Genomic DNA, 144179 nt, shown 5'->3' on the forward strand with positions numbered 1-144179 from the left:
TGTTTTAAACATGTCAGCTATTCAACTGCTTCAAAAGATAAAAGACAAAATTAAGTTTTGCAGTCATGTATCACAAAACTCTTGGCAAGCATGTGTGGTACACAAGAATACTGTTGTGGACGTCACACTGATGTACGTTGTATGCTAAGGTGCCTAAACCTACCCACATGATGACTTACTTTAAGCTATGCAGAGTACGCATGGGGTGACTTGCATGACTTCTTATGCACTGGAAACCAAAATAAAGTGTGAATAGATATATAAACACCAGGAGACCTCTGTTCTCCTGACCCTGTCAATGTATCAAAGTACTTTCAGCATCACTTCATTGCCATGCTGCACTTCATCTGAAATCAAACACTGCTCCAATCGGAGAAGTCCAACATTTCTTTTGGAGAAAAGAATATCAATCCAGAGGACCACCGCACATCCACATGTTTTTGTGGATACAATACACTCCCAAATGTGACAATGACAGTGATGCCACTGTTTTACAGTTTATTGAAAAATACATTACCTGCGACATCCCTTCAGAAACCACACATAGTGATCCACGTACAGAAATCTTATGCTTCAAAAAACATACATGTGGCAAATACTGCTGATGTAGAAATAACATCAAAGGTAAATAGTATACCAAATGTGGCTTTGGGTTCCCTAGACTGGTTCCCTAGACCAGTTTGCAGAAAAGGACAAGTAAATAGCATGATGCCTTCTGTTTGATACAGTGTAAAAGGCAAATCCCCTAAAAACCTGTACAACATTAAAAGGAACAAAGCATCCAAGTACATCAATGATTACAATGCAATAATTGCCCTCTTGTAGAATTCAACAATACACATACAATACATTGCAGACAATTCCACTGCAGTTGCAATAGATGTCCCAGCCTTCTCACCAAAGCTGTAAAAACAGAGCTAAAAGACCTCTGGGATGACATACCATCTGACAAAACACTGTCACAGTAACTGTACAGCTTTGGAATAAAAATGTTCTCCGATAGAGACATTGGCTGCTACGAAGCTACAGAGTGCTTAACAGGTACAGCCTTATATATCAAATATGAACACATTGGGCCTCATTATGAGTCAGCCGGTCCGTAAAGAATGTTGGTGGTAAACCTGGCGGGTTTAACACCACCCACCTGCAGGTGGAAATGGAAACACTGGCTCCGTCATGGACAGAGCCAGTGTTTCCATGGTCCCCATCCCAATGGAGTCCATGGGAATGGGGACTTACGCAATTCCGCCTCCGGAATTACCGGGTCACCGGGGTCGTAATGCCCTGGTAATTCTGGGAATCACGGAAGCGGAATGGTAATACGAGTCCGGCAGTAACCTGCCGGTTTTTCCGGCTCGGTTACCGCTGTACTCGTAATGAGGCCTATTGTGTGGCTAAACCTTGATGGTCCAACTTCATCCAGAAAAAGAGTAGTAAAATTCTACCAATAGATAGAAGCAATAGCAACAACCAGGACAACTTACAAAAATGATATAATCGACACATACTACTCAAACAGAAGTACTGCTGTGGAAAAAATGTGCATGTACGACATAGCACAAAACTACACCTACAAAAAAAACAATGTCACACCACATGAGACAACTGGCAAATATTCAGCTTCAATTTGTGAAGGAAGCCTACTGAAACATACCAAAGCCAGCTTAATTAATCATATAAAGTTATCATTTACATCTCTGCAGCAATACAACTTTAATACATGGCAATATTTTAAAGCTTGGAGAAAAGAAGTGGAATTAATTGATGACTGATTTGAAGCTGCATTCAAAGCAAATGAAAGCAGTATAACACATGTCAATTTCAACAATGCAAAGAAATGTTGGATAAGGAACTGCAACACGAGGAAGAAATTGAAGCTATACTAGATAAATACACTCCTGGGTGCAGTCAACATTCGCCTACAGGAAGCCAAGAACCACTTGGAGAACCATACATTAAATGAAGCATAAATAGCCATGACTGAGGTAGAAGATACCATATATCAATATACACAATCTGAATAAGACTTGTAAGTGCTGAAATCACAGCCACATGTTTAACAACTCAACATTTATCCAGAAGTCACTGCAGAAATTGAAAATGGTTTAAAATCTGAAACTAAAATGTATAGCTTTAAAAATCATAAACCTCTCCTCTTGTATGTAAGTGGTAAAGTTGGTTCTGGTAAAACATTCTTAAGTACAATAATCAGCAAATCTCTACAAGGGTTAACAAACAACAATCATTCATTTGATGTAACAGCCCCCACAGCTTTAGCTGCATGCAACATAGGAGGTGTAACTTTACACCGACTGCTGCTCTTCCCACTAGAACACCAAAACAAATGTGAATACTACAAATGATCAGCAGAAACTGCTACTGAAGTACATAGAATTCTGAAACAGATGGAAGTGCTCCTGACATCTGAAGTAAGCATGGTTTCCAACCTCATGTTGGCTTTAATTCATCTCAGGAAGCAAGAAGTCCTAAAAACCGATACTAAGAACTGTTCAGAGGAAAACATGCTATTATTGTCAGAGACCTTCTACAGTTAACGCCAGCAAAAGGTCAACCTATTAAAAAAAAGGACTCAGACAATGCAGTAACACACTCATCAGCATTTGAAATGTAAATCTCTTGCAACGTTTCTGTTACTGAGAACTAACTCAAAACGTGTCAGTCTGCAGATCTCACCTATAATAACATTTTTAAAAGCATTATAACTGGTCTGCTTTCTATAGATGCAAAATCCATCTTAAATACGAGACTAATCCATGAGCTATATGGGCAAAGCAAATTGGCTCCTGATTGTATGGAACAATTAACTCAACAACATATAAAATGTATCTACATAGTACCAACCCTTCGAAGCTGTAATTAATTCAACGATACAATGTTGAAAAAAGAAATGCAAGCCATACTGCATATCATCTCCACAGACAAACTAGAAGTGCACGGCATGACACTCCCTGTGTGTCAACAGCACGACTAAATAGTTTAGAAAAATGCTATCCCCAACTCATCTGTATTAGAACAAGTATTAATCTGTGGGCCTCATTAAAAGTCTGGCGGTCCGGAAATAAGGGTGCTGGTAGCAACATACTGGCACCCTTTCCGGACCGCCATACTACATGAATGTCTGCAGGGGCCGGTGCTTCCGGCAGGACTGACCATCTGGGAGCACCAGGCCTTGCAGGCATTCTTTTCATGGATGCACCATTAGTAACAGTGCTGGTGCTTCCGGGTCCCCATTCCCATGGAGTGATATGCGACTCCAAGGGAATGGGGAAATACAGTTTCTACCGCCTAACATCCTGGGCTGCTGGCACCTGTACTATCCCAGTAGCACCTTGATATCAGGCAGTGGAAACAGTGTTCTGAGGTTGGTGGCAATCCGTTGGTATCACGTGCAGGTTACCCCCGACCTTATAATGCAGAGTAAATCTAATACGTTACCTTGATGAAGAACAAGGTTTAGTCAATGGAGCAATAAATACAGTTGTTGGCTTCCAAACATATCCACATGACAGCAACATTCAATTTGTCAACAACCCCTTTGAAAAACTTGCAGAAGTTAAAAAATAGGCCACACAATGGCAGGTTTCCTTCTTTTCAAAGACATGTACATATGCAGAGAACAATTCTCTCTGTCTCTTGCATATGCTGTCCCTATTCATAAATCTCAAGGTGTAACGCATTAATTGACATTGGCAGCACAGTCTTTAAAGAATATATGGGTCACGCAGCACTTTCATGTATGCGTACACTCAATGATGTATTCCTAGTTAACTTTGATGCAAGCAACGTCAACACTGACATTCCTTGCATCCTAGCATACAACAGGCTACATCCATCGACGTATGTACCATGTACCTCACAAAAGAAAACCTTTGAAAGAAAACAAATACAAACAAAACCTATAACAGCTCTCCCAATAATATCACAAAAAAAAACAAAGAGAAACTGCTTCTCCATCAAATAATACAACCACAAAACTGTCGAGTCCAAAATCAACTGCACATCCATCAGAAGACAAAGAGACACATTTCTCTTCTCAAAAAGCAACTGCAGGCTCATCAAAGGCTACAGAGGCACACCTCGCTGGTCCATTTAAATTCAGAAACACAACTAGATTAAATTGCTAGGCAAATGTAGCAATCAATCTTCCCTTCCAATTACCACCAATTGGTCACAACGTTTACTTAAACGGCTCAGACCAGTTGTGTTTGCAAATTCTCGTCCTTCATAGAAATTCCAAAAAATAATTGTGACAGTGTCTCAGGTATATGGCAAGAATTGTACTACTGTGCAGGAATGGTAAAATTTACCATAAATACACATGCAGATTGAAGGCACCCATCTAGCACGTGTCCTAGTAATATGCAAAAATAAGATTAAGTCCCCATCAGGGGAATGAGACCAGGAGATGAGTTGCAAAGATAATAAAGTTTTTATAATCATAAAAATTGCCAACAAAGAACTCTGCTGCCCGAGAGCGCTCTGCTGAAACATTACATGGACAGCACATTAAAAGGATACACAGCATCACTGAAGACGACATACATAGTGTACACATTCTTGCATTGGATTGGAGAGGGGCCTATATAACAGTTGATACTATAAGGAATACAAGATGCTCACTGTCCGCCATTTGTTAGCTAATCATGGCACACGTGTGTCAGCTGGGCTCATATCTGCGGTTTGAGGGTCATGTTGAGGGTACAACATAACTATCTAACTAAACTAAACAACAGGAACTGATAATACAGAAATAATGGCACTCAAAAATCTTGCATCAATAGAGGTACTTAATTCAAATTAGCTAATATATGGGCTTTCCAACCTTTACACTTTACATTTTCTTTGCTACCGTAATCCCCACACCCAAGTCCCACCCCAAAGTTTTGATCTACTATTTGTCTTTCATGGGTCCTACTGATATAGATTGACGTGTGTTTTGTCCATGGGAAGATATACTGCTACATGTGATTAGGGCGGTGGTTGGGGGTTCTGGAGTGGTCAGGGCATGGGAAGGTCAGATAGGTATCAGCATGAAAGGCACTGGGTCTTATGATTTGTCACTGTCTCACGTTTTCCACAGAACACATTTTTTCAGAAATTATACTACTGGATTGTAACAAGAAATGGCTGGGCTTCCGTGAGAACAGGGCTTGTGCGAGGCTGGCTGTATCAGGCACAGTGGATGGGAGAGCTGTATTTCTACAGAGAGATGGATTTTCAGGCATAGTAAAAAGATGGTGGTTGGCCTAGTTCAAAATGCCTTCTTATTATGGAGCTGGGGGTTCTAGTGTATGTGTTATATTCTATGGGGCATGGTACAACATAATGCCGCAAGGCTTGGCTGCACTTCCCCCCCTTGGTTATTACATTTGTTATATACCTGTAGTGATGCAAGGAGGGGTGCAAGTATTGTCTCCTTCCCAACAAGATCCACAGGAATTCCAGCAACAGATCAATGGCTTTAACTCATATGCCCAGGTTAATGTCCTTGTGACACATGCCGAACCACGTCTTCCGAAAAAAAAGAAAGTCAAGGGTTTTAAATAGTTGCTGGATAACATCAGCTTTGAACTAGTCACTGAATATATTTACGTAGCTTTTTTTTATTTCAGATTTCTCTAGTTTAAAGGCAGAGAAAGTACTTTTAAGATCTAAACTGAAAATGCTGACTGAACAAGCCCATTTTTAGAAAAAGAAATACAGAAGATTTTTCTATATCCCGAGTTTAAAGATCTTTAAAGCTAAAGTTAAAAGAGCAATTAATCATAGCAGCTTTGAAGCATAAAGCTATGTTGCTAGCCTACCAAATGAAACAATCAACAGGAAATATGACACATTTTCTAGTAGGCTAGTTCTGACATTCTATGACGGGAAAGCATGTCGGAAAATTTTATATGGCATGGAACTGTGGGAATCTTGATTATATAAACACAGAATTGAGTGGACTGTCTGGAGAAAGGTTTTCGGAGTTCCCAATTGCATCCCTTTAGTAGCAATTCAGTTTGAATTAGGCATTACATTGTTGCAAGCTAAACTGAAGTGACAATTACTCTGACTATATGTGAAAATTATGATCCCCTTGAGAAGTTGCTCTATAGCGAAAGCGGAAGAATTTGCCCACTTTCACCAATACGTCAAATCACTTTTAGAAAATGTGTGAGCGTTGTAATGACATTTTAGAGGAAATTGAAAGTAACATGACTTGGAAGGCAACCCTACAAAAGTGGGATTGGTCAAACACAGTGGATACTTTCCGCAGCTATCCCGCTTTGTAACATCTGTCTTTAGAACATAAAAAAGTGGCTTTAGCGACCTGGCGAGGGGTGCTAGCCAATCAGGTGGCAAGAAAGGCAGGATTGAACTACCGGTGAATGTCCATGTTCCATGCCACCTGACGCCGGCTCAGAAGCTGCCTTCTACCCCCACCCTTCCATCTCTTTTTTTTTTTTACCCCTTCCATCCCTTGAAACGGGGGCTTAACGCGTAGTTAACAGTGTAGCACAGTATGGAAACCTATTCCCGAATCTACACTAAAGAGATATCATAACGCGCTTCAGATGGAACCTGCTCCATACTAAAAAGGTACTTCTGAGGCATAGTAGAATAGAAGCTAAAGATGTGTACTGACATTTTTGTGGTCTCAAGGACTCAGTAGAAACTTTGAGAGATCTTTTGATTAATTCCCTGAAAATGAGATACATAAAGAAATTGTATTTGCACTTAAAATTTGTTAACAATAATTTTATTTGGAGCCAATGTTGAGGGATCATCTTAATTTAGTGGGCTCTGCATTGTCATTTTTATTTTTTAAAGTTTAGCCTTAGATAAACAGACAATGAAGGAATACACAGAAATCATTTGTTCTCATTAGGGTGGTCTTTGTTGACTTCCAACTGGGGACTCAACAATTACTGTGCTCACATATGGAACAGAGATTGTGTTGAGATGGCAGGAGATGCCTTGGAATACTTTTGAGGGCACGTTCTGAAAGCAATGTTTAGCCTTACTATTAGGCACCATTAGGCACTCCTACTGCCCGGTTGCATTTCGAGTTAGATCTTCTTTCTATACAGATTATAGTATCATTTAAAGTTATCTCTTTACTGGGAATGATTTTGACAGCTCCTGACCCCTTGCTACAATAGTCTTTAAAGGTGTTAATTAAAAAAAGAAGAGATGCTGTTCTGTTTGGGCAGATAACTGAATAAAGTTGCTAATGGAGATGGATGCTTCTTTGGATCTATTAATAGAGAATCCTCTTAAAGTAAAAATAACAATCTGGGAATCCAACAGGATTAGCACCATGCATAGATGTACATTGTTGTCTCATCAACATTATATAGTCTGAGATGGTAAACATCTAAACCGAATACTGTATATTACGAAGGTTCCTTATTCCCGATGAAGTTATGTTTTTTTAAATGAGGCTCATTGTATTGCCCTCTAATTAAATCTTGGCTGCAAGAAATCAAATCCCATGCCAGGAGAGATGATGTTGTAGTTTGTATTAGAATTATTTTACATATAGCTGTAGAATATAATGCTCTGTCTGATCTTAGAATGACATATTTTGAAAAATGTTTTACTCCGTTTTTTACTATTCCAACTAATATGTCAATATGTTATGGAACTTAATCCTCGAGGGCTCACACATTTCTTGTAAAAATAATTTAATAAGACTTTTAAAACATTGCATTACAGTGGGTTAGAATCACTTTTTGTTTGTTGTTTTATGTAATGTTTAAATACATTATTTTTTATCTTACTATGATGTCTCCTTCGAGGAAGAAAATGTTGGATTTGTGTATCTTTTTGTGAAAAGTTAATTTTATAAATTGTATTGCAACAAAGAAATACAATGAATTAATATAAAACATAAGTGATGACATCACTGGTCACATCACTAATTACATCATGTATGAAATTACTGATTACATCACTGAAGGCAATGGCTACTGGCCCGGTAGTGTTTTAAAATATACAGAAGCCAAAGGCCGCGCTCACTGGCTAGGACTGAAGGCCCTGGTTAGTGGGCCTGAACGATATGTATAATGGTCATGGCCAAAGGCTGTCGCCCCCTATTGAGCCCAAAAGAGGCATTTCTGGCGTACATGTGCAGTGCACATGGGCGTGGCCATTGGTCATGGCCGTAGGCCATGGAAAGTGGCACATGAAAAAAACTTGTTATAAAAAGCACTGCTGTGTAACAGACACCTTAAACTTTCCATTTGTGATGCAATGAGTAATGCCATATATGATGTAAGTAGTGATGCCACCAGTGATGTAATCTTTGCTGTCATCATTGGGGTCATACGCTGTGAAACAAGGGGAACAAAGTTATGGTGCCTTTGCCTGAATTGTCCCGCTGAATTTCTGGGGTTTTGTTACGTTAAAGTTTCACCTTAACGTCCCTGTAGCTACATTTTTTTACCCCGAATAGCAAGTGAAGCAAATAGACAAACTGAGTTAGTAAACTAAATATATTTTTATTTTATAATATTTAAATATGCTCGGCTTCATAAGTTAAGCATTTAAACTGTACACTTGCTTATATTGGAACAGGTCTAACAAGAGCATGCTTTAGGAGCCAAGTGAAAGTAACAGTAAGTTTTCTCAATAAGAAAGTGAAATCATGTTTCAATGTGCAGTTTTTTCTTTCTCTGTTTTGTCAAATAGGATGCTGAATTAGAGAGGAAAAGTTTTGCTGAATATATATATATATATATATATATATATATATATATATATATATATATATATATATATATATTTCCAGGAAATTGCATTGTTTCCCTGTTTGGTTTTGAAGCAGAATATCCAGAAGGCATTCAATACCAGTAGTTATTGACCATACTCTGAACATGCTGATTGTCTGACTGGAAGCGGCGGTCAATAACCATCTGCATGTGTTAATGATTGAGTTTTGTAGTAAAAGTGTACACCTGCACCAAAGGGGGAAAGGTATGTCTTTTGACATAGGGGGCCCTGGGCCAGTAAGTCGTTTTATTTTATTTGTGTGGGAGGAGGAGTCAAATGTCTCAAGATGTCGTCTTCCAAATTAATCACTGAGAGTAGCTGTTAACCCATTTTTCTGCTGTACGGTCCTCTTAAGACACCATCTGTGGTTGTTCCCACAAGAGATCATTTTGCCTAGACCATTTTTTGTACAATGCCCTTCTCCGTACTGGCCAGCTCTGTTGATTCGCAGATACATTGTTAAAGCCATCTGGACAATTTTGCTTTCTTGATCAGGGTTATTATTCTCAATATTATTTTTGCTAGACCACATAACATCAGAGATTCCTGTGCTTCTGCGGTAAAATACCTTTAAGCAAAGTTCAACTTCTCAAAATGTTTAGCAATTTTAATCATAATTGAAATATTGGCTCACATGCTCCATGTAATTATAATGCACCCTTGTTTCCCATTTCACACAGTGCTATGTACGTCTCTAAATTGAGGAATCGATGCCAGATTCGTGATGGGCAGTAAGCTAAGCCAACGTGACGAGGATACATTTCAAGAAAGAGCTGTGACTGTTTTCTGTGTGCTTGCGGGATGAGCAGACATTATCAGCAACATTTCATTATTTCGTATGCAATTATTCATTTTAGAGTCACGCAATACAGAGCAATATCAGGAAAAAGACAAATACAATTACCGCTTATCTAAATACTCTCTCTGCGCTGTTTGGTGAAAATCCATGATGAGTTTTCCATTTAATCTGCGTGAAAGGCAAGTTGTTCACACACAATCTAACTAGCGGAAACGGACTTTAAATTAACAATAGAGAAAAAACAAGGCTACAGAGTACAGGCTGTAAACGCTGATAGTTCATTGTTCTTTGCGTTCTGCTTTGTGGAGAGTTGAAGTGAAAACAGTTGCCTGAGTTGATGTACATTTTGATTTTAAGTAGGTTTTCACCTGCTGCGCAATTCAATTCTAGGACCCCTTATGTTTAAGGTCATACATTTGCTTCTCAATGTACAAAGGCAAGCGTAGAAGCCCCATCCGCAGCTGTACCTGCACAGGTGGAAGCTGCTGCTTTTGCCAGAATTATGTTCTATTTTATTGACGAATGCCCACATATCGGCATGACCACCTGTTTATTTTTTTGTTTGTTAGCTGAGACGAAATTACTTCTGCTCTGCAGTAGTATAAGGATGAGGAGTGGCTAAACTGCCTATGTTAAATTATGTTATGTTATCAACATTTAAAACGTGCACAGTCGCCCAAGGGCATCATGGCGCAAGGATAGCACAAGGAAATACTAATGAGTAGCAGCATTGTAAAAGACGCGAGTTTTCAGAAGACGACAAACCTGGAAGTAATTCTCAACACGTGTAAGGGAAACAAGCAATTAATTCCACAGTTTGGCAGATGCAACAGAAAAACCCCACCCACTAATCCTAGAAAAGTGTTACTTCGGAACAGTCACTAGGAGAGTGTTTCTAGTGTGAAGAGTGTGGCCCGGAACATAGGCTAGGCATTTTTCATGAAGACAGTCAGCTCCCTGACCATAGAATGCTCTTTGTACTGAACAGAGGGCTTTAAAATCACTCCTCTTAATTACAGGGAGACAGTGCAGGGCGTGGAGTACTGGCTTGATATGAGCACGGTAAGGGGTAGATGTGACCACAGTCGCAAGATTATGAAGGAGCTGCAGCCTGCGAACCAGCCCCAGAGGTTGTGCCAAGGACAGCAGAAGTTACCACCAATGGATGCAGATCGACTCAGATGGGCAGGGAGAAAAGGTACGATCCATCGAAGTACCTATAGAAGGAAATGGCCAGTTCTGCAAACAGTGCTGACTTGAGCTGACATAGACAGTGAAGCAGACAGACTCCGAGATTTTTTATCAAGGACACAGGAGCAGGAACAGCACCCAGAGCAGTCGGCCATACAGAAGATGACGAAAGAACAGTGTCAGTTAGGGACCCGACCAACAGGACCTCTGTCTTATCCCCGCTGAACTTCAGTCTGTTTCAGCCCATCCACCCCCACACAGCCCCCAGGCAGTCACCTAGCTGGGCCGACACCTCTGAGTGGTCCAGATCGAAAAGGTTCAAAGTCTGGGTGTTGCCGGCATAGGAATAGCACTGGAAGCTGTGGGAGTGGATGAGACCCAAAAATGGCTGAACATAGATGTTAAACAACATGGGGGACAAGGCGGATCCTTGAGGAACAACACAGAAAGGTGCACAAGAAGTGGAATTGAATGGGGTGAGCAGGGGTGGACTGGGAACCAAAAGAGGCCCTGGAAATAAAAGATGCCACATATTACACATTTTCTGCAAGTCCAACACTTTTCCTTTCAGCACATTTGGCAATAAAACACACAAGAAGCCCAGAGATCTCTATGGGTCTGTCCACCACTGTGGGTGGGTGGAGTGAAAGAGATATAGACTTATCTGTAAGAAAAGAAGAAAACCAGGTCAGGACAGGGCCATAGAGGCTGGCAGACTTCATGCGGGACAACAGGGTGGCATGGTCTACAGTATCGAAAGCTGCAGAGAGATCTAACAATATCAGAGCTCCCACTCCACCCCAGTCTACCAGCATGGTGAGGTCATCAGCCACAGATACAGGACACTCTTGGTTCCCCAACGTGGGAGGAAGCTGGACTGAAAAGGATTAAAACGATTAAAGAAATGAGAAGACTCAAGAAATGAGGATAGAAGTGGAGAGACAAGTGAGTAAAGTAGTTTCATTAGAAACAGAAGAAGTGAAATAGGGCGATAATTGGCCAAAGTGGTGGCATCAAGTGAGGGTTTTTTCAAATGTGTGATGACATTGGCCTGTTTGAGTCCTTTAGGAATGAAGCCCTGGTGAGAGGAGAGATTGACTGCTGTCGTAAGCCAGGGAGTAATGTCAGACAGGATATCCTTAAGAACGGCAAGGGTAATTGGATCAGAAGGAGAGGCCGGCTTCAGTTTGCTAACTGCTCTAGAGACATCTTCTGGAGAGAAAACAGGGAAGTGTGACCATAGCTGGGGACTAGCAAGCAGATCAGACACTGCCATAGGTCGCATGTTGGAGGTGGTTGTTGTGATAAGATTGCAAATATCAACAATCTTAGTCTCAAAGAACCCTGAGAGAGTCACAGAGGCTTTGAGTAGGTTTAACACCAGATATGAAGTGACTTGCTGAGGAAACATATTGAATGACTGAAAATAGATATTTAGACTGATTGAGTGCTGAGTTTACCTTGTGAGTAAAAAATACATGTATTTCCGTCCTGATCGCTGTGTGATATTCATGGGTGAGGTGTTGGAACGCCACCTTCTCCACAGGAGTATAGGCCAGACGCCCTTTACGCTCAGCCTATCTGACCTTCAAGCGGGCGAGTTTCGATTCCGCATACCTAGTCCCAACACTTCTACAAAACAAACAGTGACCACAATCAGAAAGGTAAATCAGGCACAACTAAGAGGCATACCTGGTTCACTTTTAGTCCTAACATGGGCGGAGGGAAGCCTTTACTCTCACAAGGGGAGTGAATGTGAATAAGAATCATCCCAAAAAGCCAAGTACAAAACGTTCCAAAATAATTACACAAATCAATTGTACACTCAACTATCAAAAACATTATTTTAAAAAAACACCCCCTAAAAGAAAGACAGAGACATGCAGAATGTAATGATGTAGAAATCTGGGTAATTAGGTAGGAGAACAAGCAGGCAACAAATGCAACAAACTATAAGGCCATGCTCTTAATGAAAAAAAAGGTGCAAAAGGGACTTAGCTAGTCTCTAGGGGCCCAAAATGTGAACAAGGTGGATGAGGTCAGTTCAAAGTACTTCATTCCAAAGTTCGGTGGATTGACAGTGTCGAACCAGGTTTGGTGGTAGAGTCGTGCTGGTTCAAGCAGTTAGTTGCGTGTCATTAGGTCAAAGTGAGAGCCCCTTGTGGTTCAAGTGCATTGTTCAGGTAATGCTGATTTGATGGTTCAATAGGGTCACTTTAAGTGTCGAGTCTGTTAGAGGCACTATAAACCACTAGTTTGGGTGGATGAGTGACGTGATGCTACAATGGTTCTAGTCAAGGTCTATCGGCACAATTAAGTTGCCTTGATGACCCAGTGCAGGGTTCAGAGAGGCAGCGGTTTGAGTTTGTCCACTGGAACAAGCTGGTTGTTAGAGCTGACAAGGTGACACTCACGGGTTGGCATAATGTGGTGGCAAGCCAGTTTAACGGATAGACAGTAAAAGTGGTTTGAATATCAGTAGAGTGCCAAAAGCAGCACTGGAGGTTCCTTGCAGTTAACTCAGTTAGTTCAAATGCAGTATTAACGGCACAATGGGGTAGAACAGGGGTCCTGGTTGATCTTGCTCTCATGATGCTGTGAGATTGCGATCATGGCAATAAACTATAATATGGAATAGAATAAATCTATATACTAAAATACTGCGAGGCGATTAAAACTCATTATATAGCACTCTGAATAAAAACTCAGCACAAGAGACAAAGGTTTACTAGAGTTCAAGCGATCATGTGAAAAGAAATTAGATGACATGGATTTATAGGGTGCTACTCTGATAGAAAATGAAAAATGACCCTAGTAAAAAGGCGATTAATAAAACATGATAATACAATTAATCTTAATCACATCAGTGGGCTGAAGCTATACAAAGGAAATGTGTTGACTATTTCAAATACACTCTTACCAATGTATTATGTTATTACATTTCCCTCGTCACCTCATAGGCAATGGATGCTTAGGTTTCACTTCAATTTGTTGCCCACCTTGGAGATTGTAGTCTAACGTTTACATCTTTCACAGGAATAATGTTGGTGCAGGCTATGTTGCACAGGGGTTGTAGAAGCCTTACGACATTTGATTCTCCATTGCCTGACCCTCCTGCTAAAATGTCGCCTGTGTTTGGTCAAATGTGTTCACTCTGCGGCTGCCGTATTCTCTGACACATTATGGCAAAGACTTATGAGTTCACACCAATCGTCATTGTTGTTAGTATTAATAGCCTTTTTAAACGAAATAAAACAATTAATAAGTTATTTATTTATTTATTTATTTTTAATGTGATATGGTTTTATGAACAAAAACTTTACACATAATTCAACATAACAAACCAATTACATAAAAAAAAAACCATCTTATTCAATTTCAATGTTGCAAATTTATCCAAGTCAACATCATATGCACCGCTAGATAACTTAATCTAGTAACTTATTTCCTTGCTATTTCTGGGGAGGGTAACTGTTCTTCGAGTTTTACCTTGACCATATTCCATACTCTATAAAGAGCCAGATGTAAGCTTGGATTCAGGGTATTAACACACATATACCAGAAATCTTTCGACTTGATGTGATCTGAATTATGAACATACTTACTATAATGCTTCATATAGATTGTACTCAGTCTGGGGCATAGCATGAGGACATGTCTCGTCGTTTCAGGGGCGGTTTTATTCTTACATATCCTGCAGAAGCGCTCTAATTTGGGGATAGCCCTTTCAAGGCCGAGAACAGTTAGGACTGGTAGATGGTTAATACGTAGCAGTAATATAAAACGTCTTAAATTGTCCGAAGGACATAGGTTCAAATATCCTTGTGCCTTTCTATAGGTGTAAAGTATATAGGATATGAACCCGTAGCTATGTAAGCTTTCAAGATGTTTAAAGTTATTTTGCCAGTCCCAGATTTTTAATCGCTCCCCCATTTGATATTTCAAAAGTTTGAAATTCTCACTCCAATTAGGGGTCCACTCAATCCTCTCAAATAGCGATGTCATTTCTCTTACAAACTTGATCTGCTTGTTCCCAATTATCTCTTCTTTCATTGTCAACAGGAGAGAATTGGCAGTGCTCGTATGCATCTTAATATACAGTTCAGCTCTTTTCTTTAAGACTAGAGCTTTTAGGGAGAGTAGCCCCAGTTCCAATCTTAATATCGCCATCGGTATTCCCTGTGATAGGCCCAATAGCCTACGCCAAAACCTACCCTCCAATACCTGGAGCCATTCAAGATTAAGATGGATCAGAGCTTCCAGTCCATAAGTTACCATTGGCACCAAGCATTGGATGTAAAGTTGGCGGGCCGCCCAAATAGAGTAACCACTCTGGTTGTAAGAAAACTGGCAAATCATAGCGGTTAATTGTGCCGCCTTTATTTTACGATTTTGTTCGCAGGATTGGAAATTTCCTCTGGAGTCAAATTCCACTCCTAGGTATTTATAGGAATGTGTATATTGAATTTCCAAACCTCTAGTCATCATTCTAGGGCGGCTCACCTTTCCATGACTGTAAAGAATCAGTTCTGTTTTCTTATGATTTATTATGAGTTCATTCTCTTCCGCATATTTCCAGAGCCTCTCCGCCGAGCGTGAGATTCCACTGAACGTGTGGTCAAAAATAACCACATCATCCGCATATGCCATGACTAAGCAGTGCTGGGTGCCTATTTTGGGGGGGCAATTATGCACCTCTCGTATATATTCCGGGATATCAGAGACAAATAGATTGTACAGGGTGGGAGCAGTTACACACCCCTGTTTCACCCCTCTGATTTGCTTTATCACCCTGGTTGTAGTCCCACTTCCATCTAGCCTCAGCTGAACTGAGGTATCTTGATGAAGGAGCTGTAGGTAGTAGAGCAATCCTTCGGGACATGCCATTCCCCTTAACTTCCTCCACAGTTTCTCTCTATTGACAGTGTCAAATGCTGCCTTAAAATCAATATATAAAGCATACAGCGGAGGGTTATTAGGTGAAAGGGCTTTATCTCTAAGACTATTCATGATCAGTACGTTATGAGTAGTAGAATATCCCATTCTGAATCCGCTTTGAAAGCGGTCCAAGACTCCTGTCTATGGCCTCTCTAATTTACTCATGAAGAATAACCCGGTTTTCTCCTAATCTCCTAATCTCCTAAAAATACTTTTTGAAAAGGTGTTAATAGAGGGGAGAATTCCGGAAACCTGGCAAAAAGCAATTCTAGTGTCGGTATTCAAAAGAGGTAACAGATCGGACCCAGGAAACTATCGCCTGCTTTCCATGTTAGACTGTTCGGGCAAATTATTCGCCTCTTTACTTCTGCAGAGATTACAGACCTGGGTAGAAAAGACAGGAGTCTTGGACCGCTTTCAAAGCGGATTCAGAATGGGATATTAATAAGTTATTCTATAGAAAGTCACGTCAATGTTTGGACATGTTTCCATTTGGTGATGGTGTTACCTAGTACATGTCTGAATTATTTATCATGTATGGTTATTTTTATGTTAAGGTATATTTACACTAAACTGTTATTGTAGGTAGATGCCCTCACATAGTTATCTTTATCCTCTTTATCATGTGGTTAACATCTAATATAGTTTTCCTCAAGTGGTTATCTTCTTTACTCTGTGATTGTAATCTTTCTCATATGGTTATTCACTCATTTGGTTTTCCTCATCCACTCATTTGGTTTTCCTCTACAAGTGTTTCACCGTCCTAGTTGGATTGGCTCTTCAGGAGGAACAATTGCTCTGGTTTGTGTAGAGGCAATGTCCTGTGATTAATTGTTTTAGTATCTGTTAATAAATAAATATTACCAATCAGACAAAGTCTCTCTTGGAAAAGCATGCAATGTATACTTAGATTACTACCTACAGTAACAACAAAAAAAGTGAATTACGTTGACTCACCCACTGGTGTTCCAAATATACCAAGTAGCTCTGATTTGTATAGCTACAATATCCTGTGATTAATTGTTTTAGTATCTGTTAATAAATACATATTATCAATCAGACAAAGTCTTACTTGGAAAATCATGCAATGTATACTTAGATTACTACCTACAGTAACAAAAAAAAGTGAATTACCCACTGGTGTTCCTGACCATTTATGCCAATGAAGATTAAGGAGGAATCCCTTGTCAGGTGATAAGACCCAGTCAAATTACATAGACAAAAAAACGTTATAGAGAGCGTTTTTTGAGTATGCTAGATTTTGCCTATATTGCCCTTAGTTCACTAGAACGTCTTATTCTTAGCATAATGGACTTACTTTTGAGTCAAGGGAAGCTTGCTGGATCGTGTTTGTCCAGCCGTTCGTTTAGTGAGCGCCGATACTGTGGGATGCAGCGTTAAAAAATTGGCCCTTATTTAGTTGCACATGTGACATCATCACGGAAACGACCTATGCGCAATGATGTTTTTATTGATCAAGCGAATGCCGGCCATATTGGTAGTAATGATTTACTTCTGATTGTACAGGTTCATAACAGTATTGCGTGAGCAGTCTGGATAAACAGACAATTGAAAATGCTTTGTTTTTTTGCTGCAGTTAATACTCATTATAATTCTTTGAAAAGGGACTAATGAGAATGGATACATTCATTTTGGATGAGTTTCCTGGATGTTGCGTTCCTTTATGCTTCCACAGCAGTTTTGGTGGCCCTTTGGCACTTGCTTGTCCATGGCAATGTGTTCACACTTCATGTATGGGTATTGCTTATTGGAATTGGGGATTGGGGGATGAGATGTGGTCTCACTCTGATTCACTGGGATACACATCTCATATGTGGACTATGTCATCTGACCATAAAGGAACAAACATGTAGCTGCTGTGATATTTTGGTTGGCTGTTGTTGTGCAGCTGAGTGTGATACAAGGGGAGGCCATGGACAGTCTGACTGTTGGAGGATGATGGAGGACAATGTTGGAGGATGATGTCTGCCAATTGTAGTTCATGGAAGACACAGGACAGAGGAGTTGAGGAAGGTACATGCTCCACAGTGAACTCAGTCATGGGTGTTCATGATGCATGGCTGCCAGGTGCCGTTGGTGTTACAGTGATTAGGAGGCTGATGCCACCATCATACTGAAAGGGCCCACAAGCCTGTTTGTCATCTTGTAGTGACAGTGCATGGGTGTGGATATCCATTGCAGTTGGGTATGTGACAGAAAACCAACAGATCATGGGTGTGTGCCAGCATACGGTTTTGTCTGTTCAGCAGGCAACAAGATTAGTGCATCTGTGATAGTATGATTGTTCTGTCCCAATGTGCAAGGAGTACGGGGGCATCCAGTAAGCTGTTGTCAAGTAAGTGGTGTGGCCTAATTACATGAGAGTATATGTGGTCTACCTAGGTGGTCTGGGGATTCATCATGCACCTTTGTAAGCGGGATGGTGCAATGGATGCTCTGTCAGATATGTCAAATGTAATCCAACTCCCGGTGTCACTAGTGTGCACTGTATGAGTAAGTGTTTGTATTGGGGTGATGAGTGTTTGGGGTGCTTGTGGCACCTTGTTGGGCAAGTACAGTGTGAGTGAGGAGTGGAAGTTAAGTTATGCGGATTTGGGGAGGAGTTTAGTGGGGGGGTAATGTGGCTAACTAATTTTAGCGCACTCAGAGCTTTTTTGTAAATTAGGCCCATTATGTATATTTTGTGGTGTGCATCAGTTTCTTGATATGCAAACAGCTGTTAGACTACATGGAACCCAAAATAGAAATATACTCTGAAAATGAAGCATGTACATGAAGGCTTAAATCAAACTTCATTTAACTACCTTTAAATCGTGTAATGGCTTTAGAATAATGGCAACATCTCTCTATGTATATAAATGTCCAAATGTGAGGGTTTGTGGATTTTTGGCTTGGTGATGTGTTGTTCCTTATACAGTCCAACACTGTTACACCAAATTATGCATAGATACCTGTTAAGACCCTCTGGCAATACTGGTTACATGACATTTGGACACCCCACCCCGTTCCCTGGATTTCCGCACAAGGCAACATTTGTTGGTGGGTTTGTGGCTTGGCAAAGTGTTGTCCCTTATACAATTCAACACTGTTTCACCAAGCTGCACCAGATTCTGCATACTTACCTGTTAGGACCCTCCAGACAATACTGGCTACATGACATTCGGACACTCCACACCTTTCCCTGCATTTCAGCAAAAATGTAAATTTGTTTGTGGGTTTGTGGCCTACCAACGAAGCTCTAAACCATGTTCACTGGGAAGGGAAACTGAAACTGTTTGAGAGGTAATGGACCTGCGAGGCAAAGATGAAGGCAGATAGCATTCCAGAAGTTTCTCCATTTTTGACTCATCAGATGAAATTACTTTTCCAGAGGATTTTTGTGAGATGGCGTCTGCTAACAAATCCGTAAACCATGTTCACCCGAAAGGGAAACAAAAAATGTTGTTTCTAAACAAGGTTTACAGTGTTGTAAACCATATTGGCCAGCAAGGGAATCAAAAATGTTTTCTGCAACAGGTGACATTTCTTTTCCAGAGGACATTTGCGAGATGGTGCCTGCCAATGAATCCATAAACCATGTTCACTGGGAAGGGAAACAAAAAATGATGTTTCTTAACTGGTCTCATCATGAGGACCAAAATTCAGGGACCTCAAAAACCAAAGCCCTAGGATGCACAGTTTCTGAGATATTTGCACCGCATTATCTCTGAAAATTGAGGAGAACCATCTCTGGTTCCGTAAGCACCTCAAGACCTTCCTCTTTGCTTCTGCTTTCTATCCTCTTTTCCCCTTCTGAACTCCTGGCTGAAATTGAAACTGCACTGGTCACCTGGATACCCTCTGTTCTTGGGTCCCGGTCCCCTCCCCGCCAGTTGCACACCTGCACTGCCCCTCTGGCAACCCTTGCTCTCTGGGGCTGTTTCTGTATCCCTACAGCCCCCTACCTGAACTTGACACCCAATGTCTGCACTTACCCTTGCATCTGCCACTAGCTGGCTGCACTTTTTATTTATTATTCTTATATATTGCTTTTATTGATCTACTGTTTATCCTCTGTACTGCACTCGCCCCCTCCCCTGCACTTGTGTGATCTCAATGTTACCCGACTAGTAAGATCTGTGTCTCTGTCGTCCCTCTGTTTCCCTCCCTTGCCTCGTCGCACCTTGAAACTTGTGTATAGGCGCGTTATAAATGCCATATCATATCATATAAATGCACCATGCCAGGGTGAGGTTGAACTGCGACCTACAGGATCATTCATTTTCAACAGTTGATGAAAGTGTTATCATGTCTGTCTACGGGTACTTCTGCTAGTTTAATATACATTTACCAATTAACAGACAAGAACAATGTATCACCTAAGACACTATTTAGGGAAATTATAAAATTCACGTTATATGACTACTGAGCACTAAAATGTACTTGATCAGAATGGGATTTATTTTAAAAATATAATCTAGGGGTTTGTAATGTATAGGGGCATCTTGGTTTTGTTTGAATACTTACAAGAAGTTAGCTGCGTGATTTTACATTCAAGCCAACCTGATTACGCTTAACTCCAAAGGATTTGCATGGAGTGTGCAGAGAGAAAACAAATAACGCAATTTTTTGGTGGTTAATAAACAGTTGCTTGAATTAACAATGTACACTATGGTGGAATTCCAGATTCTTACAAATTAGAGTCTACATTGAAATAAAGATATTTTACCCTCTCTTAGTTAAATTGAATCATTGACAAATTTCAAATTTGTTGCCAGAACACATTTGATCTCTCTTACTTGGCTTTCCAATCTGGCTAAGAGATGGCCTAATGGGGACTCCTGATATCTCTTACAGGTCGGTCAGAACACATCCTGAATATGTTAAAATATCCACCTTACATCCAAATAATAGTTCATTAAAATGTCAAAGCTAGGTGTTAAAACAGTATATAAACTTTAGATCATAAAACTAGAAACATGTTAGTCTAGAAGTCCATATAAAAATTCATCTAAAATTTCACTACACTTCAGATAAAATGTTACCATAAAAAATATAAAATGTATGGTGTCACCTTCCACAAGTTTAGACCAGATAAAAGGCATATCTACGCAATCAATTGTGTTGTTATATGATTTGACATATTTGTCCCTTATTAGATTCAAACTCATACACTCAGCCAGTATGTGTTCCAATGAATCCAGCACATTTTCTCTGATCAACTCTAGATACCCCTACTTATGGACCTCTGATTTCAATGGTTTTACAAACATTGAATTTTAATAGTAGATACTGGGCCTCATTACAAGTTTGCCGGTCTGGTAACAATGGTACCGGTAAGCTTGCCGGTATTGTTGTTACCAGACTGGCAAATTACGAAGTCTGCGTGTGGTTGCCTTCAGCCCACCAGGTCTGACTTGGCGGGTGGAACGGACCCGCCGCAGAACTCGACAGATGCACCGGCACCATTTATGAATGGTGGCAGTGCATCCATTCTCCCCATTCCCATTGAGTCCAATGGGACTCAAATGGGAATGGAGAGTAATAATTACCGCCACTGATAATGGGGATTTACTGGGACCGCTGGGGCTGTAATGCCCCTGTAAGTCCCTATTGCCGGGTGCTAGTAAATACATGACTCTGGTGGCAGCCGTGCTGGTATTTACCGGCAGGGCTTCCCCCAGGGTCATAATGACCCCCACTGTCTAATGACAGTGCTATTGGGATAGGCTGAGATGTAATGAGGCTTGCATACAGGTGCTATTCTGTATTGGATAAATGGTCTGTTATTGGTGGTAGTGGATAGATCTACATAATTGTTCTCATAGCTATAGATATTCCATTTCTGCCTTATCCATCGTTTGGATGCACTGACTTGGATGTTATCTGCTCTACGCTTAAAACCTTCAATTAATTTAGTTTGTAACATCAGAATTTTGCCCATAGTGCCCATGCCCTTACATCTGTCAAGGCTCAGAAAAGCCTGTAGGTAATTTACCATTATAGTGACATTATCTAACAATAACAGGTTTTCATTGCACATGCCCACTCAGATCAAATTCCAGTTAAGTTATGTCCCCAGACATCTATATCATAGGTCAACACAGGCAGAAGGTTAGAGGTGTATCGCAACATGATCGTCTGTATAGCACACCCTCCATTTCTCCCAATGAATGAGCTGACAGTATTTACTATTTTTGAACATTTATCTTTGGTTTCATTCCAGTATATGTTCCATTCCAGGTTCTCATCTACATTGACCCCTAAATATTTGTAGAACTTTACACTTTCAAATGGAACACCATCAAGTTTCCAGTTTTCATGCCATGCTGAAACTTGATTTTTCCTGAAAATGCCATCATCTCACTCTTACTGATATTTAATCTTAGACTGTTTTTGTGTATACTGTGATGCTGTAAATTCATTGGAGGGACAGGGCTTTGCTGTCCTTGTCCTGTAGTCCTTTTTCATTTGTGTTCTGTTTTGTTTTCTGCCCCGGAGTCCATGTGGGACTCCTGGCAGTGCAGTTTTTCCTGTTTTTGGTTTGGTGCACAGACCCATGGGATTTGCTTACGGCACCCATGGGTGGGGGTACAACCCTGTGCCCCTAGTGTATGTTTATGTTTTTGGGCACCTGTGTGTGGCCCACAGAGCATGGTATGGGCTGGTGGCAGCTCCATGCTGAATTTGACAGGTGCTCTGAGTATCCTCCATTTTGGGATACCCAGACCCTGCCATTGGAATCAGTTGTTTCCTGATAGGAAACACGACGGCCCCTGTGGCCTCTTGCTTTCTATTGCCTGTTACCTTGTTTTACCAAAGTCCTGGGAAGCCCTGACTGGCTGGAGCCTTCCCAGTGACTGTATGTTGTGGGTACACCCTGTGGGTGGGACCTGGGTGAATGGAGTGTGTGACCAATATGCACTTCTTGTTGTGGATGTCTAGTATCTGGTGTTTGACACAATGACGGTGACAGCCCTACCCGAAACTGGTATGAATTCAGTGTTTAGTGTTGAATAGCTGGGTACTTGTCCCAATACACATTCCTTGTTGTGAGTGTCTGAGAGGGAGGAGAATGGCCTGAATGCACTGCATGCCTGATTGGCTGACTGACTGTTAATGCCCTTCTGAGTGATTGGGTGCCTGAGTGTGACCCCGCAGAATGAATGGGAGATCAACTAGTATATCTGGGGGCCTCTCACTGCTAGAATTTGTTCAGAAGCTGAAGTTGAAACTGACCCTTGCTCTCGACAACGAAGCCTGAAGAAGAAGGTTGACTGCTGTCACTGACAGCCGCCGTGATGTCGAGACTGATCCAAGAGAGGACCTGGTTAGGTGCCCTCTTCTCGTGCTGTTCCGAGGGACCATCGTGCACCGCTAACCTTCGCCGAAGTTCCCTGGAAGTCAGACCCTCGACAGGCTGCCGCCCAGAGACGGGGACCGCTGAGGAGAATGAAGATAAACACCGGATATTTCCGTCCACCATCATCGACCAGGATTCGCAGGTTTGCTATAACCGCTGGAGGCCCGTCGGAGTCGTGTTGCCCAGAAACGGGGACCGCTTGACGCTGTGCCATCGACAACTGGAGCTGCAACGCTCCTTTTGCCTAAGACTTTTGATTCACGGACGTTTTCGTCCACACCGTCGCCCGCCTTATATCGCCGGAGAATGCCAGGCCGTCGATGCGCTGAGGAGCATCTGCTGGTGGGTTTCTCGCCACCCAAAAACCATAGTGATGACTCAATGCCCTTGCTGGGCCACAGTTCTTCACAAACTCTTTGTGGTCCTGAACTTTCGACATCGAGGTGCCCTGCACGCCTCTTCCTTGCAGGACGTCTTCGCTCCATCGTCGATGAGCACCGTTGGGATCGAAGCTGCGACCTCAACACTGAGTTCACTTTCTTTGAAGGATCTGGACGATCCGTGGCTCCTGCTTTAAAGGGAGCTGCTCAAGAAGGATCCGTCGACGACTCGTCGTCGAACTCTGCTATTCCAGGTACATTGGGGTGGTAGAGACATTTAGAAGGAATAATACTAATTGAATAATATATGGACTGGGTTTGTAGTGTATCTTTATTTTACAGGTTGCCCTGGTGGGGGGTTCTCCACACAGACCCGTGTCTAGTGGTAGTGGCCAGTATTCTGCCAATTGTTCTAACCAGCTGCTTTCCTCCTCTATCTATTGTTGATTTACCTTTATTAAGTGATTTGTGTGACATTTAACCAGAGTACAGTTGATGCACTTTAATGAAATCTGATAATAATTGTGGTACCACTTAGAACTATATATATTTGCCATTGTAGATTAACTAAGCACAAAGTGAGTTATTGTGATTGTGTATATAACCTTGAACCTTAATTATATAAAGACTGTGTTTTTACTAATACATTGTGTGGACATTCCTTTGTGGGGGCTTGGGGACTACACTGTACTTAAGAACCAGCCTGAATCACCTCCTTAGAAGCTGGGCCTTGATTGCTTGACTATGTTACCAATAAAAGAGAATCTTGGCTGGGGTCCTCTGTGCTTCTCCTCTGTCATATAGAGAGCAGGAGTACAGACACCCCCCTCCAGTCTTTACATATTCTTCCAGGGTATCGATAATTTTTTGCAGCCTCTTAGGGGTATGGTTTAACAGGATTAGATCATTGCCCTATCCCAACCAGCTAATTTTTTGGGTAATTATTCAAATAGTTAAAGACATCTTTTAGGTCAGCCAGGTAAAGATTGAAAAGGGTTGCTGCAACTATGCAGCCTTGTTTCACACCTCTTGTTGTATTCATAGGTTCAGAAAACATACCTTGACCATCTAGACAGACCCTAGTATGTGTGTGCAAGAACATGATGATTTTTAACAGGCCTCACAAGATATTCCACGCAACACATTTTTTTTTCACAATGTATTGTGTATCTCTGTACTGAATGCAGCACTGAAGTCAATATATGCAAAGTAGACAGTAGAGTCATGTCTCATCCATGTCTATTCAACTGCTGAAACCAAGATTAGTGAGTTATGTATATGGGATGTTTTTACCCATGCATCCAAGCCCTACAATAAAACTGTGCAGTACTGGCCAGAACTCACCAGAGAGTGCACAGGGAAAACATGAAGAATAGGCTGCCACCCATTTTTGCCTATGTTGTGAGCACAGGAGGGCACTGCCTAAAACCACCAGAAGGCTACACACACAGTAGCCTGAAACCATTGGGAATGGCAATGCTGATTGCAAAAAAAAGCAACTCAGAACTGTGGGAATTCATTTTCTTAATCCCAAAAATGGTTGCATTACCAGTACTCACCACGATCAGAAAGCCGGCGTTTTAAAACCACCAGACTTTTGTGTAAAACCGAACAAATGAAACAAAACCAGACCAAGGAAAGACTTGCTAAGAGGTGGATACAATGTAAAACTATATTCTGAAATGACTTGAAGGAAGTAATTATTTAATGTATATGTAAAAATTGTCAGTTTGATTTGAATGTAGAAAACTGGGAACAAAAAGTGACATTTAGCTGAAACCTGGCTTAATGAAACTGGATTCTGCCTGACAACTACCCCCGACAGGAGTTGAAACCTGCTCAGCCACTCCCCTTGCCAAAAGGAGTTGTCACCTCTCTGATTAGATTAGGGGCGGAGCAGCTGGGGACTACAGGGAGTTGAACAAAGGCCTGTCCTGGACTCAGTCAAATGTTATATTGGGGGGCCGTAAAGTGGCTTCCTCTTAGGGGAAACTGGGAGGGGCAGTGCCTCTGCTAGCAGCTGAGCTTGGGGGAAGTGGATAAACCAGTTATTCCACCCTGTGATGTGGGAAGCCACACCCCTTTTTGTCCAGGGCATAATTTTAAAAAGATAGATAACTCATAGTGCGGACTTGTCAGAATTATAGTAATATCAATATTTTTGTGATTTTTCTGTGAACATTTTGAGAGGCGTTAGGACCCTGTGGTGTATTCTGGGGGGTTGCTAGCGGAAAATAGGGTCTCACTCCAAATGTCTGCATGTTAAAAATCTGACACTTCATCAATTAATGTCCATACTCCTTGCGCACATGTGTGTAATTTTGGGTAAATGTCCGATATTGCAAAACCAGTTAATAAGCGCAAAATGTTGTCATTTTTTAATGCAAGCCCCCAGGAAGATCAGAGGCGGACAAGCATGGACCATAAGGAATGTATAATGTGCACATGTAATTTCAACAAATTGTATATCTGGAAAGGATGTATTTGAATCAAATACAGATTTGTGGGCAAACTGACCAGGGGAGGATCCTCTGACCCATAAACAGACTTCATCATGATGACAATCCATTTCCTTCCCCCAATCATGGGAGAGGGGAGAATTGGGCCAATGACAAGTAGAGAGGGGCAGGCTTAGCTAGGCCCAGGCACACACCCATTTTCAAAACACATGAAAAGAGACTGCTGGGACAGGTAGAGACATTCAATTCCATTTGCTGCGGAGCATGCTGACCGACGACTTCACATCCAGAGATCCAGACTTCAAATCCATCAATCTCCAAAGACCAGAACTTTACTTCAGAACTTAAAGCAAGGGCCTAAACCCACAAACTGAGAACTCTTCTCAGCAGGCTTCAGCAACCTTAAAATCATTTGATAACTATTCCACAGCCGGGCGAGCTGTTTGAATTCTTTTGCCAAGAACAATTGCCAGAGACCAGACCAGAGATCCAGAGTGACCCAGACTGCTGTGAGCAGAACCAGAGAGCTGACCCAGATCACTGTGAAGTGCCGAGACCAGAACCGGAGTCCAGTCCAAAACCTGACCAGATCCGTGGCGAGGCCTATTTCAAATTTATATTGTGAGTACCTAGCAGAACTGTGCAGAACCAATCTCTTAATTAAAATAATCTAATCCAAACTATTTTAACCTAAATAGAACAGCCTCCTAGAAATCGTGTCATCTGTCATTTGTAAAGCTGCACAACTGTCACCTGTCAATTCTGAAGCTGCAAGCTGTCACCTGTCATTTTGAGTTTACTTTAAATCCGAAAAACTACCTTTATTTAATCGTCCGTATCTCTGGAACCGTTTGGGCTAGGAACGTAGCTTTCCAACGAACCTAGAACTGACTTGCTACTCCTTATACTTTTGCCGTAATCACGATTCACGCACTCGCACATTTTTTCCCGCGATTTGCGATTTGGCCTGATTTCTTTACCTGTAAAAAGATAGCAGCTTTTTGTTTTCCTGTGCTAAAAATTCGTTTGTCTCTTAAAAACCATCCCTGAATCATTGCTAAAGTGAGCCTGAGCTCATCCCATGTATCTCTCACTCACCCTGAACCTCCTAAAGGGAATTAAAAGCATTTTCAGCATATTTCTCACTTCACTGCCACCACATTCAAAGCACTTGGGCCTGTGTTTTAAAACTCATACCTGTTTTCTCTAGCTTGCTGGGGTGGGAATTGAATTTCGTATTGTATTTGATTGCATTCCTGAGAACTGTGTGCTCCTCTTTCCATCTCCTTCCATTTCTTACATTGCATAGGGGAAGGGGGTGAATTGCCAGAGAAAAAGTGATTATCTTATCTTTTGCTAAAATCATATCAAGTTTCTGTACTGCATTTTCATTCAACATTGCATCCATTTGAAACTGCCTTATCCATCCTACACCAACTCCTCATTGATTATAAAGAAGTGTGCTAGTGTCAGATTACCCATTGTTGATTAACATTATATTTATAGGGGCGATATCGATTATTAATTTATTATAAAAGCGTGGTATCTATATTTTGTTTTATTTTTCAAATAAACCTTTTAAACTTGCAAAACAGAACTACTTCTTGGCTCAGTGGGGTCAGGGGGATTCTAAGAGAGGGGTGTTAAATAGGGGTAGTCATCCAGAACTCATGAACTGGGCATAAAGATGTATCAATAAGGGTTTCCATTCAGTATCCCTGACTAGGCATTGACTTAGCTGTAGTGTTGAATTGAATCCTCTTACAAATTGGTGGCTCGTAGCCGGGGATTCCGGATTAGACCTATCACTTGTGCAGATTAATACAGTGTGCTATCTGACAAGATACATACATCCGGTCGGATCAATACGCTGTGTTACGCTGTAAAGCACTCCTCAAAGGGACGCTCTAAGGGAAAGGTCTGTTTTGCAAAAATAAAATACTAATTTCTGTAAGTCAGGACGGAAATCAATTTCTAGAATGATGACCTTGGTAGACATGAAAATAGCGAGGGAGCACCTCTTACATAAGCTATTTGTGAGAGGTGAGTGGACTCATCAGGACCAAACGGTCTGGTTGCAGGCAATCGCGCAGCAGGTCACTGAAACAGGGTCAGATAAATGGAGAGATCAGGGTCCCCTACATGTGGCCCTGAGGAACTATATATGGCCCCTAAAGCCAAAGAGGAACATAACAAGATTGCCAGGATAGCGGCATACTTGTACCTGTATGTGGGAGTCATACAGAATAAATGTGCTGAAGGCCATGATCTGGCAAATAGGCAACAGATGGCGTTAGAGAAGGCCCAATCTGACCTGGTCTCTTCTGAGCAGAGGCTGCAGAGGAGCCAGGAGTCAGAAAATGATAGTAGGCAGTATATCATTAAAATAAAAGAGGACAGGGATAGACTGCAACAGGAGAAGGCTGACCAGGATACCAGATTTCTGGCCTTGCAGAAGGAGTACCAAGAAGGTTTGGACTCCCTTCTGCAGAGCCAGAAAAAGCTGGAGCAACAACTGGACTTCAACAGGGCATGCACAGAGCAGGTAGCCACCCTGCAAATTCGATTAGACAGAGAGAAAGAGGAAAGCAATAAATTGATTCTGAAAGACCTGGATACCCAGGCAGAGTTTGATCAAGAGCGCCAGAAAGCTGGTGCCTTCCAAAGGCAAAGGGACGACCTGGCGGCACAGATGCAGGCTCTTAGTCAGGAAAGGGATACCTTAGGCCAGGAAGTCTGCCACTTAAAAAGGAAAATGGAAGAAAATCACCTGGCCCTCCAGGGACTGGGTGACCTCCAAAAAGAACACCAGAACTTGTTAGAGCACACTAGGAGGGTGGAGGATGCTCTGGCAAGAAAGGAGCAGGCCAATAGGGACACAGCTCAGGAGTTAACCCTCCTGCAGCAGAGACTGGCCCAGTACTCCAGGACTACTCAGGAGGCACAGAGAGAGAATGAGGCTCTCTGCCAGCACAATGATAGGCTCCAGCAACAGGTAGCCATGCAGGAGAGACTGATAGAGTCTAGTAAGGCCTTAACTGAGGAACTGAAAGCGCAGGCTCTTGCATTGCAACAGGAAGCAGGGGTGGATAGAGATGAGGTTCGCTGGGAAAGAGAAACTGGTGAGCATAACCTCAGGAGCCCTAGTACCAGAGGCCTTCATCTCTCCCAGTCCCTGGACTCTGCCACCCCCATGTCCCTTCGCGCACATGAGCCCAGGGCCACGGGGATGGCAGATTACTATCCAGCTAGAAGTATGGGGCTCATAGGCCAGTACCTCCCAGGAATGGATGGGCGGACATCCGGGTATGGGCACCCAAGCACAGTGCAATTTAGTGGGGAACCCCAGGAGAGTAGGCCCATTAAGGTCATCCTGAAAACCTCTGCCCAGTTAGGTCAGTGGGGGGGTACCCATCAAATCCTGGCAGCAAGGAGGGGTCTGAAGACTCCTCTGAGCAATACAGGACACAGGAGACCAGGTCCCTACATTCTGCCAGCCATTCCCAGGCTCTCAGAATCTGGGAAAACCTGGAAGATCAGACGGGCACCTCTGGGAGCAGCGCTTCTGAGTCGGAGGATGAATGGACCAGGGTTACCCGAACCAAAAAGGCCAATAAGGCAAAAAGGGCCTTGCTTAAGGACCCATTGAAACAAATAAAGGCAATAAGGAGTGTCATCACGCCTTATCATAAGAACGCCAAGTATTCTGTTTGGGAACACTTGGAGCTCTATGAGCAAATGATGGAGATTTTCCATTGGAAGGACAGCCAAAGCTGTATTCAATATGTAAAGTGGACCTTCTCACCAAAATACTCCAATTTCTTTGCGGGGCTGGAGGATCAAAACCATTCAGGGTGGTCCACATACATGGCAGCCATCTTGAAACATTTTTCTGTGCAGAGAAATCCTCAAGAGGCTCGCAAGGCAGCCTACAATTTGCAATGTGGGGAGGATCAGGCCCCACAAGAGTTTGTGCAAGAATTAAAGCGTGCTTTTGCGCAGACCACCAGAAGGGTGCGCACGGATAGCAGAGAATTTATCAATATGTTTTTCCATGCCTTACCCAAATACATAATGACCCAGCTCGTGAGAGATTTTCATGAGAGAAGATCTTTAGACTGGGTCATTGAACAGGCTTCCCGGATCTATGAGGTGCAGAAGCCCATCGAAAATAAAAATAATGCGCCGAAAACCCCCAAAACCAACAGCACCCCTGCTGCTGCCAAGGTGGCAGAGGTAAAGGTTGCCACCGTTTTAAATTTGGAGTTGGGGGGGCCTAAAAACCTGCCTGCACCAAAAAATTCACAGCCCAGAAGGCCCTTGGGCCAGTCACAGACAGGGAGTCGAGGAGGTAGTCCCACAAATGGGGTCCCCTGCCTAACTGACTATGTAAGCCCCTGCTACAAGGGAAACCAACCAATCCTGGGTTATGTGTGGACTCCTCCAGCCCAAGGGGGGGGATCCAGCCAAGCACCTGACCCGGGGAACTTCCCTCCTAACTTCCCCCAGGAGGGCAGAAATTCACCAAATCCTGGGCAGAACTTTTTCCCCAGGTATCCACCCAATTTCCAGCCCCAAAATCATCCATCCTTCTTTCCCCAATTCCCTGAGCCCAGACAACCTAATCCGGGAGAGGGGAGGCCAAGGGTGGAGGGGTACCAAAATCTTCCCAACCAGGGGTACTACCAGAGAAGGGATAGCTACCCTTCACGGGATCAGCCCAGGGGAGAAAATAGAGCCCCGTATCAGCCTAAGTGGGTTTCCCAACTTGAGCGCCAGGTCCAAAATATGGCCCGGGATCTGGGTCACATACTGAGGGCTCAACAGAACCCTCAGATGAGCATGCCATCGCAAAATGCCCCAAACTCTGGACCTGGTGCTCCAGAACAATGACGGGGGCAGCACCCCGATAACCCACCGGTTCCCAGGGAGGAGGCACAAGGGGAAGAGGGGTGTAAAGCCTTGGAGGAAGCTTCCTTTCCAACTTGTAAACAGCCCCTGGAATACCAGGAACCGGAAACAAAATCTCCTGCCCCTGAAAGCCTGCCTCCCAAGGAGCAGAGGGGGGGTAGGAGAAACAAAGGACCCAAACAGACCCACTTTGTGGAGGAGGTACAGGTCTTCCAATTTGATGGAGAGGGATCCTCAGAAGATCCTGGGAAAAGGATCTTCTCCTTCAGAGATGGGGAAACTCCTCCCAAGGAAAAATGGGTCCCAAGGGATTCCAATCCAGACTGGGGAGATGTGGAGACTGAGCTACCGCCGCCCATCATCTCATCCCAGAACCGACAATACCAAAATCCCAAGGGTCAAACCCATCCTGATGACTGCCTCCAAAAAGGGCGGGGCGGCCCAGAACCGGACCCAGGAGAACCCACAATGGCTCTGATCTACAGTTGCCAACTTTTTCTTTCAGATTCCCAAGGCTCTCCACATAATTCTGCCCAAATCTCTTCGCTAGCAATGTCCAAAACCAGAAAGTTAGCCCACCAATTGTCCAAAAATGTGCATTATCTGTGCCCCCTTGAGGAGAAGGAGGGAAGATACTATGCCCCGGTACAAGTACAGGGGCAGGGTACAATTTTGGCACTGGTGGACACTGGATCCCAAGCTACCCTTCTGTCCAAAAGGGCATTTGATGAACTAAATGCAGGAAGGGGGGAGAATTACCGTATTCCTCTCACCTCTCTTCCTGGACAACTGCAGAACTTTGACGGGAAGGAAATTCCTGTTGAGGGGACTGCAGATTTGGACATCAAAATTGGGCGACACAAGGTGAAACACCCGGTCATAGTAGTAACTCCAGAGGGCACACCTTGTTTACTAGGGAATGACCTCCTGAGAAGGTTGTCACCCCTAATAGATTGCGTAAACAAGGTCCTCTGGACCCAGACTAGCCGACCAATAAAATTAAAACAGAGTGTCAACCATATTAGTTTAAACGGCACATGCCACATGGTTGAACAAAAATCTGACAAAGTAGAATTTCACTTCCAGAACAACCAAACTCCAGACGTGACAGTAATAGCAGTAGGACAACAGACTGGTGATGGGGGGTCCTCTCTATTTCTGAAAATCAACCTTCCTTCCAGTTTAAGGTGGTATTCCACACTGGAAGGAAACACCCTGAAATTCTTTACCAATCCACAATCAGAAACTCCCACTCCTATAGTCCAGAAAGATGTGAAATCAGCTCAGAGCCTGGCTGATATTCAGCAAATTGGAGAGCAGTTGTTCATCCCTGTCCAATTAAATGATGGGAAGGACTCTGTTCTCGCTCGAGTGTGTGTGAACAACGGTAAGAGCTTCATCAGCGAAGTCATGTTCCGCCAACTCCCAAAAGATCTAGTCATTCCCACATTCAAACTGATAGACAAATGGGAAATGGACCTGGAAGCACCTAATTCCAAACATCTCCTGCCAAGCAGGTGTATGCTCAAAATCTCCATTGGCAACAAGAGCATAGTCCATAATTGTTGGGTCGTGCGAGACGTCACTGCCGCCTTTTATTTAGGCAGTGACATTCTCAATCGCTTTGCCATTAGTTTGGACCTAATAAACTTCAAAGCTTGGTCCTGATTAGCGGATAATCCCATGGGCTTTGATGATCCAGAAAAAGCATTTAGGTCAGCTCAATTGCTACCTTATGCAGTTGAAATTCAGATCAAAGAGGAAGTCACCATCCCAGAAAGGACCCGACAATTCTCCTGGAAGTGAAAGTTAAAAGAGGACAAAAATTGCAAAACCCTGATGCTTATATACATCTAAATGCTTCTCTCCAACAGCAAGCGTTGGGGGTAAACCCAACTCCATTAGTCAACATAGAACATGACACCATTCCAATAGAGGTGGATAACAGCGACTTAAAGAGTATTACTCCAGCCGCAGGCACCATTATTGGAATGGCGGTTGATGACCGACATTTTTCCATTGATCTAGGAAATGAACTGTTAGGACCAATCCCCAAGGACTGTTTTGACAGTGACAGTGATGACAACACAACACCAGACAAGATTTTCACCCGGCATGGGGGGAGCTTCCTGGTGTACACTTCTTGCCCTTATGGTAAGGAAGATGTGACTTGTGACTTCAGGAGGGATGAGGTGATTTTCCAGGTCCATGAGGGCTGCCTTTCCCACCTGAAGCCTCCAGTCCAAATCAGCACTCTGACCAGGGACTTCTCCACCCAGCTGGAAGAGGCGGCTGAGATAGCCAAACCAGAAGTCTTTCCAGGCTTCAGGCAGATGGTGGAAGAGAGGGTCAACCTAGCTGATGCCTGCGTGACTCTGGAACAGAAGCAAAAGTTGAAACAAGTTTTCTTGGATTTCCAAGATCTCTTTGCGGTAGACTCATATGACTGTGGTCGCACCGACATCCACACCACAACAATTCCCACGGACAATGGGATGACTCCAGTGTTTGTGAAATAATATCGTTTGCCTCTCGCATCCATGGAGTCCCTTACTGAAATAATTAAGAACCTTGAGTCCCAGGGAATAATCCGTCCAGTACACAGCACCTTCAATAATCTGGTGCTGGGAATATTGAAGCCAAATGGCCAGTGGAGACTCTACGCCGACCTTAGGGAGCTCAACAAACGGGTCCATACTTCCCGATGGCCTCTGCCCTACATTGACCAAGGGCTGGCCCAGATTCAGGGGTCACAGATATTCACAGCAATAGACCTGACCAATGGATACTGGACCGTGCATGTCAGTAGGGAGGACCAATACAAACTTGCTTTTACCTTTAAGGGGCCAGCAGTACACATGGACCCGGACTCCCGTCAGATACCTCAACTCCGGCAATTAATTCAACATTTTCCTACATAAGGCCATGCCCGACAAGGGTGCGAGGGGTAACCTGGCTTATGTAGATGATGTCCTCATCAAAAGTTCATCTGTGGAGGAACACATAGCGGAGATCCGTTATGTTCTGACACAGTTGAAGGCCGCCGGAGCAAAACATTCCTTTCAGAAAGCACAGTGGTGTAGAACCCGTGTTAATTTCCTGGGGCATGAGATTACTCCTCAGGGTCTCTGTCCCCAAGAAAAGAAAGTGGAAGCACTCCAGAAACTGAAAGACCCCACAACTCTGCGGGAACTAAGGAGCCTCCTTGGACTGACTAATTCCAGCAGAAACTTCATTGAAGGCTACGCAGAGATCACTAGACCCCTGATTTATCTCTTGAAGGGGGGGGTCAAGTGGGAATGGGGTCCAGAACAATCCGAGGTGGTAAGACAACTCAAAAGAAGCCTCTCACAAGCACCTTGCCTAGCTTACCCTGTCAGAAACAAGGAGTTCTTCCTGGAGACGGGGTTCTCTACGTGCTTGACGGTAGTATTATACCAAAAGCATGACAAGGTCAATAAAGTAATCTCCTGTGCGAGCAAAACTTTATCCTCGGTGGAGGAAAAATTCAATGATTGAGAGAAGGCACTCCTGGCAACGGTGTGGGCATTGAAGAATTACCGCCCGTTTATCCAGGGGGAACACATCATAGTGGAGACTCCACACCAGCCTCTGCAATATCTCCAAAGTGACAGAATCCGGGCCGGAAATGTGAGTAATTCCCGAATTACTTCCTGGATTCTGTCAATGCAAGGCTTTCCTGTGGAGGTCAGATATGGCCAAAACAAGAAGAGTCCCCTCGCGCAAGGTCTGGCTGACTTGCATGATTGTGCCAGAGAAAACTGTCTCGAGGAAGAAAGTCTAAAAATCAAGGACAACATGGAGGCATACCTTAATTCCACACACAAAGTCTTTGAAGAAGACAAGTGTGAGGGAATGCCCACTGTCTATGTGAATGGATGCTCTCACCATGTTGACAACGACGGGGAGAAAGAACTGGTGGCTTGGGTAGGGAATGCATGGGTGAAGGAGTTCCCAGATCCCTCCGCTGGATACTAAATTGGTCCCCGAATTAGTCAGGTGGCAGAATTGATGGCTGTGCATCAGGCCATCCTCACTGCTGTCCAATATCAACTCCATGAACCGGTCCTAATCACAGATTCGGATTATGTACGGAACGGGTTCGTGGAGCACCTGGTTAATTGGAAAACCAGAGGCATGTTATGTGCTAATAACAAACCATTGAAACATGGAAAGTTAATTCAAAACATTGATGATCTGGTCACATCGAATGGGATGACCATCTATTGGAAAAAGATCAAGCGTCATTCCAAAGTAGAGGGACCAGACAAAACTGGAAATGACTTAGCTGATCAGCTGGCCAAAACCGGGGCCATCCAAGGGGATCTAATAGAAATAGAGTCCCTGTTGGGGGAAATCCAGGTCACTGCTATCACTAGATCCCAGAAAAATGCTCACAATGATCTTTCAACTGCACAATGGAGTAAGGAGACCCCTGATGCTGATTTAATTACAGCTCAGAAGGGGGATCCAATTATTGGTAAGTTTTACCAACCCCTTGAGGACCCTGAGAACTTTCCCCTGACGGATACATTGGGAAAGAGGACCTAAGAGTGTTGATGAAATGTCCAAAAATGTTCCGAATCCAAGACGGTTTGCTGGTAAGGAAATCCAAAGCTGGCCACGATCAGTGGGTGGTTCCTACCTCATTCCGAAGCCTGATGTTAAATCACACCCATGATGCGGCCACCGCCGGTCATAGGGGGTTTCACACAACACTGGAAATCTTAAGAGAGGTTGCATACTGGCCACACATGGGGCAGGACCTCGACCAATACTTGAAGGGGTGTCTTGTGTGTGCACAATTTCAGCCATCATCCCTCACACACCGTGCGCCTCTCCAAAAGAGGGGGATGACACTGCCATGGTCAGATTTGCAAATCGACTTTGTAGGCCCTGTGATTCGCTCGTCTAGAGGAAACAAGTACATGTTGACCGTTACATGCTTGTTTACCAAGTGGGTGGAATGTCTCCCAGCCCCAAACTGCAAGGCAGAAACAGCAGCTGCCCTGATGATTAACCACATCTTTTCCCGTTTTGGTCTACCTCAAAGGATTGAGTCAGACAGGGGTAGCCACTTCACCAGTGAAATAATGACAAAGATGTGGGAGATACTGGGGGTTAAAAGGAAGCTACACATTGCTTACAGGCCAGCTTCTTCTGGGGCAGTAGAGAGATACAAACGAACCATTGTGAGCATCTTAAAAAAGTTTGTGGCAGATTCTGGGCCAAGTTGGGATATCCGACTAACTCTGGTCCTAATGGCCATCAGATCTACCGCTTCATCTGCAACCAAAATGTCACCATTTGAGTTGATGACTGGACGCAAGATGGTGCTTCCCCCGCATTTGCTCTACAGAACCCAAGAGCAAACGTTGATAAATGCCTCCACAACTCATGAGTATGTGGAGAATTTAAGGAAACAGCTTCAGCATGCTTTTGCCTATGCTCAGCGGAATCTAGAAAGATCAGCCGAGAGCATGAAGACCCACTATGATTTAAAAACTACCCGAAAGGAATAGAAGGTGGGTGATCAGGTCTATCTATACAATTTCCAAAGGAACCAGGCCAAACAGCGAAAATTCTTGCCTACATGGAAGGGACCGTTTGAAATTACAGACAAGATCTCCCCTGTTGCCTATAAGATCTGCATCCCCAAAGGCAGTCTGGCGGAAGGGGAAGACAAGTGGGTCCATATTAACCAGCTAAAGTGTTGCCATCCCAGGCACACTTTGCAGCAACTGGAGGAGTCCTCTGCAATACCAGAGGGGACCGCTCCAGATTAATTCAGTTCCAACCCTAAAATATCCCACGTATAGTCTCTAAAATATTATACGCTTGTAAGCCACTGTCTTTGAATGATAACTTGTATCTCAAAAGTAAAATGTTAGGTATGTTAAAGTATAAAATGTATATGTCTGCCACACCATTAGTAGTGATGGAAAAATGTCTACGAATAGGTATTGCCGCTTTTCCTTTGTCGTCCTAGGAGAAAGAAAACCTGGAGACTGGCCAAGGAGGACGATCCGGAGACCGGGAGCAGAGACCCAAGGGGCCCGGGGTACCGCCCAATCCTCCCATCAGGACCAGCAAGGAGAACTGATTGATCGACTGGAGGGAGGAAAAGATGCTGAACTGTGCCACCTATGCAATTGGAAGAAGAAGAGGCGAACATCCCAGATCTTGCGAGTTCAATCAGTGAAAGGACAGAATGGCCATCGCAAGAGGGGAGCTTGTGGGATGTTTTTACCCATGCCTCCAAGCCCTACAATAAAACTGTGCAGTACTGGCATGGAAAACATCATGATGGCCAGAAATCCCCAGAGAGTGCACAGGGAAAACATGAAGAATAGGCTGCCACCCATTTTTGCCTATGTTGTGAGCACAGGAGGGCACTGCCTAAAACCACCAGTGAGCTACACACACAGTAGCCTGAAACCATTGGGAATGGCAATGCTGATTGCAAAAAAAGCAACTCAGAACTGTGGGGAATTCATTTTCTTAATCCCAAAAATGGTTGCATTACCAGTACTCACCACTATCAGAAAGCCGGCGTTTTAAAACCACCAGACTTTTGTGTAAAACTGAACAAATGAAACAAAACCAGACCAAGGAAAGACTTGCTAAGAGGTGGATACAATGTAAACCTATATTCTGAAATGACTTGAAGGAAGTCATTATTTAATGTATATGTAAAAATTGCAGTTTGATTTGAATGTAGAAAACTGGGAACAAAAAGTGACATTTAGCTGAAACCTGGCTTAATGAAACTGGATTCTGCCTGACAACTACCCCCGACAGGAGTTGAAACCTGCTCAGCCACTCCCCTTGCCAAAAGGAGTTGTCACCTCTCTGATTAGATTAGGGGTGGAGCAGCTGGGGACTACAGGGAGTTGAACAAAGGCCTGTCCTGGACTCAGGCAAATGTTATATTGGGGGGCCGTAAAGTGGCTTCCTCTTAGGGGAAACTGGGAGGGGCAGTGCCTCTGCTAGCAGCTGAGCTTGGGGGAAGTGGATAAACCAGTTATTCCACCCTGTGATGTGGAAAGCCACACCCCTTTTTGACCAGGGCATAATTTTAAAAAGATAGATAACTCACAGTGCGGACTTGTCAGAATTATATAAGTAATATCATTGTTTTTGTGATTTTTCTGTGAACATTTTGAGAGGCGTTAGGACCCTGTGGTGTATTCTGGGGGGTTGCTAGTGGAAAATAGGGTCTCACTCCAAATGTCTGCATGTTAAAAATCTGACACTTCATCAATTAATGTCCATACTCCTTGCGCACATGTGTGTAATTTTGGGTAAATGTCCGATATTGCAAAACCAGTTAAAAAGCGCAAAATGTTGTCATTTTTTAATGCAAGCCCCCAGGAAGATCAGAGGCGGACAAGCATGGACCATAAGGAATATATAATGTGCACATGTAATTTCAACAAATTGTATATCTGGAAAGGATGTATTTGAATCAAATATAGATTTGTGGGCAAACTGACCAGGGGAGGATCCTCTGACCCATAAACAGACTTCATCATGATGACAATCCATTTCCTTCCCCCAATCATGGGAGAGGGGAGAATTGGGCCAATGACAAGTAGAGAGGGGCAGGCTTAGCTAGGCCCAGGCACATACCCATTTTCAAAACACATAAAAAGAGACTGCTGGGACAGGTAGAGACATTCAATTCCATTTAATGCGGAGCATGCTGACTGACGACTTCACATCCAGAGATCCGGACTTCAAATCCATCAATCTCCAAAGACCAGAACTTTACTTGAGAACTTAAAGCAAGGGCCTAAACCCGCAAACTGAGAACTCTTCTCAGCAGGCCACAGCAACCTTAAAATCATTTGAAAACTATTCCACAGCCGGGCGAGCTGTTTGAATTCTTTTGCCAAGAACAATTGCCAGAGACCAGACCAGAGATCCAGAGTGACCCAGACTGCTGTGAGCAGAACCAGAGAGCTGACCCAGATCACTGTGAAGTGCCGAGACCAGAACCAGAGTCCAGTCCAAAACCTGACCAGATCCGTGGCGAGGCCTATTTCAAATTTATATTGTGAGTACCTAGCAGAACTGTGCAGAACCAATCTCTTAGTTAAAATAATCTAATCCAAACTATTTTAACCTAAGTAGAACAGCCTCCTAGAAATCGTGTCATCTGTCATTTGTAAAGCTGCACAACTGTCACCTGTCAATTCTGAAGCTGCAAGCTGTCACCTGTCATTTTGAGTTTACTTTAAATCCGAAAAACTACCTTTATTTAATCGTCCGTATCTCTGGAACCGTTTGGGCTAGGAACGTAGCTTTCCAACGAACCTAGAACCGACTTGCTACTCCTTATACTTTTGCCGTAATCACGATTCACGCACTCGCAAATTTTCCCGCGATTTGCGATTTGGCCTGATTTCTTTACCTGTAAAAAGATAGCAGCTTTTTGCTTTCCTGTGCTAAAAATTCGTTTGTCTCTTAATAACCATCCCTGAATCATTGCTAAGTGAGCCTGAGCTCATCCCAAGTATCTCTCACTCACCCTGAACCTCCTAAAGGGAATTAAAAGCGTTTTCAGCATATTTCTCACTTCGCTGCCACCACATTCAAAGCACTTGGGCCTGTGTTTTAAAACTCATACCTGTTTTCTCTAAGCTTGCTGGGGTGGGAATTGAATTTCATATTGTATTTGATTGCATTCCTGAGAACTGTGTGCTCCTCTTTCGATCTCTTTCCATTTCTTACATTGCATAGGGGAGGGGGGTGAATTGCCAGAGAAAAAGTGATTATCTTATCTTTTGCTAAAATCATATCAAGTTTCTGTACTGCATTTTCATTCAACATTGCATCCATTTGAAACCATAAAAGAATTTTCGCTGCCTTATCCATCCTACACCAACTCCTCATTGATTATAAAGAAGTGTGCTAGTGTCAGATTACCCATTGTTGATTAACATTATATTTATAAGGGCGATATCGATTATTAATTTATTATAAAAGTGTGGTATCTATATTTTGTTTTATTTCTCAAATAAACCTTTTAAACTTGCAAAACAGAACTACTTCTTGGCTCAGTGGGGTCAGGGGGATTCTAAGAGAGGGGTGTTTTATAGGGGTAGTCATCCAGAACTCATGAACTGGACATAAAGATGTATCAATAAGGGTTTCCATTCAGTATCCCAGACTAGGCATTGACTTAGCTATAGTGTTGAATTGAATCCTCTTACATGTACCATATTAGATTTCACCCTAAAATCATTCTGATTCAGTTCTACTAACAGCATTTTAGCAAATATTTTCGGTGGTATGTCCAGCATAGCTAACGTGCGGTAAATGGAGGGCTCCTTCCAGGGACCCTTCTTGTGCACTGGAAGGATATGGCTCTCAGTCCAGGTAGCAGGAAGATTACCACATTCTCTAATGTGGACAAATAGGAGATGTAATGCATGTGCCCCCATCCCTGGAGACAATTTAAGAAGGCTATTGCATATTCCGTCAGGCCTGGTTGCTCTGGAGTTATGTAGTCCTTCAATTATTGTGGTAATGTATATAACCGATGACTTACATTCCAATTTTTACCAATGTTAAAGGCAACTCTTCATCGACAATGGTAATCGCACCTGAAGTAGATGCAGTAGTCCATACAGGCTCAGGAACACTGTTAAAAGGTAAGTCTCTTTTAACTGCCCCCTTATCACCCTCCAGATTTCAGTGGTATTTCCACCAGTAGCGAGGTTGGCGATATGTTTCCATATCTCCCTCTCACATCTAAGTCGTTGTCCTCTGAGCCATCTACAATACATTATTTTGGTTATCTTGATGTGGTCATTAATTTCAATGGTAGTGTACAGACCTAATATAGGGTAAAGGAAACCTGTAATGTTAGAAGAGAGTTGTTTTTTTGCCACTACAATCCTGCGGTCATAATGGGATCCCTTTTTATAGACCCTATTCCAATGCTCGTGGGTGCTTTTATAGTGTTGTTTCTCCTCGTTCCCACTTTTAATCAATCGTGAACAATCAAACAGGATATTAGTAATGCAAGAGCTGCTATTGACAGCATGTATTTTTAGCTTTAATCAAATCAAGTGCATTCCAGAGAATGTGATTTTGTCCACTATTGATAACTATGTCCCCATTTAAGTTGTAGGAATAGGTTGTAATATTATCTAATAAGGTTTTAAGAAGTACACACAAGGGTATATTGTCACTTTCTTCGCGCTTACGATAGCCTTGTCCTTCACCAACGCCAATCCTATCAAGTTGGCAAAGACATAGTCGATAGTGAAGGCACTTTTACCACTCACACGCGTGAAAGCTTTGATAGTGTCTCGAGTACAATATCCATTGAGCCTGGTAAAACCATGAAGATATGTCATATTCGCCCAAAGCTTGCCTTGTCCGTTGAATTTAGTCGACACTACAGGAACAGACTTACTTTGGAATGATGAATCTATATTGTTGTCGCCTATTTCAGCATTACAATCACCCACTAAGCAAACTGGAAGGTTGGAGACACTATCATTTAGTATTTTTCTAACAGTGACCACATTACATTTAGAGGCAGCAACATTGGGGGTGTCATAAATGTTGATCAAACTATAGTAGATTGTAGGTGAGCTACTTTAACCGCCTGAACCATAGACGATGCCCCAATCATTTCACTTAGATGCCAAGGTTGGCATGATGAGATTAATATGCCTCCCTTAGGGTGGCTGATGGGGCCTTTAATAGCCAGTATCTGCAAGGTTTTCCTACTATCAAGTTGGCACTGGTCCATCAGCCAGGTTTCTTGTAATGCTATGATTGAAAAGAGGTTCATATTTGCCAATTTGTCACTGGCAGGGTGTGTGAACACTCAAGTGTTCCACAAACACATAATATTAATGTCTTTGAGACATTAATAAAGAATTTGGTTTTAGCGACTGTCCAGCCATTGCCAGTATCCTTCTTCTGTCCCACACTTCTCTCCACATATATCTTTAGTGTGGAGTTCATGGTTATAGTTTTGATGATTGGATCTTTTTTCCATACCGTCGCACTAACCATTATTAGTATGGGTTCTACCTTCAACATAGGGTGTTGTAGGACTATTTCTCGGTGCCACACCAGTATTTTCAGTGGTGGTAGGTGGCCCACTTTTGTCATGTTTTGTACATCTACTGTTTGCTAGTGTATTCTTCCTGATTTTGAATGAGGCCATTTTCACAATCTTGCAACTATATCTCAATTTGTACAATTAATTTTCATATTTAAGAAAGTATTCCAAGGTAGCTTTGGATGTGAACCAAATATTCGATATCGGTATTGCTATATGCTCAAGTTGGTCAACAATTTTAATGTCATCAGTGGTGCTATTGCAGAATACTGCTGTGAGAGCTATTCTTCGGCCCCCAACTGGCACCCACATTACCCCACTGTTAAGGTGGCTTCACTGGCTTCCAGTGGAAAAGAGGACATTATTCAAATCCTTGTGTATGGTCCATCGGCCTTTAATGGTCCGGGTGCCGGAATATATTCAAGACAAATTCCCCCACTATGTACCAGCACGTTGCCTCCATGCACATTCTGCATTTCTGGTTAAGGTTCCCTGTTTTAGATTCACCCATACTGGTGGCTGCGCTTTCTCCGTTGCTGCCAACAAGGCCTGGAATGCCCTTCAACAAGCATTGTGGATGGCAGCTGACCAGCTAGCCTTTTGGCATCTGCTTAAAACACTTGTGTTCTAAATCTGGTTGTTAGGCAGCTCTGTTTCACATTTCAGCGCCAGAGTGCCTTCAGGCGTTTGTGTGCTCTAAAAATGACTAGAACATGACATAACATAGCATGACTCTTAGAGCTGCTGCAGTGTGTCAGACACTGCTCTCTGCAACTCATCCAGAACAGGACTGAGAGACTTGTCCTTGGCCTCAAGCCCAGAGATCATATCTCTCCAGGACTGAAATCTCTACACTGGCTCCCAGTGGCTGCGAGGATTAAGTTCAAAACCCTCTGCATTGTCCACAATGCCTTCTGGGGACTCAATACCTCCAACTTTCTCTCCCTAAATATCTTCCTTCTCAAGTTCTTTGCACTTCCGCCTCCAAATCCCTCAGGGTCAGTCACTTCTCCAAGCAACAAGTTGGTGGTAGATCTTTTTCTTTGGCTTTGGCCTCCTTCTGGAACAGACTCCATGCCTGCCTGAAACTTGAGGGGAACCATCTCCGGTTCTGGAAGCACCTCAAGACCTTCCTCTTTGCATCTGCTTTCTCTCCTCCTCTCCCGTGCAGAACTCCTGACTGTAAATGCACTGGTCACTTGGCCACCCTTTGATCTCGGGCCCAGGTCTGCTCCCCTGCCAGCTTCACACCTGCACTGCCTCCCGGGAAACCCCTGCACTTGTGGGGCTGTTTGTGTATCCCTACAGTCCCCACCAGCTCTAGACACTTGATGTTCTACACTTACTACTGCACTTGCCACTAGCTGGCCGCACTTTTACCTATTGCTCTATTTATTTTATTTATTATTTTCTGTTGATCCTATGTATTGCACTGCCCCTCCCCTTCCCCCCTCACTTACCCCTCCTTCCCCTGCACATACATGATCTCAATGTCACCTGGCCTATTAAAATTGTAGTCTTTGTCCTCTGTTCCCTTTCTCTTGCTTCGACATGCCTTGAAACACTTGTGTATAGGTGCGTTATAAATGCCATATCATATCATATCATATCATATCATATCATATCATATCATATAAAGACATGGTTTGCAGTTCCAGAGCACTAAACACATCTCAATTGTCAGCAGGTAAATTGCAGGCCTCAATTCTGTTGTTTACTGGTGTCTTTTCAGCCCAAATCCCAGGTAGTGTGGATTGTCTTTTACAACCTGTTTGTGTTGCGGTACTCATAGCATGTCGTTCATTCTCCAAATTTTTGTTGGCAACCAAGGGAGTGGTAACACAGGATCAAGAGTGTATACCACAATCACTTGCCACCAAGCTTTCTACATCAAGTGCATTACTCTGGGGCTTATCACTGCCAACACATTTAACATTAATCACTTCTGGTAGTGGGTCATTAACAATAGATAAATCTAAGCTGACAATATGTCCAATCATATCCTTTTCACTTACAACACATGCATTGTTATGCACTTTGGGTAAGTGTGTGTACATAAAAGCTTGGGTTACCACTTTATTGTTATGTCTACTTGATTCTCCTATTAGTGTATCAACCAAATTATTGGTACAGTTTACTTGAGGGGTTTGATCTACTGTGGTGATAACCGCCATAGGTGCTACATTAGTGATCACATCAGTGTTTCAGCCTTGATCTCAGTATCATACAACCTCTATTAATACTGTTATGTAAGAGCACAGATTTAGGGGCCGATTCATGGAACAAACGTGCGCCGAAAATCTTAGGGGCCGATTCATGGAAGTCCCTGCGCGTGTTTTCCTTGGGATGTGCGCCAAACCCGTGCATGGCGCACATGTCACTGCAACATCCCAAACGGCGTGCGCGACGCGCACAGTGAAAGCACACAACCTCGGTGCATACACCAGAAAGTGGGCAGAACACGGGGCGTAACGCGCGGAATGGGGAACAACGCACGAAAATAAGGGCGTAACTGGGGATGTACTGCAGGGAAGCAGACAGAACTCCCACACGCACTCGAACCACACGTATTCATGGAATCGAATAGGGCAAAGCCGCGCAAAGCCAAAGACACGCACAAGCCGAAACACATCCGCCACACGAAGGCAGGCAGTAGCGTCCCTGCGCATTACAAAAGTGGCAATATACAGCAATGATGAATGTCCCATACTGCGATTGGGCCTGCGCGAGCAGGGCACATGTATTTTGGGGGTGCGCGGGAAGTTTCACACGCGATTGAGTGGGGTACGTGTATTTCGGGGGTGTGTGGGAAGTTTCACACGCAATTGAGTGGGGTACGTGTATTTCGGGGGTGCGCGGGAAGTTTCACACGCAATTGAGCGGGGTACGTGTATTTTGGGGGTGCGCGGGAAGTTTCACACGCGATAGGCCTTGGGCGAGCGGGGTACCACTCACCGTCTGCGTGTAGAAGAATGCGTAGCCAACACCCCCCCGCTGTGAAGTAATAGCGTGTGAACCCCAACACCTGGAAAACACACGCACAGCACCCCACGGAAAGCACGTACAGAGCAATGGAAATCCATGTGGGATCTTCAAGCCCTGCCAGGGCAACGCCCGTGCACGATACGTCACAGACGCGCTTATGCGCTAAGGGCCTTTGGTCCAATGAAATCGCGTATGCGTGCAGACGCGCTTACGCGCTAAGGGCCTTTCCTCGAATTACACGCTGACATGCAATTTATTCACGTGTCAAATCACTCCGTATCAAGCTGGCCACGCGAAAACACATGGAAGACCACGCTCCTGCCCAAAAGGCCGAATCACTGCCCCCCAGAGCCCCGAGCACGCTCCCACTTGCCATCTGCTGCTGCCTGACTGCCTGCTGCCCTGGTGCCCTGCCATTTGGTGCCTGCACATCAGCCATCTGCACGGGTCCAGTTGCGGTGCCCACACCTGCTGGAAAAGAAGACTCCCGACTGGGGTACCATCGCTCCACAGCCCAGCCCCAGGACCCAGTTGCCCAGCCACGCCTGCCTCGGGGGTCACCATGTTGGGGCAAACACCATCTGAGACCACTGGCGACCCCCAGCCAGAGGGGCAGAGGGCCACCAGCTTCAGTCAGAAGGAAGTTGGTGTCCTGGTGGAGCTTGTCCTGGGGCATTATGATGCCCTCTTCGGATCATCACGCGCTGACAAGGAAGGACGGGACAGGATCTGGGACGACTTTGTGGTTGCCATCAACGTGGAGGGGGTGGCAACCCACAACATCAAGCAAGTCAAGAAGCGCTGGGAGGACTTGAGGTCCAGGACCCTCATAAAGGCCCGGCGCCTCGTGGAGGGGGGCCGGGGCAGCATGAGTACCGTCCAGATGAGGGTCCTGGAATGCGTACGCCCAGCGCTCCATGGCCAGATCCTTGAGAGGCAGACCCGTCTGGAGTCGAGCGGTAAGTGGCCAAGCATTGCTGTGTGAGACAGGGCATGTTGCAGTGTGCTGGTTGTCTGATACTTGCCTGTATGTGTGACATAGGCCATGTACGCATGTGTGTGTGCAGGGACATCATGGTCATGCATGTGAGACCAGTAATGTGTGAACCACACAGTGGGTGCATGTGATTAAATGCAACATGGGGAGCCCTATGCGGAATGGACACATGAGAGCATGCCAGTCTCTGTCCCTGGGCATGGGTGGGGGTAAGGGATGAGTGCTGATGCCATGTACATGTATGGTGTCCATGTCTGTGTGTCTGGCCTGTGTGTCTGTGACTTGTGAATGCCATGGATTCATGACACATGTCTGTGACAATGTTCAGATTCACTGATGCAGCCTAGTTATCCTTGCATCCGCTGTGTCTGAGGTGTACGAGGCCAGATGGATGAAACTACGGTGAAGTGTTTGCATGTGATAGGCATGACCCATGATGCATGTGAGTTCCAAAAGAACATTGTATGTTTCAAGAGTCCCTTGGAGATGTATGCTAATGTCCATAGCATGCGCCATGCCTGTTACTGCATGTGTTTTGCCTGCACTGACCCATGTGTTGTGGAGGGACATGATGGAAGTGATCTTTGACAGTGTTACTAATCTGCTATTGCTTCCTGTCTAGGGGACCATTGTACAGTACCCTGATGCTTGTGTTCTATGTCTCCCTCTACACAGCGCCAAGTGAAGAAGAGGGTGGAGACGGCGCTGTGAGGCAAAGCGGCGAGGATGCCCCCACGGCTGCAGCGGAAGGGGTGGGTGAGCCCCCACAGGGGCTTGCAATGGCAGAAGACGGTGTGGAGCCATCCAGGTTGGTGGTTTCCACAGAGGAGGAGGAGGCCGCTACTGAGCCGCACATGGGGCTTGTGGGGGCATCCCGGCTGGTGCAAGTGCTTCAGTCCAGGGGAAGGGCAGGAGGCAGCACAGGTCGCCGTGGAGGGGCCTGTGCATGTCACTGTCCCTGACACTGTGACTGCACCACCATGCACCAGCAGGGATGCCGCATCCCAGGCCCGTCCGCATGTAGGGGGGATGTCCATGTCATCTGACTCCCCTCCACCTGCGGACGAGGGGACCCCTGGCCATATGGAGAAGGTCCTGATTGGTGTCGCGTTGCGCACGCGTGACATTCGTGATGACGTGCGTGCTTCCTGGGGGGAGCACGCACGTCATCAGGAAGAGCACCATGCCAACGTGGCCCAGTTGGGAGCGGGCAGGTCGGGGGTTTCTTACATGTGTCGGCCACTCTGGCGACCCTCTCCTCCTCTGTGGAGGCTATGCGCCAGTCATTTTCCATGCCTTCTTCCGGCCCAGATGCCACCAGGGCCCCCTGTGGACCTGCCCCAACCAATGCAGCCAACTCGGGGGGGATCCCATCCCTGCCACAGTCGGGAGTCGGAGGTCCAGCAGGGGTGGGCACACCAGCAACTGGACCCCAGCAGATGGAGGATGTGACGGCATCATCGGGCAGGGCACATGCACGACTGTGCCGGTGGATTCCATCAGCCTGGATGCCGTCGTGCTGGCAGAGGCAGTTGCGTCGGAGGCAGCGGCAGGCTTGACGTGGGAGGCATCATGGCTCAGGACCATTAACATCTCTGGGGCCGACATCGGCCGGAGGGCAGGAGAACCCTGGAATGGGAGTGTCTTCCGTGTGGGAGCGGTTGGGCCAGCAGATAAGTGCGGAGCGGCGGCGGGCGGAGGAGGAACGGCTCACAATGGTCAGGGCGGAGAACTCCATGCGGAGGGCGCTGAGGTGGGCTTAGTGCCTCGAGGGTATTCGCATGGAGTTGGAGCTGGACACCGCATTATCCCTGCGAGACCTCGGGCCAGGGAACATGCCCGCCTCCAAGCCATTGAACAGGAGTTCGATGATGCCCTGGCCCATGACATCAACCTGTGAGCCGTCGGACTAGCCCGCCGCCATTGTATATAGTTATTTAGGTTTAGGTTTCATTTCTTTATTATTATGATTTGGAGTCCACGGACTTTGCTCCACTTTTTGTATATAGTTGTATTTTAGATAGGGTTCTTGGTAGGTTTCATTTGCTTTTGGGATAATGGACCCTTCAAACTTTCGTTTTCAATTTTCAGGACATGTATATACTTTCTTTTAGTCATATTAACATGGATTAATGTTTTTTATGCTTTCCATCATTGGATTTCGTTCTATGGACTTTGGGGATGCACCACTTATGTTTTTTCATGTTTTGGATTTCTTTTCTTGCTTGGATTTGACTTTCTTTTTCTTATTTCAAATATTATTTCTACATTTGCATGTGTGCTTTTCATTTTGACATTTGTTATACTTTTTAATACATTTCTTCATTCAACATTATTAGTGTGGTGTACAGTGATGATTTTGGTGCATGTCTCCATGAGCATTGGCACAGTCTTGTGTTGCAACTGTGTGGCTCTGTAGGGCATTTGCTGATGGCCATGCTGGTTCTTTTCAGACTATCATGGAATGGGTGATTTACTAGGGAGTGGGTGCAGTGGTTCGTTGGGTGTTTGCACTGGGGGTGGAGGAGTGGGATTTGGGTTGGCATTATGGCCATGGGTCTGTATAGTCATGGCATGGTGTTTGGGGGACATGAGTGGGGGCCTGCTGGCAGGTGCCTCACACTGCTGGGGGGTGGGGGTGCAAGGGGACATGAGTGGGGGCCTGCTGGCAGGTACCCCGCACTGCTGGGGGTGGGTGTGCAGGGGGACATGAGTGGGACATGAGTGGGGGCCTGCTGGCAGGTGCCCCACACTGCTGGGGGGTGGGGGTGCAAGGGGACATGAGTGGGGGCCTGCTGGCAGGTGCCCCACACTACTGGGTGGTGGGGGTGCAAGGGGACATGAGTGGGGGCCTGCTGGCAGGTACCCCGCACTGCTGGGGGGTGGGTGTGCAGGGGGACATGAGTGGGGGCCTGCTGGGAGGTGCCCCACACTGCTGGGGGGTGGGGGTGCAAGGGGACATGAGTGAGGGCCTGCTGGCAGGTGCCCCACACTGCTGGGGGGTGGGGGTGCAAGGGGACATGAGTTGGTGATCAGTAGTGCAAGGAGACATGTGCCTTTGCTGGGGGGCATGCCCATGTTGGGTGGGCTGCCTGTGGGACATGACCAGGGGTGCAGGGTAGTCTCCTGTGGTGTGGGCTGCCTGCAGCGGATGTGGAGGGTGTACAGGGAACACCTCGGAGGACCCACAGCGCCAAATCACGTGTAGGACCCCCCGGCACCCCCAAAATACACGTACCCTGCTGAAATCGTGTGTGAAACTTCCCGCGCACCCCCGAAATACATGTACCATGCTGAAATCGCGTGTGAAACTTCCCGCGCACCCCTGAAATACACATACCCTGCTGAAATCGCATGTGGCACTTCCTGCGCACCCCTGAAATACACGTACCCTGCTGAAATCGCTTGTGAAACTTCCTGCGCACCCCTGAAATACACATACCCTGCTGAAATTGCATGTGAAACTTCCCGCGCACCCCTGAAATACACGTACCCTGCTGAAATCGCGTGTGAAACTTCCCGCGCACCCCTGATATACACGTACCCTGCTCGCACAGGGCCAATCGCATGTTAAACTTCCCGCGCACCCCTGTAATAAATGTACCCCGCTCACACTGGGCCAATCTCGTGTGAAACTTCCGACGCACCCCTCTAATACACGTACCCTGCTGAAATCGCGTGTGAAACTTCCCGCGCACCCCTGTAATACACGTACCCCGCTCGCACAGGGCCAATCGTGTATGAAACTTCCTGCGAACCCCGGTAATACACGTACCCCGCTTGCCGTGCTGGTACAGGGTTAGCGCAGCCCTTTGCGCTGGATTGGGGATTTTGATGGCTTTTTCCTGCGCGAGGGGCGTTCTTGGGGGCGTAACTGGCGCTGCTGCAGGGTCGCTGCGCCACTGTGCGCCACGGCTGGTTTTGGTAGCTGAAATCCATGAATACGCTGTGCGCGGAAATGGATTTTAGCACACGCGGCTGGCGCAGTGATTCGCACGCGCACACTGTGCGCCAGCCGCGTGCACCACTTGTGCGCTAAATTCTATGAATTACCTATATTCTAACCTCACATTTCTCAATCAACGTAGAGAGTAAATATTTAACAACCCTAAACATAGTGCTCGAGGATATACTGGTGTTACTAGTATCACTTACACTAGTGTTGGACATATGAGTGATATTCATGTGTGCGTGCATACCATCATATGCACCTGTTATTTTTTCCCTACATTCAGGAGGATATACAATTTCCAAATACTGATTTTCGGTCTAGGTTCTTGGTTCAAAGAAAGTTTGTCGGCCAATGCTCATTGGACATGGTGTAGATGTAATGTTCATTATGTCTCCCATGTACTCAACTTCAGGTACCTCTGTACAGATGTCCATATCGTTATTATTAGGGGGCTCCAGAAGAGGGGCTATATTGTCATCTACCGTCCCACTTATCAGAGCACTGAAGTTTCGAGTCATTAAGGATATGTCCCGAGTAGGGTAGGTGGTTCTTGTTGTCTATGCAGTTTACCTCTGCTGGAGCAGCAGTTGTAATGGCAATAGACACAACCGATGGCTTAACTGGTACACTAATAACATAATCAATCAACTTGAGACTTAGCATAGCGAGAGATTTAGATCTGCTACGATTTATTTCAAAGCATAGCATTTTCTTCATCTATTCTACTAAATTCAGTTGTTTTAGGGAAGAACATTGTAATTTTTCTGTTTTTTGACGCTGCTGCAGATTTGGTAATCATTGACGGTGTCAACATTTATCCGATTATCCCATTATTTCCAGTATCCCCAGTGCCCTCAGAGAAAAATCAGCAGACACAGGCAGGTGTGTGAGCAGAGACATAGAGGACACACATTCATCAGTGACACTAAACATCTTTTTTTTTTTTTAGTGGGTAGAGTGACAAAAGAGAAAGCTAGTGGCGTATACGCACTGCCCAGGGTATACAATATCTGCAGAGAGTAGGCTAGGAACACTCTCAGTGTTATTAAGATTAGCATGATGCCAAAACAATAAAACTCTACACAACACAAAGGGATATAACTTCACTCTAAATTAAGTATTTAGGAAGTATTGGTCAGGCGACACGCACAACGTAGAAAATTCACTTATGACTTTGGACATTCTCTCATATGTGCCTCAAGGTTAAGTTCACTCAGAACATGATGTGTGTCTACTATATCACCACAGCTAGCCTGAGAGCCAGCGAACAGGAAACAACACTTACTCAAAGAACTTCCTCAAATGTGTGTGCACAAATGCCTGTGGGCTGTTGCTTAAGTAGTGTTTCCCAGAGTTAGGGGGCGGAGCCAAAGGTAGCTCCTCAAATAGCCTAAAATTAAAAAAAGAAATGGAAGGGTATAAGTATATAACTCATATGACATGATAGCCTTGATTTAAGTAGGTAGGGAATCCACAAAATCTTTCTTTAGTTCCAGTTACACTTTCTTCCAGCACAGCAGCAGGAGCAGCAAAGACAGCAAAAAAGCACTTCCTCAAATCACTTCCCCAAATGTGCACGCACAAATGCGCACGGGCTGTTCCTTAATTAGTGACTCGTGGGGCCCGGGGGAAGAGCCAAAAGTAGCGCTGAGTTTCTTTTCCACAAATAGACCTTGAGTTTCTTTTCCACAAATAGACCTTTCTTCCAGCACAGCAGCAGGAGCAGCAAGGACAGCAAACATTCCCAAATGCTCTTGCAATACAAATATGGCTGATGGAAGCTAGTTACCAGAGGATCGTTTTGATCTGCAATAGCCAAAGGTGGGGGGTAGTCCAGAGTACTACGGACACAAGAGTGGAGAAGAGTCCCGCCATCTTGGAAAAACACTTGCGTCTCTTATTTGATAAAATTCTTAACACTTGTAAATTTAAAACTCTAGGTATGACATTGCAAAGCAAATAATTGTTACATTAGTGATGATTGGTTCTGTGCAAAATGCGATAGAAGGAACCATTACATTTTCAGGTTTCCGAGATGTACACCCAAAGTAGCACATTTATCTTAAATCTCACCTGAAATCTCATTGTAACCGATACAGTACAAATGTCCCTCCTGGGATTGTAGATAAGTATCATACTAAAGTGAAAACTTTTTCTTTAACAGTCTTTGCCGCTAAGAAAAGTTATTTCCTGGAAGACCTAAAGCCTGCACTCTACTGGTACCCAGAAGCCTCCGTTCTGATTTGTGGCAAGCCCCCTGCTTGTACCTTTGACATACATCCCTGTCTGGTGGAGAGCAAACCTGCAGTGAAACTTAGGGCCTTATTTACAAAAAATGTTCAATGGGACTTTACCAAGTAAAACATGTTTGTAAATCAGGCCCTTAGCGTTCTCACAGTCCATAGGCATTACCCCCTGGCATATATTGTTGCCCAACCTAGCACCTTTTCATCAAAAAGGCATCTAGAGCAAAAGTCTGGCTAAATCTTACATGCATATAAACTTACATGCATATAAACTTAAGATTCTGGACACATGAAATATATTATCTTCTATTAGAGCCCCGCGTGCTCTATAGTATTCAGTGTTGTGTAGATGCACTGCAAAGATTTCATTAAGATCCAGTTATCATTGCATAAAATTAACAATGAGCGGAGGAAAATGCAACAAAATGTGTTTTAAGTGAAAGAAACAGTAATAACGGAGGGGGGGGGGAGCAAATCCTAGCATAACGTCTTTGGCCCTATCAAGTTTTCCGTCAGATTATAATTCTTTTAATGTCCAGTTTAGAAGGATAATGTGGGACAGGGACCGGATTTGCAGACGGACCTTTTTGAGTGATAACACCCCATTAATTTAGGTAGAAGGCAGTAAAAGTATCACCAATGTCCCGCTATGATGCCCTCTTTTCGGGCATCTATGTATTTAGTAGTAGGCACAATATGACACTCTACACAATGGAAGCGTGTTATTGATGCTGATTTAAAAATGGTCTAATAATATTCCAAATAGACTACCATAAAACTAAAATTACTCTAAATTTATGGTACCAGAATGTGTGTGATTCTGCAGTTACAACTTTATACAACTTGCACAGATGCTAATATCATTTGAATATTAACCTACTGTTAGAATGGCTTTCTAAACTTTGGCCTGGTGGACCAATGTTTGGAGGCCACCCTTGTCAGATAACAGGGATTACTTCTGTGAGCTGAAGCACCACCAATCAAGACAATGGTGAGAATGGTGAAGGCTTAGGGCCTCATCACGAGCCTGGCGGTAACCTTTAAATGCGGCAGTAATGCTATTACCTCTGCATTTAAGGGTCCGCCAAATCACAGGCTTGGTGGATTTTCCCCCAGCTCTGAGATGGGGACTAATCTGCTGAGATTTTGCTGATTTTCGGCACTATTACCGCCGGCAGTAATACCGCCGGCGGTTATAGCGCCGGACATTCCCCATTGGGCCCAATGGGGAATGGGAAATTCCTGAATGGGCCCAATGGGGAACAGGGACTTACTGTTCCACCACACCCGTGACCCGGTGCTAATAGTGCCGGGGGGTTGGCGGTAGGGCTAATAGCCCCAGCTTTAGCGCCCACCTCGTGATGAGGCCCTTAGTCTTAGGAGTTGTGAGTGGGGTAAGATGTTCACAATGTGTCCACACAGTGAAACACCAAGAAATGTACTTAGACAGTTAGTTATAAAATATACTATCTATAGTAGACCCAAGACAGCGCATGAAATATGAATTGCTGCAGATAAAGTATCACACAACACTAACTACTAAGAACATATGTACAGTGACGTTTGCTAGAGTATATAATTCAATCACTTCAATATTACCTATAAGGGAAAATGGTAAGTAATTTAGTAAGCGTTAATTCTCTTCAGAAATTACAATCCTCACTTTAAAGGTCTAGCCCTGAGATGAATGGGGCCTTCTGCAAAATATTCAACATGTGCGTAAAAGCACACAAGAACGTGTACAGTTGAGAAAGTTCTAATACTTTTCAGAGACTTAAAAATGTTAGGAGAAGTGTTCTAAAGATTTGAGGAAGGATTCAAAAAGTTATGTGAGTATCTATTATTGCTAATGAAACCAATCTTACTTTAGGTAGCAAGTAAAACCCAAGCCAATTAGAGCTAAAACTTGGGACAAAGTTAGGAAGCCAATTGGATGAAATAAGGCCACCCATGAGTATCCCCACTTCTCACCACTCTTACTTCGAGATTTTGGTCCAGAGACTTGGCAGATCTGGAAGTTGTTCTGGAAGTTTCTTGTGGTTCCCAGATGTCCAGACTCTGGGTGTGCAGAGACAGTTCCGGCTGGTCACAGGAGTTGCTTTCGTCAATTCTGAATGAAGAATGCAACATACAACTCTAAAACACATCTCAGGAGACTGGAATTGATGAGAGAAATTACTCTTCTGTGACTACCACCATTGCCAAGCGACGCAAGGGGATTCAGCATCTCGTGACCCAAAGGTGCTGTGAAGATGCGATTTGGCAGAGGGGTGTCTTTTTTAATAAGCTGGCAATCCCCAAATCCCCAGGTCAAAAAGCATGACAGCAACACTCATAAGACGGTAGTACAAAGTCAAGCTGTACAGCGGACTGGATATCCCAGGGACACTTCTGAAGAGGCTCACTTGCAGAGTTATCATGAGACATTGGGAATGGTTGGTCCCACCACTCCAAAGGGTTGAAGCAGGAAGGAAGGCCTTCAGATATCAGTCGCCAAGCAGGGCTTCTCATGAAATGCAGCGGTATTTGGTTGCCAGTCCTTGTCAAGTGTGTCTCAAGATTGTCTTTCTTCTGCTCAGCTTCTCATGATACTTGGCTCCTTCGTCAGATTTGTTCGAATGGTTCCAGGGCTCCTAATAAGTTAGGTGAGTGCTCAGTCTCAGCCGTCAAATGGCAAGATCTGCCTCATACATGCACACATCCAATCAGGGACCACAACACGCTCATGCTTGCATGCACACCAGACATTCTAGACTCAGGTTGTGGTTAAGGAACAGACAGTCTCAGACAACTTCCTGGCTCCTCCCACAGATGCACTGCACCAGCTCGCAAAACACCTTGGGCCTCATTACACGGTAGGTGGTAAGGGTTTACCGGTACCGGTAAGGGCACCGGTACCGGTAAACCCTTACCACCTTAATATGAGGTCCCTTTGCAAGGTCCCTAGTGTAGACCAGCCGTTGAAGTTGGGACCCGTAAAGGGACCTTGGTGCTAATTACGGTGCCGCAATTTGCGATACCGTAATTAGCTCCTTCCCAATTCCCATTATGCTCTATGAGGCAAAAATGGGAATGGGGAAGGGCCATGGAGGAAGGGGGAATTACCTCCCCGCCAACCTTGGAATGGGGTGGTAATTCCCCTTCCCTCCATTGTGGTACCGGTTTGGTACCGGAGGCAACCATAGTGCTAATAGCACCATGGTTTACCGCCTACCGTGTAATGAGGCCCCTTGTGTTTGTTGGGCAAGTGCATGACCATACAAGGATTCTCCTGCCCACTAAGTGCCTGAATATAGCAAAAACACAAGATGGCCAAACTACAAACGAAAACCTTGTTGTATGGCCATTGCAGGACACATATATGTATCTGCTAGCCAAATATGGTAAACGCAGTGAAGATAACCAAAAAGTATCAGTACAAGTACAAAAGGTAACTGCTGTGTCTAGTTTGCCCTTTAGCACATCTTAGGTAATCAAACAATCCCTTGAGGGAAGTATAGGGTCACACAACATGATACCCCATTACACTGCATTGTAAGATGCATTGTGCAATGATAACATGTTACACAAACAGGCAACAATGTAACAAGCCTAAGGGAAATATAGTTTCCCTCTACAGACAACCTGAAGGACTAGTCGGTTTCCACATAACATGTGAATACAATCACAGTAAAGTGAAGCTGAAGGCTTAATTGCACTGTAAGAATTCAGGACATTGTGTAAAACAAAAGCAAAAGGTTTAGGGGTCCAGAGAATATGGAGGAGACGTTGCTTTTATAGTAACTTTCCTAAAACTCACCCCTGCTAGACTAAGCATAGGGATAACTATTCCACCACTGAAGTAGTGTCATGTTCAGATCGGTTGAACATTCTGGACAACCCATCAGCATTGCACAGTTTATCACTTGGCCTAATCTCGATGGTGAAGACAAAGCCTTGAAGGCTAATTGACCACCTGATCAGTTTTGGACTCTCTCCCTTCATGCTCATCAGTCACTTTAACGGCATATGGTCAGTCTGCACAGTGAAGTGGGTCCCTTAGATGTAGGACCTCAGCTTCAGAAGCCTCCACACTTTTGAAAAATATTCCTTTTCAACTGCAGACCACTTGAGCTTTCTGTCCTTAAGCTGGCGACTGATAAAACCCATAGCATGTTCCCAGCCTTTCTCATCTAGCTGTACAAGAACTGCTCCTATCACTGTGTCAGAGGCATCTACCTGCACATTAAAAGGTCTCTGATAGTCAGGTGTCCTGAGAACAAGGGCCTGAACAAGGAATCTTTTAAGCTTTGGAAGGCCTTCTCATACTCCTCAATCAAAGCTACCTTCTTTGGCTTCTTAGGAGTGGTGAAAGCCATCAGAGGAGCAGCTAGTGTTCCATGGTCTGCCATGAAATGTTGGTAATACCCAGAGAGCCCCAACAAGGCTCTCAACTGGGTTTGGGTAGTGGGGGTGACCCGGCTTTGTTCAGCTTGTACCTTAAATGGAAGAGGTTGAATCTTCCCACCACCTACCTCATGCCCAAGGTAGGCCTCGAAGCCCTGACCGATTTGACATGTGCTGTCTTTTCCTTGGCAATTTCTGTCATGGATATTTGCCAATATGCTGTTACGATATCAAATGTGCTGAGTTACTTCAGAGCACCTAGCTTGTCTACCAACTCATCCGTTCTTGGCACACAGTGAGCATCTGTCTTAGTGACAGCATTCAGAGCTCTACAGTCCACTCAGAATCTGCAGTCAGATGTAGATGCTTTTGGCACCAGCACCACAGGCAATCAGATATCATCCAACCCATTCAGAGCATTTTGTATTAGCCTTTGAAATGTGGCAAGGGCATTCTTCAATCTAAATGGAATTAACCTGAACTTGTAAAGCCCTTATGGAGTTTAGAATGCTGTCTTCTCCTTTACATTTTCTGTTCAAGATATTTGGCAATACCCTGCAGGGATATCAAATGTGCTGAGGTACTTTTTTATTTTATTTTATTTTTATTTTTATTGGTTTATTCAACCTTTAAAAAAGAAAACACAAACAACAACATGTCCTTATCGTTTGTCAGTATCCATTTCCCTCCCCGCCCTTCTACACACAATTTTTCACCAATCTTATTTGCATTCACATCAATCTGTGTGTCTAGGCCGTTTGCACTACAAAGATTCATTCGGCTCTAGGCACCTAAATTGGTTCCTGCATATCCAGCCGAGTTTTTACGACCTGGAGCAAAGTTATCAGATTGAATAATACTGTTCTGTTAGAGCCTGCGAAGAACATTTCCCACCATTCATCCAAGCTCCTTGAACTAACATTATAAATGAGTGAAGAAAAAATCTGTCCTCTTTCTTTCTCAAAACTCGGGCATGACATAATCAAATGATTTAAAGTTTCTCTAGCAAGATTACAAAAGCGGCACATTTGATCAATGTTTACGTACTTTGGCCAAGAACTTAAACATTCATTTGTACTTAGTGCATTTAATCTAAATCTCATATACAGGGCTCTTGCGTGCTGATTTGGCAGGCACATTAAATAGGAATGGCGTTGATTGAAAGCTTTCGCCTCGCCTGGGACTTCGTGCATTAATTTACACTTAGCTCTTAGGTCACAGGTCTTAATCCAATCCAGCCGCAAGATCTTCGTCTTTGCTGCCGCCGGATTTTCCAATAGCATAGCAGTAGTGATATCATACTCGCCTAACATAGGTCTTGACATAGCTGATTCCACTTGGCGAGGATCGTATAGTCTTTCGCAGTATCAGGCATGTGCACAATTAGAAATTGGGGTGCCGGAGTCTTTAACATTGTTTTACGATAAAGGCTCAACAAGTTCCATAGAACTCTTGAATGTATTGAGATTAGACCAAGCTCGTACCGTATACAAACAGTTGCGATACCCCTCGGTAAGTGAAGTACACAAGACCAAAAGATGTTTTCTAATGAGTTCCATAGTTCATTGGAACAGCCGAAGGCATTTTCACCTCCGTAAATTAGACTCGGCACAACTTTCTGTTGAAAAAACATAATTGTCGGCTTCAACGAAAATTTGCCATATTTGTTGTTAATCAGACATGCTTGGCTTGCTTTTCACCACTTCTGTCCACGGTGCATCGTTTCTGCTTGCACTGATGGTCATGCCTACATATTTCATATATTTTACAAGCTGGATGCGCTCATTGGCGATGTACCAATTCTCTTTCGACCCCTTACCAAGCGCTCCTTAAAGATTCCCCAATGTCAAAATTTCTGTTTTTAGTCTGTTAATTTGCAACCCATTCGATGTTATGTAGCTATCTATAAGATTCATTTTTCGCTGAAGACCTATTGGCGTGTGGTCAATTAAGACAAGATTGTCGGCGTATAGCAGATAGTTAATGGGTACTCCATGGATTTTAGGGGGAAACAGACTGTTGCCACAGAAGATCTCATTCACATCGGATATAAACAGGTTGAATATAGTTGCTGCCAAGGGACAGCCCTGCTTCACACCCTTAAATGTGTTTACTTTTGCAGACAGAGTGCCCTTCAAGTCCAAAGGAACCCTAATGGACGTTTCCGAGTGCAGTTCCTGAATTGCGCCCATTAAACTAGGCGGACAGTCCCATATAACCAATTTTTCCCACATCCTCTCTCTGTTGATACTATCAAAGGCCAGCGAGAGGTCAATCAGAGCCAAATAGATTTTTGTATTAGTTCTGATTGCCTCCATCTTTAGCAGATTTAGTAGCAACAAGTTGAGGCCACAACCTACACCTCTTACGAATCCAGCTTGTCTCTGGTCTATGTGATCAGAGTCTTTTGCCCACCTCACAAGTTTGCGTTGAAGCAGAGTTGCGTAAATCTTCCCCACAACATCAAGAAGCGCTATTGGTCGATAGTTTTTAGGATTACTTCGATCCCCCTTTTTAAAGATGGGAACCATAAAGCACTTTTCCATGAGTTGGGGGTAGAACCGCTCATTGCAATGCGATTGAATAGAGTGACACAAAAGTCTGCCCATAGTTCTGGATTGCGTTTGATTGTGTAATTAGTTAGTCCGTCAGGGCCTGGCGCTCTGGATTCACTAAGTCCATTGATTATTGATAGAATTTCACCTCTTTCAAATTGCAGGTCCCATTTGGTTTCTGACAAAAGGACATGGGCACTTGCTGGATCATCTTTGCCAAATAATGCAGAATAATATTCTACCCAGGCTTGTTCACTGACAGCGTTAGCCTGTAACACGTATTGAGGTGTTACACAGTTGTTTAATACACTCCAAAATTCCGCTGAATTGCGCCCCTCCATTTTTGCCATCATCTTCTCAGAATCATTTTGCAACATAATAGCCGCGTGTGACTTAAGCCAATGTTTGTATTTTTGCTTAATCGTTCTTCGAGTTTGTTTTGCATTTACATTGGAGGTGTTTTTGATTTTCCTTAATTCCTGTCTCATCGGGCGTTTATGCTGCAACACATGAAGGTCAAATTTGTGTTTAGGATGCAATTCGACATGGCTCAGTTTAGATCTTCTTTCTTTGAATTGAACTAAAAGATGTTGGTATTCAAGAGCCTCAGTATTTCTTTTGAATTTTGATGTTATAGACGCTACTTCAGTATCCAGAAGATTAAGTCGAATCCTGCTTGAGCCTGTACTTACCAAGAAAGGCCATATTGACTGCGGGCGGACACATTTTTTGTTAAGTGTCAGTTGCACCATTTCGTGATCACTATGAAATATTTTTGGGACATTTAAATGCAGGACTCTCTTAAGAAGATTTCCCTTTACAAAGATGTAGTCAAGTACTGATGTTAACTCCTCTCTTCTCCATGTCGGCTGCGCAGGCATATCGCCCGCAGTGTTGCCATTTAACATATGCATAGCACGCAAGTCCATTTCACCGCACCATTGAGCTGCCTTAGGTTCGAGATGAGATTTCTCATTCAGACAGACCAAGTTCAAGTCGCCACAAACAATCATATCTAATGGAGATTCTTTCCCAAGGAGGTCATCAATCACAGTTGTCACAGTGTCAAGAAGAGACGATGCATATTTGTTTTTCGATGGTTCCAGTATACATAAATAATGTATAAGCGGTCGATGTTACTTTCGTTAGGTTGAGTTATGCCAATTGTTGAGAATTGAATGAAAGGAGACAGGTTCTGGGAATCAATAATCCTGAATCCAGCCGCCTTTCTCACTGCTGTCAACAAGACAGACATGGGTCTTCCTTTGGCTTGGCGAATCGCAGGATTACAAGCAATTTCAAAACCCTCTAAAAGAGGACTAGTGCTCAGCCAAGTTTCCTGTAGGCATAGCAGATCCAAGTTAGTTGCCCAGGATGTTTGAAACAAATGGCTAAAGCCTCTAGTATTCCAGGAAGCCAGTCGGCAGGAATTTTAAGTCTGAGGTACTTGGAAGCACCAAGCCTGTCTTCCAACTCATCAGTTCTTGGTAGAGGGTGAGCATATGTCTTGGTGACAGCATTCAGAGCTGTATAGTCCATGCAGATTCTCAAGTCAGATGTACCTGCTTTTGGCACCAGAACCACAGGACTGGACCTAGAGGGCTCAATCATCCCTAGATCCAACATCTTGTTGACTTCAGACTTGATGTGGGATCTGACTTTGCCACCATTTTACACCTCCCACTTTTGGTATGCACACTTTCTCCAGTGGTAATGTCATGTTTGCACCAATGTGTCAAAGCTGGGGTCAGTGAGAACAAGGGGGGAAATTGCTGGAGCAATGTTTTTACTTCACCTTGCTGCTCAGAGGTTAGCTGAGGGGAGTATTTGACACCCTCAATGGAGCCATCAGAAGGACTTCCCTCGGACAAATTAGAGAGGCATTCAGATTCCTCTTCCTCCCGTCTGATGCCAGGAGAGAAGCAGCCATTTCAACCAATCGGATGATGTCCTTCAGTCTATTTATATGAAATAATTTTGGGGCCAGGCCAGGCTTTCTAAGGTCCACCAAATAGTTCAGTTCACATATTTGCTCCACAACTGTGTAAGGGGCTGACCATTTGTCCTGCACAGCCCTACGACTTATATAATTCATGATCAGAACGTCCTAGTCTAGAGTAAAATTAATAGGTGAAGCCTTCTGGTCATACTAGTTTTTTACCAATGCCTGACCAGACTTCAACTTTTCATTGACCTGAGCTATCAGGAGGGACATCCCCTTTCTTAACCAAACCACATTCGTAGTGAAAGGAGGAGTGTGGAGTTCCCATCCTTTCTTGACTATATCAAGGGGTCCCCTGACAGCGTGACCAAAAAGAAGTTCAAAGGGCTGAAGCCAACTCCTTCTTGAAGTACCTCACTTTGGGCAAACAGTACGAATGGCATTAAGAGATCCCATTTTATCTTCTGGGGTTCCTCAAGAGCCCCAATCATGCTTTTAAGAGTTTGGTTGAATCTCTCAACTAAGCCATTTGTCTGTGGATGATAAGCTTAGGAAAACTAATAGGAGACTTCACACTCCTTCTGCATGGCTTGCATGTAATTGGTCATAAAGTTGCTGCACCTATATAACACAAATTCTTTAGGGACGCCAACCCTAGTAAATATGTCATTATATTCTAACAAATGACTTGGCAGTCACTGGGCCTCATTCTACGGATGCCGGTCTGGGAACTATGGTACCGGTAAGCATGCCGGTACCATAGTTCCAAGACCAGCAAACTATGAGTTTTGCTAGCGGGTACCATTGAGGCCACCAGGTCTGACCTGGCGGCCGCATCCGCACCCACGAGCAGAGCATCCCGGATGCAGCAGAACTGTTTGTAATGGTGCCGGTGCACCTGGCTTCCCCATTCCCATTGATCCCTATGTGGGCCCCATGGGAATGGGGAAGAACTTTTTCCGGCACCCAGGAATGGGCAAAACCGGGTCTGACAAGGCCGTAATGACCCGGTAATTGCCCATTCCTGGGCACTGGAAAAAAAAATACTGCCGAAAGCTGTGCCTGTTTTACAGGCAAGGCTACCGCCAGCCTCATAATGAGGCCAACTATCTTCAGTGGGATGGCCACAGCATATCTGGTAGGGTTCTACGTTATTTCACCGACCTATTTTTCAACGTGGGACTTTTCATCGTCAGAATTTTCATAGCCAAAAACCCTGTATTTTGTTTTTTTTTATTAGGGGGGGTTCCCCCCTCACTATTATAATCATACCCCAACCCCTACAAAACACCCCCCAAAATAAAAAATTGAAAAAAACTGGGTTTTTGGCGATGAAAATTCTGACGATGAAAAGTTCCACGTTGAAAAATAGGTCAGCGAAATGCGTGTATACCATCTGGTAGAATGATCGACTTCTACCAAGATAAATACGTGACCTGAGGAAGTTCGAAGGGCAAGGGAATCAGCCCCATCACTCCCTACCCTCTCAAAATGGGTACCAACTACTCGTGGGGGTGGGGGGTTTCCAATGAAGATTGAATCTTAGCACCACGTTTACCAGAAGGCTGGCACATGGCACAACTAGTACAATGGCTGTCTATCTGGACTCCCATCTTAGGCCAGTAGAAATGAATGGTAAGCCTCTCCTTAGACTTCTTAAATCCAAAATGACCTGAAAGGGGGACCTCATGTGCCAATTGTAAGAGGAAGGGTCTCACTTGAAGGGGAGCCAACAAACTTGCATGATCTCTTCCATTGGGCTCAGTGGGCTCACTGTACAGGAGCCCACCTTCCAATAGATTCTGTGTTTCCCAGATGGTTCACCCTCAAGCTGGGAACAGGCCTGACTCCTAAGGCCTTCCAAAGACTCACGTTGGCCCTTACTGAACTCTTCCCTACATGGACCCACGTCTGTGCTTAAACTCTGCAGTTCAGGGTGATCATGGGGGTTGAGCACTTCAGACAGCCCTTCTTTCTCATCAGGTTCAGGGGCTTGGCTAACTTCTTCCAACTCATTGGTAGGTGAGTTGGGGGAATATTTCCTTTCCCTCTTTTCTGCTTCCTTAATCCTTTTTCCCTCAGATTCCCCTTTGGCTTAGGCTGGGCCTTGGACTTGGCTAGGGCAGCGTTGGTCTGATACCTAAGTCTCTGAGATGAGATAATTTCCCAACATAACTCTCCCAGGGACATGCCTCTGAACAAAATTCCAGGTACAGGCTTAACTGGAAACCTAAGATGGGGCCCATCAGCCAACTTGGTGGGCACCAGTAGACCTCTGGCCAGCTCCTCTGGGTTTACCAAAGTGGAATCCACTACAATTCTGCTGGCCTCAGTATCCGTAATGGCAGATGTTTCTACACCATCCACCTGTACACTATCCTTAAACAATGCTTAGCATTATAAGGTCTGGCGGCATAAGCCTCAGCAACTCTAGGCACCCAGTATCACAGGGAAACCCAAACTAATTCAGATCCTATCCCACATGGCAAGGAATCTGAAAAGAAGGATGCCCCTGTGAGCACATCTTCCTGATCATGAGAGAAGGCCAGATTCACAGAGTGGACCCCCAAATGCTTACCCTTACATCTGGGGTCCCTTTTCACATGGTCACTTGCTCCAAAAGCCACACAAAATTCACTGTGTCTGTGTACATCGCGTGGTTTAGAATAACCACTATTGTGCTTGTGACTATCATTTTCAGCACCCTACTACTTACCCTTGTTGAACTTTCTGTGCCCCTTATGGGAGGATATTTTACTAAATGTGCCACCCTCTTTCTGCTTCTTCCCCTCCACCTGCTTACTACATGGGACACTGTGTGACACCATAAATCTGCAGCATGGCTATCCCTTTGGAATCTATCTCCTTGGAGTCAGATAAATGCTGCTTCAACTCAGGGGAGCAGGAAGCAAACATGTGCTCAAGCATGACGACCCTGATCATGCCCTCGAAGGTGGTTTCCTTGTAGCCCTCAACCCAATCACTCAGAGTATTCAAATAACCAGTTACATAGGATACATACGTATTACTTTCTTTTTTTTCTTGACACCCTAAATCTTTTCAGGTATTGGGAAGGAGTCTTCCCAAACCTTAAGATGAGAGCTTGCTTTAACTTTGCAAAGTCTTTCCTGTCAGCTTTAGACAAAGCCACAATAGCCCGGCAGCAAGAACGGGGTAGTCTGCTGAGCAACCAGGCAATTTGATCTGGTTCACCCACTTCTTTCACCTCTAACGGTGCCCTGATGCATTGCTCCCATATATGTGGGCTGAAAATTAAACTGTGTTAAACACCGACGTTTACATCAGTGTGTATGTGTGTGTGTGTGTTTACAAACATTCAGCTTCTTTACTTGGTTGCTTCCACCAATGAGGTATAAAGAAGGTATAAAGAAGCTGGAATGTTATAAAATACATCCACACACGGATATAAACGTGTGCATTTATTTCTGCCTGCAGGCTGCAGCTGTGCATGAGCTTCAGTGTTCTGCGCTCTCATGTGACTCTCGCACTGTTGCTATGGTGGGCCATGATATGATAGGTTATTTATAACGCGCTTAATATCCAGAGGTTTCTAAGCGCGGACCCGGGGATCTAACCTGTGGTGCTCCGTGCCGCCTTGCTTTCAAGGCGAGCACGTTGCCCCTGAGCTATCCTCCCAAGCCGTAGTTGTTACAAACAAGTTGCAACAGTTGAAACAAGCTGCAACAGGCCCCTTGTGCTCTCTGCGCTGCCCATCGCAGTGGCGGCATAAACAGCCTAGATGTTTTGGCATTGAGATGTTAATTTAGTTTTCACACCACCACGCCGTGGGATTGCTTAGAGCTTGATGCTGCTACTCTAGGAGGCCAGCCTTGCCACTTCTGCTCTAGGAGGCGAGTGAGGACGAGTGAGGGAGGCCGACTTGAAAGAGAGATTAGGTTGTGCACGCAGCCGGCATGTTCTCAGTCACAGGCAACTGGCAAATCTGAGTACAATATAACAGTTTGGAGAAGGGGTCACTGAGCTGAGCCATTCAGGTATGATATGCGCTCTACCATTAGTGCTCGCAACCTGTAAATGCAATGGTCCATAGTTCACACATCTCTGGGTGTCACCGCCAACCACAAATTACACTGTGCATGTAACTTGCGGTGAGGAGGAAACTTGTCACACTGCTTTTCTGCTTGAGCTCTGACAGATCTCAAGTACTCCCATACTGCATGCTAATCACATTCCAACATTAGACTTATGTTGTCTCGCCTTTGCAGTTTATTCACAAGGTGACATTTGCACTAAAACTGTCTAGCAAATGAAGCGTTATGAATCCAAAAACAGGTTTTGAAGTGCTCCGATTTTTAACCGATTTGCCTATTTTTCATGTAACTTTGCGAGTGAAGCGGATAATATCTTGGACTTTGGGGTCTTTGCATGACAGAGTTGCTGCCCATTAGTGGTTTCATTCAACGAATGTGTCTTGAAGTCTGTGCAGTGTTTACAGTTGTGTTTGAAAAAGTATGCAGAGTTTTAGCTAAAACAAACGCGTTTTACTGTGGGACAATGTTTTAAGTGTGCTTCAGTATGTGTGCGGGGCTATGTTCTAAGCGTGATTCAGTATTTGTGTGCGATTATTGTATTTCCTAGCTGTGCACATTCCTGAGTCCTTTGTACACGCTTCTTTTGGTAAATAGACAAGTGACACAGTTACCCAGTTAGGGTTGACATTTGAATTTCCACTCTGCTGTATGTTTTTGTTTCAGAGGGTCACATTTTCTTTTCTTTTTTTACTCAGCACATTTCTATATTTTCCTGCCATCTCTTTTTATTTTTCTGCCTTCAGTGTAGGAGTAAAAGGAAAGCCTATACTATGCATTATTGTTGTGTATTTGAAGTGTGTTATACGAAGGCATATACACAGGCAGCGAAGATATACAACCCAGCCTTTTTCTTTGATTGTCCAATCAAAAAACATGTATTTTATTTGAAAAAATCAAACTATAGTAATTGCAGGAATGCTATGCATTAACATATTTTAACCCACATCTTGTGATTCTACTACTCTTTTAATAAGTCTCAGATGGAATATGGCGCACTGCCATGTGTTATTTCAGACCAATTTATGTGCGTATATATGCTAAAACAAGGCATATATAAATACAGTGGCCACATGTCACTGCCATAACTTGACTTTAGTTCTGAAAGACTTTGCTCTGTATTGCATGCAAGTTGTGGCCCTGTGTGACAGCCCCGACAACAATGGCTCTATACTGATTACATAACCTCATTTGAAAATCTTCAGTTCAAATTCAGTTTGGGCAATTTGAGAAATGTGTTTTCTCTATGCTGGCATTCTTTTCCTTTTGAAATAATTTTACAGACTCCCAGTGAGACAGCAGACACTTGAAATGTCACACCGAGCAGTTGGAATGCTACGTGAGAAAAGGGTGTCTAGGTTCTTTGGTATTAAGCGTCAGTGAACAGATTGCCATTGGGAGTGCTTTTGTATAAGTCAAAATATACGAAAAGTTAGATTTAAAAGAAATTGTTGGACGGATTTGCACTAAATCACAAACGATTCACAAGTCAGACCCAACGGGAGGTTCTATTGATGGTTTGCCTCAAGTCCATCTTGTGGTTTGGGCCATACGTGACAGCAAACATTCCCCTTTAAGGAATTGCATGAGAAACACCGGTTTTGTATCTGAGTCTGGTATGTATTCTAAAGTCGGTACAGGACATTCACATGAAGTAGTCTGTGTCTGGACTTGCAGGTCTTTTTGCCATTTTTCCATGATAGCAGATCCAATGGCCATTAGTCGAAGACTGTGCCATGACCAGTCGCGACTTTTCCCTAGACATGGCCATAGACCATACCGGACCCCACCAGAAGTGGTCACAATGTCTGGTCGGCAGCGAGATTTGTTGTCATTTTTCCATGTTAGCAGATCCACAGGTCATATAGCCTATAGCCATGCCACTGTCCCCACCACGCACGCCCATATTGGCCACGGAACATGCATTGTGACCAGGCCCAGTGGCCACTTTCCCTGTATTGAAGGTCTGTAGCCCCAGACACCCACAGTTGCTCTGGTGGGCAGCAATCACCCCTTGCCCTATGATTTCTATGTCTCATCCTAACACTGGCCCAATTATTGAAAACTGCTGGGCAATAAAAGTCCCTATGCATGTTACCGCAAATCCCCTTTCAGTTACTACTGAAATAGGTTACAGCAAATAGATATTAAAGGTGATTTGTGATTGTTGGCCACTTTTACAGTTGTGCCTGTGCCTATTTTCCATCCATCCCAATCTGACCCTGTGCACCTCATAAGCATATTCAAAACTTGCCAGAAAATCAATAATGTCATTTTTCTCATCATACATACTGAGTAGATCTTAAGGAAACCCAGGATTAGAAGAGGGTCCAGAACCAGTTCCAGATCCTCTAGAAGAACTGTATGGTGCCTGCAGCCTAGCAAGTTTCTGCTGATAACCCCTATCCTTTTGCTTCTCAATCCTGTCAGATTCAGGTTAAACCATGTTGACCGCAAGTTCCTTTAATCACCGACACTTCTCCCTCTTGAATTCCCATATAGCCTCAGAATCTGACCAAGAAAAAAATTAGACCATTGAAATACATATATTAGACCTTTACCATATGCATTTGCTACATGTTATTCATACTCCATTAGCAAACAAATACGTTTTTATTTCAAAAGAGGTTTGATGTGCAAGTGTACAATCGAATGGCAATTGAAAAAATACTCATAATTTCATATACCATATTTGAGTTGATCAATTTTGTTTCTCATTTTCTTTTTCTCCTGGAGTCATTAGATCATTCAATTGTAAAATAATCTTTTTAGATCTTCATTAGTTCATCTACGCAAAAGTATATGAAATAAATGGTCTAAATGCATCGTTATTTTACAGGCTGTTGTAATATTCTGCTGTAGAGTAAATTATTGGTTAATATTTTCTCACTTAATTGCTTTGAATCACAATCCTAAAATGTTCTGTATTATTGATACTAATTAAGAGCAAAACCAAACCCATTGCAATATATATATATATATATATATATATATATATATATATATATATATATATATATATATATATATAAATATTTTACATAAAACATAAAGGAGGGAATAGTGCATGCATATAAAGTATGTGTATGTTCTTTAGGGCATTACATCCACAATCAGCAGTGGTGCGCAGACAACAATTTTGCTATTTCCCTTACATTAAACTAAATAAACATACTTGTAAGCTATGGAATTAGTTCTATGTGGTTACAAAATGCTTATGTCATGCTTCTGATGTTTCTGCTGTAGCAGGAGCCATCTTGGATCCTTTTTTACCCAGCAATACTTCCAGAAATTATATTAAAGCATCATTATTATTTCAATCTGCCAGGTTATGAGTAACTCCATTTTGAAATATACCTAACAATATATATTGTTTTATTCTGCAATAGTTAGATTACAAACCTTTAGCACATACAAATATAACATAGAAAAAATACTTTTCCTATAAAAGCATAACATATATTGCAGCTATATAACAAATATGCAGAATTATAAAATAATACAACATATAGTTCATCAATATAGTTAGAATCAATTGAACTTAACATTAAGCATGTAATGCATTTAGAAAAACATTATAAAAATTATGTCATATAATCTATCAAAATTGCCATACCCAGATGTTAAAATTATTTTTGAGCTTCATTTCATATTGCATAAGCCGATGAAGAAATGACAACAGACTCAGCCCCAACAAGAGTCAACCAAAATTGGTCACTGCATATCCCCTCTTTACATGAAAAAAACTTGAAGTAACCTTTCACATAGTAATGTCATAGTATTATAAAGTCGGTTAATAAATGTTGACATGTCTCAATGTTAAGATGGACAAAGGCGACAAACATCTTTTTTTCCTTCATGTTTTCCCATTTGGTAGTGTATTCCCTAGTTGGTAAAAGATTAAGGCATAAATATAACAAGAAGTGTTTATGATCTGTAGAACACAGCCTTAAAAGATAGCTGTGGCGTACACTCATTTTAAAAGCCTGATGGAAAAAATCATTATATATTTTTTTGGAATGACATGCATCTATATTGATTTCCATGTCCCTCAGTGTGGTCCTCTTTTCAATGATATTTTCATAATTAGGCTCATGAATACAGATATCTTTATCAAGGCCTAGAGACTGTATATGAGTCGAGGAAGAATGTTTTAGATTAGTGATAAACCCATTTGTTTACACTTTATCGATCTTCGAGCCTAACAGTTTCAACAGAGAATTAGATGATTGGTTTGTTTGCATGATTTTAGCATACAGATTGACTTTCTGAATCTGCCACATAGATAATAGTGACATCAGGCCGTATTCCAGTCTGAGGGGCTCGACCTGAACAGCTTGATAGATATTTATGACTGAACGAATAATCTTAGCTTCAAAGTATTTTAGCCATATCACCTGCTCAGTAGGCAACACCACAGTAACATATAATATGCCGGGGATTAGTGCTGTATGGTATATTTCCAACAGCCTTTGTACATTGTAACCACCATGGTGGATTACATAGTGTCGAGCAGTAAGCCATTTCTTCCACATCTTATTCATAATAAAATCCTCGTATTAGGAGATGGTCTAATTTTAATTGGAAAGCCCAAATAAATAAATTCACTTACATTTTCGAATGAATGCACTTTCAGTTTCCAGACACTCAAGTCCTTTGCACTTGCCTTGTTTCCCAAACTCATTGTTTTAGTTTTACTTATTTTAATTCTCATCAAGTTTCTGTCTGCATAGTCTACCAGGGCAGTGCACGGTGGCACGAGTTATGGTTGCTTATTTTACCGTAACTGCCGAATTTCAGTTTTTTTTTCGGTTTTACTTTGAACCATAACGTCCCTTTAACAAAGATTTTTTACTGAATTTGATAGGTTTTTAGTAGCGCAACGTAACCATAACGTCCCTTTTAACAAAGTTTTTTCACTGAATTTCATAGGTTTTTAGTAGCGCAACTTAACCATAGCGTCCCTTTAACAAAGTTTTTCTACTGAATTTCATGTTTTTAGTAGCACAACTTAACCATAATATCCCTGACTTTATATACATGTAACATAGAACATACTGAGCCCCTAGCTAGTGATTTCAATGTCTGCGACTACCGCCATGTCCGCGGACATATCGAAAATCTGAGCGTGGTGAATGTAAATTTAAATAGTGTGCTCCATTTCCCCTTTGAGCTTGGCTCTGAAAAGAGCCGTTTTTTTGTTGCAGATGCTTGACAGACACGTTATTTTGTATTATTTTTTTTTAATTTATTTTTTTATTTTTTTTACTTTACTCCTACAATCTTCACATAACCTTCTCCAAAGCAACCCTTACATTCCAAAACAGAATGGCATTTCCCATAAAAGATAAGGAAATGCCATCTTCTTTAAAATAAACAGCATTACTGGAATCAATATTCTCATTATTACAGAAGAACATGCCAGCTCTAAGCATGAAGGCACACATGCCTCTGTTGATTACACACCTAGCATTGTTTTGCTGAGGAAAAAAAACAGAACTATTGTCCCATATTGCACTAGGTACTAATCCAGACAAAAATACTTTGGCTTTTGGAAGGATGTTCATTACTGCTTGAACCAAGTGTTCCAAATCTGCCAACAAAGTAGGGGCACTGACATAGCCCAAATGGAAAGCACCATAGTGCAAAACTACCTCATGGGGACTGTTGATCCTGCCCATATCTTCACAAACTTGTACAATTCCCTGTACATTGCAATCAGGCACAGTGCTCCACACCACCTCCACTCCTTTAACATCAATATTCTTTGCAACATGCCTGCATTGATCATACTGTTATAAACCATGCACAAACATATCTCCAAGCACCAACACCCTGACTTTCTCCACTTCTGCCATCTTCACTACACACAGTCTCTTTGAACACAAATCCACAACCTCAGCATCTGATTGGCTGATCCCTACAGTCTTCTTTCCATGCTGGATTTGCTGAAAAACCCCAGATGTAGCACGCCCTGTCTGCGGACCGCATAACTATTAGACAGCCCTTCTACCATTTCCACTTCATTCTCTGTGCCATTCCCTCATTGGATACAGCTAAGCAGGCAAACAATATGGAGAACGTCCTCAGAACACCCCCATTTTGTTTATTTTCGAACATTTCAGGACACCGCAAGTGTTCTTAGAACACATTCAACTTGCCATCAAACAATACGGACAACGTCCTCAGAACACCCCCATTTTCTTAATGTATGAACATTTCAGGACACCGCAAGTGTTCTTAGAACACTTTCAGCTTGACAACGAACAATACAGACAATGTCTTCAAGACACCCTCTGCGAACATTCCAGGACCCCATGAGTCTTCTTAGAACACTTTCAACTTGACACCGAATCCATTCTATTTGTTTACGAACATTTCAGAACAGCCGTGTTGTCCGCAGAAAAATCAAACACAACAAAAGAGTCTAGCACATAAAAAAAACAGAACGTTGAACCTATCTCATACTCCCCCACCCTCCCCAAACACTCTTACACACCAACACACTCCACTAAATACAATTTTTAATCCAAGTTTCACTGCACTGTCTGCGGTTGTCCACGAATGCAAGATGGCGGGCATCACAGAAAATCTGACGTGCTTCACGCCCCACGCCGTCCAATCAGCGAATACGTTGCATGTCCGCGGACATCACGCAAGCCGCTCGGCCAATCAGGGCACTGTCCGTGGAGCAAACCGGGAAGTCCGTCCGCGGAGCGAACGGAGATATCACAAATTTTGTTGCCTTACATTTTGGTCATTTTAAAAAAACACTACTGGAGGGATTTACCCAAATTTGCAAAAGCACGCTTTCCGGACCAAGCCCCCGCTCCTGCCGCAAATTTGGTGTAAATCCGTCCAGCGGTTTGGGCTGTAGGTGTGCCCAAAGTTTTTTCCCATTATGTCTATTGGAAAAAACAAAGGTTTTGGGACCCACCCTATAACTTTGCCCCCCCTGGACCAAACCTCTTCAAACTCTGCAAGAAAATTCAGAGTGGGCCATATACTTTTTCTTGCAAAGTTTGGTGAGGATTCATCCAGAGGGAGCGAAGTTATAAGCCACCCAAAAAATGTTCTTCCTATGGAAACACCAACTTAACCATAACTACATGGACGCTACCGCGTCCATGTAATGTATATATAAAAGAAAACCAAACTGTATGTGGTGATCATTGAAAGAGGGTTGAAGCTGGTTCTACACAGTTAATATTGGAAATGGTCAATGCCTATTTCATGTATGTTTGTATTCTCTTTAACATGTGCTTAATTTCAGAAAGCGAGAGGAAAATGGCGAAATGTTTTGCAAAGCATGTTTTATTTTTGGCAAAAGGGTGAAGTTAGTATTATGCTATGAACTTAATTTGTTTCTTTTCTATTTGATTTAGAATATTAACACATTTTGGCTTGGAGGTTAGGGGACCGGAGGACACAGGAGATGATGGAGTCCTGGAGTCCCCTCGATGAAGATCAAATGATGCCTGCCTCCGGGTGGAGGTAAAGACAGAGTAACCAGGTTGCCAAGAGAGATGACTCCTATGAAAAAGCATCCACGAGTACCAGGATGAAAGAGTACCCAAATGTACCAAATGATATGACATCGCTGGTCGGGACATATCAGAGGCAGACAAATGTCCTGGAGTATGGAGTTCCACGTATTTATTATTTTAATTAATTATTTTAAGCTGTTATGTTAATTCTTTATTTTAACTATTTGTTTTATTTTATTGTTTTGTGATTAACTACAAGTATAAAAGTGAGACACTGGTCTATGGACACTTCCATTGGGAAGAAATATGTAAAATATTTTATAAGAACTGATGGACTCAGAGATGAATTTTGATATTATGATGATTGAACAATGATTTTTCAATTTTCTTTTTCCACACTTGAATATTCATTTTGTTGGATTTATACATTTTAAAAGAAGAAAGGGAGCAAGTTGGGTTTCTTCCAATTGTGGCTTGGACCATGGCCAAATTCTCAGAAAAAGGAGGGTATGTAGTATAATTTAGCGTGTACAGCGCCACTGCATGGGATCACATTATTGCTGTAAGGTGGTACAGCAAGCCATGTGTTGCCAGGATAACATATGGAAAGGTATATGAAGACAGGCTATCTATGTTAAAAGAACACCATATTTTTGTTCTCTCAATTGAAATGCCTCAATTTCAGGAGAAACATTAGATACTTAATCAGTTAACTTAATTAACAAATACTAACACGATTTTAACTCCTTAACATTATAATGTGTTCTCCATGTGCAAAATGAGGCAGGCTGAGATTCATTTTAAACGTGTGTTCAGATTTTTTTTCCTCTCTCTTTGCTCTGTTCACGGTCTTTGCAGGAAGCAAAATTCGAATAATAGGAAATCAGTTAGATACAGTTGCTTACTGTAAAAGTGAGCCATTGTTGAGGAAGGAGGGTAGGCTATTGTGTATTTTGATTGGTGACACGTCACCTAAGGGGCTGTAATAGATGTTTCTTGAAGCAGCTCAGGGAGAAGGAGAGGGAGAAGACAGTTTGTGGAGTTGTAGTGAGGTCACCTTCGTTCTGCTGCTGTGAGGAGCTGGACCACTGACGTTCAGAGACTGGGGTTTCCTAGTCACTTGGCACCGGCTTGAGAAACGCAGGTTGCAGATTGCAGATTGAACTGCAAGTTCTCGCTGAGTTCTTTAAAGAAAGAAAGAAAAAAAAGAGCCCTGGGTCACTGCTCAAAGACGACAAGCCAGGACACTTTGCGTGCTGAAAAGCTACAAATAGCTGGTAAATATACAAATGGAGTGAGATTGCTGTGACTGCCGGATGAATGATCTACTATTAGACAGGCAGTGTAGCGATAGGGAATTCTCCTGTGTTTAAATGCCACTTTTAAATGACTGTTCTTTTTATTGTTGCAAAGGTAAAATGAAATGCCTTGTATTTTTGCACTTGTTTCGCTTCTTGTTTATTCTATAAAAGACTGCCTCGCAAAGCTGGTAATGTATTATTTTGAAATTAAACTGTTATAAATCACAGCCTGTGTAAAGGTTATTTGTTTTTGCTTCTGTCTTTCCCTGGTTTATTTAGCCCATATCACATAATAAAAGTAGAGGTTATTAGGTAATATATGTGCCAAACTTCCTATGCAGATGAAGTAATGTTATGAGCAATTATAAATAGTTGTGTGTGTGGTACCACTCAGGGTATGTATGTGTGTGTGGCTTCTGAGTGGAATATAATGCAATAGTCTGCTGAGCGTATATGAATCAGCAGAGAGAGGCCTATGGAAACATAGTCTCACTGATGTAAATACATTAGTGATAATACCACATGTTATTGTGAATACTCCATGGAAACATAGTCTCACTAATGTAAATAAATTAATGATAATACCACATGTTATTGTGAATACTCCATGGAAACATAGTCTCACTAATGTAAATAAATTAGTGATAATACCACATGTTATTGTGAATACTCCATGGAAACATAGTCTACAGCCATAGGCGGCACTCTATGTGAACATTGTGGTATCCATAAAATGTAGGCCCAAGGTCTCTCTAGTGATCACAGGAACAGACCAAGCAAGAAGAAGGGGGTTTTGTATATTAGGGACCACAAGTAGAACAGAAAATCATGCTCATCACTATACCACAACGAAATGTATACCAACCAAATGTATCTGTGTACTGAAATAATGAATAGCCACTATACCATTATAATACCAAACCCAATCTAAATGCAAGGAGTGATTATTGCTAAATTATTTTTGTTTTTGGCAGTAAGAAAATACTGCTGGGCCCTAAATCTACACAAAATACCCTACATATTTATCCTCATAATTCTGTACCTTTGATTGTCATGTTTTGCTACCAGCATATCATTTACTGTACACAAATTACAGCATAGATTACTCAAGTGCTCTTAAAGTTAATGATGATTGAACTTTTTCCACCTAAAGATCAGTAACCATAGTAGTGTTGTCCAAAGAATATATTAATATTGTATATTGTCCACATTTACTCCATCTCTCCTCATTTACAGGGTTATGCCGATGACACAAAGCTTTCCCTTCAAACTTCCCTCTGCTACCTAATCTTCCTCCTCTCTGATCCCTGACTGTCTGTCCTCCATTCAGACATGGTGTGCAGCTAACAATCTCTGCCTTAATGACAGTAAGACAGAGATCCTTCTGATTGGGACCCCTGCGTCCTCTTTTCCTCTGTCCCTCTGGCCGCCCTCTTTGGGCCCTCTAGCGCCACCAACTGTGAGGTCAAAAACCTTGGGGACATCTTCGTTTCTGCTCTCTCCTTCATCCCTCACATCATGGACTTTACTAAGAAGCCCCACTTCGAGCTCCACCTCCTCAGAGGCCTTATTCCTTTCCTCACCTTCCCCCAGAAGCTCAATGTCTCCAGAGCTCTGGTGCTCTCCAGGGTGGACTACTGCAACAACATCTTTCTTAATCTCCCTCTTTCCTTATTACGTCCCCTCCAGTTAGTCTTGGACTCAAGCCCAGGGACCATATCTCTCCAGGCCTAAAATCTCTCCACTTGCTCCCATGGCTGCAAGGATCAAATTCAAGACACTCCGCATCAACCACAAGGCCTTCTGTGGCCTGGGACCAGGCTATCTCCATCTTTCCCTCCCTAAATACTCCCCTGCTAGAGTCCTATGCTCCTCTAACTCCAATGCTTTGACTATTAAACACTTCTCCAAGCATAGTGTGGGGGACATATCTCTCTCCTCGGTTGGCACCTCCCTTTGGAACAGCCTCCCTGCCCCTGTCAGACTTGAGCCGGAACTCCTCAAGTTCCGGAAACTGCTCAATACTCTGCAGTTCTCTACCTTTTTCTCTTGCCTGCTAATCGTCCCACTGCTGCTGTGACTGGTGCTCTGATCCTCATGAATCTCACAGGATTCCAGGCCCTTCTTCACAGTTGATGCCATCACCCCCCCCCCACAACTGCACTGCCCTTGTCGGCCCCAGCTTAGCGGCTCTGCACCCCACCCTTGGTAGTCACCTGCACAAGCTCCTTAGCACTTCCCTCGTTGGCTGTCCACCAGCACTTGCCCACTCCTCTGCTCCCTCCCCTTCCTCCCTATCTCCTGCATTTCTCCCCACTGCATGTGCACGTCCAAATCCCACAATTTTTCCATTTTAATTTTCCCCCTTTGTCCCTACCAATTTAGTCTTGTGGAGCTATGAAAGACAATTCAGTTGTATAAGCGCCTAACAAATGCTCAATAAAATAGAAAAATAAAATAAAAAGCCTGAAAGTAATTGTTCTAGTTAGGTAATATCTCTGCATTGTTTCCACTTTGAGGCAATTTAGACTAAGCAAGTTCTGTATTTTCTTTTCTCCTTTGTGGGTACTATTAGTGGTCTGTCCCCTACACACAAATCTATTTAATTATCTAGTTTTCCAGACTGTATGTATAATATGGCTGTTTGAGCTGTATTTGGAAATTGTAATTGTAATTGTAGTCATAATTTATATTGCACCGTCTACCATTACTATATTCTCAATGTGCTTGTAGTGGCAACACATTCAGGGACCACAGTCCAGAGTATGGGAAATTCTCATAGAGGTTTAGAATGCATCTGTGCATTGTGGCCTATATAAGGAATTGGGTGGGCTGTCTGGACCCCTGTTAGCAACCCCTGAGATCAGGCATGTTGATGGGTGCTTTGGGAGGTCTGGAGAATGTGTGAGTACAGGAGACTCGTTGTGTGTCCAGCTGGACTGAATTGTGTCCGCAGTCATCACTGTACTTTATTGGCAGAGGTGTTGAGGCTTAGTCTGGTGTAAGCAGGCATACGTTATGTGCATAGCAAGACCAATTTTGTCATAGGACATCGATGCATTTTGTTGCATGATTGCGTTAGCCATTCCTGCAGCTGGTGTACACCAAAGTGGGGAGTTTATATGTACCTTAAGACTCTGATGGAGCTTGGTTGTTGGTACCGTGATTTGTGGTAGGGAGTTCTCTATGCCCACTAGCTGGGTCTCTGTGATAGGTCTTCAGTTGTCTTACTATTTTCGCGAATCAATATCGACACTCCCCACACCTCTTTATTTGTCATTTGCTTGAAATGCTCATACATAGACAAAGGTGCATTAGGCAGGCTAAATCCAAGGTCTTCTATGTGTACTGAGATTGTTGGTGCATTGCAGGATGTTGGGAATGTATTGTATGCACAACATGCCTTACATGAGGCTCATGTGAATAAGGAGAGTGAGACATGGCTTCCTATGTCCCAACCACATGCCCTTAGTAGTGCAGTTGAATCCACTGTGTGTAAAAGAGGAGTGCAGCACTAAATGTTAAGTAAACACATCAGAGGTGCATAGGCGTCATTACGAGTTCATCAGTGTGGGAAAAAGTGGAAGTAATGCTGACACCTCCATTTTTCACACTCGCCAAAACTACACATTTTGAGGAATTACCACAAGTGGAATTACTGAGTCATAATTCCGCTCATTATTTCTAAGTAAAGTGGAGCATCATGCTGGAGGCTGATCCTCCATTTCACGTCCCAATGGGCATTTACACCATCTACCACCACTTGTAATCCCATGGTAAACCCACCACACCAAGTGGTAGTAATGGTAATTCCATTTGGTGGTATTATAGTAGATTTACTGCCAGAATAACACCAAACATATAATGATGCCCCATTGGTGCCTTGTTCCAAACCAAGGAATGGTGCCTGGTGATTATGTGGAAGACACAGGTTTTGAGCAAGAAGAGTCTACATGTTAGAGTATATTCGGTGTTACATACAGGTGAGTTGGTGCCTGTACCAGCACTAGCATGGGAGAAGCTAGGGACAAGTCAGGTGTATCACTATTCTAACCATTCACATCTTGAGTGGGTAATAATTGCAGTATTGAGACTATATCAATATGGATTGAATATGCATGCTGTGCTGTCATATCATCCCTTTGGCCATTGCAGTTTTCACCAATTCCCCGGACCCACAATGATGATGTTGTTGTGGGGGTTGTCAAGGGTTCAGTACAATTGTTTCATGGGCATTTCTGGAATTAGCCCTACAGATGGATGGTATGGGTAGGTGGAAATTAGTGGTTAAGTTGAGTACAATGGGAAAGACTTGTAGATGGTTGCCATTATTGAAAAGTATGACTTCACTTCAGCATATGCTTTAATACATCTATAGCTCTCTATATGATGTGAAAATGGACCCTGTTGCAGTGACTCATTTCTCTTATTGTATTGTTTCTGCATTTCATTGTGTACAGTTCCTTCAGTGGGTATCTTCTGTTGACTGTGAGTGGAAGATGAAATGAGTGTTTGATCACAGCACAGCTGCTGTTCGTCTATCGCAAAGTATTGGGGTGGAATGTGACACTAAGTATCTTCACATGAGTTCAGTGGGACACAGTTCCACTGTTCGTATAGTTAGCATCAGATGCACAGTGACAGGGCAGAGTGTAAGTAGGTTGTATTTCTTCTATTGTGCATGGGTTCAGAGAGATACATGGGTTGGGCAGCTCATTGATGGAGATATTCATTTTAGTGGAGTAATTTAGGGCTATTGTAGAGCGTACTTAATTGTCATATATGGATTACACAAGTATTCACAGGATCAAAGGAATGTTATCAACAAGCTAACATTACACAAGTTGAGGATGATTGCAAGTATGGTGGTGCGGGAAAGAATTGGCGGTAACAGAATTACTGCCACTTTTCCAGGACCACCATACTACAAGTATGGCCCTGGAGTGGGGCATTTACCTCCAATATCGGTAATTCTGTCAAAAATGTGCCACAGAGATACATTGAATCCGTACAAATTGGGATTAACTCTGCCACCACCACTTGTATTCCAGCAGTAATTCCATTGGACCAAGTGGCAGCAACTGTAATTCGATTGGGTGGTATTCCGGCAGATTTACCACTGAATACTGCCCAACTCGTAAAGAGGCCCAAAGCTTTTATGGTAATGAATTGTGCTTAATGCGATTACTACGTAAGTATTGCATTTGTTGAAATGTGCACAAGTTGTGTGCACTTTACTGTATATTGGTACCTTGTATGCTTCAATGTATCAAATCTGTACATTCTCTACATATGTTGAAATAGTTGTAATAACTTTATAATTCATTGTATACTTATTGATTTATGAGGTTTCCTTATAAATATTAGGCTAGCTTTAAAGGGTATATTTGTTATCCCCAGACACTTTAGAAAAGAGACATTCACTGTGTCTGATAATGGGTTGGGAGTGTTGAAAACGTAATTTCCAAAGCCACGAGAGTTCTCTGATGTATTTACTTGTTTTTCATTTGAATAGTGGAGCTAACATGTTGTACATTACTGTCTTATATTGCTCATGTATCTGTTTTGATGAATGCTTTGTTTTGTTGACCTGCCAAGATATTTCCTTATTCTTCTCCATTGGTTCAAACATGTTTTAATGTTTTTGATAAAGCAGTTGTACGGTTAATTTGTGTTGTATTGTGTTAATGGGATTAGTTCTACTTTTGCATGATCTGTGTGTGGGAATTTAGGAAACCAGTTTTGGACACAATTACAGTTTCAGTATTGCATTTCCATTTAGTGCTGGAGGTGTCTTTGAGTGTTTGCATGTTGTCACTTTCCCCCAGAGGCTCACCACCTCGAGAGCCCTGTTCTCCCTTGGCTGGATTATTGCAACAGCCTCTTTCTCAATCTTCCTACTTCCACTCTCCGTCCTCCATAACTCATCCAGAAAAGAACAAAAAGACTTATGCTTGGCCTCAAGACAAGGGACCACATCTCTGCATTGCTGAAATCCCTGCAAGGATCAAGTTCAAGACCTGCTGCATAATCCACTAGGCTTTCTGGGGTGAGGGCCCACATTATCTACAATTCACCCTTCCTAAATACTCTCCCTCTAGAGTCCTCTGCTCGTCCTCCTCCAACTCTCTGCAGGTGAGCCATTTTCACAAACATAGATTTGGGGGTGGATCTGTATCCTCTGCAGGTGCCTCCCTCTGAAACTGCCTCCCTGCCTCCCTCCGTCTTAAGCTGTAGTACCTTAAGTTCTGGAAACTCCTCAAGACCTTCCTCTTCTCCTCCTCCTTCTCTCTCCCTCTCCCCGGCTAACCTCCATTCTCTTTCTCTCTACCCTTCTTCCTCCTTCTCCTCTCTAACTCTGCTCAGTTTCTGTCGACTGGATGCCTGGTTCACCTCCAAATCCTGCAGGTCCCAGGCTTCCCTGTCAGTCTATTGCAATTGCCTCTGGGCTGCTGCACTATGTTCAGCACTACTGCAATTTCAGTTTACGCTCCAAATAAACAATTACAATGGTCAGTTACATTTGCTTGGTTGACTTATTTGTTGTGTCATGTTTGCATGGGAATGCTGTTGAGGTGGTAAATTAGAAACTCTGCGCCCCCACGTGTTTGGGGGTCTTTGCGTATTAGTATGTGTTTTCTGCCTTTCTCAATTCAGTTATCATTTAGCAAGTAGAGCTTCATTACGAGTTTGGCGGAAGTGGTAAAATATCTTTTGTTTCATACTAGATGTTTTACCTCGGTACAGCCAGCTTTTGTGTGGAGGAAATTTACTCCACACAAACTCAGTGCCTCTTGTGGCATTTCTACATGCGGTAAAACTGCATGTGGTAATATGACATTTCCCAAAGCAGCGGTCTGCAACTTGCGACTCTACAGGCATGTTGGACTGCGACTCCTATGATTGCTTACTGTGCCTGCTAGGGCTGATGATGTGGTTGCCTGAAATATGTGGGGAACCAAAGGTTGCTGATGTCTACCCCAATGAGTCAAATGAGACTGCTAAATGGTGAATAATGAAAAGGTCGGTATGCCACTGAATCATGTGTAGCCTAGATACATCAACACATCCTTACCACATACAGCAACAGTAATTACCATATGCATTTTTACTTGGTGTATTTTGGTCACTCATAATAAGGCCCTAAGACACTGGTGCACATTAATCAAATGTGAAGCCACACATTTCAATGGCTACATGTTTTCGCAATTGGGCCCCATATGTTTTTTTAGTTTTTTTTTAGACTGTCACTGAAGCCTTTTACACCATTTACTTTTTTTAAGCGATTATAATGAGCAGAATCTTGAAAATAAGAGCAATACTACATAATAGTGCAGATACATTTCGTAAGACCATTTTAGTGGCTATCTAATGTCAGACTCTCTGGCATGCGCTGCCATCCTTGGCTTCTCTCATGAGCATGACGAACTTTAATGTCGGCGTCGGCTCGCGGAGAGCTAGTTAATGGTTTAATGTCAAGGTTATGTTGCATTGCCATTTATGTCATACACTTTGATGTTATTGGAGTGGAGCAATAATAAATGCAATCTCCCTTATAATTGGAATGATACAGCAAGGAGAATTGATTAGCCTGTTTAATAAGCAGATCCCCAACATGTTGACAAAGGAATATGAAAGTCTAATTACATGCCTATTAATCTTAAACCTTTCCCAGCAAATATTGCAATCATTTTTTTTCCAAGGCCATACAAAGAGAAGCTGCTAAAATAAATCTAATGTCAGAAGAAAAAAATATATGTGCGTACGTCCTCAGTTCACGATACAAATATATGTCTACAGCTGTTATATGTGACCAGGCCGTGCACTGTGCAGTGTAAATTGGCGGTCAACCTACAGGCTGTAGATACCAATGCGTCGTTCAAAAAAAAGTGAAAGCTAAAACATTCCTCTGCACTCCTGAAATCAAAATATCCTTTAGGCATTTCATAAAATTCCAAATAAAAAAATCTTAATACGCCCCAACTCAGTGGCATGCAATGTGTCAGCGTTGGAAACGTGACATCTTAGTAGGACTGGCCTGCTTCAAACATTTGATCTGCAAGTCAACACACAGATCCCAGCCGTGAGTATCCAGATCATACTAGAGGCCAGGGGCCTCATTCAAAGTTTGGGATAATTTGGTGGTAATTACACAGATTTGCTGCCAGTTTTTTTACCGTTACTGCCACTTGATCCCGTGGGTGTACCACAGGATTACAAGTTGTTGTATAGTGGTGTTAGTCTTAATTTTTGGAGTCCACAGGACCCCAGGTTTTTTTGTTGAAGGAATTACTGTGAGCCGAAATTGTGCCTGGGTAATTCTGTCCATTTATGGCTTTAAAGGGGAGGATTTACCTACAGCAACATGTTCGAGGTAAATTCTCCAGTGCACTCCAAGCATTGATTCCATTACCACCCAAAAAACAGAATTACCACCACTTTTTTTACTGCTCTGCCAAACTGGGAATGAGGCCCGAGGGCCCCATCTATTTAATCCAGAGAGCTAACTGCATACTATTTCTATTTGTTCATGCTTCTTTTGTTCACAGAAACAAAACATTAATTTACATTACAAAAGGCATTTTCATGAGCGAGTTCTTGGTCGACTAAATTGGATATCCCAACAGGGTAATTATCGCTTGATACTGCTCTGTGGAATTGTCATTAATGCCATTGGAACAGACTATCTGAGAGCAGAAGAGCCCAGTGCTGCCTTTATTTAAAAATGCACTAAAACAATTGAGCCTTGCCCGTGTTCAAGCCAGGCAATGTTGGTTGGCAGATTATGTGGTAGGACATTATATCTTTTGACGGGTACTAAGCAGCAGCTTATAACACTGTCAGGGCCTGATTTACAGAATTCTTTTTGCAGCGAATAAGCAAACTACGGCAGAAAAAGGCACGATGTGTTGCGCAAAACTAAACCCACTGATTTACAGATCCGCCTCTGCGCAGGTTCCAAGTTCCATCCACCATGACCACGCGTCTTGTGTGAGGCCTGAGGGACTGACCAGTCTGAAGACCAAAAAAGTCCTCTTTAAAGTAGAGAAATGAGGGATAACATTGGTGTGTGGGGGGAGGCATTGTGTTAATTTACAAACACACCCCATGAAATGCAAACACACCTGTATTTACAGATTCACTTGTGCATCTGCGCTAACAAAAAAGGATTTAAATTCTACCGCCACTGGTGACCAGGCACAAGGTGAGACTGCGCCATGTAATCCCAGGTTTAGAACCCACCATGCAATAGCAGTGAAATGTCGCCACCATGCCTGTCCCTGCATTGCTTGCATACCTACTGCTTCTTGGAAGGGGGAGGAGGAGGAGGAAAAACGATATTTGGCATGCCTGATAACAGAGTATATGGCACATATCTATTCACCCCCCATGTCATCTTTGAATAGGTCAGGGAGTGGGAGAATGACCTTTTGTCACAAACCATGTGCTCATAGCCAATGCCACCCTTGGTGAAAGTCATAACTGCCCTCCACTTCCTGGGTACTGGCATATTCCAACGGATCACAGCTATTACCGGGGGTATTTTTCAGCCAACACAATCATGCTGCCTCAAACAGGTCCTAAGCTGTATCATTGCATGTGTGCACAGCAGCAAAGACAAGCCATGCAACGTGTAGGCAGGGTCTGGCATGAGAATTCTATACAGTTGCCCAGTTCCCATGGGTATTTGGGTCAATACAATGCACCCATGTGGTACTACACCCCCACACGAGCCACATAACACATATATCGGAACAGAAAAAGATGGCATTTACTGAACATGCAGGCTTTATGTGATGCAAAGGGCGACATCATGCATGTGAACACAAACTACCCTGATGCACCCACGACAGCTACACAATATGCCATTCCCCCGTCAACCAGGCAATGGTATCAGGAATTTGCATTGGCTCATTGGTGAGTATCAGCCAGCACACACAAAAACACACTTAATGGGGGCCACATCCAATACAAACCACCAAACCATCACATACCATAACAAAATGTGATTATTGTCATTTAAAGGGCACAGCGCATATCCGCTATCACCATTCCTGATGATGCCTATCCGCAATCCCACAACACCAGTGGAGGCATGCTGCAATGCAGCACACATTGCGACCAGAGGAATAATTGAGCGCATATTTGGAGTGCTGGAATCACAGTTCTGCTGCCCGGACCATTCAGGTGGAGTACTGTTGTATGTGCCAGCTGCGTCATGTAAAATCATATTGGCATGTTGCATCTTGCATACTATAGCCAAACATTGTGGCATAGCAATAGAGGTGCATGAGGGTTTGCAACCGCAGCCACAGGCAGTACCCTTACCAATAGTAGGCCAAAGGGTGAGGGGCCAGCACATATATAAACAGCTCATCCAGACATACTTCATATGAAAAAAATCCAGTGTGAAAGTCACACAATAGCCACATCCCGGATTGCCTTCGATGATGAAACATGGCAATTACAGTTGGGCCATAAACAACTACCTGAGAATAGCTGACCAGGGTGGACATGTGGTGTGTGCCTCATACTTGTAAAAAACACACATATCCTTCATCTACACCCTTCACAGAAAAACCTGAAAACATGGGCAGTGGTACTAATATTACACATTGCATTTCCAAACTCACTCACACAAACATACACATACATACAACAGGGTCACGTGTCTACACATATCAACTAAGAAAGTAACATGGACATGACCCATCAAACAATGTCAAACAAAGAGTAGGCGCACCATCCCACATTGAGCCATTTTCATTACCCATTGACGGTGCATGAACCCCTTATAAGTACATTGTAAATGACTGATTGTCTCCCCAATAATAAGCATGCACCTTTCAAATGCCACTAAAAGTGAACCCCCTCCCCTGGTGGAGAGACCACAGGCCTGTGCAGGACGGGAGGTGCCAGGGCAGCGGATGAACTGGTGGCTGCATGCAGCAGCCACCCAAGACAGGCTGGGGGCAGCATGAATGATGCTCCAGCACAACAAATCATATGCACTGACTGACTTGTTTGGGGTGGTCCAGCTCCCCATCACATTCATCGGCAGGGTCATGTGACTACATGTGCCTCCATGGCACCCTCTCAGGCGCTGCTCATAGGGCCCCAGGGCTTTGTCCCACAGTGCTGGGGATGGGGCGGCGCAACACCCTAGCATGGCAGTGGGCTGCGGGCCAAGGAGCATTGCCACCGTAGGTGTCCAGTATGGCATGCAACAGTGAATTAGCACACAGGGTGAACTTTGCCCTGCACCCATCCGTGAGAAATACAGCATAACTCACAAATCATTACCATGCAAACATGTGAAAAGTCCAAAGAATGCTGCAGCATGTCATAGAAAAATCACCTCACTTGGAAGGAGAGACTACGGTGTGCAGGATGCACATGAATGATAGACTGGCTACTCTACAACAATCATGGAAGGGCATGGAATACAAGGAACACATAACATGACACCTAATAAGCCAGCAAAAAAAGAAGATGTCAGTGTATGAGGCAGCACCAGAAATACCTGCATATAAGCACCTTTAGTGGACAGACAACAACCATCATTCCCTAGATCCCAGAACAATGTCCACCACCATTGAAATTGTACCACTCTAATGTCTGCTGCCTGTGACAATCACCCACATAACACCTGAATGACACATTCAAGAACATCAGGGTGAAAGACCAAAGAAATATCGAGGCTTAGTACCACAAATGAAATAAGCCAATCATGTGTTGAAAAGATACAGGTATCTTTTATTACTGTACAGACAAAGCAAAACAAATACCTATCTGGCTCCCAACACCTTGCAGTGTGTACCAGCAGACACAGTGAGGGGTGAGAGTGCTGGATGTTTAGACACAGACATATTTATACCATTTTTGAAACATTGTCCAACCTCTCTCCAAGCTAATGAATTACTGGCTAAAGTTCGTGTCCAGTTCATTTGACACATGTTCCAATATTGTACAAGGGATTAAACAAATGTGCATGTCCATGAAGTTACAATGATGCTTGTTGGTTCTCTGATCCATGGTAAGCCTTGTTCCAAGAATAGCTATAATGCAGTTCAGCCAGAACACACGATCTGAGTTTGTTTTCCATTGTTTCATTGTTTACATGAGGATGAGGTTTGTGAGTGCAGACAACACTTGGATGGCAGTTCATTTGAGTCACAACCTTTCTTAACATTGGTCAAACAGCCTGCTCTTGTCAGCCTAAACATTAACAGAACTGAAATGTTGTTCGGCTCGACTGCAAGTTGAAAATACAGTCCACCATTTTAGAACACAGAAACAAGAGTTGAAATCAAAATGGCGGACGATTCTTAAAATGGCGGTGACATCGATCGAAAAGAGGAACATTACGAACGCGGTTTTCTGTATAATGGGAATGGGCTTAGGTCAATATTCATAACAAGGCGGTATTATGTGGTTATGTTTTGGCAAGGGCAGCATTGGAATGCAAAGGACAACAAACATGCAAATGCCTGGTGTGTACTACCTTAACGCGTGTCACTGCTGTTGTGCTGTGCATTCCCACCACCTCCACCTAACACTGTGCCTCCTCATTTGTGTCAGGAGGGTCAGTGTCCAGCACAGGGAATGGGGAATCGGATCGAAAGAGAGTGTCCTGTTTGCATTCAAAGGGTGGGCATGAGCGGATTGTGCAAAGTGACCTGAAATGACAACAGATACATGTCCATCAGCATGTACCATGTCACACATATTCCTCATATAATGCTCAATGTGGGTCAACATAATGTTTACCTGAATGTCCACTCATGTTCCTCAGTATATGAGCATGTCAGTTAACGTCAATGAACATGTTAGTCTGAACATACCTTCAGTATCACTTACAAAGTTCCATCGGGAGGGAACCAACTGCACATGATGTAACATGGCAATGTCCATCAAACAAAGAAAAGGAGTCCACCTTGGACAGCAACAACTAAACCAAACAAAAAAATGCATCCCAGTGCACAAAGTCAGCAAGTGTGATGAGGAAGGGGTGTGGTAAGGTGAGAAGCAATAGAAACATGTAGTGCGGGTATCTCAAAAGATAGCATAACTTGGGTAAATCCCAGCTAAGACCCACCCTTTGTTTCATCATGGGAAGGAGGTCCCTGGCCAGACAAGGCCAATGCCTAGGCCTTTTCTGCTGCTGTCACATGTGACACAGAAGCATGCAACAGGTGGCCCATTGCAATAAGGTCCTGGTGACTCTCCTTGAGTGTCTCATTCATGTCTGCCTGCATAGCAGACCTTGTTGCGTCCATCTGGACATTGAGTGTGTCCCTCAGGGAGGACATATCAAGACGGTGACACTCTCTTGAGGCCTGAAACTGCTCATGCAGGAGTGCACCTCATTCTTTCATCTCCTGCCTGCACTGTTCTCTTGTGGCCTTCATCTCCTCATGCAGGCATTCCCTCATGCCAGAGATCTTCCCATGCAACAGTTGATATGCTGTGCACATCATGGCATTGGATGTAATGATATTGTCTGTGAGTCGATGCATATTCAAAAACATGGCTGGCCCGATTTTTAGCTACCAGCGTTCGCGGTCAGGAAAAATCATGGTAGTTTATCTAAACCACTGCCACCAGCCTTTTCAAGAGGGAAAGGGTAACATTTGACTATTACATGAGTGTTTAGACCCAGGGGATGCTAGGCCACCTCTCCAGCATTCTATGGGAAGGTAGTGTGTGCTAGGTCTGTACATTTTAAAAGACTAGTAAAGTCAATTTAACTTTTACTTGCTCTGGGAGACAGTAGGCAGTCCCAGAGAAGGCATTTAAACCATGGTAAGTCTGAAAGACATCCCTGTGCCACTGCACTGAAGGTGCTGTGTGACCGACAAGAAAAATATCATGCCTATGGAGTTGTTTTACAACTCCATATCGACACTAGGTAGCAGAGATAGGATGGTTTATCGATTATCAAATAGATAAAACACCCATTGGCCATCAACATAAGTAACTCTGAGTCCTTGGCAATATCACAAGTCCTTTGCCATCCGGCTAAGTAGTCCGAGAGGCTCCCCATAGATAGTGGCTAGTCTAAATGAAAACCCTGCAGGTTCCCCATCCCACAAATCCCTCCCACATCTACGAGCAGCAAATCGAGCGATCAGCAGGGAGAGGCGGTAATGAAGGCGGTGATCATGAGCATCCAGAGAGGAAAAAATGCGAACAGTGAGTGAAAAAAGACTAAATACTTTGGCAAAAAGTTGGATCCCTTAGAACGAGTAAGGGAAGGTAACAGAGGGAAGTGGGACAAAAATAATGTCAGAGTAAGAGTATAATGTATATAAATAAGGGGAAAGAAATATTGACTCAAGGGGGGTAGAGCTAAAGAGAGGATACCGGGAAAGGATACCCGAGCAAGGGAGAGGATACCGGGAAAGATAACCAAGCTAGAGAGAGAATACCGGGAAGGAACTCAAGCTAGAGGTTACGCCCAGATACCTACACTTTAATATAGCGCTAGAAGAAGCCTGCATTCAAAGTCCTGAAAGAATGGGACGCTATAGGAGACCAAAACGATTAAAAAGGCATTTTGAAAGGGATGGGCTTACATTCCATGTCAGAATAGTGATAAGGGCAGGAGATTAATGCAGCCGGCCGGAGTCTGTCTAGTCTGTCACGTCTGTCTTATGTTTTTTTTTCTGACGTCATGAGGTAAGATCATCTTTGGGGGAAATAGCATGATAATTGTGCGATTGTATAGCCAGGATGTTGTATGATATGAAGTGATGGTAGTTGTTTGAAAAAGTAAAAAAAGACATTTTTGTGAAAAAACAGGATTGGAGCTTGAGACAATTGGTGCTCACTCAAATTGTTGATTGTATTTGAGAAATGTAAAACATAACAAAGTGTAATTTGAGGAGAAGATAAACAGATTTAATCATGGAAGATGTTACACCGTTAGTACACCCGTGCAAACAGTTGCCAAAACTTGCACCTAAGCTGAAAAGGTACAGTGCAGAATGGCACAAAATGTTTATGCCATGGCCACAGGCCGGATCACTATCTAAAACGATCCTGCAACACATGACGACATATTTGCATGCCACATACACTGGCAAAAAGTTAGACAAACACCTAGCTAGTTTAGAACTTTGGAAGATGTACCAAGAGGAGAAGGAGCCACCGTTAGATTGGATACTTAACACACCTCCCATCTGAAACGAAAAGTGAAGCCAGCAAAGACGAAGGATCATACCCTTTGAGGGAGCTTAAAGCAGCCACAGGATATAGCAACATGGCATATGAGTCACCTACGCAAAAGTAGTGACGAAAACCCAGACAAGGACAGAGACAGAGATATTACCTCCAAAGTCCTGAGGGACAAGGAGAGATGTGAGAAAGAAAAAGGAGACCAAGCACAAGCAAGTAGATCTCTAGATACAGATAGAGAGGGAAACAGATGGAAAGGAGATGAGGACAGAACTGATGAGTTAGCATTCACTGAGAGCAAATGGATGGGAGGTCAGATTCTATTGAAACTTGATGGTAAAGGCATTGAGGACGTAAGACAAAAGGGGGAGCCAGTTGATTCAAAAGGAAAAGAGAATGAAAAGGAAAAAGGATTGAGAAATGAAAGAATCAGGAAAAAAGATAGACAGAGACAAAAGCAGTTGTATCGCCAAGAGCAAGAAAGGAAACGCGATCATAAGCAGAGAACAGCTAATGATCAGGACAGGCAAGAACAAAAGAGAATAGAAGAAGAGGAACAAAAGCTACGAGAAAAGAGAATAAACAGACAAAGGGATGAGGAAATCGAAAGGCAAATGAATGTAGAGATGCAAAGAAACAGGAAGAAGATAGGGTCAGAGAGGAAGCAAAGAGCGCAGAGAGTTTGATGACCACATAGAATGTAATCGAAGACAGAGAGCACGGGATCTCGAATATCTGGAAAAAGAGGTTAAAAAACCTGATCCAGTTGTAGACTGGGATAACATAGAAGAATTCTTTTTGAGTATGATTCGGTAGCAGGCACGTCTAGGGCAAATGTGGAAGATGACTTCGACACCAGAAGCATCGGAGAGATGATCAATAGAATATATGATGAAATGGGACTAGAACAAGTACCCCAAGGGAAAAGAGATGGCGAGCGCCTGGAGAGCACTCAGCTTTACGATACTGATGACGCCTCCCAAAGTAGCAGAAATAGAGAGCTGTGCCTCGATAGGTTGACGCTAAATAGAAACGAGTAAGATGAGAGAAGTTGCACAAGTTGGGCACAGACATTATCAGACGCAGAAAGAGAGGAATGTGAGGAAAGAGAAGATGAGAGAAGACGCAAAAAAGGCTTCTCTGGAGGAAAAGGTATACGATGGTCAGATCCTAGTGGATCTGCATCTAAGGCATCTGAGTCAGCCATACAATCAGATCGACACATGGGAGTATTTTACGGTCAGAAGGGGGTGTCTCCACCACCCTATGTGAGCAGGAAGGACATTGCCAGGTAGACAGCGATGCAGGAATATTACCCCTGCATTGGACAGGAAAATGATGAGAGAAGAAAAGGAGTGCATGTGTTACAACGAGGCCACAGTATATACAATGGCCACACATGGATCGAGAAAATCTAAAAAAATAAGCTTCCAATGTTAACAACAGGAGCTGGAAAATTGATACATAAGTTAGAAAAAATGACGGGAGGGAACACGTTAGCTATCGGGGATATTAAGGGTCTTTTAAACACCATACTTGTTGATAGAGCTGACGATGTGTGGACACGCGCAGGTTACCCTGGCGTGACTACAGTTAATACTGTGCACGATGGAGCACCATTTAACAATTGCAGAGCCGCGGTATGGAAAGCCTTGCGATTGTTATACCCGGACACTTCAGACATGGGAGCTATAATGACACGTAAAATGAAGGAGTCAAAGTATCCTCTGCTTTACATTCAGAATTTCCAGGATGCATGGGTGCTGGAAATTTGCAAATCTTGGGGAAATCCATACCCGTGTTTTACCATATATTATGCCAAGGGCTGTCAGATCAGGTACAGAAGAAATTGGTAGGAATTGAAGCAAAACTGTGGTCTGAAATACAGTTGACCATAGCACACTATTGCAGGCTGCTGCAAGAGAAAAATCGCAAAAACGAGGCTGCACGAAAAGCTGAAGAGGCAAAGTTAGTGCAGAAAAAAATGTTGAAATATGCCATTGAAGGGGCAATGATAACTAGCACAGATGGATCAAACATCCAGCAGGACAACAATAAAGGGCAGGGTGATCAAAGCAATAACGGGTTCTACTCAAGTGGGAGAGGCTTTCGAGGAAGAGGATGGCAGAGTAATCAGTGAAGTTTCTAGAGTAATCTGGGAGGTTTTCAAAACATGCAAAACACAATCAGGACATGTCAAATGGGCAAATTATCAGATCACCGACAATATGTTGGACATGTGGAATGAGAGGGCATCTAGGATGCACATGTAAAAGTCAAGGCATGGTACAAAACGACCAAGGAACAAGAGTAGGGATGGCAAATCCACATGCATTTTTACAGCAGTATGGATATGGAGTTGCGCAAAATCACACAGTGCAGCAGCAAGCACCGGGAGCACAGCAAAGCTTCCAACCACAGAATATGACACATTTTCTGCAAGGACATTCCCAACAGTCGCCTATGCAACTGTCACAGATAACAAGTGCAGGTCAGGTACTGAATTCTGGAATGAGTAATAACACTGGTGATGGAGGAAGTCCATTCACTCAGCATGGGACAACGTTATATATGGATTAGGACAGCTCACTAGGAAACCTAATGTGTTCTATCCTTCGATTTTAAACAGAGTCCTACAGATGGATTTAAGCAATATCGCATTAGAGAGTGTTGTCTTGCAATATGTGGGCGACATCTTAATTTGCAGCATGGCAGAGGAAACGTGCAGACACAATTCTATTCAGCTATTGACTACATTGGCTGAAAAAGGATATCAAGTTGACAAGGAGAAGTTACAATATTGTCAGCAAGAAGTGCTGTACATAGGCCAGCTGATCTCACATGAAGGGAAAGGGTTACATCTGGAAGGGCTGAGGCCATATTAAACACAGCCAAGCCACACACGATAAAACAGATGCAGAGTTTTCTAGGATTATGCAATTATGTCAGGTCATGGGTCTTTGACTACAGCTCTTATACCAAGCCCTTGTTACAAGCCCTAAAGAAAGCACAGGTGATGAAAGAAACAATTGAATGGAACGAAACCATGGAAGAAGGGTGTGTTGAACTCAGAAATGCCATTTGCACGGCACCAGTTTTAGGGATTCCCAATCATGCAGAGGAATTCTACCTGTTTTCACACATGAATGGCATTGTTATGACGGTAGCACTCACACAGAGAACCATGTTGGGGTACATGCCCCTAGCATACTACAGTGGGAATTTAGACCCAGTGATGAGAGGTCACTTCCCATGCAAACAAAGTTTATCTGCTGCAGCGTTCACCAAAGAGAAGGCCACAACTATTGTGATGGGATGCTCCATGACGTTATTTGTCGAGCTTGCATTATTTGCTATTTTAGAGAAACCAAAAGGCACATTGACATCTCAGAGAACTTCTGCTTATGAAGTGATCATATCAAATCCATCGATTAAGATAATTCGAGTAAGATAGTGAACCCAGCTATATTTATAGCAGAGCCAGTCACTGAAGGAGAGCCAATACATGACTGCGCAAACTATGAAGAATTCTATGATGAGATCCCCAAAGTGAAAGAAAATGCATTTTCAGAAGGAGAAATTGTCTTCGTTGACGGTTCTTCGTGAATCAATCAAAATGATGAGCAAAGATATACAGGCACTGCTTTGATGAAGCCCAAGGCAAATGGAGAATTTGACTACTCATTAGCACACGATTACCATCTCATTATTCAGCACAAGCTGCAGAATTATTGGCGTTGATACTTGTGATTGAGAATCACGCAGACCAGGAAGTAACAGTGTACAGCGACTCCGCCTATGTGACGCCAACAGTGCACGCAGGCATAGCACGCTGGCAAAGGAGGGGCTACCGCCGAGCGGACGTAACACCAGTGCAGCACGCAGCTCTATTGGACAGGCTCATTAAGGCACTACAACTCCCAGGTCGTGAAATGCGCCGCCCACATGAAAGGGACAGATTTGATCTCACGTGGAAATCAAGCATCAGACACAGTAGCCAAGCGTGTGGCGTCCAATGAGGAAACAATAATGAATGTGGAAATAACTGATGTGCATGAGAGAATGATTGTTGCACAAAGCAAACCTGAGGTATATAGTAACATGGGGCAAACCCAGTTAATGGAACTCCAAGGGGAGGCACCACAGGAGGAGAAAAAGCTGTGGAAGCAGCAAGGGTGTTCTTTAAACCCCTAGGAGAGCTTGTGGTGACAAGACAGCACTGGTAAATCGATGATGCCTATAGTCCTATTAAAAATAGCATTGGAACAGTTGCATTATGCAGACCCTCCAGTGTATAGCGATTTTGCGAATATGCTGCAAAAAACAGCAGTTTTTGCAAAAAAGTGCAAAAATTGCAGTTTTTGCAAAAACACCCACACAAATGGCAGTTTTTGCAAAAATAAAACATTTTTAAAAAAATACTGATGGGGCCAGTCTATCAACTTTTTTTGGACTCAAGAAAAGAAATGCGCAAGCACATCTCATCACTTGAGCAAAAAAAAAAAAGAGCAGTCCAATCCACAAAGGACATCTGAATGGAGGCTTCTTATGTGCACCCATTCAGATGTCCTTTTTCAGGTATCAGGTAATAATATCGCCATATATATGATCGCCGTAAATAATATCGCCGGGAAAATGCCTTGGCGATATTATTTGGGTAGCCGGTCAAGTGGCACAGCGAGTAGAGCGCTCGCATTGACATCCGTGCAGAGCCTGTTAACGCAGGTTCGAATCCCGGCAGGGCCAAACTCAGCCTTTCATCCTTCCGAGGTCGATACATGAGCACCACACACCGTGGGTAATAATAAGCAGCGCTCAGATACCTGAGGGTTCGTAGCGCTATATAAATGCCTAATTATTATATGGCGACAGGGGCAAAAAAAAAAAGAAAACAAAAAAGTTTGGGGGTGCAGGGGTGTCCCCCGCATGTTCCATGCAATAATGTCACCACAAAAAACGGCCATTTTTCGGTGATATTTTTGCATGGCGAGATTTTTGTTGCGACATTATTACATGGAGCCCTTTTTCACCCCTTTACGCATTTAAAAGCACATCCCAAATTGACAAGCAAGATGTGCTTTTAAATGGGCAGAAATTGTAGGCCACCCTATATGCCCACTTTAAATACGTGCACAAGGGGTGCCACTGCTCTATAGGGTCTTTACTGACCCTACTGACTCATGCAAAAAATTAAAAAAATAAAAACATTTTAAGTGTGATAGCTGCTGTCTCACTTACATTTCTGTTCTGCAAATGGGATAGCAATGTGTTTTTTTGGGTTGCATTTTACAGTGGAAGGACACTTAAGGGCCAGGCACGGTGAAATGCATGGGGAGCCTTTAAACCATTGTTCGTAGAGTGCTGCCAACACAAACATATTCAAGGTGGCTGGCCAATGCTTCATTTGCGCTACAGCTCAGCCCTGTGGAAATGTACATGCCACCTTTGAGATTAAGGTGGCCTGCTTATTTCCAAAAATGGGTTATCTAAAAAACAGCACATACTCTGCTCTATTTTTAGATGCCCCATTTTTTTAGGTCAAAATCTACTGTTTAATTCAAAAAGAGAAAGGAGTGAGAGGGTGAGTGATGGGTGAGCTTTGGTGTGGTAGGCAAAAAAGCAAAGAGTGATCAGAGGAAGAGCAGTGGGTCAGAGGAGAAAGCAGTGGGCAAGAGAGCAGAGCGGATACAGTGGGGAGGAGGGCCAGAAATCAGAGAGAGAGCAAAGGTATAGAAAGTGGAACAAACGTGGTCTCAGGGGTAGTAGTGAGCCAAAAGCAGAGAGGGGTTGGTCGGAAAGGTGCAGTAAGCAAGCTGCAGACTTGGAGAAAGGATGAGGGAATAGTGTGATAGAATGGGAGAAAGGATGAAAGATGCAGAAGTAGCATGCAAGAATGAAGGACTGTATACTGCTGGAGAAATTGGGGAGTGTACGGTGTGAGTTGGGAGTATGATTTGGAGCTTGGCAGGGACTAGAGAGCGCACATTGTGACTTGGCAGTGTGACAGAGCATGTGAGTTTGTGTATGACGGAGCTTGAAGTTCAAAAATACAAGTTGTGATGGGGAATTGGTGAGACGTGTGAAGTGTGCTGGGTGAGAGAGGTGTGTGGGTGTTTGCGGAATTGGGGAACATAGAAGGGGAACATTTTCAGCATTTCAACTGATAATAATTACTAACGTTAATAATATTAAATAGGCATGCACATTAAACCAAAAAATTTAGCCAAAACAAACACTGTTCTGCCAAGCCTGAGACATCTAGGACTCTTCCTATTTGATACAAAAGATACATAAATTGACACCCTGGCTCTTTTGTAGCCTTGCACACAACCTCTTTCCTGCAATTAAACAATCTTGAACCATCCAGTCAATACAAATTGTGCTGCAAAAATACTGCCATAAATAAAGGATTGTGCCACAAAATTTGCCATTTCATGCCGCAAAACGTGCCATTTCATGCCGCAAAATCCTGGAGGGTCTGATTATCCAGCGCACATGAAAAAAGAGAATATAGCAGCGACGATTGCTGAAGACTGGTTTATACTGAGTTTAGCAGAACACGTTGCATTTTTTATGGTGAACTGTTTAATCTGCCAACAGTTCACGGCTTGGCATACACTAAAAGTAATTAGAGGAGTCATCCCAAGGCCCAATGGACTTTTTCAGCACTTGCATGTCAATTATGTTGATATGATTCAAGTATGTAATGGGTACAGGTATCTAATCATTGTGGTGTGTCCATTCTCTAGATGGATAGAAGCAGATCCATGTACACACCCAGACTCTACCTGTGCGGACACATTTTTGGTGAGTGAGGTATTTCCCAGATGGGAAGTATGTGAGGTCCGATATTGGTCCTCACTTTGTTAATGCAGTATTCAAACAGATTAGCTTGCTGCTTGGTATGAAGCAAAAGTTCTCTTTGGCATATCATCCCCAAGGTAATGGACTATGTGAGAAGCTCAATGGCTTGCCAAATGTAAGCTTACTCTAAAGAAGGGGTGGCTACACTGCCTTACACTGGCACTGTGTACACTCAGAAACCAGCCTGGTTCTGACCACCATTTTACGCTGCATGAGATAGCGACAGGCAGAAAGATGCACACACTATTGACACCCCGAGATAGAGCTAGATGTGTTGCTCAGCTGACAGGGGAAGTTTTAGGATCAGAAATGCAAAATTACTTGAATTGCATGACATCTTGTCTTACTGCAATTTTAGGACAGCTGCCGCAACGACAAAAAGGGTGCAGGGCAGCACAGAACACAGAAGGAGATACTACAACAGACCTGATTCAAGGTTTACATTTACCACCAGTTTTCCCTGGGGACACAGTCCTGGTGAGAAACCACACGAAAAAAAGTGGGACGAGCCAAGGTTCAACTGACCCTTTAGAGTGGAAGACGTCACTCCCTCTGCAGTCAAGCTACAAGGAAGAAGAGCTTGGTTATTCCTGGGTGACATCAAACCATTGAACGGAGAAGGCCCCCTGCCTGCAGCCCAATGCATAGAGACTACTGACGACGAGAAAGAACCACAGCACATGGAGACATGATCCATGACCAGCAAAGCAAAGGCAAAGAACTTTTGGGCAAAGTTGTGGCTTAATTTTGGACATTTCCTCTGAGCAAAAAGGGGGATAAGGACATAAAAAATGGACACTCTGTGCATCCTAGATGCGGGGTGAAGAAGAAAATTGCAGGCATAAGTCACAACATAGTCTGTTGACTTTGAACTTTGGACTGAGGCACACTAAAGCTTTGATGAGAAAAGGATATGGTAAATTTTGATTGAGGACATATAAATTGGAAGAAAACACAGTATCCAGACTCTTTTCATACAGGAGCTTTATTTGGACTTACTTATGGTGTCCCACAGCAGTGACATCACCAAAGACGTTTTAATATACTTTGAGCTAGTATTGAGATCGTACCCGTATTTAGTAGGAAGGCTCACTACCATCACTGAATTTCTTCAAGAACTTGAAAACGAAAAGACAATAATGAGGCTGATCATTGTGATTGTCGAGCAGTTTCTTTTGGCTTCCGGAGTACAGCGGGGACAAGACAAATGTCCCAAGCAGAAGAAGAAGCGTGCTATTCTTTCACTTAATTGGAGACTGTCCAGATCTTGTTGGGAGACACACTGACGTCTTGACATTTCTTCGAGTTCCAGCAAACAGAGAATGTTTGAGTATAATCCTGAACGGAATAATAATTCAGGTTGCTCTTCACGCTCATCGAAATCACAGAAGCTGCTTATCATAATTGCCAAGCAGTTTCTTTCACAGCAAGGACAAGAAAAATGTCCATGTCACCACTAATAGCAGACTAGCAAGCAACGTCTTCTTTCGCCTGATTGAGGACTTTCCAGAGCTTGTGGGAGGCATGCTGGTGGTGACGTCCTCACTTTTATCAATGACCCAGCAAACTCTACACAGATGAGAATGCTCCTGCATGGTATTGCAATGCAGGTTGAACTTTCTAATCCTCATCAGAGTTTCCAGAGTAGATTGTGAGACATTCCACCAAGGCACAGATCGAGAAAGTGTTGCCAGAAGGATTCACTCTTGTTTATGCTGACAAGGACACAACATGTCTTCTGGAGTGAAACAGATAAGAGGCATTGACTGGGAACTTGTTTATTTCAAACACGCTAACTAAGAGACTTGCTGAACTTATTACCTCATTTTGACATTTTCGTATACAGCAAAGAGAACTGTGTCCAGAAACAAGACACAATCAATTAGTCAGGCAAAAGAAAGACAAACGTTCCAGTACCTGCAACCAACGAGCAGAGACAGCAAAATCCAGAGATGATATTGCCTAGAATGTATTAAAAGTTTGTTTTCTTCTCTAAATGATGGAGATGGGCAACCAATGCAGTAGTATTGTCATCCCTCAGAGACGGTCACATTGTCTCGGAACTAAGTGTTGTAGCCTAACATATAGAGGAATCATGTACCTATGCATTGTATTCATCATTGTTTTACTGTCACTGATGATTCAAACTGCATTTTTTATTGGTGCACAAAGTGTTCCGATTCCATTGCACCCACCTAAATGTACGCATAAAACCCAAACAGATAACCAGACCCGTTATACTAGAAGACACTAGAAGGTCTGAGCAAGGAGTGATTGAACTTGAAATGGATGTGATTAGCAATGACACACATACATGTGGTAACAAGCAAATTGAAAAGCCGGAGACAGGGTCAGCAGAGTAAGAATGAGAAAAGGTTATTGAAAGACACACACATGCAAACGATGAGTGCACACACACCAGGTCTAGTGTCAATAACTGTAGAACCAAAGTCCAAAGAAGGGGGAAAGGTTGGACAATCAACGATGAGAAGTCCACCACAAGTGAAGTGTAAAAACAAATGGAGAAAGCTGAACTTTTAAAGAGACAAAGGAGATGGAGAGTAAACCAACAGAGACAGCATTGATGAGCACACCTGATCCAGCGATTAAAGGGGCAAGTGCAAATCCAGTAACACTATCACGTGCAGAGATGATAGCAGGATCAATCTGGCCATTCATAGCAAGAGCCAGAAAAATAAAAGAGGACAAGGAAAGAATTGCCAGACTTTCTTCTACTCAATGGTACAGATGAAGATGCCTGAAACATGGATGAAGGTGCCTGAGAATGTTCCAGCAAGAAGAAGCTATATGGATGCTATTAAAGATGTGATGATAGCAAACTACATGAAAACCTTGAGAATCAAGAGAAGCACACAAGAAGATAATAACGAACTAAACGACTACCTGGACAGCATAGCACACTTGGGAAATAACATCTGGTACCAACATATGAAAGAAGTTGGAAGATGAAATTCCGAGGTGGAATGCTTTGTTTGTTCACTCCTACCTTACAGAATGGGGAAATCAAAGACCGTTGTAGCTGTCGAAACAGATGTGCAGACGATGCACTGTTTATCACACGTAGCAAAGTGCAAGACCACAGGCCAGTTCCTGGGAAGTGATACTTCACTGAAATGGGCATGGAAGCAATGGATCCAAATGAAGATGATTATGTCCAGGACATAAAGACAAGAAACAATGGAAAAACAAAGCACATTGTGATCAGATATGAGAAGCCTAGAGTTAAAGGAGCAAAGATCATAAAAGAGGTAAATCAAAAACTGAACATTCAAGGGAAAACTCCTGAGGAAGCTCAGAGGTGGAAGAAAGGAGGCCAAAGGCAAATGTGGGGAACAGTGCTTTCACTAGACAGATCGGAGAAAGGAGTAGTGATCTGCAGGGCATGGATGGTCTTCGGTCATTACCAGCCCACCATTGACATAGTACAAATTGGATGCAAGCCACTATGGACAAGACTTGTAAAACTATTGACATGGGTTGAGGACAGAGTGGGACCCTTGCAGATAGTGTCATTGCAGAGCCCAAAATTCTGCTTCAGGAATAATGGCACAAGGAAAATGGGGGAGAATTCGAACTGTGGATGAGTTTTTGATGCCCCAGGAATGGTACATGGTACTGCAGTGATCATGGATCATTACTGGGCATGTTGATTTAAAGCATATATCAGGCTGCCAAAGAACTGGGGAGATATATGCACACTAGTGAATGGCCATGTTCCAGCATTGGTGATTCCAAAAAGTGATTTGAATATGGACAGTTTCCCAAAAGCAGATGCTCACCTAAGAAAGAAGAGATCTATGCAGCCTGTGAAGAGTACGAAGAGAGAAAACTATTTCTCTTCAAAATCCATAGAAGCTTTCGATGCTAACCCATGTGAACATAGTCTGTTCAGTCAGACTTCTTCAGTGTTCACCTTGATCTTGATGCCAACAGTTCAGGTTGGAGAAAATACTAAATTGTTGCAGAGAACCAGATGGGAGTTGCTGCAGACCATCAACACAACCAGGAAAAGATTCAAATCAATCAAGGAAGAGTTAAGAGCAATTTGATTAATGACTCTCCAGAACAGATATTTCCTTGACATGATCACAGCTACGGATGGAGGTGTTTGTACAAACATCGGAGAATCAAGTTGCACATTTATACCAGCTCACGATGACGAAAATGGGACCTTAACAGAGGCCATAGGTATGCTGACGAAACTACAGAATCACTATTTTCATGGGTTCCACAATGGATGGCAGATGCATTCAAATTCCTAGGAGCCCTGCTAGTGATGATATTGCTTGGATTCTGTGTTATCAAGATGAAAATCTCTCAGTGCCAGAAAACTGCGAAAAAGGCCGTGGGGATGAAGATCATGATTGATGGCGAACCAGGATGGAAACCCAAGGACCTGACTGATGAAGAAATAAGAGACTTTGTGAGAGCCAGCATTTAGGCACCAGAAGGAACACGGTTTCGATATCCAAGGAAAACATTGACATTATGTGGGAAAATTGATCTATTGTAGTCCAAGTGGACAATGTCAACTAATGACTTGGAACAAAGATGAGCACATGAGAACAACAGGAAGCTTGAAGGGATTCATAAAGATATGGACCACAAAGATGTTTTTCTTCAAACCTCTATGTGTGGATCCAGAGGAGGAAGTAAAAGTTGATCCAGAGGATGATGTAAAAATGTGTATCAAGGAATAAGTGAAAGTGGTCAATGAATCGCCAAGAGGGGGGAAGTGTAGAGGAGGTCCCAAGCACGATTCAAACTCCAACCGTCCATTTTGAAGTACCAGGAACATTCACGCCGAAATATGTGACATATGATGAGCAAATAAACCAGCGGAGACCCGCAGTCGGGCAGAAGAATAGAATCCTGTTGAAGTACCAACACCTAAGAAAACCTGGACAGTAAGGTGCCCATTGAGAAAACCATATCGACAAATGAGACAGAATGAAGATTGTCAAAATGCAATCCCTGAAGAAGCTAAAAAGATACTAAAGGAAGACAAATGGTGACGTCACAAGAACCCAGACTGACTCACACATAGAAGATATGACATATGGACAAGTGACATCCTGAACCTAAAGTGAAATAATTGATGTCAAAATGTCAGAAATAATGCCACATGCGCGATGAAGATATTCAGTTAGTTGAAACATGTACATATGCAAGGAACCACAAGAAGCAAGAATTTGTGAGACTTGCTTATGCTTAGTAGTAAAATAGATTGCAGCAAGCACCACCTATACATATATATCTCAAAGAAGCATTTTATATAAGTATACTTCCACTATGCACAAGAACAGAATCAACCAAAGTTTACTAAAGATTTCAAGAGGAGAGCTCCCCAGCGAACAAATCGAGAATTAAAGACAGAGAGAAACTCAGACAAAGGCAAATCATGCCAAGAAGGCAAGGTCGTATTGGCTGAAATAGCCCAACAGTGGATACAATTTATGAAAGAAGAACAGTGTATACTGTTCAGAAAGGTCAAGATAAGCCACAAATGGCAGATGACTGGCAAAATTAAATCAAATACACAAATTGCATGAAGAATAAAATGATTTCACGGTGTCGGAATCACGTGACCAGCCAAGCGAGAAGGGAGGAAACTTTTACACATCTACACATAGACATGTGCCGTGTACAGATGTCTTAACTTTTCCAGACAAAGAAGCAGTCTCGAGGCTAGCCACAAAGAAATAATTGACACATGACCACTGAGGTGATGATTGATTGTAGCAATAATTGTAGGGAAGCTGGGGGGGGGCAGAAGAACTCCATGCACCTGGCAGGCTATTCTGCACGCTGCTAGACAAGTGGAAAAGTATGAGTGGGGTTGGTGCCAACCCAATCATAGTGGACCAAGTATAGGGTCCTATAGTCAGTATAACCAATGAGATGTCATACTTTTAGTGACATTTACAGTAGCCATTTTGAAGAAAGGGCTTAGATGCCCCACTTGACAGTGGTTATACAATCCCCACTCCCTGTTACCATATACAGATATGTTACACTCACCTCGTCTCTGCGGGGGCGTTGGGGCATGGTTCGAGCCCTCCCTCGACTTGGCTCCTCTGCATCACCTCCCTCTCTTGGTTGTTCTGGATGCTGGTATTGCCCCAGAGAGAAGATGAGAGCTAATGAGAGTGGCATGGGGGTGTCCTGACTTCCCTCAACCCTCTCGTGACAAAATTAAGTGTGCAAGTGTTTTCCCATGCACGCTCACCTGTTGTGTTGTAACGTTGAGCTATCCATCCTGCTTATCATAGCAGGGGCACGTAGAATGGACCAAGTTGCTTCACTGGTCCGTGGAAGTGTTGATCCAGACCAGCTGTGACCAATCCACTTAGAAGGTAAGTCTTTTGGTTGTGATTATAGTTTGTTTATTATAATGTTTTTGTCTTGTTCAATAATAATTCTTGCAATGTCTATTCTCATCCCAATAGGTATGAAGAAGCAGATTGGAGTCGTGGAGCGAATCCGGGGAGTTTCTTGAGCCTGATGGAACTGGTAGGTTGGCCTTTATGATGGAACTCTAGGCACTGGTATGGCGGCCAAGCGTTCGTTATTGTTATGAATTCTAACCTGTGGTTCTCTCTTTTCTCTTGCAGGAGAAGGCCGATGGTGAAGAACAAAGTCCAGATGCTCTATGCAGCTCCGCGTTTGCAGGGTGAAGACGTTGCGAAGAAAAGGAACGAAGTGGAGCGCCGGTTAGCTTTAAGCCTGGATCAGGTAAGAAGAAGGCCCCAACTCCCGTAGTGATGGGATGCAGGTAAGAGGTGCACACAGCGATGGAGCGGCTGGTAGCAGGTAGGAGCGCCTTTGGCGATGGAGTAGCTGGATTCAGGTAAGAGGAGCATACAGCGATGGAGTAGCTGGATTCTGGTAAGAGGCGCACTCAGCGATGGAGTAGCTGGAATCAGGTAAGAGGTGCACTCAGCGATGGAGTAGCTGGAATCAGGTAAGAGGCGCGTATAGCGATGGAGCGGCTGGAATCAAGTGGATGCGCAGGTAAGAACAATGGTAAGCGTTACGCTGCAAAAGCAGAAAAATGCGAAGCAGAGGCATGTGGATGGGTTGGCCTTATATAAGCTGGCCCTGGCCCCTCCCTTTAGCCCCGCCTAATGGCTCCACCTTGCCCCACCCAGGGACTCCTATACGTGCCTTCCAATGTTGTTCTATGGCCACGCCCGGCCCTGCTGCATGTGCCTTTGGCACAGAGTGAGCTAGGCACACTTTTACCTGAGCCTGGCACTAGAGGTGCCTGGACTAGGTCCATTTGGACCCTGGGGATGAGGAAGGAATCGCCCTTAGTTCTGTGGCCATTGCAGCACTTCCCCGCAAGTCCCCTCTCATGGGCATTCCTCTCCCCGGTCCAGGTTTCGTGGGGTTGTTAAGATGAAACCGCCTGATTAGTCGAGGTGCATGAATAAATTCCACTGGTTCCCAAGTGCGATCTTGAGGTCCATAACCCTTTGGATCGATTAAGTAGTACAATTTTGATCGTACCATTTTAGAATCTAGAATGTCCTTAACCTCGTACTCAGGTTCTCCTCTGAATATTTCTGTCTCCGGTGGTTTTTTGATTCTAGTCTCAGGCTTCACTGGCTTCAAGAGAGAAACACGAAATACTGGATGAATTTGCATATTGTCAGGTAGATCTAGTTTTACTGCGGCCGGGTTGAAGATGGCATTGATGGGATAAGGTCCTAGATATCTGGGACGGAAGACTCGAGGTCCTTTGAGTGGTATATTTCGGGCAGCCCACCATACTTTATCCCCAATTTGGTAATGTGGAGCTTCCCTTCTATGCCTGTCAGCGAACATAATTTGCTGTTCCTTGGCTTTAGTTAGATTCTTGGTTGATTCCTTGAGGGTTTGAGTAATAGTCTTATGTAGTGAAGTGATTGCTGGCATTTCTAGCTCATCAAAAGGGTCAAAGAAGGACGTCCGAGGATGCCGACCATTAATGATATAGAATGGGGTCTGTCCTGTCGTTGTGTGGATAGAGTCATTGTAAGCAAACTCAGTTAACCAAAGAATGTTCTTCCAGGATCCTTCTGTCTGCTGCATCATACTGCACAGGTATTGCTCTAACGTCTGATTAGTCCTCTTAGTTTGACCATCGGTCTGGGGGTGGTGACTGGTGGATAGGTCAATCTGCAAAATCTTGCAACAACTCCTCCAGAAGGCTGAGACGAATTGTGTTCCTCGATCAGAAATCAATACTAACGGGAAACCATGTAATCTGATCACTTGTTCTATGAACACAGTGGCCAGAGTTCCAGCAGTAGCAAGTCCTTTTAGTGGAATAAAGTGAGCCATCTTGGAGAACAAATCCACCACCACTAAAATTGTGTTGAAGCAGTTGCAAGGAGGTAAATCTGTAATGAAGTTCATGGATAAGGTATGCCAAGGGACGGGTGGTATACTTAGTGGACGCAATGATCCTTTCTCCAGGTTAGCAACTAGTAATTCTTCCTGATTTTGGCTCATGTTTCAGTAATCCCAGGGTGTCTGTTATACTCACCTGGTCTCTGCGGGGGGCGTTGGGGCATGGTTGGAGCCTTCCCTCGACTTGGCTCCCCTGTATCGGCTGTCTTCCCCAGCTGCTGCAGAGTATGTTGCTCTGGATGCTGTTATCGCTGTTGGGAGAGGAGGAGAGGTAATGAGGATGGCGCAGAGGTATTACGAATTCCCTCGCCCTTTCGTGCCAAAACAGAGTGTGCAAGAGCCTTCCCATGCAAGCTCACCTGTTATTTTGTAATGCTGGGCTCTCCGTCCTGCTTCCTTCAGCAGGGGCACGTAGAATGGGCATTGTTGCTATACTGGCCCTCGAAGTGGCGATCCAGACCGGCTGTGACCAATCCACTTGGAAAGGGTGCAGTTGACCTTGAGAGTACATCATCCTTAGGGGAATCCCAGGTTCCATTCCTCACTTCCGATATATCATCTTCACACCTAGAGAAGAGCAGAGACATTACAAGACATCATTATTACCTACCATCAAGTCAAGACATTATTGAAAAACAAACAATAACTATAACCAAAGACCCTGGGGATGAGGGAGGACTGGCCCTTAGTTCTGTGGCCATCACAAGATATAGCACATATATTAAACTTACCTTCCTAGAACCAGTAGAATTGCATACCAGATTTTAAGAGTTACACGTCAGTGATGACAAGTTTTTAGTATAAATGATTGTTTTTTCTGTAATTAATTTGAGTTGAAGCAAGAAGGAAGATCGAGCGATTGCTAATATTCATGAACTCCCCGTTTTTTGTATTTGTCATTAAACAGACTCCCTTTTCCGAACTATCGAGTTGTCATTATTAATTTGATGCTAGAGTATTAATCTGCATCCCCATCCGTCTCCAGGGTGCTGCTACTCATCATTTGGGGCACCCACTCTTCTATGGACCTGCTGGGGTCCCAGTGCACAACACAATAGCAAAACATTCTCTTTCAATGGTTGCCCACCTTGTCTCAGGTTCCTTCAGCTTCCTGCTGATGAAATAAATGTGGTGATCCCTACCTTTCTCATCCAGCTGACTCATAACTGCACCTATACCTGTATTTGAAGCATCTGTCTGCACAAGGAAGGTTTGGTTATAGTTAGGAGCTCTTAGGACTGGAGCTTGACAAAGGGCTTTCTTAACTCCTTCAAATGCTTGGGTGAACTCCTCATTCCACCTGATGTTTTATAGGAAATGTGGGTGAGGAGATCACGTTCAAGGGAGAAGCTATGGTCCCATACTTTTCTATGAAGTTCCAATAGTAACCAGGGAGGCCTAGAAAGGCGCTCACTTGGGTTAGAGTAGTAGGGGTGGTCCACTTTTGTACAATTTGTACTTTGTTAGGCAATTGCCTAATTTCACCTCCTCCTACCTCATGTCCAAGGTAGACCACTTTAATCTGACCAATTTGACACTTACTCCCCTTTATGTTCAGATGGGCCTGGTCAAGAGCCTACAAAACATATCCTAAGTGGTCAACATGCTCTTTCCAAATAGGGTTGAACACTGCTATGTCATCCAAGTATGCCATGCAAAAGTCCTCCATCCCATTCAGAACCTGGTTAACCATCCTTTGGAATGTTGTAGGTGCATTATTTAGTCCAAAAGGCATTACCTTAAACTGCTAGAGGCCTGCTGGGGTTGAGAATCCAGTTTTCTCCTTGGCATGGTCTGTCAGTGCTATTTGCCAATAGCCTGAAGTGAGACCAAATGTACTGAGGTACTTGTCTGAACCAGCTGGTCTTGCGACATAAGCTTTTAGACAGTTGGTGTGAAAGACTCTGGGAACCTCCTTAGGATTGCCTAAGTCCACCAGATAGTTGACCTCTTCAAGTTTGACCACAACCTTGAAGAGTCTTATCCATTTGTCCTGTAAGGCCCTCTGCCTTGTAGGAACCATAACTAGAAAGTGCTGGTCTTGAGTAAACTCAATCATGTTGTCCTTGTGGTCATGCCAATTCTTCACCAGAGCCTGACCTGACCTGCTTTCAAGTTATCTGATACTTCTGCCATCATGTGTGACATTCTCCTCCGGAGTCTATCACATTGTCAGTGACTCTCACTGGGTTGGGGTAAGGAGCACTCGCCAACTTCTCCTTAATCAGGGCCAAGGGACCTCTTACTGGATGGGCATACAGAAGCTCAAAGGGACTAAATCCAACTCCCTCCTGAGGGACTTCTCTATAAGCAAACATGGCAGTAGAAGGTCCCACTTTCTTTGAAGGGGTTCTTCTAAAGCACCTATCATGCTCTTCATTGTATGGTTAAACCTTTCTACCAATCCATTTGTCTGTGGATGGTAGGCAGTTGAGAACTTGTACGTTACTCCACAGTTCTTCCACCTGGCCTGCATGTAGTGGGACATAACATTGGATCCCGTAAAAATACCAAGTAGGGCCTTAGCCACAGCCTGAGCCATAACAGTCCTCAAAAGTATTGCTTCAGGATACCTAGTAGCATTGAATACTACAACCAGGATAGACCTGTTTCCTGAAGAGGTTGGAGTGTCTAAGCAACTGACAATGTTGATTCCTACCCTCTCAAAAACGACTCCCACCACTGGGAGAGGAACCAAGGGTGCCACATTCTTGGCTCCACTCTTGCCCGAGGTCTGACAAGTGTGACAGCTCCGACAGAATGTATCTACATTGGACCCCAACTTAGGCCAGTAGAAATACAGAGAGAGCCTTTCTTTGATTTTCTTGAAACTCAAGTGACCAGCTAAAGGTATCTCATGGGCTAACTGTAGGAATTGGAGTCTGCTTTCTAGGAGAACCAAAAGTCTTCTCTAGTCCTCTGGGATAGACTCAGTTGTTTCATTGTAGAAGAGGCCATCTTCCCAGTATTACCTATGCTTCCCTGGCTCTTCCCCATCCAGCTTGGAAGCTGCCAGTTGGCGAAGACCTTCAAGAGTTGGACACTTTCTTTGACCTCTGCTGAAGACTGCCCTACACGGTCCACCTTCTGAAGTACAGACTGCAGCTCAGGACGGTCTGCAGGATCCAGATCTCTAACAGGAGCAAGGTCCTCTTCCAGCTCTGATTCCTCAGCAGCTGATTCAACCACACTAGGTTGTTCCTCACACTCAGTCTCTGCTGGTGGAGGAGTCACAGGTGTGACTTTGGACAGTCCTCTCGGGGATGTCCTTGTTGGTTGAACAGGGGTGCTGATTGGTTTCTTCCTAGAGGCTTTAGGTTTCCCTTTTTCCTCTTTCTTCTTCGAAATTACAGTCAGTAAGTCCTGTGGACTGGGGGGTTATAGTTTCCTCTATAATAACCCCTGGATCGCCCCTTCAGATAATCTCTCTGGCTTTCCTACTTTGCTCCTGTTTCCTTTTGCTGGAAGGCATGTGGGTGTGTGATACAACTCCAACAGTTTTTAAGTCATTCGCCAACAGGACTCTCCCAGGTACTTCACTCTGCACACTAACAGGTATCTTGACAGTCAAGTCATTGTACTGGATGAGAGCTGGTAACTGTGGAAGCATTTGGATAGGGCCTCCAGCAAGCTTAGTGAGGTATTTGGGTACCTTAGCAACATCCTCTACCTTGAAAAATTATTCATCCACTACAGTAATGCTGGCCCCAGTGTCTCTAATGGCAGGGCCCCCCTGACCATTCACAAGAACACTGTCCTTGTAATACTCTTTAGTATTGTCTGGAATGGTATTGTAGACATCTAAGTCATGCTGTTCCCACAGACCCAGGGTCACTAAAGAAACACTGGCTGAGACTTTCATGGGTTTCCACTTGCCATTGGTACATCTTCCTCTGGAGGGAAGGCTAAGGAGACAGTGTGGATCCCTGAAGGTTTACCCTTACATCTGGGATCCCCTTTCACATGGTCAGTTGACCCACAAGCATATCATTTTCGAAATGTCTTTATGAACCAGGGTTTGTTCTGACACCAGGAGGTACACTAGCCTTATTCGGAGTCCCTTGCGGCTTACCCTTGTTATGTTTGGGTCCCTCTTTTGGATTGGAGGTATTAGAGTTCTCTTTGTTATCGTTCTTGTGCCCTTTTCCCTCATCCTTTTTCTGAGCAGCCCTTGCTAACTTCTTTGGATCCATTTCCTGAGGGTCAGCCAAGTGCTCTCAGCTCAGGAGAGCAGGCATCATAAATAAATTCGAACATAAAAAGATGTTTCATACCTTCATAAGTTTTAACTCTGTAACCCTTAACCCAACCATCTATGTTTTTCAAACATTCACACACCCAAGTAGCCCAAGGGGTTTCATCATGCTTTTTGAGGGTTCTAAACCTCTTAAGATACTGCGAAGGGGTCTTCCCTAACCTATTTATTAAAGCTAGTTTCACACTTTCATACCCCATTCTATCTACTTCTCCCATCTCCATTATAACATCCGATGCAACTGGGGGTAGCCTATAAAAGAGCCAAAGAATCAGCTGATTCCCTGTAATGTTCAGAATCCCATGGTTATATTCAAAAGTTGCCAGCCAATCCAAAATATCAAGCCTAACCTCATACATACTTACTGCATCTTTGGGCATGCGAGGCCTCTTAGGACCGGAAGATCTAGAAGACTCTGGGGGAGAACATTCTCAAGAGACAACTTTTTCATTTCAAGTGCATGATTCAACTCCAGTTCTCTGAGCTTACGTTCTTGATGCTTAATTTCAGTTTGGGCATGGATTCTTTTGAATTCCAATTCAAGTCTCATTCTTTCAATCGAGACAAAATCAGTAGTTAGTTTTGGACCTGATGGTGGTCCCTGTGGTCAAAAGTTATGGCCTATGAGCAGGTAGAGGTAAAACAGGGCCAACATTTTGAGACTCTTCTGCCTCATCTCATCAACAACATTTGAGTTGGACTCTGAAACATTATCATCCTCATCATTTTCCACATTTGCTGCAAGGGTAGGTATTTCAAACTCACTCCTCAGACTTTGATATTACAACAATTTTTCTATCATTTCAACCTTTTTGCCTTTTACAGTGAGGTTCTCTCAATTGATCAACTGTTAAATTGACTAGTGTCTCCTGTCTGTAGCTATCCATATGAGGCATGATAAAACAAATGCTTCTCTAGTGATTCTTAGCCTTGTGAGGGTTATTTGAACAAAGATAAGAGCAGCACTCTCAATTAACAACTATACTTTATCCTCACCACTGTACACCAGTGTCAGGCAGAATCACATGAAGTACCCTTTGGGGGCACTACACATAATTGAGACTACAAGTGTAAGTACAATTTCACGTTTGGTACAAGCATGTACTACACAGTAATGTGGTAGCAGTGGCTGAGCAGCTAGACTTATCTCAAGAGTAAAGTGAGCAGTAAAAGAGGTTACACAAAGGGACAGCAATCACAGTGGTTCGAACAAACACTTACTCAAGGTTTCTTGGTAAAAGAATATACATGTATTTACACAGTCATTTGGTAAAACATTCCACTAGTAAGAGCAGCTCAATATCACAATCTAATATACTACAATACACAACCAATCAGTTTCTGAACAATTTCAGCTTCCCTGAAGTGGGAGCAAAATGTCACTTCAGTTATTTTAAAAAGGGGTAAAAAGACAAGGTTAAGAAGAATTAAATCACAAATACATTCAGAGGTAGGGTAAATAGTTTCAGTTCGCTACAACCAGCAATTCAATTCAATACGCCTGGGCCAAAGTCAATGGTTCAGAGTCTTGGATAGGACAGCATAGTTCTGGAAGTAAACGGTTAAGTCTTTGCCACAGTTTTTAGAAATAGTCAGACGGAAAGTTATATGTCAGTTTAGGGAAGGACAAGCCTTCAAAGTTGGCAAACTTTCACTGTGGCAGAAGGGATTTCTTGACCGCACTTGCATGGTGGCTGTCCTTGCCGGACAGCCAGAGGGACAATCACGCCAGAGTACATTCAGGTTTCCTAAGAGACTAAGCAAAGGGAGTTTCGGGCACCTCCCTCATATCCTGTCCACCCCAGACACTCAGGTGCCAGAGGAAGGCTTCAGCACTGAAGCCCTCCAAAGTCCAACAAACAAAGGGGCCAAACCTGGTTTGGCACGCAGAATCAAATACTAGAAGGACCTTTCCAAAAAGAAATGGTGACAAAAGTTGACCGCAGTCTGTTTTTACAGATAGGTCTTGGGCGCGATATTGAAAAACATGGCTGTCCCGATTTTTAGCTACCAGTGTTTGTGTCGAGAAAAATTATGTTAGTTTGTTCTAAACCACTGCCACAAGCCATTTCAAGAGAGAAAGGGTAACATTTGACTTACATGAGTGTTTAGACCCAGGGGATGCTAGACAACCCCTCCAGCACAGGAAGATAGTGTGTGCTGGGTATGTACATTTAAAAAGAATAATAAAGTCAATTTAACTTTTACATGCTCTGGAAGACATTAGGCAGTCCCAGAGAAGGTATCTAAACCTTGGGAAGTCTGAAATCCTTCCCTGTGCCACTGCACTGAAAGTGCTGTGTTACACACAAGAAAAAGATGATGCCTGTGGAGTTGTTTTAAAACTCCATATCTAAAAAGCACAAAGGTAAAACACACATCAAAATACATGAAAGAGTGGGAAAAAGGCTCACACTCTTTCTAGGTAAAAATTAAAATCCTAGAAATCCAGCAAAGTTTCTGGGGTCACAAAAGGTAAGGGGAATTAGCACATTCTTGAGAATTCTCCCTAATAAGTCCAGAAGAGTACACATTTGCACCCAGCTTTTCCTTAGTACACCTGGTGATGTCGTCCATCTGCTTATGCACCTCTGATGCAGTGTGCTTCTCCACCCCACAGGCATTTCACTAAGTCAGTCACCTCCTGCTACTTCTGCTGGGCCAGTGTCAGGGTGCTGCCAGCCATTGGTACAGCTACGACTAGTGTTTGTCCTCATAGTTCGTGAAAATGTGTAATTCCTCTACTGTGAGTTTCCACTTTTGGCTCTGCCCCTTCTCAGTGACTGGTGGCTGTCCCTGGGTTATGGGAGTACCAGTGGCACCTTCACAAACTGTGCTGGTGGCTGTCTGTGCCAGTGGTGCATCCCTAGCATGCAGTGTTTGTTCTGTCTTCCTGGCATGTTTTGGTGGAAGTCCCCTCACCTTCGGCGATCTCCCAGTCCTGCCAATTCCCCTCCCATCCATAGTAGGAGTGTTAAATATTGTTCTCAGCAAATGTTTCTGTCCTGTACTTGCACCACATATTCTCAGCTACCGCCCCTCATGCAGATTAAGAAAGAGCTCTGCGTCCTCCGGCTATTATGATTATGCAGCACAGATGCATCCTGCGCATGCACCTCCTATTTACATAAGCCACGTATGTACAGTATACTTGGCGCGACGCGCGTAACTTACGTGACATGGGTCTAGCTTGATTTGACAGTTTGTGATGCATGATTCCTCTGACAGCTTCCTTCTACCTGTTCCAGATCCAGTTTCCCTTGCCCTCACACTACTGCTATCCCTTCAGTGTGAGATCCAGGGACAGTTTGCTGAACACTTCCACTGGCCAATTGGAACTACATCACTCCCTTGCTGTTTACTGCTCCTCAGTACAGGTGAGTGGGGGAATAGCAAAAGGGCAACTGGTGGATCTGTGGCAGCATGCATGATGGTGGGAGTAGGATGGAGGCACTCATGGGCAGGGGGTACTGTTGTTGGAAGTGTTAGGCAGAATTACATGCAGTACCCTTTGGGAACACCACACACAATTAAGACTACAGGACACACAATTAAGACTACAGGCGTAAGCAAAATCTCACCTTTGGTACAAGCCTGCACTACATAATTATGTGGTAGCAGAGGCTGAGCAGCCACACTTATCTCAAGAGGGATGTGAGCAGTACAAGATTTTACACAAAGGACTTGCAATCACAGTAGTTCAAGCAAACACTTACTCAAGGTTTCTTGGTAAAAGAATATACATTTATTTACACATTTAGTTGGAAAGTATTCCACTTGCAAGAAGCAGTTGAATATCACACTATAATACACTACAGTACACAACCAATACGTTTCTGAAGAAGTTAGAGTCCCCTGAAGTGGGAGCAAAATGTCACTTCAGTAACTTTCAGAAGGGGTAAAAAGACAAAGGTTATAAGAATCAAAACACATTTACTTTCAAAGGCAGGGCAAAGAGTTTCAGTTCACTACAAGAGGCAATTCAATTAATTCAATAGGCCCGGGCCAAAGTCAATGGTTCAGTGTCTTGGATAGGATAACACAATTCTGGTAGTAAATGGTTACGTCTTTGCCAATGTTCTTAGAAGTAGTTTGCCAGAAAAAGAGTTAAATGTCGGATAAAGAGCGAACAAGACTCCAAAGTTGGGAAAGTTTCACAAAATTTCACCGCGGCAGAAAGGATTTCCACACCTCTTTTGCACAGTACCTTAAGTATGAAGAAAAGCTGTAGCTGAGGCAGTTGTTCCTGGCAGTTCCTGCAGACCTTGCTGTTCCTGAGCTTCAGTCGTGGGGACAAGAAGGAGGATGTCGGGAGGTTCCTGCACTGCCCAGGGAAAAGGCCACAAGCTTGGCAAAACGTCAATTTAAGGTGTGAGTGCCTTAAAGACCACAAACTGGTATCCTTCTAACTGGCTATCTTGTTTTCAACAGCACTCTGAAGAAAATTCGACCAGTATAGAGACGGTGTCCAGGTAACTTGCGAGTTTGTTGTTCCCACCAAACTCAAGGAATTTGTTCTTGTAGGGCTTCTCTGTCGATGGAGTTTCAGACAATTCGGACCTGCAGCAGGGCTTCACCGGCGGTCCAGGAGTTGCAGCAGACGTCTTCCTTCAGTTTGTCTTCGGTTCTTTCGTTCCAGTGGTCGACTCTGCTTTCCAAGTCCCAGAGACGTGCTTTTAAACCATTTTCCACCATCCATTCCAGCCTGGCTGTCACTCACACAGCAGGGTGGCTGTCCTTGCCGGAAAGTCAGCCGACCAATCTTGCCAGAGTGCATTCAGGTCTCCTAGGAGACTAAGCAAAGGGAGTTTCGGACAGTTCCCTCACATCCTCACCACCCCAGACACCCAGGCGCCAGAGGAGGGCTTCAGCACTGAAGCCGCCAAAGGCCAAAGAACAACAGGACCAAACCTGGTTTGGCACACAGAGACAAACACAAGATGGACCTTTCCAAAAAGAAATGTCAAAAAAAGTTGACCGGAGTCTGTTTTTACAGATAGGTCTTGGGCGCCATATTGGAAAACATGGCTGACCCGATTGTTAACTACCAGTGTTCGCAACAGGAAATATCATGGTAGTTTGTTTAAAACCATTGCCACAAGCCATTTCAAGTGGGAAAGGATAACATTTGACTGTTACTTGAGTGTTTAGACTCAGGGGATGCTTGGAAGCCCCTCCAGCACACCATAGGAAGATAGTGTGTGATGGGGCTGTACATTTAAAGAGACCAGTAATGTCAATTTAACTTTTTCATGCTGTGGGAGACAGTAGTCAATCCCAGAGAAGGTATTTAAACTTTGGGGAGGCTGAAAGACACCACTGTGCCACTGCACTGAGGGTGCTGTGTGACACACAGAAAAAGATGAAGACTATGGAGTTGTTTTAAAACTCCATATCCAAAGAACACAAAAGTAAAACACACATCAAAATACATGGAAGGGTGGGAAAAAAGGCTCACGCTCTTTCCAGGTAAAAAATAAAATCCTAGAATTCCAGCAATGTTGCTGGGGGTCTCAAAAGGTAAGGGACGTTAGCACATTCAACTACTGCTCTAACTTTAGCATTAAATCTACAGATTTGAGTGATCGTAACCTTCTCCAGGGTCGTATGAAACATGATCCCTTGACTTCAAGAGCTTTTATGCCATCCAAACCCTTCTAAGTTTCTGCAGTGTAATTCTAAAAATATACTTGCCTTGAACCTCTCCGAAGTGTATGAGCCAGCGGCCACTGATCTCTCACACCATGCACAATTTCAGCACTTTATTAAAGATGATATCTTGCCACATATATTAGCGAAGAAGGGTGGGATAAGTTTCCCTCCCATGAGGAAAAATAAACGTAATCAGCATGATGCTGCTTTTGAAAAAATAAATGAATATGTATGTGATTCCATGAGCAGAGTGAAAGCCCCATATGGGGAAGCTGATGCTAGTCTGTTAGAAGCCAATTGTTGACTAAAACAACAGTACATGAATTGCCTTAAACAGCACAGGTTCCATCTCTACAGTGAAGATAGCCAATTATTGCTTTTTTCGCTTGATTCAAACAAACATGCAGAATTCTGGAAACTAACTAAAAAGAGGGTGGAGGCCAGAAAACAACATATTTTTTTATTTTATTTTTATTAAATTAGCTGTTTACACTTTACAATATTAATTCATACAAAAAAACTATCACAAGCTAAAAACAAAATGTACACTTCTGACTTAGGTAGACAAACCAAAAGAGGAGCAGAAGACTAATCAAAAATGCAAAATATATTAAAACAAAGAAAAAGAACAGATACAATAATATTAAACCGTTGCCTTTAATGAATTTCCTAGTTTTTCACCTGATAAGGTGCAAATACAGCTTTGAGGAAATGTACCACTGCAATACAAATTGAGATATGATTCCAAGAGAAAAAGAGCTTCCATATATCATTTTCATCTAAAGCGTGATAGATCATATAGTATTTAAACCAATGCAATTCTCTAGCTCCCCTCAGTGCTGGACATTTCAACATGATGTGTCATATGGGTTCCTCCTGATTAACATTTTCACAGAACCTACAAAAATTCAATGTGCTGCTGATTAGTTGCAGGTTTATCAAGACCGCTCTCCTTGGCCAAAGACTAAATCTGAACCGTATAAAAGCTGACCTGAATGAAACAGATGGATCTAGGGTCAGGTACGGTTCACACATTCCAAGCTTTTTCTCTAGGAATGGATTGGCTCTGAAATCTTTGTATTTACAACATTGATCCCATGTGTTAACCCAATGATGTGAGTATACCTTTTCTTTTGCTCGCTGTGGGTTTTCTAGAAGGGACTTCAGAGTGAAGTCAGCAGCTGCCATTATGCCATATATTGTATTTCTCCATTCGATAACGGCACCATGACTTGATGAAAGGAGATATTCAGAAGGAGACTGGAGCAATGTTCCAGAACAGTCAGCAAGGATGCCATTTCTGAACAGAGCGCACTGACGCCATTGGAAGATAGAGTTTAACGATTTCAGGGCAAAATCATATCTTATAAGAGCCGTTGGTAAACAATGTGGAAGGTTCAATAACTTCCTCCAAAATCTACCTTATAGTTTTTGCAAGTTTAAATGGGGTGTACTAACCCACTTTTCCAACCCATACATCAAATAGGGACTTTTTTTGGCTACAGTAAGTAATGGCCGATTTTATTGAAAATTTGCCATGTTTGCTAATTAGGATCTTCGTTTGCGAGATGGCTGTTGTTAGTCTCACCTCCAAGGTTTGTAAGTGCACTATGTTGAGAATCTGTCAATTCCCATACCTAGATAGACATACAATTCCACAACTTCCAGCTCAGCATTCTGCAATTTCCAAGTCAATCTACTCCTTCTTCAAGATGTGGCATTTCAAATCATAACTTTAGATTTTTTAATGTTAACTGTTAGCTGGTTTTTAATGATATACCTCGAAGGATCATGTAGGCAGTTTTGTAGACCCATTGGCTTTTTTGACATAAGCACCAAATCATTGGTGTAAAGAAGGGCTAATATTTCTTTCTGTCCCAATTTTGAAGCATCTGAGATTACATTGTCAAATGTATCTGGTATGTCAGATAAAAAAAAAGGTTGAAGAGGGCTGAGGCCAGTATACACCCCGGCCTCAGCCCTCTTGTGGTGTCAACTGGGGCGGAAAACATAACCTTAATATTTAACCTGACTTGTAGTGATGTGCCTCTATGCAATTCACTTATGATGTCAACTATTGTTTCCGGGCAAGTTTCTTTTTGAAGTTTGTTAACCAATATCTGCCGTGAGATCGAATCAAAAACGGAATGGAAGTCAATATATGCCAAGTATAGAGGTTGTTTTGTTACATGGCACTGATGTTTGATGGTGTATAACGTTGTCAAGTTAACCACTGTTCCCATCCCAGCTATAAACCCGGTCTGGTGGGGGTCCCACTTCCGACAACTCATGGTCCATGCATTAAAGTCCTGGAGGACAAAGAGTGCAAAGATTTTACCTGCTACATCAAGTAGCGAAATAGGTCTATAATTGTCAGCACTTGCCCTGTCACCCTTTTTGTAGATCAGGATGACCACAGCTTTACGCCATGAGGTTGGAATAGATCTCTTTTTTATGACATTGGAAAATATGTTGAACCATAACTGTGGATGGGCCTTCTTTATATGGTTACTTAGGCAGTCGGGCCCCGGCGCCCGCAACCTGCTTGATTTTCTGATAAACACCTCGATGTCCTTGGTTGATATGTTCAGGCTCCATGGTGAGTGCACTGTCAGTGATATCTCTATCGATGGCCATCGGGAGTTGTCATACAGAGCTTGAAAATATGCTGTCCATTGAAGTTCCATCACACCATTTATTTGCACATTCATCTGTGATGTTCCAACAGCCTGAATGAGGATTGACCATACACTTGCCATATTTTTGAAAGCAATGGCTCGTAAGAGACTTTCACTGTCTTGCTGATGCCTGATAACCTGTTGACCGCGTGTCCAGTTTCTATATTTACATTTAGCTGTCCCCAGGGCTGTCAGTCGTTCTGAAGGAAGTAGATTCTTGATAGCCTTTTTTTCCCGCCGTAATTTAGCTTTCCTTTCTTTCTGGGCTACGTGAAAGCAATGAGCTTTGATTGATACCTTATGCATGTTGTGCTTGTTTTGTGAACCAAAGAAGATGAGAGTGTTAGTATAGAAGGTATCTCTGTATGTCATTTGATTATTTAACAGTATTTCATTAAGCTGGGCGACTTTATTCTCATTCCATTTGAAACGAGTGCCACCATTATTTATGCTAATCTGCGATGAATAGTGATCTCTTTTTTCATCGGTATTTATTGTTTCCCAATGCCACTGCAGTGTCAGCATGTTGTGATCACTATTTACCTGATTGAGAATTTCAAAGTTGTCCGCCAGATTGTATAGTTCTTTGTCTACATAAACAAAGTTGATGGTGCTCTTCAGAGGGCCTCTAGACCATGCAGGTTAAGGCAAAAGGTTACCAGGTAGCGACCCATTGGCCGTCACGAAACCTCTCTCCTTCATCAGCAAAGACCATCTAGTTTGGCTTTCCGTTGTTTTTGTTGCGCTGTCTAAACATCTAAAATTCAAGTCACCGGTGATTATAGTGTTGTTAATCAAGGGATCACCAGCGATTATATCTAAAAGAGATTGCAAGTCCTGAAAGAAACTCTTGTCAGAGATGCCCGCCGGGTTTCTGTATAGATTAACCAAGGCAATTGTGTGAGGCTGATGTTGGATTCTAACCAACTGCATAAAATTGTTGGGCACCTTTCATGCTTGTATGGTATAGCCTGAGCTTATTGTTTGCCGCAACCATAAGCCCAGAGGTCGGCTGTCCTTTTGTAGCAGCAATCGCCTTCAGGAACACGATATCATGATCATCCCAGCTTGGTTTATGTAGTATCCACGTTTCTTGGAAAGAAATTATGTCAAACGCATTGATTCAGTTCTGGTTCGGGCTGGTAAGGTGTACATGTCCACAGGTGTTCCAACTTTCCAATTTGGTCATATGATCCTGCTTTATTTCAGGCCGATGCTGCATGGTGTGTTCAAGACATAGTTATGCTCGACTTGTATTTGTCGGTTGCTTAGGGACTAGCTTTTGGCAGGCACATCCACATTTTTCAATACATTCAGTAGAGAGGTCAGGATTTTGTGAATGTGCAACCTCCTGTGAACCTATGAAGCCTAGCGTGAAATTCTCTGCTTTAGCAAGCCATATGGTGTTTAATACAACCCCTGATGGGATCCAAAATCTCACTGTCGCTGTACCATATAGGTCTGGAAATTCTACTTGAGCTATGTCGTTCAACGTGATTTCCTCCGGCCTTGCTATATCTGCGAATATGTTTAAGATGTTTGAACGGCTCAATGTGTATTGGTTGAACGGAGCCACCTAACACCTCATAATCCGAGTGTGGTACATTGGGTTAGACCCACCGCTCTTGTTGGTGTTATTCTTCTTTAACTGTTTCATTGCTGGCATTACAGGGACTTGTATCCTTACATGGCACAAATTCTTCTGTTCTGCTAGAACAGCTGCTCGTAAATTTTTCACTACACACTGATTTCCAAAGTTACTATGGTGCCACAAACCTTCTTTAGTCGCCAATACTGAGCCTTTATCTACAGGTGAATATTCAATGGTAATGGGTGTCGGTTTTGGAACCTGAGAGATTTGTGAGGCCATGTAAACATCTACAGCCTTTCTAATCTCTGTTCGACGCATGTCAAGATCTTGAATCTCAGCTGTCTTGTCACTAAACCTTTTTGTATTCTTTTCCAGAGCACCTTTATGCATGGTGGTTAAGTCTGCAGATGATCTTTGTTTCTTGTGAGTTGTGATTTCGATCAGCAAATCATCCAACAGGTGGTACGGGACTGGGATTATTTTCTCTGCCATTTTTTTTCCTTTTGTAAGTTTTTATATTTCTTCACCACTGCCATGCTGGCACTTTGTGTTTTCTTTTGCAAAGCAACACTTGTTTTAATAAAGTGTTTTGAGGAAGATTTATCAGATAAGCCTACTGTTTTTATGTCTTTAGGCTTCTTGGTCTGTGTTTTTCCCAAAATCTTCCCTTGAGTGTCATTGTTTAGCTGGAGTGCAGTATGATTTGTATGGAATTTATCATACGTCTGTTGAGGCATCCTGGTGGCCACTGTGCCATTTTCATCTGTTCCTTCCCTACAGCACCGGTTCAAGTTTTCTGATGCATTTCGTCGAATCACTGTATCAAAACTGGATAAAACTGATGGGATTGTGATATTGTTTGCAGCATTCTAGGTGGTTAACTATTGGATGTTCATGTCAGATTGCACACTTTTATCCAGAGTACTGCACTGCTTATGTTTTGAGTCCTCCATTCTGGCAATCCACTCCGTAATTTGTTTGAGTTGGAGAGATTGCTGTGTTATTTTATAATCTAAGGATTCGAAAAGATGACTAAGAGAGGAGATTGTTGTGTTAATGGCTGTTAGAGTGATTTACAGCAACGGATGAGACTTAAACCCCTCATTCTGATTTCTCGAGACCTCAGGTCTCCTCGGATTAGGGGCAACAAACGATACTGAAACATTTGGAGATTGAGAGCCATCATGTTGAAACATAGCCGGAGATCGAGAGATTTTGAGGATGGGTTTCGTTAGTAGAACTTGCGTGTAATGAAATGCCAGCAAATGAGGGTTGAACGAGATCAATAGTAGAAGAATGTCTGCTGTCCTTTGGGGTCGACGAGGATACACTATCATTGAGTGTATTGGTTGTGTTAATCGAAATGGAGGATTTCTCCAAGAACGAGCGGGGAAGTGATCTCTCTCTATCACTTGGCGTGTTGTTTGAAATCACAATGCCCATTTCATCTCTCAATCTTTGGGTGTTAGCAAGAGAATCTGCAGCCTGGTTGAGAGTGTCAAGCCGTGTACTGGCAATGACCAGCAGAAGAGGTAATGTTGTTTTCAAGGAATCGCTCTTGTGCCCTAGCTCCACCGCAGTGGTGCAGTTTGGAGCAGGAGCAACTACAGCTTGCAGCTCTGGGTCTGTGTTGTTTGTGCCACAAGGTTCACAACACTCACGATATCCACTGCTGCCAGATTTTTTCCGATTGTCTGCGTGAGTGTTAAGCTTTTCTTTGAGATATGCCTCACAGACAGTGGGCTGGATACTTTGCTAGTTCCCGAAGGTGTAATCATTGCCGGTATGTCAGATTTGAGAGTATAGATGTGGGATAGCATAAGCTGATAACCCTAGGTGTAACTTTTTATTTTTAATTTTTTTAAATTTTTATTTAAAGGAACCAAAATGCCTCAGCCCTATTCAGGACCTCAGCGGACGCAAACGGGACTCACAGCCTATGTATACACTCTGAAACACTTGTTTGCTGCATGCGCTATACGTGCTCCCAGTTCCAACTCGGGATTACTGCAGCTCTAGTAGCTGGGAGAGGCTGTGGGCAGGTTACAACTTTCCCACCAGCACCAGCGCCTCTGCAGCACCTCTCCTTCTCCTTGCCTCCTCACCTTCCACTTGCATTCCACTCTTGAGGAGGTTCGAGGAAAGAACCCAGCAGTCAGTCAGTCCAATACATCACACGTAGCATGAGTACTGGGTCAAGCCGCACTGTCTAAGTATGCTGCACACACAGCCGCTTCTGACACGTAGCCTTCACCAGCACACACCGAAAACAACATTTGTTAATCCCATTTCCTAATTAAATTAGTTCCGTCATTTTCTGAAAATGCATGGTTGCCCTCTCGACACTTTTTCTACAGTTGAGGTTTCAACCTCTGTGAAGTGGTTCATCCCCTGGGATGCTTAAACTATAGAGCAGTTCATTTTAAGGTCTAAGAATTCCAGGGTGGCTGGACAGGATGGTATTTTGAATATGTCATGAAAGGTGCACCAGGGATTTGGTCTAACATCTCGTGTATATTATTTTCTAGCATTTTACGATCTAAGAAATGTTCACCCTCCTAGTCAGAAGCTCCTATTGTTTCCAACCATCAGAAGGGTAATAGATATCTTCCCTCATGTTATAGGCCTATTGCTGTTTTCGACTCCTGCACTAAGTATTTCACTTCTCGACTCCTATATGAATTTGAAGCCTGGGTGGCTTCCACGGGTATAGTCGAGAAATACCAAAACGGGTTTTGAAAATATATTTGAGCTCAGCTTTATGGCTATATTCTGTCGTCTCTGAGAAACATGGCATGGCAGAAAAAGGCTAACACTCTTTTGAGGCATCCATAGACCCGCACGCAGCTTTCAACATGGTCAACAGGACCAGATTATGGAATAAATTGACCATCTAGGGCCCTCCTCCCAGTCTGCTGGAGATGATAATGAGGTTACATACTAACTCATCAGTAAGGGTCAGGCTAGATAATCAAGGTAGCTTAACCAACTCAATACAAACCTTTTGTGGTGTAAGACCGAGTTGCATTCTCGCTCCCTCTCTTTCTAATCGGTACATGTTAGATCTGATCTTTAAATGTACTAAATACATATCTTCTAGAAAGCGAGCTGGTGAGCACCATTGAGAAAAAGAAAATAATTCACTTGACCAACTCTAGAAGAAATACATTGTTTAAATGGTCATTAGCGGGTAGACAGATTGAAAAGGCACACTTTTAAAATCCAGGATCACACATCTTTGGTAAACCAAGTGGTCACCTTTTATTTTCTGTGCTTAAAGAAAAGTTGTTTCTATTTGTATCTCAACTGTGAAGACTCCGGTAAAGGTATTGTCGATTCTCGCTTTTGCCCTTGGTTAAATTCTATAAAGGGAACATTGTCCCAAGTCTGGTGTATTGTCTAAAGCTTTGGAAACTGGTGCAATGGCCCTATATAATATGATTGATGTTCCTTCTATAGAGGAAATGATTATTGCTCCCAAGCACATTTCCAATGCCTGTTATCAGGTACAAGTTGTGCACAAACTTTTTAAAATCAAGAATCCAGTGGAATATGCTCAGCCTAGCTCAGCATTTTTTGTAAAATGATTGTTCCTGTGAAGCTCCAGCTCCTACATAAAGACTTGCTTTTTGGGGATTGCCTTATGCTGCTGAGCTTATCAGAGAAGTATGACTGCTGCATGAAATATTGAGTGCCAATAGGGCCCTATTAATTGCTAACCCACAAAAGGTTAAGAACAAATTATGTGAGTGGGAATAGATTGAAAATTTAGAACGAATTTTAAAGATTTATGGATTGTCTCTGAAACCATGCTGTGTTATGCATTTCCGATACTGCAATCACTGATTGACTTTTAAACCATGCTGTGTTGTGCTTTACCAACGTGCAACCATACATTGCCTACGTTATACCTACATAGTGTTTTAGACCCCCCCCCAACTGCTAACACGTAATGCTTTGATACCTCACTGTACTGGAACATTTGATCTACCTGCTAACATTGAATGACTTGATAACTCACTGTGTTGGTACCTTCGATCTACCTGCTAACACTGATTGACTTTGCTGCTGCTACCCAGCTACTGCACTACCTACCGGTCCTTGCATATCTGATGTAGCCTCTCTTCCCATGAGGCATTTCTTTTCCAGTCTGCAGTCACGTCTAGCTGATTAGTCTTAATTCCTTGTCTGCATGCATGATGTAGCCCCTCTTCCTCGAAGTGACTCTTTTCCAGGTTGTTTTCACTCATACCTGATTGACACAAGTGCATGCTTGGTAGTTTTCCCCAAAGCAGGTTAATTCCCTGCACTTATTACCTTGTTTTGCATTTTCACATTCCCCTCCTGCACTTCCCTTCCTCCCCCTCTGCACCTTTCAGGTCTAGCACTTGCATGTTCTAAATCGTCTCACGACCTAGTCAGAATGCTTTATTTGAGTCCCTACCTTATAGCCCCCTCTTGCGCTTGCCCTCCTCCCCCTCCCCATCCCTCTTGCTTGAGCCATTGTGCATTCCGAATGTTTCATCAAGACCTTTTAAGAAAGTATTGTTTTCGTTTTACAGCTTCATCTTTATCCCTTTCCCCCATCGTGATGTTCCTTGAACCACCCTTTTTTTGCTGTATGGTGCGCATCACAAATAACCAATACATAAAATGAAATAATTTAAATCTGGGGGCTCTCAGTTCTCTTTGACAATGCCTTTGGTTTGTGTCATCATTGCAACTTTGCAATTGCTGTCCAGGGTTAGGATTGAGGACCAGAAATTGTAAATGAGTTTGTTGGTTAGTATATTATTATTATTTTTTTTTTAGTGTTTGTAATAGAATGGTGATTCTTAAAGTGATTTTTATATACCTTTACTATGACTTATGATATGAATTTACAAATCGAATTTTTATGCATATATTGCGTATTTTATGAATGTTCACTGCTTTTTTCATTTTATATATAAAGATGTAAGTGTGAAAAATAAATGTTGTTTTTTAGTTACAACACAAAAGTAGTATATGCAATTTAGGGGGATAGTACTGTTGTTTATGTCTGATTATGTACAGGTTCAGCCTCTTCACATCCAACTAACCCCTCAGGTGTGTAGACCCTGACCTAAATCCTGGTACTCCACTGGCAGGCTAGTTAAAGATCTCCTCCATCACATTTGAAAGACCATAATACTCTCTTTATCAATACCCTGATTCCCCATGTCAGAAAAAGCCTTCTCTTTGAAAGAATTGGCCATTGTTCATGGCTCACCTAATGCCACAAAGGAGTCATCTTTGCATGTTTGCAAAACGCAACACGAGTACTCTGATTACACAGATGCATCATTTATCATCTGGCAGATCCCAAGGGTAACAATAAAAACAAACAAAGAAAACACAGGTTGCAATGTTTCAATACCCTTATTGTATGACAACCAAATTGAATGGTGAGGAAAAAAACACCCCATGCTCACGCAATAAAGACCAGGACTATGAAAACCTAAAATGCTACTCAGCATGTTTCCAATGTGCAATAGACACGCTGGGAACAATACAGCACCATAGACCTCAGACCGACCAGGAAGAGCCACAATAGTGGTCTGAGAAAGAATATTCACACAACGCTGGCCAAGCAAACAGAAGTAGTTTTTATCCTAACGCCTGAGACCAAGAGCAACCAACCAAAGTCAGACCTTGCTGAATTATCACTGCAGACCCAACTAAAGGGCGGATAAAAATCAGTATAAATACAATAAGCCACAGTTGCTGAGTGTGGATTGTTGGGGCAGCTTGTGGGTGGTGGTTGGATAAGTTTGCAGACTGGTACAAGGACAGTGTAGTATTGGAGACAATCAGAGGGAAGAGGAGGGGAAAAAGCAAGGAGAAGTTGGTAGGTGATACATGATGCTGGTATCATCAGGAGCATGTGGTACAATCAGTGGGAGGGGTTAGGGGATTGGAGGAGGTGGTAACATAAGGAGGGGGTGGTGAGACAGAGAAGTTGGTGACAGCAGGCGGACAAGAAGGTGAAGAACTGAAGGTGGTGGCAGTCCTAGAAGGAGGTAGTAAATGAATGGAGGAAGTAGTAACATCATTTGTACTAGAACGAGGTGGGAGTTTGGAGAAAGAGGTACCATGAGTATGAGAAAGAGGAGGGAGTGAAGTCTTTGAGGTGGTGCCAAGGGAGAACTAAGGTGCAGGGGCCTGAAGGAGTTGCTGACATCAGGAATGGGGAGAAAATCCAAAGACGAGGTTGTAACAACAATGTGTGGTGGTACTGTAGACAGCAAGATCTAGAACATGTCTACATCAAATGGTCATGAATGAATGGCTTGCATCATCAATTGTAATTGTATGGTACATCCTGATGTAGGTGTGGTTAATCTACTATTCTTGGTATATTTGAATGCTCCGATTCACCCTCAAAAGGTCCCCATGATGCATGGAATGTGAGAGTATAAAGTGCAAGAGCATAAAGTTACAACAGCATTAGGACAACAATACACACTATGTATATCAAAGTGTATCCAAGCATGCGGTAGGAAAGACCTCACAGACAGCATGATCTCCCTTTTCACTCACATAGAGATACATGTGTGAGTAGAGTCATATGCTGTAATATCCACAGACGTACCCCCCCCCCCCCCCATTTCAGTCGCTACCAATCAGCTGGTGCTCAGTACACACACAATTTCAAGCATCCAATTTAAGAGCAATTCTTCAGTACTACACACAAGTTTACCTTAATAGTGTCAGCAACACCCAGAGTGAGTGCGGGACTCAGATACTGATGGGTAGATCCAGTAAAGGTCCTGCACAGTCCTGCATGGCTGATCAGGAACATGTCGCATGAGATGAGGAGGAGGTAGCATGTGTAAGGGCAGCAGCAGCACTTGAACCAACTCAGTGCCAGCACAGAATTTCCAGAACATGTTGCCATGACAGAAGGCACCAACACAGAAGTTGCAAACTACACTGCAGATGGGGAAGCCAGTTGCACAACTCACTTCAAGCCCCAAGTGTTAGATAACTCCAAAATCTCAGGCGCAGTCATAGAATCCCTGTAATTGATGTATGTTACCACCTCCTCCTCAGAAGAAGACGCCGTCATTGGACCAGGTTGAGATGGACAATGTCAGGCCTAACTCTAGTCTCCCGTCCATTACAAAGCTATTTGCACAAACAGCCTTAGGCCTACATAGAATTGCATGATCTATTGGACTATGTCAATACTATATTATGTCAGACACTGGTTTCAAAGGAATACTTCCAAATTGTAATGATCTACAGAGGCAATTCTAATGATCGAAGCCGGATTTTGGAAGGAGCATTGTGGGCACAAAACCTTCTCCACACTGGTGCAAAGACTCTGAATTAAACATCCTATGCAGTTGAAAAACAGAAGGATGTTTTTATTTTTAAGACAGGTGACATTCTAACGTACTAATAATAAGGCCAGGGTGCAATATTGTATAATAATAAGGCCAGGGTTCAATATTGTACAGCTAAATCACACGAAAAAACATGGGTTGTATAATTTGCACACTACAACAACGTGACTTTTAAAACAGGTATTTTAGAGAGGCCTTCCAGTTAAAGCAGCGTGCTACTTCTAGAATATGCACCGGCATCTCACAAAGCACATCCATTACCCCAAAATATAATGCTAGAGTAAAGCAATTACTGAACACAGTAATTCTGAACTGTCGCATAAGGTCAATTAGCTAGCAGTATCAAGAGAAAATATAATTCTTGTGGAAAATGGATCGAAGTCAAAACCCAGCACTCATTCAGCCCACAGCCGGATAAAGGACTGTCAAGGCTTATTCATGTCTGTTCTGTGCACAGTTTACACATTTTTGTTATCGAAATAACATTCTATCTCCCAAGACATCCCTGCCTTGCAAAGAAGAGCATGAGACTTGGGTAAATAAATAATAGACACATTGAAAGATGACAGACTACACCATGTTATGCTGCTTAGTACATAACACCGCCTACAAGCAATATGTGCTCAAGGACAGATTGTGCCAAACTGCTCTTGGAGCAAACGCCAAACTCCCACCGTGATATTTTGCAAAGCTAATGCCAGGTTTTGGAGAGTAGTATTTTTTTAAATGCGTCATGGCGCCCAGATTCAGAAATACAGACTCGATATGTTAATATACTTTTCTGTCCAGAGCACATAGCGCACCACAAACACATTCCTATCTCGTCTGCAGACACACTGCATCTAGTGGTTTGTTACGATATCAACCTGGTACATGATTCTCAGCATGTATTTACTGGCACTGGTTTGGGGCACATGGGAAATGCCCCATATGTCAATAAGAGACAAGTTACACGGGTAACCTTGCGTCTCGTTGACATCCAGTCCTGACATCTTAACTTACACCCCTACCTTGCTGAATAGGGTAAAGTTGCAGGTGATGCTATGCCATGTTTTAATGGTTGTGTTATGCCCGTAGATAGTTTTTTTTAGGACATTCTATACCTTATTTAAAAGGTGCGTCACAACCTGTTTGGAGGTTGCATGTCATGCAATGTCATAAACGGACATTGTTAATGGGCATGCCACATCCTAATAAAACTATTTTTTGTTTTAAGTAGTACCAATCCTTAGCCATGCTTTTATCAAGAATGTGTCACTCTTTGTTTTTAAGAATGTGCACTCCCTAATCAGACTAGTTTCCAAGGGCAGGCCATGCCCCACAGAGTATGAATGGCAAACTTGAGAAGTGGTGTTAGGGTTTACCCTTATGGACCAACAGGGGCTCGCCCCCCTGGACCAGAGACATAATCAGACATACGATTGGGACGGGTCTCGTGGACGTAGTCGTTCATTTATAATGCACTCAGTATATTAAAAATGCTAAGCACCATTGTAGAATATGCTTTTTGGCACTCACGTCACCAGGTAATGTGAACTGAGATATTGGACTTCAAACATCTGCGAAGGGAGCAGAGTGATCCAAGCACCACATCGTGGAATGCTTTTTTTTTCTATTGACCGCTGAGCTCTATTGTTGTCAGCGTCGATTTTTGTGATTGTGAAGTAGGAGTCAATAAACTGTAGATTCTGTTGCAGATTCTAAAGCCTATGAAAGGTGTTAAAATACTGTATTATTTTCCACGATTGGGGCCTTTTGGAAAAGGAAAAAACATTAAGTACATAGCAGACAAATCTTCACAAGACAGGAATTGAGGAATTGAGGCATTCAAAGTATCACTAAAATCAGTTAGTGGAAACAGCTCTTGTTTACTTCCAGAGTGACGCATTACAACAGTGGACAGAATACTTTAGGTTGTCCATGATGGGCCCGAACAAATGTTGGCAAAATAACACACACTTTCGGAGGTAACTCATGTCATGAGTTCGGAACTGATGGGACACAGGCTCAGGAGGAAATTGGGTGTGAGTCACAGACTCCTGTGGAATGAAACACAACCGCCTGATCCAGACATTGCACTCTGCTCTCTGGTCCGGCAAAGGCTCGGGAGTAAGATTCAGCTCATAGGCTTAGGAATGAGGCACAGTTCATAGGCTCTGGGATATGTCCCATCTCACAGCCTCAAACATGGGGATCGGTGCAGCTTCACAGGTTTAGAAATGACATTCAACTATCAGTCTTCAGGAGAGTAGACAATGCAGAGAGTCGCACATGGAGGGAAAGATACACAATCAAATCGGAACATCAGGGGACTTTGGTTCCATGAGGAAGGACATATGTACATAGCAAGTGAGGAACCGTATTAGGCAATGTAATGTGAGAATGCAGTATTGGGAATGAAGAGTACCCTTCCCAGTCCAGTGATAATGATCCCAGATGGAAGCATAACAGTGAATTTCGGCTTGATACCAATTACAAGCAGGAGGGCAGCAATTTCAAGCATGGATACAGTAGTACCAGTTTGGTGGAGCAAATAATGCCAGGCATGCTGGTGGTGGTGTGTGATGGTGAAAGTGCAGTGGGGATACACTGGGTAGGCCCCCGAGAAACAGCAGACCATAGTTAAAAGGAAAGTAGTGGGCTTAAATATTGGCATAGCAAGATGCTGTCTGTGAGGCATCCCTCTTACATCCTGAACTATGTCCTCTGCTTCTCTTCCACAGTCTTTCTTTTTGCCCAGGGAATTCTTGCCTCATTGCCCAGGGAATTCAATAAGAAACATTACCAGATTAAAACCTTGAGGACATTCTATTACTTGGAGGAAGTACATGTTTTCTTGCAGGCCATCCTCAGCCGCTAGTTTTGCTTTCTCTTTGCCAATGGGAACTGCAGTCTGTACATAATGTCTTCCACATCCTATATCATGTGGCGAAAACATTGTGTAGATCTACTAGCACTTTGCTACTTAAGGGTAACATGTGTCATGATACCTAGTCAGGGGAATATTGTTAAATCAGTACTGTTGATGTGACTGGTGGATGGGACTTTTTGGAAACTAAAAGATGGCTGTGGAATCATCCTAAATTATGAAAATGTATATGTTCTGAACAGGGGCTTGTGATAACTGGACTGACGAAGGTTAGACCATGGCCAGGGATTGGGTAGAGTTTCAAGGGATAGATATAATTTGTGATGATTTGATTGTGGGTGGCCTTGTCAAATTTAGGAAGTAGTAACTGTGTCTACCCCCCACCCCCCACAGTTGGGCACTGTTCTTCTTAAGCTTACATTCACCAGAGTGCCACAACCTCTTTAGCTGTGTGTTCCTAATTTAAATTAGTAACCCGGCGAGAGACAATCAGAAGTCAAGAGCCATTCTGATTGGCTCTCGCCAGGTCCCTACCCGGCCGGGAATCCCTTCATCGGGATTCCACGGCCTTTGTTCCCGGCGGGGGCCGTGGCAGCCCCTCAGCCAATGAGCAGGCTCGAAGCGGGGCCATCCCCGCTCCGAGCCTCCCCGCGGCTGAGAGGCTGCCTTCGTCCCCCGCCGGGGACTCGGGTAAAGATTTTTTTTTTTCTAAATCCCCGCCCTCCCTCCCTCCCCCCTTTCCACCCCCCCCACTTACCTTCTTGTTCCTGCGTCCCCGGCGGGGGACGAGGAAAGCCTACAGCCGTGTAGAGACTCGGAGCCGGGCCATCCCCGCTCCGCTCCTCCACACGGCTGGAGGCTTCCCTCGTCCCCCGCCGGGGACGCAGGTGCGTATTTTTTTTTTCTCCCCCCTCCCAACCCCACTTACCTTATTTTTGATCCTTTTTCGGGAGCGGACGCGCTGGGAACACTTGTATTCCCAGCGCGTCCGCTCCAGAAGCCCGCCATGGAAAGGGAAAACGGACTCCGTTTTCCCTTTCCATGGCGGTGGCCATTTTCTTGGTCGTTCTTTTTTCTCCTGAAACGCCGCAGCGCCGAAATGCCGCAGCATTTCAGGACAAAAAAAAAAGCTTTTAGTGCCCCGCTCGGGTCCTTACCTATGGGCCCCGGGGCATTACCTGAGACGGTAATGCCCCCGACGCTCGGGTTCTATTGCTTAAATAGATTACCTCTTCTTCACATCATGCATCTCCCTCAGCGGGGGCATACTGGGCATACTGAAGCATCCTGGCTCACATCATTTCACCTCCTGACTCTTTTAACCTACCTTAAACACTCTGTGTTAGGAAGATTAGCAGACCCTGTGTGCTTGAAGATATGGAAGGACACCTGCTTTGACACATTTCTTTTGGGCCCCAGCATGTCACCATTGCATCCGATGTTTATTTAATGTGAATTGCATATGGCTCACATTTGGCTTGTATTGCTGCATTCTTGTGGACACAGGAAGCATAATGAGCCCTGAATGTTAGAGTGGAGCTCCAGTGTCTGTGGTACCCATGCCCTGGTGTGGCCATTGCATCTCAGAGTGCTCTTCCAAGCTCTGCAGCACCACACCCACAGCAATACCATAGCAGGCTATACAAAAACGTGATCAAGTGATCTTCTCCACCGTGCTCACTGCCAAGCCCAGCAATCTGACAATCTAGCCTGGATATGTGGGGGTTGGGGGCATCAGTTGCATGATTTCATTAGCCATTTCTGCGGTCCACCTCCAACATGACACCAGCTACAAACAACCTTTGAAAGACATCTTTATTTTAAGGATATTTGGAATATAGGCATGTTGCTGTTCTCTAGGCACAGTGTCTGCTCGCTCTGCTTTTTTTCCAGCACATTTCATCAATCCACCTGATGAGAAACACAGGATGCAACGTATCTCCCTTGCTCCACTTGCCTTGAATTCCTCCTCCATCAGCTGCAATCTTCCAATGACACTTTTTTTTTTCTCCCACGATGTTGGAAAATGAGAATTATCTTTGACAATGGGGACATATCATTATTTCTTCAAGAGGATCGCAAAGCCCCTCTGTATAATGGACATGGAAGTGATAAAAGAGGGGAACAATGTGGTAGAGTAACTGTTGAGGATTGCCGTAGTACCTACTTCAGTGTTCCATATTCTCAGAGTAATTCCTTAAGCAAAAAGTAAAGGTCGTAGCAAGAAGGCCTGTCACTATCTATACAACTAAAGTCGTTTCATCCGCCCTCTGAAGACATCTCCTTGCACTCTTATCAAGACAAGGTGTATGCTTTAGTTTTATTAGTAAAATGTCTTTACAAATCAAACTACAGAAAATGCACCAAAAACCTCAAAGTAATCCAAATTCGAAGTATTACATCATTTTATTTTTTGAAAATGTTCAACTTTGCTTATACTATTGATACTATTGATCCTTTACTCAGGTGGCATGATATTCCACTATTCTGCCCAGATGGTTCTCTTGTCTCGGCACAATTCGGGTCCTTGATAAATCCTTCTTCAGTTAAAAATGATACATATGTTCCCAAAATTAAAGAATGACAACCTAATAATCGGTATTACCCGAATTGTTCGTTTACAATTGTTCGAATGAACAATTGACTGATTTTAAAGGGCCACAATTGACCTTTGGACAATTGACCGAATATATATACATATGTATAGGGTTTTGAGGGAGTTTGTGTTGGGTGGGGAGTTGCAGGGGGTTTCCCCCCACATATATGTTACAATTGACCTTCACAATTCGGTCAATTGTGAAAAGGTCAATTGAAATTCGAGCAATTGTAACTCAAACAATTTGTATACAACCTAATAATCTTCTCATGGCACTTCAAACTCTATCGAGGTAAACAAGGGTGCTATTCCACCCACCTCAGTTGATTAGAGTCTGGAAGCTTCTCAATTGCTATAATCATTTCTCTGTGAAAAAGTCCAACTATTGTAACCTTGTTGTAACTACACTTTATCACATTCAGTAGGAACATATTAACACATTTGATGATAGTATCAAATTACCTTCAAGTCTCTGTCTAATAAACTGATTTTAATCAAAAGGTTAAAAAAGTGATAACCTATGATTTTTAAATGATAAATGTGCTAGAGAGCACGCTGAGTGAAAGATGAGGCTGCTCCCACTGGCACTGCCATTTTAAAGCCACTCTTGTTGCTTTTTACAATTCACTTGAGTCCTAATTGATTTTATGGTGTTATACTGTTTTTATTAATTGTATTTACTTGTGCCCTTATATTATTCCCTCATGGGACTATTGTATTCCTTCTGATTCTGTCCCTCTTTCATGGCTTACCTGATCCTGCCTTCCTCGCTTTGCACGAGTCCTCTTTCTTTATCCATTGATTGCATTGCACACGCCTTGCTGATCTTTCCCTCTGTCATATATGTGCCGGAGAGAACGCTGTCATTGCGTCATCACCGCATCTAAGACATGCTTAAGGTAAGCCCATCTGTGCCCTTCTGGGACCACTCTGGGGCTTGGGCCCTGGGGACTAATGTGGACAATAGCTGCAACTTGCACAACCTGCGCCAAACTATCTATTTGTGCAATGACCTAACCACATTGGCTCCATTTAACTCAAACTGGTGGCAAGGTTTCATTATTTCTTCCCTGCTGGCTACATTGAGGATTACTACAACACATTCCTGTAGCTTAAATTGCCTCCTTATTAATGCACGGTCCGCTATGGCCCATCACGATGATATTTGTTGTGTTCTTGATGAATGTATGCCTTACGTTCTCTTAATTACAGACACTTGGGGGTAATTCATAGAATTCAGCGCACAAGTGGCGCACGTGGCTGGCGCACAGTGTGCGTGTGCGAATCCCTGCGCCAGCCGCGTGCGCTAAAATACATTTCCGCGCACAGCGTATTCATGGATTCCAGCCACCAAAACCAGCCGTGGCGCACAGTGGCGCAGCGACCCTGCAGCAGCGCCAGTTACGCCCCCAAGAACACCCCTTGTGCAGGGAAAAGCCATCAAAATCCCCAATCCAGCGGAAAGGGCTGTGCTAACCCTGTACCAGCACGGCAAGCGGGGAACGCATATTGGCGGGGGTGCGCGGGAAGTTTCACATGCGATTGGCCCTGTGTGAGCGGGGTACGTGTATGACTGGGGTGTGCGGGAAGTTTCACACGCAATTTCAGCAGGGTACGTGTATTACTGGGGTGCGCAGGAAGTTTCACACGCAATTTCAGCTGGTTACGTGTATTACTGGGGTGCGTGGGAAGTTCCACATGCGATTTCAGCAGGGTACGTGTATTACTGGGGTGCGTGGGAAGTTTCACAGGCGATTTCAGCTGTGTATGCGTATTACTGGGGTGCGCGGGAAGTTTCACACGCGATTGGCCATGTGCGAGCGGGGTACGTGTATTACTGGGGTGCGCGGGAAGTTTCACACGCGATTTCAGCTGGGTACGTGTATTACTGGGGTGCGCGGGAAGTTTCACACGCGATTGGCCCTGTGCAAGCGGGCTACATGTATTACTGGGGTGCACGGGAAGTTTCACACACAATTTCAGCAGGGTACGTGTATTACTGGGGTGCGCGGGAAGTTTCACACGCAATTTCAGCTGGGTACGTGTATTACTGGGGTGCGCGGGAAGTTCCACACGCGATTGGCCCTGTGCGAGCGGGGTACGTGTATTACTGGGGTGCGCGGCAAGTTTCACACGCGATTCCAGCTGGGTACGTGTATTACTGGGGTGTGCGGGAAGTTTCACACGCGATTGGCCCTGTGCGAGCGGGGTACGTGTATTACTGGGGTGCGCGGGAAGTTTCACATGCGATTTCAGCTGGATACCTGTATTACTGGGGTGCGCAGGAAGTTTCACACGCGATTTCAGCTGGGCACGTGTAATACTGGGGTGCGTGGGAAGTTCCACACACGATTTCAGCAGGGTACGTGTATTACTGGGGTGCGCGGGAAGTTTCACACGCGATTTCAGCTGGGTACGTGTATTACTGTGGTGCGTGGAAAGTTTCACACGCAATTTCAGCTGGGTACGTGTATTACTGGGGTGCGCGGGAAGTTCCACACGCAATTTCAGCAGGGTACGTGTATTACTGGGGTGCGCGGGAAGTTTCACACGCGATTTCAGCTGGGTACGTGTATTACTGGGGTGCGCGGGAAGTTTCACACGCGATTGGCCCTGTGCAAGCGGGCTACATGTATTACTGGGGTGCACGGGAAGTTTCACACACAATTTCAGCAGGGTACGTGTATTACTGGGGTGCGCGAGAAGTTTCACACGCAATTTCAGCTGGGTACGTGTATTACTGGGGTGCGCGGGAAGTTCCACACGCGATTGGCCCTGTGCGAGCGGGGTACGTGTATTACTGGGGTGCGCGGCAAGTTTCACACGCGATTCCAGCTGGGTATGTGTATTACTGGGGTGCGCGGGAAGTTTCACACGCGATTGGCCCTGTGCGAGCGGGGTACGTGTATTACTGGGGTGCGCGGGAAGTTTCACATGCGATTTCAGCTGGATACCTGTATTACTGGGGTGCGCAGGAAGTTTCACACGCGATTTCAGCTGGGCACGTGTAATACTGGGGTGCGTGGGAAGTTCCACACACGATTTCAGCAGGGTACGTGTATTACTGGGGTGCGCGGGAAGTTTCACACGCGATTTCAGCTGGGTACGTGTATTACTGTGGTGCGCGGAAAGTTTCACACGCAATTTCAGCTGGGTACGTGTATTACTGGGGTGCGCGGGAAGTTCCACACGCAATTTCAGCAGGGTACGTGTATTACTGGGGTGCGCGGGAAGTTTCACACGCGATTTCAGCTGGGTACGTGTATTACTGGGGTGCGCGGGAAGTTCCACACGCGATTGGCCCTGTGCGAGCAGGGTACGTGTATTACTGGGGTGTGCGGGAAGTTTCACACATGATTTCAGCAGGGTACGTGTATTACTGGGGTGCCGGGGAGTCCCACACGTGATTTGGCAGTGTGGTTCCTCCCAGGTGTTCCCTGTACACCCTCCATGGCCCCTGCAGGCAGCCCACACCACAGGGGACTACCCTGCATCCCTGGTCATGTCCCGTAGGCAGCCCACCCAACATGTCCATGCCCCCCAGCAAAGGCACATGTCTCCTTGCACTACTGAACACCAACTCATGTCCCCCTGCACCCCCACCCCCTAGCATTGCGAGGCACCTGCCAGCAGGCCCCCACTCATGTCCCACTCATGCCCCCCTGTACCCCCACCCCCCCAGCATTGCGAGGCACCTGCCAGCAGGCCCCCACTCATGTCCCACTCATGTCCCCCTGCACCCTCACCCCCCAGCATTGCAAGGCACCTGCCAGCAGGCCCCCACTCATGTCCCACTCATGTCCCCCTGCACCCCCACTCCCCAGCATTGTGGGGCACCTGCCAGCAGGCCCTGACACATGTCCCCCAGCCAACACGTCATCACAATCTAGATCCCTGGCCGTTATGGGCAGCCTCCACATGCCAAACACCCACCCAAGTATTGCATCCACCCACTTAGAAACGGCAATTACATGATACAACCCCAATGGCAAGTATGTAAATGAACACATGTCCCTCACATACACACAATGGGTGTAAGTGAATGTCAAAACCCATATCATAATATGCATGAAACCAATGAGATGATACTACACATTGAAGTTTGTCGAAAAAATGTATTAAAAGCAACATAAATGGGATTAAAAATAAACAAACGACGATGGGAATTAAAAACAAAAAGCAGCATATCCGTAAAATAATGAAAAACCACAAATCATAATCCAAAGGAAAGGTGTCCAAAGTCACAGTTCAAAAAAGTACATCCAAGGGAAAAACAAAACCGAAAACCATTGCTCCATGGGTAAATCCAAAAAAAACCCATAATCCAACAGTCAACTATATACAGATAAACAATCCAGGGTCCATGATCCCAACTGAAGAAATGAAACCTATCTAAAAATACTACCTAATAAAAAAACTATATACAAAAATGTGGTCCATTGTCCAAAAGGTCCAAAATCAAGAAAAAAGCAAAGGAAACCTACCACTAACTACATAACTATTTACAAGGGCAGCGGGCTAGTCCAACGGCTCACTGGATGTTGTCATGGGCCAGGGCATCATCGATATCCTGTTCAATGGCTTGGAGGCGGGCATGTTCTCTGGCCCGAGGTCTCGCAGGGATAATGCAGTGTCCAGCTCCAACTCCCTGCGAAGACCCTCGAGGCACTCAGCCCGCCTCAGCGCCCTCCGCATGGAGTTCTCCGCCCTGACCATTGTGAGCCGTTCCTCCTCTGCCCGCTGCCGCTCCGCACCTATCTGCTGGCCCAAACGCTCCCACACGGAAGCCACTCCCATTCCAAGGTTCTCTTGCCCTCCGGCCGATGCCTGCACCCCTGATGTTGATGGCCCCGAGTCATGATGCCTCCCACGTCGAGCCTGCCGCTGCCTCCGACGCAACTGCCTGTGCCAGCACGACGGCATCCAGGCTGATGGAATCCACCGACGCCGTCGTGCACGTGCCCTGCCCGATGATGCCATCACATCCTCCATCTGCTGGGGTCCAGTTGCTGGTGTGTCCACCCCTGCTGGACCTCCGACTCCCGACTGTGGCAAGGATGGGATCCCCACTGGGTTGGCTGCATTGGTCGGGGCAGGTCCACAGGGGGCCTTGGTGGCATCTGGGCCGGAAGACGGCATGGAGAACGACTGGCGCATAGCCTCCACAGAGGAGGAGAGGGTGGCCAGAGTGCCCGACACATGTACGGGAACCCCGACCACGACCGCTCCCAACTGGGCCACGTTGGCACGGTGCTCTTCATGATGAAGTGCGTGCTCCCCCCGGGAAGCAAGCACCTCATCACGAATGACACCCGTGCGCAACGCGACACTAATCAGGACCTTCTCCATACGGCCAGGGGTCCCCTCGTCCGCAGGTGTAGGGGAGTCAGATGACATGGACACCCCCCCTACCTGCGGACGGGCCTGGGATGGGGCATCCCTGCTAGTGCATGGTGGTGCAGTCACAGTGTCAGGGACAGTGACATGCACAGGCACCTCCACGGCGACCTGTGCTGCCTCCTGCCCCTGGCCCTGGACTGCACCACTTGCACCAGCAGGGATGCCCCTACCAGGCCCCATGTGCGGCTCAGTAGCGGCCTCCTCCTCCTCTGTGGAAACCACCAACCTGGATGGCTCCACACCGTCTTCAGCCATTGCAAGCCCCTGTGGGGGCTCACCCACCCCTTCTGCTGCAGCCGTGGGGGCAACCCCGCCACTTTTCTCCACAGCGCCGTCTCCGCCCTCTTCTTCACTTTGCGCTGTGTAGAGGGAGACATAGAACACACGCATCAGGGTACTGTACAATGGTCCCCTAGACAGGAAGCAATAGCAGATGAGTGGCACTGTCAAAGATCACTTCCATCATGTCCCTCCACAACACATGGGTCAGTGCAGGCAAAACACATGCAGTAACAGGCATGGCGCATGCTATGGACATAATCAAACATGTCCAAGGGACTCTTGAAACATACAATGTTGTTTTTGAACTCACATGCATCATGGGTCATGCCTATCACATTCACACACTTCACCGTATTTTCATCCATCTGGACTCGTACACCCCAGACACAGTGGATGCAAGGATAGCTAGGCTGCATCAGTGAATCTGAACATTGACACAGACATGTTTCATGCATCCATGGCATTCACAAGTCACAGACACGCAGGTCAGACACACAGACATGGACACCATACATGTACATGGCATCATCACCCATTACTCACCCCCACCCATGTTCAGGAACAGAGACTGGCATGCTCTCATGTGTCCATTCCGCATAGGGCTCCCCATGTAGCATTTAAACACATACACCAACTGTGTGCTTCACACATTACTGGTCTCACATGCATGACCATGATGTCCCTGCACACACACACACACGCGTACATGGCCTATGTCACACATACAGGCAAGTATCAGACAACCAGCACACTGCAACATGCCCTGTCTCACACAGCAATGCTTGGCCACTTACCGCTCGACTCCAGACGGGTCTGCCTCTCAAGGACCTGGACGTGGAGCGCTGGGGATATGCGTTCCAGGACCCTCATCTGATCTTCTGACAAGTGGCCCCGGCGCCCCTTAGCATCCGCTGCCTTCAAGAGGCGCCGGGCCTTGTTGAGGGTCCTGGACCTGAAGTCCTCCCAGCGCTTCTTGACATGATGGAATAGTCGGACTGCCACCCTCTCTGCGTTGATGGCAGTCACGATGTCCGTCCAGATCCTGTCCCGTCCTTCCTTGTCGGCGCGTGATGATCCGAAGAGGGTATCATAATGCCCCAGGACATGCTCCACCAGGACACCAACTTCCTTCTGACTGAAGCTGGTGGCCCTCTGCCCCTCTGGCTGGGGGTCGCCAGTGGTCTCGAATGGTGTTTGCCCTGACATGGCGACCCCCGAGGCAGGCGTGGGTGGGCAACTGGGTCCTGGGGCTGGGCTGTGGAGCGATGGTATCCCAGTCGGGAGTCTTCTGTTCCAGCAGGGGTGGACACAGCAACTGGACCCCTGCAGATGGCTGATGTGCAGGCACTAAATGACAGGGCACGGGCGCAGCAGGCAGGCAGGCAGGCAGGCAGCAACAGATGGCTCGTGGGAGGCTGCTCAGGGCTCTGGGGGGCAGTAATTCGGCCTTTTGGGCAGGAGCGTGGTCTTCCGTGTGCTTACGCGTGGCCAGCTTGATACGGAGTGATTTGGCACGTGAAAATTCTGCACGTCAGCGTGTAATTCGAGGAAAGGCCCTTAGCGCGTAAGAGCGTCTGCACGCATACGCGATTTCATTGGACAGAAGGCCCTTCAAGCGCAAGCGCCTCTGTGACGTGACGCGCGCGGGCGTGAGCAGGCGTTTCAGCACGCATGAAAAACTGCACATCCGCGTGGGAATGCGTGTAATCCAAGGAAAGGGCCCATGCGCATAAGTGACGTGACGTGCGCGGGAGTTTCCCTCAGCATGGGTTAAAGGTGAGCGGGGGCAGCAGTTCGCTGTACGTGCCTTTCGTGGAGACTGACGTGTGTTGCTGCTTTCTGTTGTTTTGCGCGCCATCACAACTTCACAGCTATCAAGGACGTATCTCTTCTTTTGGCGGGGGTATTGGCTACGCATGTTTTTCTGCATCGCGCTAGTCAGACGGTGAGTCGCACACGCTATTTTTCCCACTGCGGTAGCCCCTGTGCATCGCACCCATTTCTGAGGTCATAGTAGCCTGCGTGTCCCACGCGTACGCCTTATTTGTGTTACTGGGTGCCACCGCGTACTGCGGGAGGTTGATTCCACGCACGTAGGCTGCAGGGTTGCGTGCACGGTTTTACTGCAGTTTTGGGGTGCCTGAGCGTTGCGTGACCCGTCAATACATCACCGGGGTCACATACAGCCTTACAGGTGCAGGGGGGCTGTTAACATCTTGCTTCCCACCCCCTTCACCCCAATTGCCCAGGTCAATTGTGGTGTACACCTCCCATTGGCACTACTCCATCTGTGAAAGCACTACTACATCTGTGCCATGGTTGGGAGGACACCAAAGGTGAGGGGCGCCTCAGCTGGGCGTACTCCTCGTGGCGGGTGTGGTCGGGGACGTGGCCGTGGTGACCAGGGAGTAGGGGGACTCCAGGGTGTCCAGGCCGGCCACAGAGGGGGAAGAGGCAGGGGTGCACCACTTGAGCACAAAGTTGTGCCATGTGTCGGTGCAGTCATGCCACCACCCCCTGTGGTTCCGGGGGATGCAGCTTCTGCATCTGTCACTGGCGCCCGTGTGACCCGGCAGTCCGTTCCATCGACTGCCACGGGCCAAAGGGTAGTGGTAGCTGCAGGTGCAGCTGTGGACACCGCCACCCAGGCTCAGGGTCTGCCAGCACAGGCTGTGTTGGCACTTGAGGAGCCCTTGGTAGATTTCCAACAGGCCAGCAGGGAAACCATAGGGGCAGGCAGGGCTGCTCAGACCAAGACACGTGTCCCTGGGGCAGTTATGTCATCTGCTGCCCCGAACAGCCGGGTGTTGGCAAGTGCAGGGGCAGATGCACCCAACAACACCCTGGTTGTGAGTCTGCCAACCAGGATTGGTGCGTTCAATGACCCTGCCACAGCGGATGTTGCTGCGCAGGGTCCATTAGAGGGCACCCAGATGCCACTGACACAAGTCAGGCCTTTGGTCGTTCCTCCACCTGCCACTCCCTTGGCTCAATCCACCGAACCCACTGGCCATACTGGTCAGGGCGGCATTAGCCAGCCAGGGTCTGCGCCACAGTCCAAGAGGAGGAAGGTTGCACTTGCAGCACAGGCTGGGACCCCACACACAGCCACGACCTCCTGCACATCGAGAAAGAAGCCTTTCTGCAAGCAGGAACTGGACTTCCTCGTGGACTACGTGCGGGGCCACAGCCGTGACATGCTAGTGGGTGCCAACAGTCAGACTACGGCTGCCCACCGTGACACCCACTGGAAGCATGTTGCAGAACATGTCAGTTCATTAGGCCATGAGGTGTACACGGCGCAAGAGTGCAAAAAGCGTTGGAATGACCTCAAACGCAGCGCTAAGGCTAAGCGTCCCTGTAATTACAACTTGACTCTGGTGACTGGCGGTGGGCCTGCACCAGAGGAGGAAGAGCTCACTCCGCATGAGGCACTCGTTGCGGAGTTCATACCACCTGAATTGGGTGAAGGAGTGGGAGAGATGCTGGACTTTGATGCCCAGTCCAGTGAGTGTTGATGCGTGTTTGTTGAGGATGTGTGTGTTTCACTTGTGGAATGTGTTGTGCATGATTGCCACTACATGTGACATGTACATGGTTCTGATGTGTAAGTAATGCAATGCTTCCGTGATGCATGTCTGCTCTGCTGGATGGTGGACATGTGGAGCAGACGGGGACTGTCCGCATCACCACTATTGCACCCTACTGACATGCTGGTTACAAGTATGCCCCTCCGGTCCATGTTCCAGCTCACTGGCCCTTCAGCATGTGGCTTGGGGTGACCTTCCTCTCAGCCCAGGCACAATGTCATTGCATGACTGACGTGCATGTCTCCTCTGCCTGCATGCGGGGACTCCATGTAGGCATGTTCCCTTGCCCCTCCTCCGCCACACCGCACCCCAGTTCCACCTTTGCACTGGTCTGCTTCAATCTTGCCAATGCGTACTTTCCTGTTCATGCGTCCTGTGTAGATGCTAACTTCCAGCGTACAATCTGCCAGACATATGCCGTGTGGTACAGCCGTAGTACTTGATGCAGGGTATCTCACTTGTACTGTGCATAGGTCAGATGTCCCGCAGGGACATGAGTGCCCATTCATGCTCCATGTGCATTGCACGCATGCCCCTATGTGTCCTTGACTGGATGCTCACTGTAATACAAGTGTTGGGTGACATACATTGCATGGCATCTCATCAGCCTTCCCATGTCAACTGTGGCTCAGTACTGCGTTGCACACATGTTTAGGGTCTGACAATCTGTGTGGCTCACAGGCCTCAGCCTGTTTAATGGCCAATGACTCTGTCCAACTGTTGTAGTGTCTTCTTCACACGTGGGCACCCTCCAGAGTTTTCATCATGTGTCCTGCTTACTGTCCCATCATCATTTTCAGTGTTATCACTTATATCACATTAAGCTGTTGATGCCCGTCAACACTGCCTGTCAATACACAGGTGTATGGTCAGCCTTTTGATACCATGCTAGGCATCCCTGCTTTTGTACTTGGGTGGAGGGGTGCTTGGCTTGTAGATATGCTACACATTGAATGTACAGTGCACGTGATGCCTGAATTTGACCTTGCACTGCCTTCACATTTCCTGACACACACCATGAAGTCCTTGTACATGTAGGTAGTGAGTGGCGTACACATTTTCTGCACTGCATAGACCCACTTCCATGGAAACTGCCACCTTTCAACAGGTCTGATCACAGAAGCAATTCAAAGGTGACCCAGCATGCATGCCAGGTTATATGTTGTGTGTCACATGTATGCCTGATGTGTTGGTTGTCAGTGTGTGTGTGTGTTGTGTGCTTCTCTCTATTTTTCAGGTGATGATGCAATGGAGGCGGAGGATGGTGTTCTCATGCCAGACACAGGGTTGTTACCACTACATCAACCCGGCACAAGTGGGGGTTGTGGGGTGGTAGGCCACGAAAACCCCCAAGTGCTACAGTCCATCTTGTCTCTGGCTGCCTATGAGTACAGCCTTGATGACGACTCTGACGTCCATGTCGAGTCGGATGAGCATCAAGTCCATGTGTCAGGGGTGAGTGATTCTGATGTGGACACTCATCTGTCTGCGACACCTGCACTGAGGGATCAGACAGTCTTGGTTCCTCCGCCCGTGGTGGATCGGGACGCAGGGTCACCCTCCACACCAGTCACTGATGTGCCTGGAACATCACGTCGACAGGGGCATGTAGTCGTGCAGCCGCGGGCGGTGCCAACACAGCGAGGACACCCGGTCCTTGGGTCCCGCAGGGGTCAAGCCCAGCAACGCGGTCGCTGGCGCGCAACCGCAGTATACTGAGTGGGAGCAAGACATGACTGCCCATTCAGAATGGCAGGGGGCAGCAATGGAGAACATCGCTGAGAGCATGGAGCGTGTGGCCCGATCTGTGCTCCCCCCTGCTAGGCAGGTGCTTCTCCAGCAGCAGGCGGCACGGTCCACGCCTCACTCGCTCAGGCTGGGCATAGCGGCCTCAGACAGGGCACGCCAGACTGAAATGTCATCTCTGCGTCAAGCAATTGCTGCTCACATGGATGCCCTGAGGGAGGAGTATGCTTCCCTCAAATCCACTCTGGGTGTCCTTATGATGTCCCAGAGGCAGCGGGCAGAGGAGAGGTTTGCACAGCTTGAGCGTACCATCTCGGCTGAGCTACAGGCTTGCCGGGAGGTGCAGCGGTTGTCCAGCCAGGCCTTGCAGGAGGAACTCCGTGTTACACGTGCTACCTTGCAAGAGGAAGCACATGTATCACGTCAGGTTCTGCATGCAGACCTACATCACATCGCCACACAGAACCAGGCTCACCCGTCCGGCAGACTTGCTTCCGACAAGGGGCAAGCTGCAGCTAGGCGTGGCCAGGCTACTGTGCCACGTCCTCCTTTCCAGGATGAGCCAGACTCGGACGACCATCTATCTCCCACATAGGTCGGGCTGTGCAGGCGTTGAGCCCATGGAGTTTTTTTTTGGCTCAGCATCATCGCATGTGGGTGTTGAGCAGCACCCTGTACCTCCCACCTCCTGGGTGCCTCCCCCTCGGGTCGTATGTGGCCATTTTTGATTTTTCTTTTAATTTAGTTAGTTAAGTTTCTGTTTGATAGTTAGTTTAATTAGGTAATGTAGGTTTTTCATAGTTAGTGTAATTAGTTAATATAGTTTAAAAATGCTTGTCTATTGTGCTTTCATGTGACGGTGCGGTGCTTTGTGGCTTTTGAAGGCATCCACTGTCTGTTCCAGCTGGGCCCTTCAGGCTTGTCTTGTGTATGTGTTTGCTGCTTGGGGTCCTTGACTCACATATGCCACTCCTGCCTCCCTTATCCATGGGCTCGCAAGGATGGTTCGGTGTGGCAGCCTATTAGACAAGGGCTTTGGACTGTCATATCTGTGGCATGTCTGGTGCTGTGTAACTTGTGTTGACACCCCTAGTGGGGATGATTGCGGTGTTATTGACCACTGTTCAGCTTTTGCTAGATGGGGTGTTTCATGACTAATGTGTACATTAATTGCTATGAATTGTGTAGTATGTTTCTTATCTTTACTGTACACGTGCTTGTTGCAATTCATGCCGTAGATAGTGTGTTCCACACTTTGGATGTGAAAGACGGACTGATGGTGTGATTTCTGATGTAAGTCTCTGACATGGTCCAGTAATGAGATGCCTGAAGAGACACACACAGATGACTTTAAAGCATTAATCATGTGTTTCATGCCCTTTCTGCAGGGGGATGAGCCTCCAGAGCACCTTTGCCAGCAGACATGGGCCATTGGACGTCTGAATTCTGGACACGTTTGTTGGTGCCCACATGCACATGTGTGCGCAAGCAGAGGCACAGGGATTGCAGACATACATCCTAGAACTGCTGACGTGGTCCAAGGAACTCCAGGCAAGGTGAGCAGCACAGGGGGGCCACAACACAGCAACGCTTCCACCAGGCCAGTTGCACATGCAGGCTTAATAGCAGCACTGAGGTGAGCTTGGACGAATATTGGTGTTGAAGTACACAATACAGCTCAGATGTGTTGGTGGACTGATGGCTGTTGATTTTAAGGTTGTCTGGGGCACCTGCAGGGACAGTGGCACATACCCTCCGGTACACCAAGGTTCATTGAGGCACTTGTATCACCCATGTAGCCTTCCGAGACATGGAAAGGAGCAGCTCACAGGGACATA

The sequence above is a fragment of the Ambystoma mexicanum genome, chromosome 3q (genome assembly GCF_040938575.1).
Source record: "Ambystoma mexicanum isolate Mex_15411 chromosome 3q, UKY_AmexF1_1, whole genome shotgun sequence".
Classification (NCBI taxonomy): domain Eukaryota; kingdom Metazoa; phylum Chordata; class Amphibia; order Caudata; family Ambystomatidae; genus Ambystoma; species Ambystoma mexicanum.